The 139,498-nt window shown below is 35.4% G+C and overlaps 16 protein-coding genes and 1 non-coding gene across 36 annotated transcripts in view; 6 read left to right on the top strand and 11 right to left on the bottom strand.

Annotated features, from left to right (window-relative positions):
- Nucleotides 1-11,997, top strand: part of LOC117930284 (acyltransferase-like protein At3g26840, chloroplastic) — a 16,914-nt gene extending 4,917 nt beyond the window's left edge. For both annotated transcript variants that reach the window (XM_034850853.1, XM_034850854.1), the window contains exons 9-16: nt 3,568-3,689; nt 4,921-5,029; nt 6,418-6,548; nt 6,977-7,346; nt 7,552-7,665; nt 10,530-10,615; nt 11,257-11,366; nt 11,592-11,997. In XM_034850853.1, coding sequence (XP_034706744.1) covers nt 3,568-3,689; nt 4,921-5,029; nt 6,418-6,548; nt 6,977-7,346; nt 7,552-7,665; nt 10,530-10,615; nt 11,257-11,366; nt 11,592-11,782 — 1,233 coding nt within the window. In that variant the 3' untranslated portion in view covers nt 11,783-11,997. The remainder of the gene's footprint in view (nt 1-3,567; nt 3,690-4,920; nt 5,030-6,417; nt 6,549-6,976; nt 7,347-7,551; nt 7,666-10,529; nt 10,616-11,256; nt 11,367-11,591) is intronic.
- Nucleotides 11,998-18,953: 6,956 nt separating this feature from the next.
- On the top strand, nt 18,954-44,191 carry LOC117930302 (acyltransferase-like protein At3g26840, chloroplastic). The gene is made up of 15 exons (XM_034850887.1): nt 18,954-19,041; nt 19,118-19,531; nt 20,630-20,681; nt 20,846-20,901; nt 21,468-21,626; nt 22,063-22,167; nt 22,538-22,644; nt 23,127-23,248; nt 30,103-30,211; nt 31,631-31,761; nt 32,800-33,169; nt 33,368-33,481; nt 42,387-42,472; nt 43,123-43,232; nt 43,456-44,191. Exons 2-15 carry the CDS (start codon nt 19,174-19,176, stop codon nt 43,644-43,646), a joined length of 2,070 nt encoding a protein of 689 aa, XP_034706778.1. The 5' UTR covers nt 18,954-19,041; nt 19,118-19,173; the 3' UTR covers nt 43,647-44,191.
- Nucleotides 23,258-25,917, top strand: LOC117930303. Its single transcript, XM_034850888.1, has 2 exons — nt 23,258-25,352; nt 25,683-25,917. Exons 1-2 carry the CDS (start codon nt 25,020-25,022, stop codon nt 25,686-25,688), a joined length of 339 nt encoding a protein of 112 aa, XP_034706779.1. The 5' UTR covers nt 23,258-25,019; the 3' UTR covers nt 25,689-25,917.
- Nucleotides 44,192-45,685: 1,494 nt separating the features above from the next.
- On the bottom strand, nt 45,686-46,081 carry LOC117930051 (zinc finger protein 2). The gene has a single exon (XM_034850498.1). The coding sequence runs from the start codon at nt 46,079-46,081 to the stop codon at nt 45,686-45,688; it is 396 nt and encodes a 131-aa protein (XP_034706389.1).
- A 2,039-nt stretch (nt 46,082-48,120) lies between these two features.
- Nucleotides 48,121-53,759, bottom strand: LOC117930326. Of its 4 annotated transcripts, none has more exons than XM_034850924.1 (6): nt 53,099-53,759; nt 51,091-52,794; nt 50,708-50,959; nt 49,890-49,970; nt 48,960-49,583; nt 48,121-48,329 (listed from the first exon to the last, which is right to left on the bottom strand). In XM_034850924.1, the coding sequence occupies exons 2-6, from the start codon at nt 52,354-52,356 to the stop codon at nt 48,273-48,275; spliced, it is 2,280 nt and encodes a 759-aa protein (XP_034706815.1). In that variant the 5' UTR covers nt 52,357-52,794; nt 53,099-53,759; the 3' UTR covers nt 48,121-48,272. The 4 variants fall into 4 exon arrangements, with proteins under 4 accessions (XP_034706815.1, XP_034706817.1, XP_034706816.1 ...); XM_034850926.1 differs by having other exon boundaries at nt 53,231-53,759; XM_034850925.1 differs by having other exon boundaries at nt 53,424-53,759.
- A 1,003-nt stretch (nt 53,760-54,762) lies between these two features.
- Nucleotides 54,763-57,737, bottom strand: LOC117930327 (probable inactive shikimate kinase like 1, chloroplastic). 7 transcript variants are annotated; one of them, XM_034850928.1, is made up of 10 exons: nt 57,494-57,737; nt 56,938-56,984; nt 56,442-56,492; nt 56,273-56,361; nt 56,093-56,180; nt 55,740-55,822; nt 55,505-55,631; nt 55,297-55,390; nt 55,151-55,215; nt 54,763-55,058 (listed from the first exon to the last, which is right to left on the bottom strand). In XM_034850928.1, the coding sequence occupies exons 1-10, from the start codon at nt 57,708-57,710 to the stop codon at nt 54,990-54,992; spliced, it is 930 nt and encodes a 309-aa protein (XP_034706819.1). In that variant the 5' UTR covers nt 57,711-57,737; the 3' UTR covers nt 54,763-54,989. The 7 variants fall into 7 exon arrangements, with proteins under 7 accessions (XP_034706819.1, XP_034706821.1, XP_034706823.1 ...); XM_034850930.1 differs by having other exon boundaries at nt 55,297-55,375; XM_034850932.1 differs by having other exon boundaries at nt 56,938-56,942.
- Nucleotides 57,738-58,590: 853 nt separating this feature from the next.
- Nucleotides 58,591-69,116, bottom strand: LOC117930192 (uncharacterized protein At2g33490-like). 4 transcript variants are annotated; one of them, XM_034850698.1, is made up of 12 exons: nt 68,761-69,116; nt 66,595-66,667; nt 66,337-66,411; nt 65,665-65,726; nt 65,499-65,567; nt 64,521-64,549; nt 64,242-64,443; nt 63,892-64,131; nt 63,687-63,740; nt 60,820-61,846; nt 59,415-59,508; nt 58,591-59,249 (listed from the first exon to the last, which is right to left on the bottom strand). In XM_034850698.1, exons 1-11 carry the CDS (start codon nt 68,872-68,874, stop codon nt 59,450-59,452), a joined length of 2,004 nt encoding a protein of 667 aa, XP_034706589.1. In that variant the 5' UTR covers nt 68,875-69,116; the 3' UTR covers nt 58,591-59,249; nt 59,415-59,449. The 4 variants fall into 4 exon arrangements, with proteins under 4 accessions (XP_034706589.1, XP_034706591.1, XP_034706590.1 ...); XM_034850700.1 differs by having other exon boundaries at nt 66,337-66,454; nt 68,761-68,848; XM_034850699.1 differs by lacking the exon at nt 59,415-59,508.
- Nucleotides 69,117-73,678: 4,562 nt separating this feature from the next.
- On the bottom strand, nt 73,679-75,478 carry LOC117931437. 2 transcript variants are annotated; one of them, XM_034852434.1, is made up of 3 exons: nt 74,704-75,478; nt 74,189-74,265; nt 73,679-74,002 (listed from the first exon to the last, which is right to left on the bottom strand). In XM_034852434.1, exons 1-3 carry the CDS (start codon nt 75,209-75,211, stop codon nt 73,835-73,837), a joined length of 753 nt encoding a protein of 250 aa, XP_034708325.1. In that variant the 5' UTR covers nt 75,212-75,478; the 3' UTR covers nt 73,679-73,834. The 2 variants fall into 2 exon arrangements, with proteins under 2 accessions (XP_034708325.1, XP_034708327.1); XM_034852436.1 differs by having other exon boundaries at nt 74,725-75,476.
- Nucleotides 75,479-78,051: 2,573 nt separating this feature from the next.
- LOC117931439 (NAC domain-containing protein 83-like) lies at nt 78,052-79,390 on the bottom strand. The gene is made up of 3 exons (XM_034852437.1): nt 78,986-79,390; nt 78,605-78,861; nt 78,052-78,511 (listed from the first exon to the last, which is right to left on the bottom strand). The coding sequence occupies exons 1-3, from the start codon at nt 79,167-79,169 to the stop codon at nt 78,221-78,223; spliced, it is 732 nt and encodes a 243-aa protein (XP_034708328.1). The 5' UTR covers nt 79,170-79,390; the 3' UTR covers nt 78,052-78,220.
- A 4,975-nt stretch (nt 79,391-84,365) lies between these two features.
- LOC117931102 (glycerophosphodiester phosphodiesterase GDPD1, chloroplastic-like) lies at nt 84,366-86,948 on the bottom strand. The gene is made up of 8 exons (XM_034851975.1): nt 86,734-86,948; nt 86,448-86,629; nt 85,861-85,920; nt 85,689-85,769; nt 85,403-85,603; nt 85,201-85,296; nt 84,908-85,104; nt 84,366-84,810 (listed from the first exon to the last, which is right to left on the bottom strand). Exons 1-8 carry the CDS (start codon nt 86,828-86,830, stop codon nt 84,576-84,578), a joined length of 1,149 nt encoding a protein of 382 aa, XP_034707866.1. The 5' UTR covers nt 86,831-86,948; the 3' UTR covers nt 84,366-84,575.
- A 7,720-nt stretch (nt 86,949-94,668) lies between these two features.
- LOC117929814 (mitochondrial import inner membrane translocase subunit TIM8-like) lies at nt 94,669-96,645 on the top strand. Its single transcript, XM_034850235.1, has 2 exons — nt 94,669-94,775; nt 96,193-96,645. Exons 1-2 carry the CDS (start codon nt 94,728-94,730, stop codon nt 96,379-96,381), a joined length of 237 nt encoding a protein of 78 aa, XP_034706126.1. The 5' UTR covers nt 94,669-94,727; the 3' UTR covers nt 96,382-96,645.
- A 2,163-nt stretch (nt 96,646-98,808) lies between these two features.
- LOC117929586 (double-stranded RNA-binding protein 3-like) lies at nt 98,809-101,251 on the bottom strand. 2 transcript variants are annotated; one of them, XM_034849912.1, is made up of 4 exons: nt 100,981-101,251; nt 100,495-100,742; nt 100,155-100,374; nt 98,809-100,063 (listed from the first exon to the last, which is right to left on the bottom strand). In XM_034849912.1, exons 2-4 carry the CDS (start codon nt 100,738-100,740, stop codon nt 99,069-99,071), a joined length of 1,461 nt encoding a protein of 486 aa, XP_034705803.1. In that variant the 5' UTR covers nt 100,741-100,742; nt 100,981-101,251; the 3' UTR covers nt 98,809-99,068. The 2 variants fall into 2 exon arrangements, with proteins under 2 accessions (XP_034705803.1, XP_034705802.1); XM_034849911.1 differs by lacking the exon at nt 100,981-101,251 and having other exon boundaries at nt 100,495-100,749.
- A 2,716-nt stretch (nt 101,252-103,967) lies between these two features.
- Nucleotides 103,968-109,823, bottom strand: LOC117930739 (probable protein S-acyltransferase 7). Of its 2 annotated transcripts, XM_034851412.1 has the most exons (5): nt 109,395-109,823; nt 107,814-107,996; nt 105,817-106,113; nt 104,907-105,140; nt 103,968-104,801 (listed from the first exon to the last, which is right to left on the bottom strand). In XM_034851412.1, the coding sequence occupies exons 1-5, from the start codon at nt 109,491-109,493 to the stop codon at nt 104,256-104,258; spliced, it is 1,359 nt and encodes a 452-aa protein (XP_034707303.1). In that variant the 5' UTR covers nt 109,494-109,823; the 3' UTR covers nt 103,968-104,255. The 2 variants fall into 2 exon arrangements, with proteins under 2 accessions (XP_034707303.1, XP_034707304.1); XM_034851413.1 differs by lacking the exons at nt 107,814-107,996; nt 109,395-109,823 and adding an exon at nt 106,236-106,409.
- A 1,473-nt stretch (nt 109,824-111,296) lies between these two features.
- TRNAQ-UUG lies at nt 111,297-111,368 on the top strand. Its single transcript has one exon. It is a non-coding gene; the product is annotated as a tRNA-Gln (tRNA).
- A 477-nt stretch (nt 111,369-111,845) lies between these two features.
- On the bottom strand, nt 111,846-116,956 carry LOC117929839 (probable serine/threonine-protein kinase PBL7). The gene is made up of 5 exons (XM_034850263.1): nt 116,685-116,956; nt 114,500-114,669; nt 114,180-114,369; nt 112,590-112,981; nt 111,846-112,341 (listed from the first exon to the last, which is right to left on the bottom strand). Exons 1-5 carry the CDS (start codon nt 116,812-116,814, stop codon nt 111,937-111,939), a joined length of 1,287 nt encoding a protein of 428 aa, XP_034706154.1. The 5' UTR covers nt 116,815-116,956; the 3' UTR covers nt 111,846-111,936.
- Nucleotides 116,957-117,806: 850 nt separating this feature from the next.
- LOC117931460 lies at nt 117,807-123,835 on the bottom strand. 2 transcript variants are annotated; one of them, XM_034852475.1, is made up of 7 exons: nt 123,429-123,835; nt 121,151-121,313; nt 120,500-120,700; nt 120,178-120,423; nt 119,253-119,400; nt 118,683-118,923; nt 117,807-118,609 (listed from the first exon to the last, which is right to left on the bottom strand). In XM_034852475.1, the coding sequence occupies exons 1-7, from the start codon at nt 123,715-123,717 to the stop codon at nt 118,266-118,268; spliced, it is 1,632 nt and encodes a 543-aa protein (XP_034708366.1). In that variant the 5' UTR covers nt 123,718-123,835; the 3' UTR covers nt 117,807-118,265. The 2 variants fall into 2 exon arrangements, with proteins under 2 accessions (XP_034708366.1, XP_034708367.1); XM_034852476.1 differs by having other exon boundaries at nt 118,683-118,914.
- Nucleotides 123,836-129,013: 5,178 nt separating this feature from the next.
- LOC117930942 (regulation of nuclear pre-mRNA domain-containing protein 2) lies at nt 129,014-139,012 on the top strand. 3 transcript variants are annotated; one of them, XM_034851756.1, is made up of 9 exons: nt 129,014-129,315; nt 130,482-130,585; nt 131,635-131,769; nt 132,490-132,737; nt 133,907-134,026; nt 134,134-134,290; nt 136,569-136,708; nt 136,805-136,840; nt 137,745-139,012. In XM_034851756.1, the coding sequence occupies exons 3-9, from the start codon at nt 131,694-131,696 to the stop codon at nt 138,540-138,542; spliced, it is 1,575 nt and encodes a 524-aa protein (XP_034707647.1). In that variant the 5' UTR covers nt 129,014-129,315; nt 130,482-130,585; nt 131,635-131,693; the 3' UTR covers nt 138,543-139,012. The 3 variants fall into 3 exon arrangements, with proteins under 3 accessions (XP_034707647.1, XP_034707648.1, XP_034707649.1); XM_034851757.1 differs by lacking the exon at nt 130,482-130,585; XM_034851758.1 differs by lacking the exons at nt 129,014-129,315; nt 130,482-130,585 and adding an exon at nt 130,649-130,897.
- The last annotated feature ends 486 nt before the right edge of the window (nt 139,013-139,498 follow it).

Raw genomic sequence — 139,498 nt, 5'->3', positions numbered from 1 at the left:
GAAGTCATGTCCCCTGAAAGTTTTTGACAAGCCAAGGACAAAATCCATGCTTGGGTCTTGCCATGGCTTATGTGGCACTAAGAGTGGCATGTACAGTCTTGTATTTTTCTTCATTTCCTTTGATTGGCATGTGCAACATTTAAAAACGAATTATTTGCTTCTTTTTTGAAAACTCAGCCAATAAAAACAATCTTCTATCATTGCAATCATTTTATACCTTCCAAAATGACCGGTTGGCCCTCCAGAATGTAGTTCCCATATCACTTTCTCTCAAAATGATGTGTTAAGTAAGCAAAGGCCTGTCCCTTTGAGGAGGTATCCATCATGTAGTGAAAATTTAGGATATGCTTCTAAGTTCCCTACTACTAGGGCTTGCAAAAATGATAATTTTGCTCCAAAAAATCAATCCTACAACTTGTATAGCCATAGAAGAAAAAATATACACCACTCGAAAGAGAATCAGTTGTCTTGTTCTCAATACTTGATTTATGCTTAATAAAGAAGGTGTATTCTTGTAAGAAGGAAACCTATTTCCCATGTTAATGGTTAAGCTTCTTTTGAGAATTGACATACTTGAGAGCTTCATGATCAGAATATTTCGTGTTTCGACATTGCTTAGCTGAATGTGGAGGCTATCAAGCTAATCCACCATCTGAATTAATATCTCATCACATTGGCTATCAATTAATTTTCCTAAAACTCCTTCTAGACCGTGTAGTCATGATCTCAACCTCAGTCTTATACCAAAATTGATGTAGGATAGGAAAGTTAAATGCAATGAGAGTAGTGGTGTAATTGAAAGAGCTCCAAGAATTGTTCTTAGAAACCTTTAGGCTTCACACCCTAGTGTTCTTTGTATCATACAAAGAAAATAGTGGCCACTAGAAATTTATCATTCATTCATTGATTTTTTTTTTTCAAAAGACATCAATTACTATATAGAACTTCTCTAGGGACTTATAATTCCTTGGAACTAGTCTCATAGTAGTAATGTAACTTGAAGATAACAAAAACTTGAACTGACTGATAGATCACATTAAACATTCTTCGAAAATTGCAATATTAATTACTGAAAATAGTAATTATGGCCATTGACTAGGCCCATAATTCAATTTCTGGAAAGTGCTCATAGGCTGAAACCATATAGAATTATATAAAATCTTAGATAAGCCCATTATCATCCAAAGAATGTCAAATTAAAGCTTGAGTCTTGGTGTTCATTCCTTTGCGCCTTTGGTAAACTTTTAAAGGTGGCTGCCACTTGTCTCCATCATTTCTCCATTAAAGTTTTTCTCAATTTGCAAGTGATCGTTATTCTCTATTGTCCAAAATACTAAGCCTTGTATGTAGCGACTCTGACCAAGAAAAATCAGAGAAAGAGTCACTACGGATTTTGTAATACTCCAAGCATCATCCTCAAAGACTGGCCTACGGAATTTGTCAAAATAGGCCTAAATGATTACATTAATCAAATTCTTTAAATTGAAAATATTTGAAAATCTATTTGAATACAAATGGGTTTGCTAAATAAATCTAAATTAAAAATGCAAGATTATATTGATTTTTGATTGAAATGTTCAAGAATGAGGTTTCCACAATCCAACTGCAGGCTTAGGACTTTAGGCGAAATAAGAGTATTTATTTGTATAAATCTAGTAATATTCAAAAAGTGGGCTAAATGAGATCAACTTAAATAACTTAGTGTTGCATCTGTCTCCTTAATGTAACATTTTATTTTACTTTAAATTACCTATTAGATGAATGGAATTGAAATCTTGGTTTGGGTATAGGATTTGTAGGCCTTTACCACTACGTGATAACAATGGTTAAACCTTAGATAACTAGAGATCAAGAATTACCAAGAATCCCTAGTATCAAAGAATGGACAATTGTACCACCCCCTAATTCAAACCAATCTTGAGAGTATCTCGATTATCATTAATTATGTTTTTAACCAATCATTCATTATGATATTGAGTTCAATTTCTCATTGTTTCCTTACAAGCCTTAACCATAGGTTTTTATGCTTTACACCCTAAGAAAACTCTTTAACCTCTCATGGGTGTGTTTTCACAAGCACAATCCATTAAAGAAAGATAAAGAACCATTCTTGAAACTTAAAAAAAATAAAAAAACAATATATTAATTAATAATAATGGAAAAAATAACAAACTGAGATTTTGACTTAGTCTTCCTTTTTCCAATCTAAAAATAATCTCGAACTCCCTTGAAAACCTAAAAATTGAGTTTATATAGTTTCCACCAAAAAACCCAAAAAACCTGACACGTTCTTATTGGCCACTTCTTTTAAAATAATTACCTAAAAATGATTAAAAATAAATAAAATTATGATTTCTAATCATGTGGTGCGCACTTAGGGCAGTGGAGTGCCCAAGATGCAATTCCGAAGTAGAAGAGGCAAAACATCAATGTGGCAGTGTGCGATTTCAAAATTGGGGTCATTTTGAAATGAATTTTGAATTCATAAGTTGAATTTCAAAATAATTTCGAAATGGTTCTTCAGCTCTGCGCAATTGTCTTCAAATGATCATAACTTCTTCGTTTTAGCTTCAATTTGCACACTGCTTGAAGCATTGGACTTTTGACTTCCCGAGCTTCGAGACAATATATAACATGCCCAAAAAATGATATCAGGAATTGCTCGAAATTTCACCTCAAAGTCAGGGTACATATTGTGGCCTGATTTTAAGTTCTAAATTTCCATGTGAACATGATTGTATTTGCTTCAAACCTCCTTCATTATGGTTGTATGCCCTCTATCTCACTTCATTACATTCTTTACTAGTATTTCGTGCCCAAGACTCACTCATTTCAACCTTTCTTGGACTCTTAATGGTTCACAAGTCCTGAGTCTTTTAGTTATGGATGCTATTTCCTTGGTTGATAATAACTTTTGCACTTAGTATTTTTTTTCATCCCTTAAATCTAGAATTAAGCTCAAAATAGAAATTAGATCCATAACTAGGGTCTTAACATCAATTTGAGTTAAGTTGGGTGATTTGAGCTTTTTATATTGCATAAATCATATCACATATGTGCTATTGATATTTTGGCTCAAATCAGCAAGCCTTTATCATTATAGAAATAATATATTATTAATATGTTTCTACAACATTCAAACTATATTAGCCACGTATTTAGAGGAGTTTTTGTTCTATGTAACCATAAAAAGGAAAAAAAAAATTACCTATAAAAAAAACTCTATATGTAATTATAGTGTAGAAGCAAATTCCTGAAATCAAGCTGCATCAACTCAATCAGAGACCACCTAATGGTTGAATTCATGTATTGTATAATGGTTAATTATATTGGTCAACTATAATTAATCCCCTATAGTTTAGGCTATCATTTTGTAAAGTTTTGTAAGTAATTTTGTACATCCTATATTTATATGGACATTCATTGTAAATGAATATAGAAGAATTCTCATCAATTCAGCTCTCTAACATGCATGACTTTTGTAGTGGTTACCTATTATTTTCATGTTCATTTTTCTTATATTGTGTTGTCAATTTTGTGAAAAAGAATTGATGGTTAAATTCACAGGTTTTGTTTGATATTTTACCTAGAGAAACCCTTCTTTGGAAGCTAAAGATGCTTCGCTCAGCTTCTGCATTTGCCAATTCACGTCTCCATGCTGTTAAAGCTGAAATATTGATACTTTCCAGGTCCCTACTCTTTGTCTCAATTGCATTTGAATGATTACTTATATTGGAAAATTTGATATCGGGAAACCTCTAGGTTTATTGAACTGACTCAATTGCTTAGTTTAAAAAATAAAATTGAAATGGAATTTGCAGGAGTCTGTTTTGTGTTTTTCACATTGGTTTCATAGATATGTTTTAAAGCAAGAGTCAAATGCTTATATCTAACAGTCTTCTAAAGGTTTTTCCTAACTTGAACCTCTTGACACCTTTGTTCTCGAGTTGAAGTGGATGATTCCATTGAACAATGAATACTAAGTAATTCTAGTTCGATTCAACTATATAGTAATAATAACAATAACAACAACAATAATAATAATAAATGTCATCTCTGGTACTCTTGGGTTTAACTCAACAGATAAAAAGAATTGAATGAAAAGGTCTACAGGCTTTATCATGTAAACTAGAGAAACTCCAAATCAAAACAAAAGGAAAAAAAATGGGATAAGAGAGACAAAATCTATGTAGTGAATAAACAATCTTTATTATTGAACATCTTATAAATAAGACTTCTTCAACTCCCCCTTATTGCAATGGTATCTTTTTGGTATGGATTAGGGGGGAGTACTCCAATTCCAATAAGGGAAATCACCTATAATTAGATGTTTTAGTTCTTGTTTCTATTAAGCTTATAGATAGAGACCGAATAAGTTACCAACCTAGTCTAATTTAAATAGTATTATATAATTAGAAAACTAAACCTAAACTATTTGGTGACTTTTCTACTAGGAAGAACATTGACAGTTCACAAAAAGACTTAACTCCCATAACAATTAAGCTTATTGATGAGGGATACACATCCCAACACTCAAAAATCTTACCTTGAAGAGTTTGCAAAAAGATACTTTATCAGCTCTCTTTTATTGTAACTTTGTGTGTGATTGTGTGTCTATTTAGAGGAGTGAGGAAGGAAAATTTTGACCCATTCCTATCAAGATAAGGATCAATAGGAAGAAGCTTTAAAATGTTAGATGTGTGAATTAAATTAAAAGACGTCATCTTGTCTTGAATTCAAAGTTTGAACTACCTTAATTGATAATTCAATTTATAAACATTATTTAGAGTTCAATTTATTATGCTTTAACCTTTATACTTTAATATATTGTTTGTCATGGATATACTTATACCACTTTTCATGATTAAGTTTCTGGTTTCTTTCTAGTATGATGAAGTTGATTAGTGTTTATCTTTTTAGTGGAAAGGATAAGTTATTATCGAGTCAAGAAGAATGTGAGAGGCTTTGTCATACACTACCCAATTGTGAGATTCGCAAGTTTACCGATAGTGGTCATTTTCTCTTCCTGGTATAATGATCTCTCCTTTCCCCCTTCTCTCTCTCTCTCACTTACACACAGACACACACATATATGATTAAAGAAGCTCTAATAGATATATTTTCTTGCAGTATTTTCTAAATTCCAAATAGGGATTGCAAAAGAGAACATAACCATTGTATATTAATTAAAAAGGCTACCCCAATTAACATTGAAGAAAAAACATTTTTGGTTGTTTTAGCACAAATTTTACAATGTTATCTTGTTAATATGAGACAAACTAGGCAAGTCCTATAGAGCATATTCTAGAAACAAAAATAAAAAATAAATAGAACTTCATTTAAAAAGGAAATGACTAAAAAGTAATCATTAAGTCCTAGAAATAGACAAAAAATTTACCATACATTTTGAATATTCATCCAATTGAGGTGGTTTTTGAAACAACATTTTGTCCTACTCCACATTCAATTGATTCATGAATTCATAACATAGCTTTTATTGATGCTCATTGGCACAAAACCAATGGCAGTGTGCAATTGGTAGCAATAACCTAGCATAACCATCACTTCAGAGTTGTTGGCTCCAAGGTTGAGCACTTTTTCTCCAACTACTAGATGTTATTGTCATGATACCCTGTCCATTTACTGCATTTGTTCCCTTGATGTTTGGTCATGGTAAGAATTGGGTGAGATTTCTATCATAGTTTGTGTCAAATTGACTATTCTGCATATATTTAATGTGAAAGGAAAGAGAACCTTGTGAAACTCCATTAGTAGTATGGAGGAAGTTGTTTTTGTGATCTCATCCTTGCATTCAATATTTTAGTATTCTACTTAGAGATGTATTAGTTAAACGCACTTGGTTTCCACGAATTGGATGATGATCTTTGACTCTAATAATACAATAACTGAAGGAAATATCTGACAATTTGAATATCTTTTTTGACTCTTGAGATTTTTCAAAAAAAATATCCTTTTATGTTCTTCATTAGCAAATCTAAAATCTCTTACTCTAAGGTACTAGATAGAGAATTTTCTTAAGACAATGTTCCTTTCCTAAGATGTAAATAAATAGAATTAAAACACTCCAAATTTGACCTAAATACATTTATGTAAATAGTATTTGTTGGTTTTATAAGGTTCTAGAAAATTAATTGTATCTTAAAATTTTATGGCTTATGCTAATCTTCTCTATTCCTTTTGAGTCCAAGTATTTGGATATATTTGGACTTAGTTCGACGATGCATTATGAAATAGTAGGTATAGATTTGTTATTATGTGATCTTAATATTGTTTACATCAATAAAAATGGTTTTTCGTAGGCCCTAAACTATATGGTTTTGAAGTTTGAAGGTGTGAATTGTTACCTTACAAGTTATATTGATATAAATAAATAGTAGCTTTGGTAATATGTTACAGGAAGATGGTGTTGATTTGGTAACTATCATCAAAGGTGTTAGTTTTTATCGCCGTGCAAAATACCTTGACTATATTTTGGATTACATACCACCAACTCCATCAGAATTTAAAAATGTAGCCGAACCAATTAGGTAAGTGGCATTTTGTTACTTTTGAAAAACTCAAGCACATGTAATAAAATAATAATAACAATGTTGAATTCATAATACCCAACTAATGACACATTGTGTTATATGTAATGGGTATTGAGCATTCTACTTGATTATTAGATATTGGGAGACGACAAAAAATGTAGACTTCAGAGAAGAAGATAATGAATTTCACTTTCCATAGAGTTTTCTTCTCATACATTCAAAGAGAGAGATAGTGCATGAGTAAATGTGCATTCTCATAGAACACAAAACACTATTAAATCAAGAAATTATATTATACCAGAGTGGAAAAAAAAAAGTCAAAGATGGTTTTGCAAACCATTCTCATTAGAGTTTTTGTATTTAATTACATTATACTGGAATTATACCAATTTAATCTCTTTGTCTTGAAATTATGACAATCCTAGATGGTTTAATAGCATAACTTGCCCCGTTATGCTCTCAACTTTGGAGGATGGGAAGATTGTGAAAGGACTAGCAGGAATTCCTTCTGAAGGGCCAACTTTGTTTGTTGGCTATCATATGTTGCTTGGAATTGAAACGATTCCCCTAGTGTTACAATTTATGGATGAAAGAAATATTCTTTTAAGAGGGATAGCACATCCAATGTTGTTTAAGAGGTCAAGTGGTGGAAGTTTACCTGACTTATCAAGGTTTGACACAATTAGACTTGTGGGTGCAGTTCCGGTCTCAGGCACTAACTTTTATAAACTCATGTCTTCCAAGTCTCATGCCCTATTGTATCCGGGAGGTGTGCGAGAGGCTGTACATCGAAAGGTAATGTTTTATTGGTTACATTTAACATTGATCTCATAGACTACTATCCATAAAACACGATTTCTTCTTTTGGTTCCTACAACTGAGATTCATGTAAACACTTGCAAAATATGTGTGCATGTATATTTCATAGCCATGAAGTAGACATGTCAGGTTCACAATTTTAAAATACCTTTTGCAATACTCAATTGTTCATATTGTTTAGGGTGAGGAATACAAGTTGTTTTGGCCAGAACAATCTGAGTTTGTCCGAATTGCGGCTAGGTTTGGAGCCAAAATTATACCCTTTGGAGTTGTTGGAGAAGATGATTTTGGTCAGGTAAACCTGATTACTATAATGTCCTTCAATCATAGCTTCTTTATTGATTATTAGTTCCCTTACCAGTTGCCATGCAAGTAAGTTCGCATGCATGCTAACACATACAGACACTCGTATATAAGCACATGTATCCTCATGAAGAATTTTCATTTATGTTGTTTATTGAATTTAGTTTAAATATTTCTTAATTTGAACACTCTTTTGTTCCAAATTTTAGAAAAAAAATTTCCCTAAAAATGAATTTGTCTCATGTCCCGATAAACATGGTGTATTATAATCTAGTTTTGTTAGGATATATAACAAAACAGGACCTGTATGCATGTATGGGAATATTTTACAACATTCATCATATAAAAGAACATTTTTACCATGGTCAAAGTGACATAAATGTTTGGTTAACACTCATCATATGAAAGCGTATATCTAATTGGTTAACACTTAACACTCCCACTTCACTTCTACTTGCAACCTCATCTTCCTTGCATATGAGATCAATAAACTTTAATACGCAAGCATAAAAAAAAGATCATTCAACCTATATAAAGCTCCACAATTGCAAATGACATTTCTCACCATAAAGATTGCTAACTCCTTTTTTTCCATAAATAACGAGGATGACAAAGAGAAATCTTTCTAAAAGATATTCTCCTTTACAAGCCTTTAACCATAGTAACAAACCAAAGGTCAATATCTAGTTCATCCTAAGTTTAGATGAACAACAGAGCTACCATAAGTAGGTTAAGATATATTTTGAGTCTTAACTTTCTAAGTTTTGTGAGCCCCCCTATGCAACCCTAATTTTAATGTCCATTAACATGATCTGGTGTTTCCCAAGTTTAGATGAACAATAAGTTTGCTACAAGCATGTAATGACTAAAAAATAAATTCCACATGGCAATAAATGCCGCATAGGAAAGAAAGATACTCCAAAAACCATCCAAAGATATACACTAGCATGACTAGACTCCATAGTGGATGCTCACATGAAAACCTCAACACCCATCTTTAGCATTCTCCCCATTGTACCCAAGCTTTAGATCTCTATTCGCCACCTTGATGTCTAAGTTTCCAAGGGGTCTCTACCCACCATATATGGATCATCATCATTGATCATATGGGTATATTGGAGTCAAAGTCCATCTCATACAATACAATTACATGACAAAAACACAAAAAGTTAAAGCATTCAAAAAGGACAAAGAAACATTACATCTCTTTGCTCCTAAGGCCTCCTAGCCAACTTTTATATATCCATAGTAGAAGAACCATCATTACCACTCATAAAACATATAGTGTTTCACTCATCCTTAAGCAATGTGAATCAAAGCCAAAGACTACAACTTCCCATAAAAGGGTCCTATTATATCGGTACATACTAAATATGACCAATCAAATTATGTCACATGTTCATATGGTACCTTAATCCAATGTCTTAGATATCACCATGTACTTTCAATGGCCTAAAAAATTGCATGTTTGGTAGGTGTAGGTTTGGCATCATGGAATTTTCCCTAACAAAATAACAAAAATAAAATGACATCCCTAAATTGATTGTATTAAGTATAGCATCCCCCAATGTCATGGTTGACCTAACTATACTATCAACCTAAGAGACAAGTGTAATGGTCGACAAGCTAACAAAGATTATTAATGTGAAATCACATTCTTTGTTCCATTCCATTGCATCCACTTCTTTCCGTTCTAGGCCTTGGGTTGCAATATCCATAATCTGCCATTTGCTTTTATTACCTCAATCAAAATAGCTCCACAATCCCTTTTAATTTCCCATCTTTTCAATTCGCTTCCCTCTCCAATCAACCTCAACCTGTATCTTCCACCTCAGCTGCCTTCTTGACATGTCATTGGCCTTTTTTCCACATCAACAATAATCTTGCCATATTCCTAATTGTTAAAATGAGTTGAAATAAAACACATAATTATTTCCCATCCCCTAACATTAAAATGAAAAGCAAACCAAATGGAATGTTGAACGATAATTGAAAAACCTTATTAAAGGAAATGTTTACATAATTGTGAAAGATTTCAATTCTTTTTTCTCTTTCAGTTGGTATTAAAAAATTAGGAAACAAGAGAAACAAATATGTGAAACAAATATGTGAAGACACTTGAGATAATTTTGGAGGTAAGTTGTATATTATTAAACGAGAATACATTACAAATGTACATAGTAAATTGAAAGTAGTGGCAAAGCCATATGCTGGCAAGGGAGACATGTGCCGCCTTTATTAGAATACTTATGTTGAGGTTGACAGTTGTTGGTTTAGGAAGCACAAAATAGACAAAAGCAATCACAGATGGAAGTGAACTGGATGTGTACATTGAATATTAGTGTTATATTATTGAGAATCAGTGAACATGAGTTGAAAACTATGAGGGGTAGAGACAAAAGCCAAAATGACATGGAAGACCTCATGCTTTCATCAAAGATGTATCTCTGTTCAATTTGGATAAAAAAATTGGGTTTGGGTTGATGACAGAGGTGGTTAGTAGGGTGCAGTTTTTATCCTTGTTTTTTCCCTTACAGACCAGGGGCTTGCTAAGAATTTTTTGTCAATTATTACAAATCATAGCTGGTTTTAAATTTAGTGTTTGGTATGTTTGTACAAATCTGGCTCTTTAGTTTTTTCCATGTCTACTGATTATGAATTTTTTAATTCCCAAAGTATTTGTGTAGGAATTTTGTGTCTTAGTTCCATTCTTATGGTATTCCCTGAAAAGATTCTAGTTTATAGAGATTTCTTGCTTACCTATACCCCTTTTGCACAAAATGCCATGTATATTCATCACTGGATTTGGATTCATTTCTGATCATCAATAATTGGTTGCATCTTCATTATTTACAGGTAGTCATTGATTACAATGATTTAATGATGATTCCCTATTTTAGGGATCAGATAGAGGAGAACACGAAGAAAGCTGTGAAATTAAGGTATTATAAGTTTCTCTTGATGGTTTTTTTAACCTATGGAGAATTTTCTCATCTTCTTTTGGCATTAAGTTCTAGAATCTGAGTTTTCAATTGGCAGTGTTTTCACATAATTAGTACTCTTCTTACATACACTTGAAAGATTATCTAGAACTTGCTAATTGTCTCTTGAGTAAAGAAGATTATCTAGTACTTACTAATTGTCTTTTGAATAAATCATGTCTCTCCACTATCCTCAAAGTCATTTAAAGGGAGTATTTATTATATGGCTGGAATTTGTCCACACCCAGACAAAAGTTCCAAACAGAAAGAAGCAATGGTTTTTGGAACCCAAAAAAAGGAGGGAGGGGTGGTGGGGAGCGTGGAGGTATACATCAAATACAATAATGGTGAAAATTCTTTTCTACAAAACAATGAAAAATAAGAATATTGAAATTGAAAATAAATGAGAAGTAGATATTCTTGCAACCTTACTTGTTAAATATAAAAAGATTTATATTGAATGCTTTAGTCAAAATTATCAAGAATGAAAAATATTCAAATTGATGGGGCATAGATATATTTCTTTACATCTTTGTAATTTGTCTTTCTCATTTCTTTCCTGGTATCTTTGTTTGAATTCCATCATAATCTTGTGATGATAGGACTGGTATTAGTGGTGAGGTTGCAAACCAGGATTTGCACACGCCAGGAATTCTACCAAAATTGCCAGGTCGTTTTTATTACTTGTTCGGGAAGCCAATTGAGACAGAAGGTATGTTTATCCAATGAATATCTATCGAGTTGCTTGAAATGCTTCCGATCTCCCTTAAAACATGCATACAAATAAAAGGATTTAAGTTGCAAGGAACCTAAACATTGGGCTAAGGTTTGCCTCTGCTTGAATAACACTTCCTAGGGGATTTCTGTCTTTAATTTTTTTTTTTTTTCCAATTCTTAGTGTACCCTGAATGACAAGAATCTCCATTTTGTGGTGAAGGGAGGAAGCAGGAACTAAGAGAAAAGGAAAAGGCTCATGAACTGTATTTACATGTCAAATCTGAGGTTGAGAGTTGCCTTGCTTATTTAAAGGAGAAAAGGGAGAGTGATCCATATAGGAACATACTGCCCCGGTTATTTTACCAGGCTACACATGGATTTACATCTGATGTTCCTACATTTGAGCTTTGATTATTGCTTGTGCTGTAAGTGAGACAAATCTGTTTAAATCAAGGTATGTGTTGCCCCCAAGGTGGAGTTAGCCTCATTGCAGGCTGTACACTGAAGGCTTGTTGTTAGGTGTTAGCCCACTGTATGCCCCTAAACCTTCCAAAAGAATGAATAGAAGTATACATTTATACCAGACAATGGATTACTAAAATAATATGATGTGTTGAGGGATAAAACCGAGCATAGTAATGATCTCAAGTTCTTTCAGTTCCTGATCATTGAAGGAGAAAAGACATCTTCTCAATAATTGCTCTACTTCCTCCCTTCTATTCAGGCCATGAATGGGTTTATCTGTTATTAAATCTAGCCTATAAAATTAAGAAATGAAGTGTTGGTCTGTCTTCAAGGTGCTCAAGCTCACTGCACTGTAAGTGTTTCTTTGGTATAATTTCACATAAATAATATTCTTCTTCTTTCCTTTTCTTTCCGGGCATGGGCCTTATTGTACACACTAGGCCGGTGGTACTGCAATAGTCTTTGCTCAATGTGGGTTGCTTCGGCTTGACCAAGAAAGGATATAGAAAATTTTATAGTAAAACAAAATTCTGCTATATTTTTTTCCTTTAAACATCCCCCCAAAAAAGAGAAAATTTGTTGGTTGTTAAATATTAACTAATTTAATATTTTTCCTCTCTCCCTATATTGGGATGTGGGTATATTGCATAACACATCATAGAAGTACCAATTCTTATTTGAATACAAATATTATTATCTTCAAAAAAATATTAAAAGAAAGTTTTTGTTAAAAGGAAAAAAAAAATGAGAATTTTGAAGTAAAGGATTATTTAAAATAAAAAAAATGTATTAATTATGTGAACTAAAATGTAAGAAACCTGAAAATTTAAGTAAAGAAATCTTGAAAAAAAATGAGAAATTTAAATTTTTATAAGTTTTAGTTTTTATTACTTGCAAATGTTAGTTATTATAATGATACTTATTCTTCATGGGATATATGTAAATCTCTAATATCAATTCTATGTGTTTATTTAATTTTTTATGATTAAACATTATATGATATAACCGTAAACATATATTTGGCAAAATGTATTTATAAAAAAAAATATTTTTTTGTGGCAAAATATATATGCATTTTTATAAATTTGTGTGATATAATCATTTATGATGTAAAATATTTTTTAAAAATATTTAATAATAAATAATTCTATGACATTAACATATATGTTCTCATCAAATAAATAAATATTTGATGACAAAGTACATTGTCACCAAAGAGTAAATACTTTTATAATTTAAAATTCATTTATTTGTGATACCACATTATTATCAAAATAATAATTATTACATATATTTCTTAAAAAATGGTTGAGGAGTTGGTAACAAAATTATTCATCATCGAAAATAAACAATTAAAGACAAATAATTCCACGCATATTTCATCATAAAAAAATCTCTCTCCATATGTTGAGTGGTAATTTTTGGCATCAACTCTCTAGTGACAAATTTTCGTGATAGTGAAATATTTTATGACAGAATCTCTCTTTACAATTTAAAATGCATAATTAGTGATGGAATTTTAGTTATAGACAAAAACAAAAAATCACTAAATCTCATATTTATTGTAGTGATGCAATGAAAAAAAAAACCCCTACAATGGATAACCAAACAAATACGATGATTAAGTTCATTTCTATAAGCAAGTTTAAACATTCTTACACATAATTGGTGTTGGTAGTAGCTAAGAACCTTTAGGACATGCAAGACTTTCAAGTTTGTTTATTTGGATTTTGAGAATTTGAGCTATAGTGGATATTATTGAAAAGTTTCTCATCCTTTTGAGTAAATTTGTAACTCTTTTGATATTGTCTGCGTTAGAAAAATAGGTTAATTCAACATAAGATAATCACCTTAAAGGAGTAAGAGGATGGGTGAATAGGGTGATGGTTTATTTTTGCAAGTTTAAACTATGTGAATGCAAGAGACAAGTATATGCAAATTATATAATAAAAACAATATAAAGACAACTGCCTATAAAATAAAAGAGTAGAAAAGAGAGAATACAAATACAAGATTTTTATAATGGTTCAGCGTAACCTGACTTACATCCACTCTTCTCTAACTTTAATCCCAAGTTTGAGGTTTTACTAATTCAGGACTTCTAATGTGATGTCCCACATCGGATATGGAAGAAAGATCCTGACATTATATATGTAAAAGCTTCTCTTAACCAAGTAGACACGTTTTAAAGCCGTGGGAGCCCCTTTAGGTCAAAAGCGAACACTATTTACACGATTGGGAGCGGGTTGTTACAAATGGTATCAGAGCCGATCCCCGACCCCTGTGTGGGGGTTTGTTTGGTTTCGTAAGGGGTGTTTATCTGTTTGGTCCCGCAATCCCATAAGACACAACGAGGACGTTGTGTTTGCATGGGGGGGGGGGGGGGGTGTTTGTGATGTCCCACATCGGATAGGGGAGAATGTTCCTGGTGCGATATATATAGAAGCTCCTCTTAACCAAGAAGACGCGTTTTAAAGCTGTGAGAGCTCCTCCTCTTAACCAAGAAGATGCGTTTTAAAGCTGTGAGAGCTCCTTTGGGTCCAAAGCAGATAATATCTACATGGTTGGGTGTGAATCGTTACATCTAAATCAAGTCTTCAAGTAAATACAATTGGATTATGGTCTAGCAAACCATTTTGGACTTTTGGCTCCAAACACCCTTTACAATCCTCAAGAGATACCTCACTCTTGAACAATCCCTCAATCCCTTAAGTGATATCCCACACTTGAGAATCTCTAAGTGATACCTTACACTTAGATTTTTTATCTCAAAGATTTACAAATAAAGATAAGAGATACACTCACAAAATTCTAGTAAAAAATTTAGGTTCAAATGATACAAAATAAATTAGGATTGAATGGTGCACTAATAATATGCATATTTTAGAATAAGGTGCACTAAAACACACTTTCCCAATGCTCAAGTATATTCAAGAAAGGTTTAGGAAGATTAAGTTCTTAAAAACAATGATGGTTGAAGCCTTTAAATAGGGAAGAGAAACTTAAACTAGTTGTTAGGTACATTTGGGGGTCAACCTGTAGAGCATCGATTTGATTGATTCAATTGTTGTTAGCATTTAATGCTCTTGCAAATGATCGATGAGGTTTGTCCAGACTTTGATCGGGAAAGGTCTAGCCTTGATTGGGAAAGGGGTATCCTCGACCGAGAGAACAACCCTTTTGAAAAAGAGAAGATCTCTTCATCCCTTGATTGATCCTCAATCAAGAAAGGGTAACCAATTGACTCTTATAAAAAAAAACTAAAAAATATAAATTTTGAAGTATGTATGTTATTTTAAAATTTTCATTTTATCTATTAATTAAAGAAATATAATGAATTAGATAAAATAAGATACAAACAATTTTTTTTGCTTTAATTTTTTTTTTCTAATTTACATAACTAGTACATTTTTTTTTTAAGATTCCTTTACGGAGAATTTTGGCTTTTCTTATATATTTCAATTTAAATAATTGCATATTTTTTCTAAAATTTTTATTTTTTATTTTTTTAAACCTCATTTTTCTTTGAATTTTTTTCTTAAAATTTCTATCTTTGAATTTTTTTAAAAGAATAATTACACAAATAAATGTTGATAATTTTCTAAAGAATATTTCAAATTTTAATTTTTTTTTAAAGTTTTTATTCACTCATTGATAAGAGAATGAAAAATAATCATATATTAGACATAAGTATAAAGATAGAAATAATGTTGAACTCAATTTTAAGTTTGTTATACCTCTTTGAACATAAATTAAATTTATAAAAGATACTAAGAAAAACTCATCAAAAAATGCTGATAAATTAAAGGGTCATAATTATAATTTAATATAATAATTATTAAGAGGCCAAAATGTCCTCTCGATAGGTGTGGGGGTGTCATCATGGTTCTAAAATTTAAACCAATGTTCAAAACCCCTACAAGAAAATGAAAAATAAATCATGATTAGAAATTTTTTTGCCACAAACTTACATTAATTGAAAAAGATTATTACAACAAAATATCATTCATCGTAAAAAGAGATTTTTTGTCACCAAACTTATCTCAAGATAAATGTCTTTTTTGCCATGAATAGTTCTTTTTTTTTCCCCACAAATATTATTCATTGTTATAAGTAACTTTTAGTGAATTTTTTTTACTCATTGATAAAATTAATTAGTGACGAATTTGTTGCAATAATTTCATGACAATTTTTTCGTGGCAAAAACATATTTTTCACAAAACCCAATTTTTAACCACAAAAACATTTGTCACAAAACTTCATATTTGTTGCAGCAAACCTCAATTTTAGGATCGTTACTCATAAAACTACGTAAGAGGTTTTCTCAACTATAAGTTATGTCACACCAGTCTAGTAGACCGTCACCATGGTAATATCTAATGCATACATCAATCATATGGTGAGTTGAACAAATATTTTGTACATTCTCTACTCATATGGATCAAAGACCTAGTGTCTAGTTTCAAAGATTGTTGGGAAACTTCACAATGGGAAGATTACACTCAAGATGCTATGAGAGCGGTATCCAACACATACATTCATGACTAATAAATCATGTCATTGACTTTAGTACGTATTGCAACTTATCTAAATCCGGACAAGTCCTTGATGATGGAAAAATATCAACTTTATCTATTTTACCCAATCTCTTCTATTGGACCAATCAAAATATTATACATCTCACAAGTGATGTCTTGTCGTCCACCAAAACTATCGATTAAAGATGAAGTCAGGGTTGTCAAAGTCGAAGCAACATTGGAGTAGAGAGATCAGCTAGAGAAGAAGAGTGAGGACGTGAAAAATTGGGGGAACAATGGGTTTATACATGTCGCATCAACACCATGGTACGTAGTTGTTGTTAAGATTCAATTTGGAACATGGGGAAGTTAGTGTGTTTAAGCAAATAATGGTTTGTTGTATTCTTCATTGAAGTATTTTTTGAAAGTTTTTTTTTTTTTTTTTTTTTTTGTGATAGTAGAAAATCATTTTCGATAGCATATTAAAAATGACAATCAAAATTGTCGAGTGGAAAAAATAGATTACAATTATTTCTATGGTGGAGATGGCCTTATATTTTTCAATACCTAGGTGTATATTTGACCAAATATCTAAATATAATCATATATGTTGAAAATTGAGATTCAAAATTCAATATGGTATAATTAGTACAAAGAAGTTTTCTTTTTTTATGACTATTTGAATGATAATGTCCTAAAAAAATAAAAAGGAAGAAAAATAAAAACAAATCTTGCACACACTTTTTACCTAATTAAGCCAGATTTTGAACTTTGTTTTTATTTTGAAGAGAAAAATGGGTTTTAACTCATTAATATGAAAATATATGGAAAACAAAACTCCAAATTTTTTTAATCAGTATTATTTTCATTTATTTAAAATAATAATAATAATAAAAAATAATAATTAGTGATGGATGACTTCTAATATCTTAATTTTTTAATTTTTACTAACCATGAGAAAATGTCAACATAGAAAAAAAGTTTTTAAATTTTTTTAAAAAAAATTGTTTATATAAATTATTTTAAAAAAGATTTTTTCTATCATTGTAAATTCAATTTATAGAATATTATTTAAATTTAATTCAAGTCTTATTAAAAATGAAAATAGTTTTACGATTATAGATAAATTAAAAAAGTAAATAGTTTTTAGTAAAATATGAATAGTAATATTATAATAAAATCATAAATAATATTTTTTTATAAAGAAAAATATTATTTTAGTATATGTTAGAGAAATATGGATATTAACATTTTTGTGTTAAAAATGAATAATAATGATTTAAAAATAATAGTTGCTACTAATATTTCATTTAAAATGAATAATAATTTTTTTTAAAACTTTTTTAATATGTAAATGAATCAAGCTTTTTATTACATACACATATTTAGTACTAAAATACGAACACAATAATATAGAATGTTTTGATTTAATCAGTAATTAATTTTAATGATTTTTTGAATTCTAAATTATTTTTCAAAATTAAAAGATTCATTAAAGAATTTAAATTATTAATTATGTGTAATTTAGTTTATAATATTTTTTACATAGTGATAAATTAAAAAAAATATAGATGTATATATAGGAGAAATAATACAATCATAACTCATAATTTATCAATGTTGATCTTTTATTTATTTTTTTGATTAAATCTATTTTTTGAGTTTCAAATTATTTCTAAAAATTGTTAAACTCATTAATAAATTCATTTTATATATAATATTTTATTTTTAATCATTCTATATGTTTATATAATTATTTATTAAATAACATTAAAAATATAAATAAAAATAATATAAAATAATAGTAAGATGTGATCTAAAAACACTCTATTTTCTATTTTTAAAAATAAAATATAAAAAATAATTTTTCCATTCTTAGAATAAAAATTGTTTTAAACATCCTTAAATATTTTATTCAATTTTATAAAAACAAATATAAGAATTACTGTTCAAAGGCCAGACTTAGGTGGTGTTTGTTTTTTTGGCTTTTTGCTAAAAGTAATTTAGTTTTAGAATTTAGGTTGTTTGTTTTTCTTCTTTTTTATGACTTATTATAAATTTTTTACTAAATACAAAAAATCAAAATATATAGTTTTTTTTTTAAATAGAAAAAATAACATATTGATTTTTTTTTACTTTTTAATACTTAATAAAAATAAAATACTATAAAAATAAATAACATAATATTTAATATTATTAAATATTAAGATTGTATTTAGAATTAAGTAAAAAAAAAAAAACCGCAACCTTACATAATTTGACTACTTGAATTCATGGTCTCATTTCAACGGAACATGCCAAAAATGACAGCGCAGATTGAGATTGTGACATATTTATAATTCAACGTGGGAAAGGACAAGCCTTGCAATGCATCCAATCACGAATCACGGCCTGCAAAATATCGAAAGATCCCCAATGACCAATGAGGCCGCATCTCGCAACCTTGATGATTGGCGGACGGACTTGAAAGTTGCAACTTTATTTGGACTTTTTCTAAAGGTGGACGGACTTTTTCTCGACCCATCCATCTCAACCTTTTCGCCAAATGATATTCCCAAAAGTCATATCAATTACAAAATCACAACGTTTATATTATTACCCTTCACAACCCAATTTGCCAAATACAGACTTCTCACCCACTTCCGTGTATATAATTTTGTAGGTGCTAAAGCAGTCAAAGTGAGGCAGGTGTGCGGCGTGCCTACTGAATTCTTATCTTAATTAAATGATTTCCAGTTCTGCTGATTATATTTATTATAAGCAGCCGGCCCCGCACGCGAAGAGCGTCAGCGTTCAGGTAGTGGTGGTGGAGATTGTGCCATGGCGGCCACTGGAGCGTGTTTTGTCACCGGCGGCTGCTGGTCGGTGTTCCGGCGGGACATGAAGTCGGCGACAGGAGGATTGAGAACGAATCCGATTTCGGTTTCGACTCGGCCGTCGACAATGTCTAGTGAACAAGCACTGGCGCCGCGAGCGGAGGAGAAAGAAGGGATCGAGAAGACAATTTCGAAGCGCTTCGAGGACATGGAGGTGTCGGAAGTAGAACGGCGGAGTTTGCAGGATTACTTCCAGCAGTCGAAGGATTTGAGCAGATCGGACGGTGGACCGCCCCGCTGGTTTTCGCCCTTGGAGTGCGGGACTCGGTTGGAAAACTCTCCTCTGCTTCTCTTTTTACCAGGTCTTTGCCCCGCCACTCTTTCCTTGATTCATCTTTTCTTCTGGTGAATTTTTTTTTGCTGGAAACTTCTAACAATAAAACAATCAGAGCCTTGACTGGATTATACTTTTAGATTCATCTTAGCTTCTTGATTTATATTAATTGGAAAAGTTAATAACAAGGCGTATGGATGTTCGTTTGCTGCAGTCTAATTCAGCAAACAAGCTTGTGGTTTTCCTCATTCAAACAATTTGATTTGGTTCTGCCTCTCTCCGCTCCATTTCATTTTTATTAATGCATAACTCCAACAGCACTTTCATCTTGCCTCTAATTTTCGAACTAAAGTTGGCTGTCTTCAGGAGAAATTTCCATGATGAACAATGCTGTTTGGAGTTATGCATTAAATTCGTTATTTTGCGAATTATTACATGAATTCAGCTTTATATTGACATACGTAATTTGTTTGACAATTAAAGATCTAGGTATCCCTTCGGAACATATATATTTTTTTTCACAAATTTATAGACTAGTTCTTAACTCGTGAATGTTAAATACTTGTCCTTCAATATCAAATGATTATATAGGAGATCATCTCTCTTTCTTAAAAATGAGAAGATTATTTAGGAGCAGAAGGAATATGCCATTCCAAATAAGAATAAATAAGATAGATATAAGGAACTTTTGTAATGCTGGAATGAATGAATGGAGAAACTAGCAAAGCGGTCATTATCATTGCCAATATCAATATTTGTCAGCACTAAAAAATTTATTATTGTTATTATTATTATAATCTGCAAATTATTGAGAATTTGCTATTATATATTTTGAATTTTGAAGGGATTGATGGTGTTGGACTTGGACCTATTAGAACATCTCTCTTTCTTAGAAATGAGAAGATTATTTTGGAGCAGAAGGAATATGTCATTCCAAATGGGAATAAATAAGATAGATATAAGAAACTTTTGTAATGCTGGAATAAATGGATGGGGAAACTGGCAAAGAGGTCATTATCATTGTCAATATCAATATTTGTCAGCACTAAAAAATTTGTTATTGTTTGTTATTATTGTAATCGGCAAATTATTGAGAATTTGCTGTTATATATTTTGAATTTTGCAGGGATTGATGGTGTTGGACTTGGACTTAGTATGCATCATCATAGACTTGGACAGTAAGCATTCAATCAAACTAAAGTTACAAATGGAGAATATGCTTCTGTCTTTGTGTCTCCTAAGAAATTTGATGATGATAGAATTACGATCTGATGCCATGCCAATTACCTTTGTCCATATAATCATTAAGTTGCCCAGCTCACTATTGTTTTCTTGAATGAAGGATTTTCGACATATGGTGCTTGCATATCCCTGTTATGGATCGAACACCATTTACAGGTTTAGTTCTTTTTTATTTTATTTTATTTTTTACACTCACTTTCTCATGTGTTTCTTACTACCCATGTAAACTTGAGATAGTGTGTACAGAGTCAGTGATGGGCAGTGTTATTTTGTACATTAGCTGCTGCATCATTCTGTTTCTTTGGCTTTAGTTTAAAGTAAAGAATGATAGTGGTTCCTTGCACTGTCATTACAGAATTGAACAAAAGAGGTACTGGATGCAGAACAACGATAACTTCTTTTTAGTATGTCCTAGAATATAAATCCTTTTTGAAATTTAATATAGATTAATAGAGGAATAAGTATACTGAAGAAAGCACAGCATGCCTGACTATTGAAACATGCCCAAAAGGCAGAAAGACCCTAGAAATCTAAGCCAGAGGGGAAAGAAACCTCAAATTGCTACAAGTACACACCAGAACTGATCATGAGGAAGTAAAGTAACCAACTTTTTGAAAACAAAGATCATGCTTACTGTGTTTATCCTCCTAAATGGGGACACCATAGGACAAGTATGTTGAATTTCGTTTTAATATAGTCTTTTCCAAATTTTCATCGTTAAGAATTGGTGAAGCTGGTTGAAAGAACGGTACGGTCAGAGAATTTCCATTCACCAAATAAGCCCATATACCTTGTTGGAGAATCTCTTGGAGGATGCCTTGCTCTAGCTGTTGCAGCCCGTAACCCTGATATTGATCTTGCACTAATTTTGGCTAACCCAGGTGAGAACTTCCTTTTTGTAAATTATGTTGATGAGAGCTTAGACTTTCACCTGATTTATTCACTGCTATCAATGGTCCTTTTCAATTCCAGCAAAAATTCAACTATATATGGGTGTGTTTATTGATCAGTTAGACTGATCATATTAAGAAACAAGACATGCTATATTTTACTGAAATTGGATAACCGATTTTTCACTGTTTTAACTGATTGATTGAATTTGACTTGATCAAATCTCAAATGCCTTTAAGAAAGGTGGTTAAGACTTAAAATTGGAAGCTACCACATATGCATAATGTACTTTTGGTTCCAGGGATACCCTCCATGATATGTGCAGCACTCTTAGTAAGAAAAAGCAAAAAACTAAAGTTCATTGCATGCAATTGATCAAAATCTTTGCATGCTATTCATAGTTACTAATTTTTGTTCATTTGGCAGCTACATCTTTTGGCAAGTCACCACTGCAACCTCTAATACCTTTATTCGATGTCATGCCTGACCAACTCAATTTAGGCGTTCCCTATGTGCTTAGCTTGATGACAGGTTTTTGCTTTTCTTTTTCCTTTTATTTTCATCCACTAGTTTCAATAGTTGCTTGACACATATATTTGTTCTTACTTTGAGCTTGGAATATATCGAGTTTGCTCCAGTCCAGAATTACCCAAGTGGCAATCCTTATTGATGAAGCTATTATAATATCAATCTGCATCTAAACTATTAATGCCGCAAATGGAAGACCATGAATTTGGAAAATTTGCTTCTGGTGGAATTTGCTATTAGGAACTGATTCTAGTAGTTATCTATTCTTTATTCCCAAAATTATTAGTGTCATAAGAACTGATCTTCTTGCAACTTAAATACCATATTGTATCTTCCCAATTGATGCAAGCAGCTGTACCATTTTTAAATTTAGGTGATCCTTTGAGGATGGTGATGACAACTGCAGAAAAAGGACTTTCTCTGCAACAAACAGTTGGAGAGATATCAGAGGGTCTTGGTGCACTGTCAGCTTATCTTTCTGTAAGATTTGACCCTAGAACATAAGTAGACTATGGTATATGTTTTGCCTTCTTTTAGTGGACAAAAAATTCTCTAATTGAGAAATCCTACTGTATGTTAGTCAATATGTCAAGGGCTTTGTTATTGGCATCATTTTTTTTTATTTTTTTTTAAATCCTTTTTGTCAAAATTCTCTATACATGCCAGGGAGGTTTCCTCATTATAGTTTTTCACAATTTGCAGTGCCTTCTTGTCAGTAGACGTGACACATAATTGTATATTGTTCTTGAAATGTCCCAGATGCAGGATTTCTCTAGGAGTTCATGTCATGATGATTGTCTCAGATTTATTTTTTGTTGATGAGTCTCGTCTTTTTTTTTTATTTATTTTATTTTATTTATTTTTTATCATATTTCATTTTCTTCTGACTTGATACTCTCATTTTAATTTTTCTTATCTTGTGTTGTTGCTTTTGGACGAAGAATTGATGGTTAAAGTCACAGGTTCTGTCAGATATTTTGCCTCAAGAAACCTTTCTCTGGAGGCTGAAGATGCTTTCCTCAGCTTCTGCATATGCGAATTCACGTCTCCATGCTGTGAAAGCAGAAATACTGATACTTTCCAGGTCCTGACTCTTTGTCTTCTCTGCATTTTTCCTTTTTATTGAATTGTATGATTGCTTATTGTAGAAAAGTTGACACTCAGCAACTTCTAGGTTAATTAAACTTGATCTAATTGCTTAGAAGAAAAGTAAAAGTAAAACAGAAAATGAATTATTGAATGGCAAGCTTAGCAAATCTAGTCTTGCTCAACTATTGTATTTCTTTATTTTTAAATTTTTTTATAGTTGACCTTCTTGTAGCCATTTCTTAACTTGAAGCCAATCTAACTCATGAGTTTGGCCAGCTGCTCATTTGAATGGACAACAAGGTATGTGCACCTTACTGTGTAAGTCTTAGAACACTCAAGATCAAAGAAGATGAAATATAGAAGAGAGACAAGATTTGATCTTGTGTACACACATCCCACTGCTAGGAAAACGTCTCACCATGAAGAGCTTATATTAGACCTTGACGAGCTTATATAAATAATAACTTCATCACCATACTGTTAATGTTACCATATACAATTTAGGAATCAAATTGACTGTACATATACTTTGTACATATACGAAAAGATTGACGGATTGGCTTACCATGTATATGTTAATGTTACCAAATACAATTTAGGAATCGGTTAGATTCCATGTATAGGATATACGTCTGTATATAGATGGATGCGGAGGATAATAAAAAGGAGAAGAGTTCTCGGTTTCTGCGGGGTTTTTCTGAGTATTTTGACATGGTATCTGAGCAAGGTTTCGGCACCTTCTGAGTGGAGTTCGTGCTTCTTGGAGGTTTTGGCATTTCCTGTTGGTGCATTTGTGGTTTTATTTTTTTGGTGATTGCTATGGGTGTTTTTCTTGGTTTCGATCCCTTCAATAGCTGCGTTTGAGGGGTGTATCTCGGCAGCTGTTGGCTCATTGATGATACGCATCATGTTGAGGCCGGCAATAACTCCCACATCCTTGGTGGCTTGATTCTCAGCAGCTGTTGGCTTATTGATGATACACATCACTTGAGGTAGGCATTATAACAACAACGTTCTTCACAGTTGAACCGATCTTCTACCAATCAAATGCTTGGCATCGAAAATAGTGTTGATCGGGTTCATTGCGACCTAGTTCTTGGGCACTTTTATTCCAATTTTCTGGTGGGTTATTTCCTTTGTCTCTCGGTTGCATCATGTCATCAGATAAGTTGGAATCGTTTCCTATTAGATTTATTGGCAAAAATTATTGTGCTTAGGAGTTTCAATTTAAATTATTTGTCAAAGGAAAAGAATTATGGGGTCATATTGATGGGGGTAATCCTGCACCTCGTGATGCCGAGGCTTTGTCTAAGTGGGAAATTAAGGATGCTCGGGTTATGACTTGGATCCTTAGCTCGGTTGACCCTCACCTTGTTCTCAATCTGAGGCCTTATAAAACTGCTGCTACCATGTGGAATTATCTCCACACGGTTTACAATTAAGACAACTCTACTAGGCATTTTCAATTGGAGTATGAGATGACTAATTTCACACAAGGAAGTCTCTCAATTGAGGAATATTTTTCTGGTTTTTAAACTCTTTGGACTGATTATTTCGACATTGTTTATGCTAATGTTCCCGCTGCAACTCTCTCTGCTGTCTAAGCAGTGAATGCAACCAGCAAGCGGGATCAATTCTTGATGAAGCTACGACCCGACTTTGAAATTGCACGGTCTAATATGATGAATCGTCATCTTGTACCATCTTTGGATGCCTGTTAGAGTGAACTTCTGCGTGAGGAGCAGTGTATCGTAACTCAAGCTACCATGGACCATCGGGCTAATGTTAGTGCACCTGTTTCTATGGCTTATGCAGCACAGGGGCGGAATAAGGGTCGAGACATGCATGTTGTCCAGTGCTTTAGTTGTAAAGATTTTGGTCACATTGCTCGGGATTATCCCAAGAAGTTTAGTAACTACTGCAAGAAACAAGCTCATATCATCTTTGCTTGTCCCATTCGGCCTGAAATGAAGCAGGGTAATGCTTATCATGCTTCCACTGGTGCCTCTAGTTCTGTTGCATTGCCTGCTGCCTCGTCGATTGTTCCAATTTCTGCTCCTACAGCCTTAGCAAACCTGAACACACTCACTCCTAAAATGGTACAACAAATTATCATTTCTGCTTTTTCTGCTTTTGGGCTCTTAGGTAATCATACGGGTTCTTCTAAGCCATGGTATTTTGACTCTAGAGCCTCTAACCATATGACGAATACTGTTCTTTCTCTTTCCAATGTCAGAAATTATGATGGAAATTTGAAAATTAACACTGCCGATGGCAGTTCTCTGTCTACCAGTGCTGTTGGAGATCTTTCTTCTTCCTTAACTGATGTTTTTGTGTCTCTTGACCTCTCCACAAATCTTATTTCTGTTGGTCAATTGGTTGATAATAATTGTAATGTCAATTTCTCCCATTCTGGTTGTGTTGTGTAGGATTAAGTGTCCGGGAAGATGATCGCGAAGGGGCTTAAAGTGGGACGACTCTTTCCTCTTCATGTTTCTCCTTCCACTATTATTCCTAGTTTTCCTTTACTTTCATTTGCATGTAATGTTGTTGGTTCTGGACATAAGATGTGGCATAGACGTCTTGGTCACCCAAACTCTGATGTACTTCGTACTTTGTTTCATTCTGGATTATTGGGAAATAAAACATGTTCTTCTCTTGATCTTTCTTTCGATTCTATGTCATGCAAACTTGGCAAAAGTAAAGTTCTACTTTTTCCTCATCCCACATCTCGTGCCTCATAATGTTTTGATATCATACATAGTGATGTTTGGGGGATTGCACCTGTTGTTTCTCATGCACATTACAAGTACTTTGTTACTTTCATTGATAACTTTAGTCATTTTACTTGGGTTTACTTCCTCTGAGCTAAGGCTGAAGTTTTTTCAGTCTTTAAGCGCTTTCTTGCACTTATTGAGACTCAATTCTCTGCTAGCATCAAGGTCTTGCGCTCTGATTCTGGCAGAGAATGCATGTCTAATGAGTTTTAGGACTTTCTTCAAAGCAAATGGATCATCTCTCAACGTTCTTGTCCTTCGACACCACAACAAAACGGTGTTGCCGAGAGAAAAAATCGCCACCTTCTTGATGTGGTAAGACCTCTTTTACTTGACTCATCGATTTCGCCTCGTTTTTGGTGTGAAGCACTTTCTACTGCAGTTCATTTGATCGATCACTTACCCTCTCCTATGTTAAATCATGTTTCTCCTTTCTCTAAGTTGTTTGGTCATTCTCCTTTATATTCTGATCTTCGTACATTTGGTTGTGTTTGTTTTATGCATCTACCTACTCATGAACGACATAAACTTACTGCTCAGTTTGTTAAGTGTGCTTTTCTTGGTTATGCTATCCCTCACAAGGGTTATGTTTGTTATGATCCCCATGCTCGTCGTATACGAGTTTCCCGGAATGTGATTTTCTTTGAAAATCAATATTTCTTTCCATCTCATGTTGACCTGCTATCCGCATCTGTATCTCTTTTGCCTAGTTTTTCTGAATCCCTAACAATTGTGGAAAGGTTCAAACCTGGTTTTGTGTATGAAAGACGTAGTCGACATGAGTCCGGTTCCACTTCATCTGTGCCTCCTTCCGATCTTGACCCGGCGCCTGATCCTACTCCTGCTTCCACCACTTTTCGTTGGTCTACTCGTCTTTCTCGACCCCCTGATTGGTATGGATTCTTCTCTCCTGTCTCTCTTGTTGCTACTTTATCCACTATTTCTATTCCCTCTTGCTACAAACAGGCCATGGAACATGAGTGTTGGAAAAATGCAATGCAAGCAGAACTTCAAGCACTTGAGGAGAATCATACTTGGGATATTGTTCTTTGTCCTCCTACAGTCAAACCTATTGGGAGTAAATGAGTTTTCTCTGTAAAACTTCGTTTTGATGGCTCTTTGAACCGATACAAAGCTCGCCTCGTAGCTCCTGGTAACAAGCAGGAATATGGGGTTGATTATGAGGAGACATTTGCTCCTGTTGCCAAAATGACCATGGTTCGAACCATCTTAGCTATTGCCGCTTCACAGTCATGGCAACTGCATTAGATGGATGTGAAGAATGCTTTTCTTCATGGTGATCTCCAGGAAGAGATTTACATGAAGCTTCTCTCTGGTATGACTAATTTTTCTCCTTATGATGTTTGTAAGTTAAAACGTTCTTTGTATGGGCTCAAGCAGGTGCTTGGGCTTGGTTTGAGAAGTTTCGCAGTACAATTCTTTCCTTCAGTTTTACCCAAAGTCAGTATGATTCTTCCCTCTTCTTCCACACGTCTGCGTCAGGTATAATCCTTTTCTTGATTTATGTGGATGATATTATCATTACTGGCACTAACTGTGGTTTGATTACTAAGCTTCGGAGGCTGTTACATATAACTTTCCATATGAAAGATCTTGGACAACTCGTATACTTCTTAGGATTGGAAGTTCATCATCGGGCCAGTGGTATTTTTGTGAACCAGCACAAGTATATTCAAGATCTTATCACTTTGGCTGGTTTGGAGGACACTTCTTTTGTTGATACTCCTATGGAGGTAAATGTCAAATACAGGAAAGATGAAGGGGACCTTCTGGATGATCCTACTCTCTATCGGCGCCTGGTTGGGAGTCTTATCTACTTGACCACTACTCGACCTGATATCTCCTATGTTGTTCATCAGGTTAGTCAGTTTATGACTTCTCCTCGACATCTCCATCTTGCTGCAGTTCGACGAATCATCCGCTATCTTCGAGGTTCACCTACTCATGGGTTATTCTTTCCTGCTGGCTCCTCTCTTCAACTTGTTGCCTATAGTGATGTTGATTGGGTTGGGTGTCCAGATACATGTCGATCTACTATGGGTTGGTGTATGTTTTTAGGTGATGCCTTGATTTCTTAGAGATGTAAGAAAAAAGATCATGTTTCTAAATCCTCTACTGAGGTCGAGTATCGTGCCATGTCTACTGCTTGTTCTGAAATTGTATGGCTACGCCATCTTCTTGAGGAGCTTGGGTTTCCTCAAACTACTTCTACACCTCTTCATGCTGATAACACTAGTGCTATTCAGATTGCCACCAATCCCGTTTTTCATGAACGTACCAAGCACATTAAGGTTGATTGTCATTCTATTCAAGACACCTTGGAAAGTCGGGTGATATCTCTTCCTCACATCTCTTCTGATCTCCAAGTGGCTGATATCTTCACCAAAGCTTTGACTCGACAGCGACATCAATTTCTTGTTAGCAAATTGTTGCTGGTTAACTTTCCAACATCAATTTGAGGGAGGATGTTAATGTTACCATATACAATTTAGGAATCAGATTGGTTGTACATATACTTTGTACATATACGAAAAGATTGACAAATTGGCTTACCATGTATATGTTAATGTTACCATATACAATTTAGGAATCAGTTAGACTCCATGTATAGGATATACGTCTGTATATAGATGGATGCAGAGAATAATAAAAAGGAGAAGAGTTCTCGGTTTCTGTGGGGTTTTTCTGAGTATTTTGACACATATTGCAACTGTTTCATTTTCCTCTTTCTTTTGGGAGATGTAGGAGAGGATTAACCCTTTTTAAAGACTCTTGATGTTGATTCCCATTTGAATCAGGAAAACATCAATAGCAAGATGCTTTGACTACTAGTCTTGTCAAACTCATTGACAAGGAGTCTAAATAATAATATATAACTAGAAAACTAGATCTAACATTTAGTGAATTTTCCTGTTAGGAAAAACACCCACAGTTCACTTCAATTCCTGTTCCAGTTTAGCTTATAGACAAGGACTATTCATCCTGTCATTCAAAACTCTCATCTCAAAGAGCTTGTAAATGATACTTCATCAGCTCTTCCATATGGAAAGTGTGTTTTTTATTTTTTATTTTTAGAGGGGTGTGGAAGATAGAAGCCACCTTTTTAAAGACTTTTGGTGTTGAAACTCCTATTCCAATCAGGAAAATCATTAACAAGACTGTTCTTTAGCTATTAGAGTTGTTAAGCTCATTGTCAAGGACTACATAAGAGCCAAACCTATTCTAATTCATAAGGTAAGGTCTAATAAAAAAAATAAATCTAACCCATTTAGTAACTTTCCTGTTAGGAAAAGACCAACAGTTCAAAAAGCACTCAATTTCCTTGTTCAGATATGATCATCAAGAAGAATCAAACTATAAAAAACCTCATGTAATTAAAAAAATCCAATTATGAAACCAAATCCTAAGCTGTTTGTTTCATTCAATGTTGCAGTAAAGATGTTTTCCCCATTGCTTTGTGATTTTCTGTTTTTTGGCCCTTATTTTCATTTGTTTTTTCAAAGGGTTGCACACACTAAACATGTTGTATACATCATTTCTGATTTTTCTACTTTTAAAATACAAAGCATATTATTACATCCAAATGGACCCAAAATCATCCATTACTAACTCTAAATCAACATTCATTGGAACACTCCACCTCAATACCATCTTCACAAAATTCATCCACTGTCAGGCCATTGCTCTGTTAACTCAAAACTTTTTGAAGCATCAGCCACTATTAATGCAAGTGAATCATGTAGTCATCTTCAATATTAACAACAAACAGCAAAAATGTTCCTATGCTGGTGTCATGTACTTAAGTCATTTAGAAGGCAGTAGATGTGTGAGTTCAAGTAAAAGGCCTCCTCATCTCTTCTTGAATTCAAAGTCTGAGCTGCCTAAAGTAATTTTTCATCATATAAACATATTTATTGCCATCTTTTCACTTTTCAGCCTCTATAATTTTATAGAAATTCTTTGTTTGTCATGTATATACTTGTAGCGCTTTCCAAGCCTTAGTTTGTGGTTTCTTTCCAGAATGGAATTGATTTACCATTTATTTTTTCAGTGGAAAGGATCACTTTCTATCAAGTCAAGAGGAAGCTGAGAGGCTTTGTCATGTGCTGCCAAAATGTAAGATTCGTAAGTTTGCCGACAGTGGTCATTTCCTCTTCTTGGTAGGATGATCTCTCTCTCTCTCTCTCTCTCTCTCTCTACACTGATATTTTTGCAGAGTTCACCACTCAGGCTCGGATTTGGAATCCAGCATCAGACAGCACATTGAAGCGAAAAAAGATCAAATATGGATTGAAAAAAGAACATAACCACTATATATTAGTTACAAAATTACCTTGGTTTTTAATGGTGTTCTGAATCAGCATTGAAGGAAAAGCATTTTTTGCCTTTTTGGTACTTGCTTTGCAATGCTATCTTGTCAATATGAGATAAATTAGGAAGGTCCTAAAGTTCATATAATTCAAACTAAAAGGAAATGAAATATTATTTAAACTAAAAGGAGAATGAAATAAAACCTTATCTAAAGGGCCTATAAAAAAACCTTATTAAAGAGGACATGAATAATTAGTAATTCCAAGAATTGGACCAAACATTTTCCAGACCTTTGCAAAATATTCTTTCTGCTGAACTCCCTTTTGAACAACATTTTATCCTGCTTTGATTTCAATTAACTCCCTAAATGCATAAAACAACATCCCTCAATGCTCACTGGCCCAAAACCTACACTAGCATGCAGGAGCTGGCAACAAGCATAGCATAACTATCACTTCAAATCTGTTGGCTCCGGGGTTGAGCACTTGTTCTCCTACTTCTAAATGATCACATTGTCATGGTAACCTGTCTGTTTATTGTTGTCTGCTTTCCTGATCTGCTTAATGGTAATATTTGGATGAGATTTCTATCATAGTTTGTGCCTGCTTGCTTATTCTGAGATACATTAAATGTGAAAGAAAAGAGAACCATGTGAAACTCTTTTGGCATTATGAAAAGATTGTTTTTATTATGCCCAACCTTCTATTGTCCTTGTTAAAATTCTACTCAGTGATGTATTAGTTAAGTTTTGGCTGTTAGTTTCCAAGAGCAGGGTTATGATCTCTGACTTCAATATCATATAAACAGAAGGAAACACCTGACAATTTGAATGAGTATCTTCTCTCATACCCTGAGCTTTCTAATAGAAAATCCTGCAACCCACAGATTTAAATCTCTTACTAGAAGTTGCTAGATAGAGAATTTTCTGAAAGCAATGTTCTTTTCCTGAGATAGCGGATAATATAATTGAAACACTCAGTTTAACCTAAAACTGTGTATTTTAATTAGCATATTTGTTGTTTTTCTAAGGTTTTAAGGAAACCATCTAATTCACAAAAATTATGGTTTATATTGAACTCTATTTTTTTCTATTCCATGAATTTGGATTTAAATTTAACCAGATAGCAAACTCTATGTTATGAAATAATAGTTTCAGATTTGTTATTATGTGATCTTAATACAATATGAGAGTATAAAATTTTACTTCAATTGTGATCTTTCCAGTTTTGTTGTTGGTATAAATGGGTACTTCTGTCAATATGTAACAGGAAGATGGTATTGATTTGGTAACTATCATCAAAGGAGTCAATTTCTATCGTCGTGCAAAATATCATGACTATGTTTCAGATTACATACCTCTGGTCCCGTCTGAATTCAGACAGGCAACCGAAGAATATAGGTAAGTGATATGCTATTATTTTTTAAAGTACATGCATGTTATAAAATAATAATAACCAACAGGAATCCATAAAAACTAACTAGTCTACAGTGGCACATTATTTCATTTTCATATGCATGGTTATTCAGCATGCTACAGTTATCACAAGGATCACCTGATTAAGTAATGCTATCTATTACATATATGAATATATCTCCATTATGGAGAGGAAACTGTGCCACCTATGCTTGTTAATCTGTGTTGAACTACCAATCTTACTAAAAACTTGTTTGGGTCCATAACATATTTCATGCTTTAACACCTTCTTTCATGTGTGGCCCCATACCCACATGTGCATGTGATAGAACATAAACAACAATAGCTGCAGGCGAATCACAAATTCGTGACCACACATGCATGTGGGAGACACATACAACAATAATTGCAGGCAAATCACAAATTTGTGATAACATACAATTAGATAGATAAATAGATAGAGAGGTTTCAAACTGGGGACCTCTAGTTTATTGAAGCTCTGGTACCATGTTGAGTTATCAATTTTCCTAGAAGCTTAAGCTATTAGGATTTGAGCTCACAATGTGTATAATGCTCTTAACAATGTGGACAATGAACTTTTGACCCCTGTTTTCCAGAAAAAGTATTGATATCATTATTATCATAAGCCAAAAAATAGGGATAATAGGAATAAAAAACTAAGACTTGGAGAAAGAGAGGGAGATGACTCACATTTGCTGTGGAACTCTCTTATTTGTACATGGAGAGGGAAAGAGACTGCATGATTGGTGGTGCATGCTTGCAGTACACACAAGGACCCCTAGTCTCATAGACTCCATGACCTATATTATACCAGAGGAAAGAAACAGATAGAAAGTATGCCCTAGCTCAATTTAAATGGTTATTTTCTCATTGGAAACCAGGCTCTGTACCTTGTGTGTACCACATTTCTGATTGTGCCATTTTTTTATAATGCTCACGAACAGGATTATTTCACCAACTATCCTCATAACAGTGATATTAATTTAATTTCGATGATCCTAGGTGGCTTACTATGGCTACTAGCCCTGTGATGCTTTCGACTATGGAGGATGGGAAGATTGTGAGGGGACTTGCAGGAATTCCTTCTGAGGGGCCAGTCTTGTTCGTTGGCTATCACATGTTGCTTGGACTTGAATTGGCTCCCATGGTACTACAATTTTTGGCTGAAAGAAATATCCTTTTGCGAGGAATAGCGCATCCAATGATGTTTAAGAGATTGAGAAGTGGAATTTTACCTGAGCTGTCAACATTTGACACATTCAGAGTCTTTGGTGCAGTTCCTGTCTCAGGGTCTTACTTTTATAAACTTATGTCTTCCAAGTCTCATATTCTACTATATCCAGGAGGCATGCGTGAGGCTCTGCATCGGAAGGTAACATTTTAGTAATTACATTCTACATTGAAGTACATTGCTCTGGATAAAAGTGTTTTTTTTTTTCCTTTAGGTTCCTACAACAAAAATTCATATAAACATGTGCATTATTTGTGTGCATGGCTGTGAAAGAGATACGCCTTAGGATTTGAAGTATTAAACTCTTTTTTGCAACACCCAACTGTTTACATTGTCCAGGGTGAGGAATACAAGTTGTTTTGGCCAGAATCATCTGAGTTTATCCGAATGGCGGCTAGATTTGGAGCCAAAATTGTACCCTTTGGGGTGGTTGGCGAAGATGATATTGGTCAGGTATGGGCTTGACTACTACAATATCCTTTATGACTGTCTTCTTTATAAATTATTGGTTTCCAGTACCATACAGATCAGCTCATGTATCCATCCACCCACACTCTTAATACATCCTTACAAAGGAGCAGTTTTTGAGGCTGCTGATTAATTTAGTTTGAATGTATTCACTTTTCATTTGAATGCTCTATCATTTCGAATGATGGTTTAATGCTTTCCCCAGAGTTGGATTTATTTCATGTTTAAGTGGCATGTAGGATATATATCATGTGGAAATCCGGAAGGTGCAGCTGTGCATACAGCTGTACCGTATACCTGTACCTCTAGCTGTATCGCCAGCTGTACCACATATAGTCGTTTCCTATTCTAATTTTATTTCCTGATTTTATGGAAGACTTTCTCCTAAAATCAAGGATTAGATTTCTTTTTTAAGGCAAGGTGACCTCAGTCATTTATGTATAAATATTGATGCAATAATTAGTTTAAATAGAGTGAGAAAAATAAAAAGAAGTGTTTTTTCTTTCTCAAAAATTTTCATGGTATCAGAGCTAATTCTGAACCATTCAATCCATTCATGACCAAATATGGAATGACCACCAAGAAGGACTCCTCAACCTCATAAGTCACCTCCACTCAAGAAGCTCCTATTCTAAGCAACAATGGAGGATTAGATGGTGCTGCTCTTCTCATTACTGGACACAAACTGAATGGGAAAAACTATCTTCAATGGTCTCATGCAGCCATGATGTTCATATGTGGTAAAGGGAAGGATGACTACCTTACCAGTGCAGTGCCTCGACCTACGAAAGAAGATTTGAAATTCAAATGATAGAAGGCTGAGAATAATATGGTTATGTCTTGGTTAATTAACTCAATGAACAATGACATAGGGGAGAATTTCATACTCTATGAAACGACGCAAGAAATCAATCTGGGAAGCAACAAGGGAGACTTATTCCGATACAGAAGACACAACAGAGTCATTTGAGATAGAAAGGATCCTCCATGATTTACGCCAAGGTGAGTTGTCTGTCATTGAATATTTTAGTCTTTTAACTCGCTATTGGCAACAATTGGACATGTTTGAAACCACCAAATAGGACTGCCCAATGGATGCAATCAAATACAAAAAGATTATTGAGAAGAAATGAATCTACAAGTCTTTATTAGGATTGAAGAGAAATCTGGATGAAGTTTGAGGCATAATATTGGGAACTAAACCTTTACCCAACATCCGAGAAGTTGACTTAGAAGTGTGCCAAGAAGAAACTAGAAAGAAATTGATGTTGCGGTCACAAACTGATCAACCTGTCACCGAGGGTTCAGCCTTTGTGGCTTGGGATCGCCCTAATCCTTTTAACAACAATTGACCAAGAAAAGGGAGACCTTGGTGTGATCACCGCCAAAAACCAGGTCATACCAAGGACACATGCTGGAAAATCCATGGGAAACCAACGGATTGGAAGCCGTCACATCCTCAAAATGATAGAGAAAGCTGAGGACACCATGTCACTGTTGAGGACAACCCAACACTACCTAATTCTAGTCCGTTCAGCAAAGAGCAATTGGAATTGTTGTAAAAAATGTTCAGCTAGTCCCAACAGGTGGCAAATTCCTCTAATTCTATCACCGGGTTTGGATCCTTATCTTAAAAAGGTAATTTTCTTGTTGCCTTAAAAGGAAAAAAGGAAAATTTGAGTCCTTGGATTATTGACTCAGGGGCTTCTGATTATATGATTGGAGATGCCACAATTTTTCAAAAGTATACACCTTGTTTTGAGGATTATACGGTTTGTATAGCCGATGGTTCTTTCTCAAAGGTGGTTGGTACAAATTTTGTTGTCATCTCTAAGGACCTAATTCTTGACTCTGTTCTTTTGGTTCCAAACTTGGATTGCAATTTGTTGTCCATTAGGAAACTCACTCAAGAAAACATTGTGTTACTAAATTTTTTCCAAACCATTGTGTTTTTCAGGATTTGAATTCGAGGAACACAATTGGCAATATTAAGATGTGTTTGAGACTATATCTTCAAAGTGACTAATTATATTGAAAGACAACCTTATCCGATAGTTGGTGAAAAACGGTCTCTTTCTGTCTTTAATTCTAATACAAATAGTGATGTTATGTTATGGCACTATCGTCTAAGACATCCTAATTTCATGATCTCAAAAAACTCTTTCCATTATTATTCACTAAAAATTCAGATAATTTTCAGTGTGAAATTTGTTAATTATCCAAGCATATTCGCAAACCCTATCCAATTCAATCATACAAACCATCTCATCCTTTTTCCATGATACATAGTGATATTTGGGGGCCATCTAAGATAAAGAACATAACAAGGACTAGATGCTTTGTGTCCTTTGAAAAAGAAATCCTTTGGAAGAAGGTGATCGGGGTGAAGTATGGCTATGAGGGCTTTGGTTGGAGAACTAATGAGGCTCGCGGAACGTTTGGAGTGGGGGTTTGGAAGGAGATCTTGAAGGAGATGAATTGGTGTTGGGATAACATAGAATTCAAGGTGGGAGAGGGGACCAAGGTTAATTTATGGACTGATCAGTGGTGCGGTAATGAGGCGCTGTCCCAAACTTTTCCCCAATTTTTTGCCTTGGCGGCCCAAAGGAATGCCTCGGTCAATGAGATGTGGGATTCTAGCCTTGGTCAAGGAGGTTGAAATATAAGATTCTCTAGAAACTCTAACGATTGGGAGCTGGACGCTTTAGGAGAGTTGTTTCATATGCTGAGGGACTTGAGGATTTCTTCTAAAGAGGACTCAGTGATATGGAAAGGAGGAGGTCACAGTTATTTTTGGATTAGGGATGCTTACAAGCTGCTAACAGTCCCTAGTGCTATCACCTTCCCGAAAAAGAGTATTTGGGTGGACAAGGTCCCAACCAAAGTTGCTTTTTTTGCTTGGGAGGCCACTTGGGAGAAGGTCCTAACTTTGGATAGGCTTCAAAGACGAGGCTGGCATTTTCCAAATCGTTGTTTTTTGTGTGGTTGTGAAGAGGAAAATGTAAATCATATTCTTTTACACTATATAGTAGTCAGGGTTCTCTGGGAGATTGTCCTTGCCTTGTTTGGGGCTAATTGGGTGTTCCCAGAGACAGTCAAAGAGATGTTACTTAGTTAAAGGGGCCCTTTTGTGGGGAAAAAGAGGAAAAAATTTGGAATTCCATTCCGTTGTGTATTTTTTGGACGGTTTGGAAGGAAAGAAATAGATTAGCCTTTAGGGGGGGCTCCCTAGCTATACAGAAGTTGAAAAATTCTTTTGTTTGTAATTTGTGGAGTTGGGCTAGGGTGTATATGAGAGAGGAGTCCTCTTCGCTTTTAGGAATTTTGGAATGGCTTGCCATTCCTTAAGGGGTGGTGAATGTTTTGTTCATGTGTTTTTGCTTCTAGGCTGCTGTGTATACTTCCTGTATGCTTTGTGGCTTTCCGCCCTTTAATATATTTGCGCTTATTTATAAATAAATAAAAAAAAATTTCTTGGATATTCCTAATGAAATAAAAATCAGAAATAGGTTAAATTTTATAACATGATCCAGACCCAGTTCCATGCCAAAATACAAGTATTGAAAACTGACAATGCAAGAGATTATTTCAATTCTATTATAGGGGAATTCTTATTAAAAGAAAGTATATTTCATCAAAGTTCTTGCATTGATACTCAGCAAAATGGCATAGCCGAGAAAAAAAATAGACACTTGTTAGAAGTTGCAAGAGCCCTTATGCTCTCCTTTCATGTCCCAAAAAATTTTTGGGGAGAAGTTGTACTTATTGCGACCTATCTCATCAATAGAATGCCTTCTTGTGTCTTGAGTTTCCAAACACTATGCAAAGTCTTTCTCAAATCATACCTTAGGACTCAACTCATTTCCTCCATTCCACCGAAGGTATTTGATTGCTCAGCCTTTGTTCACATTCCTTAACAACATTGAAGTAAGCTTGATTCCAAGGGCACTAAGTGTATTTTCCTAGGATACTCTCCAAACCATAAGGGCTATAAATGTTACTTTCCCATCACAAAAAGGTTCTACACCTCCATAGATGTGACATTCTTTGAAAATCAATCCTATTACTCCAAAATTGATATTCAAGGGGAGAATAGAATTCAAGAATACCAGTTTTGAGAAACAGAAACCATGATCAAACCTCAAACACTTGAGTCTATTCTTGTTTACAACTATAACCCTATCTCGCCTGCTCCAAGTCTCTCACTCCAAATGATTGAATCTGTGGACACTGAACCAAGTACTCCTCTTGGCCCAAACCAATCTCAGACTGTTGAGTTCATTGTTTACTCAAGGAAAAAGAAGAAGTCTCAAGAAGATATAGAGCAACAAACACATCCGAGACTCGTATATGAAATTGAACCAAATTCAGTCCCAAAAGAGACACACTCAGGTTACATTGATTCTAATCCTAATGAGTCAGAAGATGATGAGCTCAATTTGCCAATTGCTAAAAGGAAATAAGTAAAATCTTGCACAAATCATCCGATTTATAACTTTATCTCCTATAAGAGTTTGTCACAGGGTTATCAGGCTTTTGTTACCAGTCTTACGGATATTTGGATTCCTAACAATATCCAAGAGGCCCTACAAATACTTGAATGGAAGGCAACGATCGAGGAAGAGATCCGAGCTCTTGAAAAGAATGACACATGGGAGCTTGGTGAACTTCCAAAAGGAAAGAATCCAATCAAGAGTAAATGGATCTTCACATTCAAGTACAAAGCAGATGGGAGTGTTTACAGGTACAAAACTCAGCTAGTTGCTAAGGGATTTATATAGTCTTACGAAATTGACTACCAAGAAACCTTTCCTCCAGTTGCCAAATTAAACACAATTCGTGTTCTATTGTTGTTAGCTGTTAACCGAGATTGGCCTCTTCATCAACTGGACATCAAGAATGCTTTCCTCAATGGTGACTTAGAAGAAGAAGCGTATATGGAAATTCCTTCAGGTGTTGAGACTGAAACAAAAATTAGCAAAGTTTGCAGACTAAAAAAATCTCTATATGGTCTCAAGCAATTTCCTCGAGCTTGGTTTGATTGTTTCACTAAGATCGTAAAGAGGTTTGGTTACTCCCAATGTCAGTCCGACCACACTCTATTTGTAAAACACACTACTGAAGGAAGAATTGTCATTATCCTTGTTTACGTGGATGACATAATCTTGATTGGAGATCATGTAGAAGAAATAGGCAAGCTCAAGAGTTTTCTTACCCATGAGTTCGAAATCAAAGACTTGGGGAATCTTAAATATTTTCTTGGGATGGAAATTGCTAGATCAAAAATAGGTATTGTAGTCTTCCAACGTAAATATGTCCTAGACTTGCTAAGGGAGACTGGGATGCTTGGTTGTAAACCTGCAGACATACCTATGGACTACACTACTAAAATAGGAACAGTCAAAGGAAGTGCTCCAGTGGATAAAAGGAGATATCAAAGATTTGTGGAGAAACTCATCTATCTCTCTCGCACAAGACCAAGCATTGCCTTTTCAGTCAGCGTAGTTAGTCAATTCATGAACAATCCAATTGAGGAACATATGATAGTTGTGTTTCATATTTTAAGATATCTCAAAATGGCTCCATGAAAGGGACTCTATTTCAAAAGAACACAAAAGAGAAACATTGAAATTTTTTTCAGATGCAGACTGGGCCGACTCCATAATTGACCGAAGATCAACCTTAGGATATTGCACCTATGTATGGGGGAATCTGGTTACCTGGCAAAGCAAGAAACAATTTGTTGTAGCTCGGAGCAATGCAAAAGCAAAATTTAGAGTTATGCACATAGAATTTGTGAAGGAATGTGGTTAAAGAGACTCTTAAACAAAGTGAAAGTTCCAGTGGAAGATTCTATGAAGATGTTTTGTGACAATCATGTTGCCATAAGTATCGCTAAGAACCCGGTTCATCATGATCGGACAAAGAATGTTGAAATAGATCGTTATTTTATTAAGGAGAAGATCAAAGAAGAGATGGTTTCATTGGTTTACACTCCAACAATTCTCCAAACAGAAAACATTCTTACCAAGGCGCTTTCTAGAATCAACTTTGAGGACTTGAGATCCAAGCTGGAAATGATCAACATTTACAAACCCAGCTTGAGGGGGAGTGTAAAAATCCGGAAGGTACAGCTGTGCATACAGCTGTACCATATATCTGTACCGCCAACTGTACCACATATACCTGTTTCCTATTCCAATTTTATTTTCTGATTTTATTGAAGACTTTCTCCTAAAATCAAGGATTTTTTTTTTTTTAAGGCAAGATTACCTCAGCCATTCATGTATAAATATTGATGCAATAATCAGTTTGAATAGAGTGAGAAAAATAAAAAGAAGTTTTTTTTCTTTCTCAAATTTCTTCATATATGTACAGGAACATATAGGAAAATAGAAAGTGTAAGTGTGGAAATTGTTGAGGACTTTTATTTTTAAGTAGAAAATTTATTTTACTACTGCCAGAACTACATCAGAAATTTACCTGAACATTCTTGATGCAAAGTAGTGATGCGCGGAAATGCACAACGATGAAACACTCTTGTTAATGACACTGAATGTTAGAACTGGGTGGTGATGTGCCAATCTAGCTTCTTGTGGTCTGGTAAAATTGACTCATCAACACATCCACTCAAATTATATCTTGGCCAGGCTTTTTGGTGCTGGCAACATAGACCTATTAACCCATTCTGACAGGGCAACACATGGTTCATGGTTAAACATGTTCAAAAGATGAAGAGAAAGCCAAACCAGATGAAATATTGGTAATAGAAAAAACTTTAAAGGAAATTTCTACATATTGTGTGAAAGTTTTCAATTCATTTCTTATTTGATTTGATGTTGAGAAATTAAAAAGGAGAAAAATAAATTTGTGAAGATAATCTTATACAAGGAGGTTTATCATAGATTTGCAAACAAGAATACATAACCAGTGTACACATTTAGGATTCTCAAACGCACTATACATAAACTAGAAGGAAAGAACAAAATCTGTAAGTGTAAGAAGTCAAGGAAAGTTTGAGACTGAAATTTCAAATTTTACTGTAGTCTTTGATACATGATCCCCAAAAGGGGATTAGTGAAACTATATGTATCTCCAGAATTTGCAAAGGGAATTTCTCACCATTAAAATTTTGGTAATCTTCTCTTTCCATAAAAGTTGTAAGAAGAAAACGGGAAACTTTCCGAAGGATCCTTACCCCCCTCCCCCCTTCTCTTCCCTAGCCCTTAACCACCAATAACACAGTAAGCAGGTTGAGATCCCTTTTGAGTCTCAACTCCCTGAGGTTTTTTGAGGCTTCCATGTGACCTGAGTTTTGTAATTGTGGTTATCAGTCAATTCTACTGGTTTTATCTCCATCCTTAGCCTTTCTTCTTGTGCATAATCTGATTTATACATCCCTATGCCTTAAATTTATGTGCACATCTGCTGTCGTTAATTCTTGTCATATATATGCATACCTATTGACTAACTTGCACTGATTGATTTTAAAATGTTGGGAAGCCTTTATGTTTTGAGTTCATTGAGTCTGAAGATCAGAGGTAATTTTTATCTTTTGGCCATGAACCGTTTGGAAGTCAGTAGTAACCACAGAACATTTAAAACCAAAGTTGATTGCCGCCTATTGGTATAGCTATAAAATGACATAGACCATGGCTCCATATTGTCACCATTTCTATAAATGAGATATATACTGATGTGGTTATCTATTATAGGAGATTTGTTATTTATGTTCTTTTATGATTCTCTTGTGTAGAGTATGATGGAGAACATGAAAAGCTCGATTTTAAAGTAGATAATATGTGCATGTGTGTGTTATTAGGATCAATACTGATGTTAGAAAAGGCAAATGATATAGAAGAGGCAGGAACAGACACAAAATAAAAGGATTTTTTACATGGACGTTGCCAGATTTTGGTGATGTTTTTGGGTGACGATTATGAAAGTGAACTTCCATTAGGAGGATAAAGCTGTTCGAAAGATCACACCAGAGCAAGACATATTTGGAATATTATACTACCAGTAGTTCTTGTCCAAATGCCTGCAATACAGTAGGTTATGTCAGTTATGATAAATAACCAATCCACTAGCAAAAACAAATCCTGAAAGTTAAGATAAGACATGAAATCACTTTGGTTTGATGTCAAACATGTTTACTATTGAGTTATATATTCTTATGGAGATAATTGCTGGAGAAGTTAAGGAAAAAAAGATCTTTCCATGGTTTCTGTGGATTCAAACAAAGCAAATAAGTATTCCTAGGGAATCAATTTGGCGTGGGGTTAGTGAAGAATGAGCTGCAAGCAGCTATTTTGTGATCATGCCTTTAAAATCTATGAAGTTGCACACTCAAAACAAGATTTTGTTAAGATGACAATGTTGAGGTGGATAGTTGGAAGTCTAGGAAGTGTGAGATTAGACATGCAAAATCACAAGTGGAGATAAAGTGGGTACCTTGAATTGAAGTTCCATCATTGGGACTAGCTGAGTGAGTGTGAATTGAAAGTAGTAAGTCGAAGACAGCAAAGCAAAAAAGGACCAGGAAGACCCCATACTCTGGCCAAAGATAGACTTCTGTTCAATTTAGATGGCAAATGCGGATTTTGTTCCTGACAAAGTAGTCAGGTTGATGTATTACTTACTTTCTATCAATTATTACAATCATAGGTTCTGGTTTGAAATTAATCTTTTGGACTATGGGTCTAATCCATGTCTTTAATGTTTTTCTAGGGGTTAGTAATCATGAATTTCTATTTAACTCTTGGATAGTTTCATTCTTTCCTCAATGTATTTTTAAGAATTTTGATTTCTAGACCACAAAGTAACATGTATGGCTTACTTCACAACAGGATTTGGGTTCATCTCTAATCTCCATATTCCTTGTATACAGGTTGTAATTGACTATGATGACCTAATGAAGATACCCTATTTTAGGGCTCAAATAAAGGATTTGACGAATCAGTCTGCTATATTGAGGTATTCCAAGTTATTGAAAGCTATGGAATCTTTTCTCATTTCTCATGATTTTTTTTCAGTTTTGGTGTCTTGAGTGCGTTCTCTGCTAGAAGCTGTGCTTTCTTTTGGTACATATTTAATTCATATTTCTACCTATACGCAATAAGATCATCTAGAGCTGACTGATAATTTCTGAGGAAGTTTTTCTTTTAGTCATTCTCATAGAGTCATTCTAAGAGAGTATATATTACATGACTGGGATATGTTCTACATCCAAACACACACACACACATACACACGCGCGCGAAGTAATACCTTATTGGCTCCTGATGCCCCCCGAAAAAAAAAATGAAAAAAAAAAAAGGAACACATTGCACCAAGTAATGGTAAAATATTTGTTTTGACACAAGAATGAGAAATAAGAATATTTAAAATAAATGGAAGACATATTCTTGCAAGTTTTAAGCCTATAAAAAAAAGGGTTCCTGCAAGTTTAAATTCATTTAAGCATTAACAAGCTTAGTACTAAATGCATTCATAAACATTACCAAAATGCTAAGTATACAAATTGATGCATACTTAGTATGGCTATATTTCTTTACATCTTTATAATTTTATTTCTCATTTGCTTACTGGTTTCTTTGAATTTCATCCTAATCATGTGATACTAGGACTGAGAGTAGTGGTGACGTTGCAAACCAAGATGTACACTTACCAGGAGTTCTACCAAAAATTCCTGGCCGTTTCTATTACTTTTTCGGGAAGCCGATTGAGACAGAAGGTATGTTTGGTGGAACACTGCTATAATTGGATTATTCATCTATTTGCTTGAAGTGCTTCTCCCCTTCAAATATCTAAGTTCAGGGATTTAGTTGTGAAGAACCTTGGGGACCTACAACTTTTGGCTATGGTTTTTGCCCATGCTTGAATGACATTCGATGGGATTTTTATCCTTGGTTTTTAAGTTCTTAGTAAATGACCTGAATTTCTATTTTATGATGAAGGGAGGAAGCATGAACTAAGAGACAAGGAAAAGGCTCATGAGCTGTATTTACATGCTAAGTCTGAAGTTGAGAGTTGCATCGCTTATTTGAAGGAGAAAAGAAAAGGCGATCCATATAGGAATTTATTGCCCCGGTTGTTTTATCAGGCTACGCATGGCTTTACAACAGAAGTTCCTACATTTGACCTTTGATTATTCCTTGCATTGAAGGAGAGAATCTTATGTTAACAGTAGCTGAGAGAGGGAAGTTTGCTCCAGCGTGGAGGTGACCTTATTGTAGGCTGTACAAAGTAGGCATGCTGTTAGCCCAGCCGCTGGCAATTCAGTTCCGAAAGGAATGAACAGTCAAAGACTCTGGTTCTCAATCAGACACTGTGGTATTCAAATCATATGATTCTTTGGGGGAATATAACCAAGCAAAGAAGTGATGTCACATTATCTCCATTTCCGATAGTGGATATGTAGGCCACGGAGAGAGAGGCCATGTTCAGTGTAATTGCTCAATTTCGAGGCATGTATAATAATGTGGTTATGATGTGAATTCCATTGTGAAGGTGCCCAAATTGTATTCCATGACAATGGCTCTACTGTCTACTCATGGATTTTTTTTTTCCTCTTTCCCAGGCATTGGAGCTTCTTGTTGCCTAGCATCACCCACTATAGAATATTAGGGATTAAGCATTGCAATTATTATCATCCAATAAGCAGGTGACAGTGACACTATCAGTAGTTGTTCAGTGTGGTTGTTCTTCGTGAAGTGAATGTGGAAGAATGCCAAAGAAAAGACTGCAGATAGATGTTAGGAAGGAAGTTCACTACCTCATGGTAATGTTGATGGCCATTCCTTTTCTTTCCCCTGATGGTTCCTTTGCTAATGAATTTTGCTAGAATGGTATAACGCCAGCATTTTCCTTCTTTTTTTCCCCCCCTTTTTCTTTGTTTTTTTGGCTACAAGCTCAATGGGACATGGCTCCGATCGTTTCCGGGGATGGGGCCAGATAGATTGATTCAAAAGTTGTTTAAGTTAAGGGTCAAGGCAGCCTGTCGGAAGAGCAGTGACTATAGTTTTTTTCTCATCAACAAATAGGCCGAAGCTGGAGTAGTACGAACATTTGAAAACTTTTTCGAATTACTCGAGAGTCCAAATCATGGTTTTCGGTGGGAAAATGAAATTGCCGGACTAGTTTTTCTTTTGGGCCAATCCCAAAAATTCTTTTCCAAAAAAGTATCCGTTTTGCCTTTGTTCGCCTAGATCATTTTACATAAACCAATTGCAGTTGGGTCGTAATGGTGTTACAGCAAAGGCCGTAAAGTCCAACCTCTAGTCAATCCCACTAAGTCGCTTCATGAACCAGTTAGGCGTAGCCGCGTAGCAGGTGGTTCATGGTTGACACTTAAAGTAGCGATCAAATGGGCCACAAGGCCGGCCCAAAATATGGCCCACTGATTGGGAGGCCTCAACCCTTTTCAAAAATCATCTTTAACGTCAGTTCTTCGAATTGAACTGACCGTAGCTGATATCCCAAATCATTTGTTTCCTTTTCTCTTCAGTAGGGGAACAAAAACTAAAAACGAAAAAAATCAAAGAAAGAAGTTAAAAAGCAGCTGTAAAACAGGTGACCCATCTCAGCCGTTCCCATCAAAACACAAGGTAAAATCGAATGGTTGCAATCGTATCAGGCTATTGGTCTTCGCAGAGGCTCCAGTTAAAAGTGAGTGATGACCCCACCAAATATTGCTCCGCCTCTGAAGCTCAGACCGTTAAAATCTGGTTTAGGGTTCACAGAAGGGTGGGGTCCTGACTCCTGACCCACCTTTTGCCGCCATAGCTTAGCTCAGAAGCCAAGGGGTATTTCCAGAAATAATGTAAATAATCCATGAACATGAAAACATGCACTCACAGTAGTGTATATATATCGAAAGAGAATAAAAAGAAGAAGAGGAAGAAGAAGAAGAAGTTGAAGCCCATAAGTTATCATCTACTCATTAGTGTTAAACAGGAGTTCGAAACATAAGAAGATGATAGACATGTGAAGCAGTAAGGTTGAAGTTCAACAGCTCCTAACTCAAGGAATATGGAATGGATTATACCAGCGAACCTTCAACTTGCTATGTATGTATTCTCACCTTCTTTCAGGCTCAGTTTGGTGTTCCAAGGGGAAACAAAAAGACAAAAACGAAGAACATGAACAGAAAATGAAAATAAATAGAAAAAGAAAAAGAGAAGAAGATTATAAACGGAGGGTGAGGTCAAGGTTTACGTGGTCAGCAGGCTCAGTGGAAGGGGAGAGAGGTTCGGGAGTGGAACCACCATGAACGGCATGAGAGATTGAGCTTGAGGGGTGGTACTGGTGGGCTCGGAGAGGTTCGAACCAATGTTCGAGAAAAGGTGCACCAGGGCCCGGAGAGGACTCAGCATTAAGACGAGCCAATCGTTCTACTGCGAAGCTTCTCCGAGCGGCGGCGCGCTCTCTCTTGTGTGCATTTTGGTGACCTCCGAGAGCTTGAGAGGTGTAGAACTTGCGAGGGCAGTAGAGACAAGGGAAAAGCCGAGAAGCTGAAGCTGGCTTTCCGGTGGCTGATTCCGACGGTTGTTTCAGGAAATCGTACATACCGGAGTCCGCCATTGCAGAGCAGAGCAAATACGAAAGAGAGATGGGGTTGAGGTGAGGTTTATATGGGGTTTTAGTTTTTGTTTTTAGCTCACAGAAAGCTTACACGAACTCGTATATGATTGGTTAGAGAATAAAAAGACCAAATTACCCCCTATGGGATGAAAATGGCCATAATATTTTACACATACCCTCCTTTTTTTTTTTTCTTTTTTCTTTTTTGAAATAAAAACCCATCTCAGAAAATCGATCGTCAAGCCCTTACCATAAGAAAAAGGAAAAAAAAAGAAAAAAAAAAGGAAAGAGCCCATTCCCCTCCCACCCACCTCAAAAACAAAAATAAAATAAGTAAATAAATATAATATGAAGCGTGAAACTTTGGATTTTATGATTGGGACGATATATTTTATTGCAGTATTATTCAGTCATTTTGTGATTGGTGGTTGGAAAGCTGGTGGTGCCCTTTAATTGGTTGTAGAGTGCCCCGCTTTAATTGATTGAAAAGTGTCACTTTGAATGTAGTCCATCAAATTACAATATTCTTATAAATGTGGACATTAACACTATAGTTTTTGGTTTCTAAGGATGTGAGCTAAATGACAAACCTCTATTTTTTGTACAAATAAACCCAAAAGGAGAAAGGTTTAAAAAGTGGGGTTTGAACTTTTAAGTAGGGTGGTGAGGAACAAGAGTCATTAGTTGGGTTAGTTGGTGGGAGTGTAGGGTTTGGAGGATATTGTGGGGGAGGGTCGTGACGAAGGACAATGAGCTAATACTGATGAGGGTGATGATGAGGATGTGACACGTGTACGGCCTAGAATTTGATACACATAGGAAAAGCCTCATTGTCTAATCCCACAACACTAGCTGTGGACAGTGGTATGGTACTTGTAAAAATTCAAAAAAAAAAAAAAAAAAAGAAGGTTGGAGGGGAAGAATGGGGAAAAAAGAAAAAAGGGGAGGGTGATGGGAGGGAATGGGAAAGGAAAAGGGAAGGGGGAAAGGACAGGAAGTGGGAAGAGATAGGGCATGAGGTGAGTGGAGTAGGTGTTATGTCGGACAGCCCCAAACGGGTAACTAATTCCCTCCCTTCTTGTAATCGACAGCACAGCGCTGGCAAATGGGGCACTGCCATTGCAGATGGGGGAGAATGCAGTGAGACTCAGACACGTATCTCAACTCTGGTTGGTTCAAACTGGAGGGTCCAATCATATACGCCTTTTACCATAACAAGTGTGTTTTGAGAGAGGCACAAACATAGGTGTTTATCGCGGATTTGGAATATCATGGAGGCCCACCTCCACTGCACCTGCGAGTGAGTGATGAGATGAAGATCCAAGATACAGAATTATATATATATATATACATGTGATTTTTGAACAACGGGCTCCACCCCCAAAAAAGCGGGGGCGAAGAACCTCTGACCCACTTGCCCTCTCTTTTGAAGCTACAAAGACCTTTCAGTCTCCAGGGTTTACTATGTCCAGTACACACTCTCTTCTATTCCACCACTTTCATGAGTCATGACTCGCAAGCCCCCTCTCATGATTTGTCCTTTCACTCATTTCCAATTTACTCCCAGCCCCAGATCATGGGTCAGGCCACTTCAATATCATCACATCACATGCCAAACAAGGGGTTACTGTTCATTATCCAGGTTCACTTGGGCTTCCCTTACTAGGCCAAGCCCAAATGAAAACAAGGGTTGTTGCGTATCATCCAGGTTGATTTGGGCTTGCTTGACTGGGCCAAACCCAATTAAATTATGGAAATTTTGAAATTGGGTTTTTTGTAGCAGAGGTGAGAGGAGACGGGGTTTTGGATTGGGATCTTGAATTTAATTCACCATATGACTTTAATTGCAACCCAGGCAGTGAAGGGAAAATGGGAAATGCAATCCATGAAATCAGCTGAATAGGTGGCACAGAAAGATGAGTCTTCATTTGGGAGATGGATGGGTGTGGGCCCAGTTGTACTCCCAATATACTGGAAATGGAGTCCAGAGCCCCACCCACCTTTCGCTTTCACTTGTGCTTATGACGGTTATATCGGCATTGGAGAGAGGACAATAACATCTAGTCTATCAAATTATTGAGAATCATAAAGTCTTTACAGGTAGAATGGGGTTAGTGTCATTTGAAGTAAGATGACTAAGAACATGTACAAAGCCCGTAAGGGAACAGCTGAGGAGATGAATTCAAAGATTTCAGTTGCCGATGTCAAAGTATTTGGGATCTTCTGGGTAATGGTATTCCACGTTCAACTGCCATCAGCCAGCAACAATTCTCATTAGACAAACATTCAGTGCTGATATATTAAACAAACAGAGAGAGAGAGAGTTCAATAAATTTTTTCCTTTTTGTTTGGCAATAGGCTTCAAGATACACAAATTCTGTATAGAAAATGCAAAAATGAATCCCCAATCCAGCCTTTTGTGGGCAAGGCACCCTTTCACTGTTTTGAAACATTTTGACAGGTTCTGAGCAGGTTACTTCCATTGCATTTCTAAGGCTTCAGGACCATGGCCATCAGTAATAGCATCATTTGGCCATTCAGCTAATTGAGATAGCTGAGAGACCAAGTGGGTAATATCTAATTGCTACCAAAGCTGGTGCCATTAAAATTGTTTCAGAACTAAGCACTATTTAACCTAATATTAACCTACTTAAAATATGGTTCAGTTTGCAGAACCATCAACAGCTCTTATTAAAGCAATTATGTGAAAAAGAAAGCCTGAAAGCCCATCAAGATGTGTAACAAAAATATATTTAAATTTACAGCATTTGACATTTCCTGTCTGAGGCAGTAACATCACAAATATCAGATGCAGATTTTGGAACCATGTAAAAAAGCAACACAAAACCATGTTATATGTGAAGCTAGAACCACATACCTTGCCCTCATCAGCATCCGAATGTCGTTGAGGGAATACAACCCTCAAATCATTGTATAAATAGAATCTCCTCTCTCCTTCAATGTCTAAGCAAGTTCTTTGTGGTATTGATAGAGGATCAGATTTGCATCTCTGAATGGATCTAGAACATTTCTTCGAAGGGCATAGAAAGCGGAGATGAAGAGCGTACCGCAGAGCACCAGCACTGGTAGAATTCTCATTGGCTTTTGAACAACCATGGGCAGATTTTCTGTCATTTTCATTGCATGCATCCCCCCAGCTCTCACTTTCAAGAGTTCTTGAGGATTCAGCACTGTTGCATCCCTCCTCGAGCAAAAGGGAAGGTACATCAATCCTCCCTGCATCCCGTGTATCTATTGAGTGAACTAAATCTGAACCATCCCTTCCTTCAAAACTAGTACTTGGTTCTATAGATCTCATAGCATTAAGCATGTCAAATTCATATGAAGTAGTGAGTTCCCTGCTCTTCTCTACTTGATGGCTTTTATCTGAGGATGAAATCAACTTGTCTTTGACTTTCATGTCATGATCTCTCTGTTCACCATTCACCCGTGGAGAAGTTGGGCAAGAAGATCCTATAGTAACCTTTTGGCGCAAGAATGTCTAATTTAATTTGAACAGAAAAATGACATCATAATCATCATTAGAATATTGCTAGAAAAAAAAAATGAATACTTGAAAACAGAAATAGTCCATTTAGTAATGAGCAGGTTGAAAATAAAGAAATCTCTTCATTTCTTTTCCCAAAGTAGTAATGCATCTGCATTGATAATCTATTAGTGATATCTCCCTATACCAATTTTTATGTAAAAGCTAAATGAAGATAATTCCAACATCTTAAGAAAAAGGTCAGGACACCAATCTAACAAATAAAGCATAGAAAACAATCCAGTTATCATTCCAACTTACTTTGGTACCACTTGGCATGTCACTCAAATCATAGTTGCAAAAGAACGAGTGTAGGGGTGTCTTCTCTGGATTGCTGAGAACCTGGGAAAAGATGATAATAAAAAATGAAAACAGAATAGGAGGAGAGATCCATGAGCCCAAAAATGTTACACCTGGATTGACTGGAGTGTTAAAACTCAAATGGGTATTTAAACCATGGAAAGAGAAATCATGCAATTTGTTCTACAATGCATCACATGGTACCGGGAATATTGTCTACAGACTCCTTTGATGAATTTTCTGGACTCATTTTTAGCTAGTAGTTAGAGAAGTTCAGGGGTTAGTGTATTTTTCTGTTTCTTGCTGCCTTGCATGTGTCCAGAGTCCTTGAACACACTATGTTCTTACCTTTAAATAAATTTGTTCACTCATGATTCTCCACAAATTCAAATAACAAAGAAAAGCAACTCCAAAAACAACTAAAAAGATTCTTCTCATTGGCTGAAATGGTCTTTTTGCCATGTTATTAGTAGTCATAGTAGTGATAATATTAATCAAATTGATTGGCCATTTGAATGGCCAAAACTCAAGAGGGATGCAATGGACAAAAAAGGGTCTTTTTTTCGTTTTTTGATAAGTAGACAAAAAAACTGGTTTTCTTATTCACCTAAGCTCCTATCCAGGTTCACTCACTTGAAGCATGATTAAACTAAAATGAAACAGAGTTCCACAACTCGAACTGTCAAAATCGAAGGTTAAAGAAACATGAAAGAAAGCTTAAAGCTAGAGTGTATTTAAAATAGTAACTAATCGGTTGTGAGAGAGAAGAAACAAAATACCAGTTGTATGCGCCCTTTCATAGGTATCCGCAGGTGACTCTTAGCAGTTTGTGAATCATCATTGCTAAGGCCTCTGTTCAGTTTTTGGGCCCTGAACCTTTTTGATAACAAATTTCCTGCAAGATCTATGGATGCATAATACAATAAGTAGCTATCTCCATCAACACTGGATACTGAAAATGGGAGTTTCCGTGATTTTGGTGAGAAGTCCCCTCCAGTAACACTTAGAACAGCTAAAAATCCATCAATTCTCTACAAAAATAAGGCACCAACAATAGGCAGTTGAGAGAAAAATCAGATATCTTTGGAGAGAGATTCTCAAAGATTAAATAAGGAACTATCTACAGAAAAGGCTATCTATATTACACAACACAAACACTAACCTGATTGAATTTTCCATATGAGAACCGACCAGACAATAGGGACTCCTCAAATGAACCAACTAAGGACCTCCTAACAGGAAGTCTGCTCAAATTTCTAACTAACTTCATATATTGAGGTGTGGGTGCTGAATTTTGTGACAGAGGCCAACTTATGCCAGTACTTTCCAAGGAAGATGAGTAAAACTCTTTGTGCAAAAGCTCAACACCATCAAATGATTTTCTTGTCATCCTAAACACCTCTTCTTCCTGGGTGAAGAAAATGTCTGATACAGCTCCATTGAGCGACTTTTCCATATTCTTTAAAGTTAAATAATCACTGTGCATTTCTTCTGTGATATTCCTGCACCCTCCTGCAGTTTTCATTCTTTCAGAAAATTTTGGACCAAGAGGAGACAATGATAGAGGAGGCGAGACCACCTTTTTTGGGGATATCATTATTGACCCAGTTTTGGATCTTACCTTACTTGATTCTCTAAAGTGATTAAGTTCAGGTGAAGATACACAAGTATTGTGATCCTGGTTCAGGCCATCAGTTTGAAAAATGGAAGTTGCTCTACTATTATCATATAAAATGTTATTGTGTTCTGAGCAATTAGATATAGGCCAGATTGGTGAGGTGAAATTCTTCTTGCATCCAACATTTGCCTTCTTATGATCTTGCGCCATCACACCCCCAAAGCCACCATTAAAAGCAGGGGTATTCATCGAAAAATTGCTGCAACCAATGTCGAGAGGATCACCATTAAACTGTTCTGGAAAAAGCATACCATTCAAAGGTGACAGCATCCGCTTCCTGGCTAATGACCCACTGGACTTGCTTTCATTAACTGTGCTACCAACCGGAGCAGTGGAATGGCCATGGTCAACTGAATCTCCCTCCAATCCAGTACTCATAGAATTCATTCCACCCGATTCAAACCCCACAATCCTAGAAACAGGAGTCTGAATATCCCGTCTGTGTTTAGGAGGGAACCAAGCTACTTCATCCATAGAACCTATCTTCAGAACAGTGGATGTAACATCCACAGTCCCTTTCTGTTCAAACAAATCATCTGAAATCTTTGGGGGCTCCAAGGAGCTTTTCCTCTGGAAATCTCCTGAAGGAGAGCATATGGAATCCCCACCCATTCTGCTTGGACTTCCTCGAGACATTCCATCCAAATCACATGTACTCAAACCAGCAAATTGTGGACTTTGCAAAAATGTACTAATCGATTCTGCAACTTCCTCAGCAGTTTTAATTGATGATACTTGTGGCAAGCCCATAGTTTACAAACTAATGGGCATCTTATTTCCTAGAAGACCTAAATGGGTCCTTTACTCTGTTCATCTTCCCAACTGCTGTATATTCAAATATATAGTTACTCAGTTTTGCCAATCCAAAAGGAATCCTCTTGCATCCATGTAATTAACCAACACAAGAAAAGCTGCCTTCTCCTTAAAATACCCTTCCAAAGAAGAGCACAGAATGCAGCACTCTGCAATATCAACTAAATCTAAAGAAAATGTCCAAATCTACAGAGATGCTAATGCTATATCCACCAACAGCATCGGCATTTCAACTAGTGGCCCCTTACAAGGTTGTGGACATGGACCCAAGCACATACTAAATATCCAAAAATAATCAGTGATATCTATCTTCAGTTCTTCACACCAGCAAGCAATGACGAACACAGAATTCACAGCCGCTAGCAATGCAAACGCCTGACAAAAAAGTTCCAAACCAAAATTAGTTTTCCAAGTGACTTGAAAGAATATATGAAAACACTAAAAACAAGTAAAATTAAATAAATACGTTGTTGCTTTCCAAATTTTCTCTTGATTGATGAAACCCACAACTATAAACCCTTTGAACTCAATCACTGTCCATCAAGGAACATTTACAGGACCAGTTGACTGGTACAAACAATTACAAGATAAAACAAGTTTTACTCTATGAAGAAGGCTAGAAGCCCATAGCCATGAGTTCTTTGATAATAAACGCTAAGCAAACTGCGATAAACACTACCTCAGAATCAAAACACACTCTAACAAATCATCGATCTGCATAATCTAATGGTTTTGACAGCAATCCAACAAAAGAAGAAGGCAAATTTATGATCAAAGAAACAGAAATGAAGACTCAAGGAGATGGGGTTACTTGTACGGCACACATTCACTACAGACCCCTAACTTTCCGTCATCATCTACTCCAAGCAACTTCATATTTTCCACCCAAAAGAAGAAACAATCAACCAAAAGCATTTGCAACCCACAAAATCCCCCCAAAAGCAACGAAATCAAAACCCACCCAGATCATCAAAATGTGAAATGATACACAATTGTTAACGCACCAATCAATGAATCTGACCTTGACTCTAATGTAATCCTTTTCTTTTTCATTTTAAAATGTTGAGATCACACAATCAAATTTTAAGGAGAACCGGAAGGAGAGAAAATGTGAGGAGAGAGATGGAATTTTTCCAGTTGGGTCTCTTAAGGAGGTGGTTGTAGGATTGGGTTAGAAGTTCTTGGCAGCCCCATTTGTTTCTTGTGTCTCCCCTCTTTTATCTCTGTGTTGATAATCCCAAAACGCAGCACCCTCATCACCACCCTCACCCCCCACTTGCTCCCTCTATTTTCTGCCTGTAGTTTTCTTTTTTCTTTTTTTTCTTTTTTTCCCTTCTTTTTGGAAATTCCAAACTAAACCTCATGACCTTTCCACCTTAATTCAATTTCTGTCACCTCTAATCCCTCTTCCCAAAAATTCACCTTGGATCCATGTTTTTTTTTTTCCCTTTTCTTTTCCAATAAAATGATCATTAAATTGGTTTGAAAACAAAAATCAATAATTAAAATTATTGTTATTTAAGAGGGTTATTATCAATACTCATAGATTGAGCTCCTTTACATGTCATCAATTTATTCAAACAAAGAACAGAGAATTCTTCAATGGAAAAACAAAATATACTTTTTTGGGTAATAAAAAGCTTTTCTTTTAGAAAAGGGGCATGGGTATAACCGTAATACGCAAGCCTTAATCATTCCACGTGGACTGTCGCTGCACAGATCCAACACGTGGCAGCAAAGTATTGTTCGTAGTGGCACATATCGCCAGCCTATTGGTTAAGAATTCAATTAATTCGTAGGGCGAAGCAGCAGAAAGGGAAGGTAGCTGAATTGAATTATTCTGTTTCGTTCCCCCACAGTCCACTGTCCACCCAACAAGAAAAGCTGCTGCCTGTTGCCGGTGCTGTGCTGCTCTTATTAAAGTGGGCCTATTGGGCCTATTGGGCCTCTACACTCTGCTCAATGTTACGCTAATAATAAATTAACTTTAAGAAAATACCAATCTATCAAAATCCCTACCTACCAAAGTCCGCCCATCGGGAATGAGTTATAAAATCTAAAACCCTTCAATAATAATACAAATGAATGGAATCACGATACAAAGATATTTACGAAAGTGATTTGAGTATAAAGCCATGGACCGAAGGTATACACGTGACACCATGAGTAATGATACATTTTCAGTATTATAACCGTCTTTCTTGTAGAAATCAAGGAACCAATCAATGCAAAATTGAGGGAAAAGGATTCCTTGGAAACTAGGTTTAGCAAGAGAGAAACATAGCACTACTCTGGTGTCACTGTAGCAACTAGGTCTGCATCGCGTGTGTGTGTGTTTTTTTTCCGGGAAAATTTTCCATTGCAACAACCACCTGTGGAAAAGGTTTATATACATATCAGGGCAACACTTGATTCCATATTTCTGGTCCAAACAATACTGGATGTAAAAAGTGAACTCAAAAAGAAAAAGAGGAAAAAAAAAAGGAGGGGGGTGCCGGGGGCGGGCTAACCCATAGGGCCACAGGGACAAAAGGAACTGCTGCAGAAGTAATGAAACATCGGCTTGTCAACTAAAATGGCCTTGCAGCCTCTTCCATCATCTTCTTTAGTCTGGTCAGTCTTTGTATCTCTTTGAGAACCTGAAGTCATTACAAAAGCAAGGAGAAAGTGTATTTAGTTAGTTTAGTTTGATAATTAATTAATGATCACTTTGTAGATGATGTCATTTTACCTCCATAGCCATGTCTTCAGTGGTTACTGCATCCAAGTCATCGTAACCTAATTGGGAAGCTACTTCTGCTAAGAACTAGAAGTTGTTAACACCAACAGCAACAATGGTTCAGGACAGGGTTCCCTAGAAGAACGATGGGGACTTACTTTGGAGTGAAACTGATGCATCTGCTGTTGCATATCCACCTTTCATTTCTTCATACACCACAGCTAGCTGAGCAAACACCTGGTTATCACCAGTCTGGAGCAGTGATTAAATAATCAGGCAGGTTCAAGATTGCTAGAAACAAGGATGCTTATTGGCTAAAAGGTCGATCAGGCAGACTAACTCAATATTTGCAAGGGAACCTCTGACCTCAGAATAAGATTCTGCAGTAGATAATTCTGTTACAGGAATTTGAACCCCTTCTTCTATCATGTTCTTGGCAACCATTTCTATCGGTACATCAATCCATATTGAAATTCCATGTCTCAGAAGTGCCCTATCATTGTTAAGAGAGGATGGTTGAGGATAAGAAAACTGATTTTGACCATAACAAATGACTTGACAAAGCATTAGAAACAGAAAAACCAGAAACCGGTTTCCATACAGATTAGTTGAGCTCTGAACTGAACCATCTCCAGCACAAACCACCAGCCGACCCATGGATGATAACTGTTTCAATACTTCAGTCTGAAAGAAAATGTCAGTTTAAAGTGAGCTGCTGGACTAGCTAGCACATCAATGAAGCAGTTTGTATAACAGATAGCCTTAATTTCTAGGGTTGAGTGTGTAGCATTGGCATCATGCCGCCTCTAAGGCAGATTGGGGTTTGCTCTTTTGGTTCAGTTGCTTCTCAAATTGATTAGCCCCAATAAGAACTGGTTTGACAATCTCAGTCCCTAGCCCTGTACATAAGTAAGCAGACACACAAGCAACAGGATAAAAGTCCAAAAGAATCACCTCAGAGTCACGAAATCCCTTCTCATCTTGCTCTTTTAAAGACTTGGCAGCAGATTCACCACCGCAAGCTTCCTCAACCAAACTATCACTGCAAGCAGAGAGTAAAAGTACAAATTTTTTGCTATCATATCCATAGCTACAAGATCTTCTTCCAAGCTTTCAACAATAAGGCGAACAAACCTGTCAAAGTGATAATATCGTAGTGCATCTGCTAGAAGTTTCCCCACATTGGTTTTAATGGTGCTGTTCATCCCTTTACATTGAAAAATCTTTGTATCATACATATAAGCATTCATACCCAAAACCCAAGTAGAAACACATCAATTAGGATGCAGCAACGCCTACCCACAAGAAATATGGATGTCCCTTTCAGTACAGGGGATATCTCCATTGCCTTCTTCTGAATTAAAACTGAACAGTTAAAACGAGCACTTCAAAATATAGAAGCTCATCAAGCTCAAGTTATTTCTCAATCCATGGGCATTGTCTAAAACATAAGCAAAATCTTAAAACACAAATGTGCACTTAGGTTATGTTTGTTCCCGGAAAGTGGAAAGAAAAAAAAATATGAAAGAAAATTATTTTCTCATATTTGATTGTCCTGCGGAAATATCAAAGAATTAAAAGAGTTAGAAATTTATACATTTCAAATTATTTAATCTTTATATCAATGAGTTAAAATAAGTGAAATGGGTTTGAAATAACAAATAAAAACAATTAAGACTTTATAAATCTATTTTCTTCTGCTTTTCCTCTCTATTTTCTTTCCCTTACATTTTCCCTCAAATATTCTTCTAAGAACCAAACGTAACCTTAATTTGAGTAGAGATGGAATGGGATCTCACCTTGACTGCAAGAGAGAGATCAACGTCAACAACTTTTGTCGCTGAAACTGAACACATTCAAGCAAGAAATCATTGAAACCACCCAAAATTGTAGCAGATATCAAGTTGTTTAACAACACTAACTAGAAGAGAATCGAGATAGATAACTAACACAGAAAAAATAAATGGGGAAACAAACAAACAGATACCAAAACTTCTGGTACCATGTTAAGATATTGGCACCCCAACGGCATAAACTCTAGGGAAGGGGCATACAATGGATGTCAAACTAACAGTACCATGGGCAAATAGTGGATAACATCAGGGAAGGTTCGAAAAATATGTGTCCTTGGATTATTCTACTCTCATGCTCATATTTCAAAGGAGCAGCCATGGTAGGTTGGCTACTTGCATAATTGAATTGTAATCGCAAACCAAGAAATTTCACCAAACATTTGGCATGAAACCCAGAAATGCTTCCAGTAAAGAAAAGCTTAGGGGATCAGTGTCTTGTTCCATGAATAAGACAATAGTTATCATAATAAACTGAATCAAGAAGGAAGATGGATGAACTCACTGGAAGAAGCGCCATCAGGAAGAGAGAAAGTGATGGAGAGGGATTTGGGGGAGGAGGTAAGAGGAGGAACACAGGGACAGAGAGAGGGCAGAGGTTGATGAAGAGGATGCCGCTTGGGTTTAGGAGCCTCGAGCAAGGACCGTGGGAATCTCGGCGTCACCACCTGAAAATGACGATGAAAGACATGAAACGCTCTGGTTGAGGCTAGTGTCGCCATATCTCTCCCCTCCTTTCTTTGCTTCTCGACTGATTTTATTTATCTGTTTCCCGTCCCACCCTTGGCTTAGGGGTATTTTGGAAAAAAAACCACCGCAATTTTAAAAATTAAATTTTGGAATATGATAATGTAAAAATTATTTAAATTATTTTTAAATTTATTACCGTAAGACAATTTTGATGTCTTAAAAAAATATTTATATATATATATAAAGAATAAAGAAATTACAGCGTACCCTAGATTTGGATCGAAATGCATTTTTTTTTATTCAACATTATATTGAAAAAAAAAATTCATATACACTGTCTCACTTGAGGAACAGTGTGCTTTATATGGAATATGTTACCAGTATAAAAGCAAATGATAAAATAAAATAAGATATATTTGAGAATTATTTTTAAAAACAGTTTTTCTGTTTATGAAAAAGAAAATAAATACATATTTAATCGATAATCATTTTCAAAACAAATTTTTAAAATTTAATTAAATATGAAGAATAATCGAAAATAAACACTATATATAAATATTATTTTAACAAATAGTTACAAACACAAACAAGATTCTAAAATCCCAAATAAGTTTTGTTCCCAAAAATGTCACAAAATGGTTTTTGGAAACCATTTTTAAAAATTGCTTTTGGAAAACTATTTTATGAAAACTGTATTCAAAAACATTCTCAAACCATTAAAACCAGATGATAGCTACGAACCATACAGCGCCACTGCGGAGTAGAGAAATAAAGTGGGGCTTATAACCAGAAAGAGGTCTCTGAGCCAGGGCCTCTACTTCCAGTTGGAGTAGTAGAGGCTCAGCCTCCGCAATTAGCCCTGCAACCCAATATCCGAAAACATAGCTCATAAGGGTTACAATCTCTATTTTCTGTGGACACCGATCATTTTATTTCGTGAACTCTGGCCAAGGTCTCAATGCAACCACACGACCTAGAGTATATACTTTGTGAAATAAGCTTTGATTACATCCCTCCAGAGGAAATGACAATTTCTCAGGGAATCAAGATCCCAGTATTGCATACATTTACAAGCTATGAGAATGGCAGTACAGGATGTTCTAGAAGTATGCCCGCATTGAACCATTATCAACTTCCACAAGCAAAGCCCTAACCACTCCAGGACAGAAACCTCAGCTGGAAATTGCATCAAAAGAAATACTTAGGCCTGCCTTCAAGTACCAAACTCTAGGGCAGGGATATACATGTATATTGAGAAACCTCAAAATCAATGACTCTTGCCTTTTTCTGAAAAAATGAAACATCCTTGCTTGACTGGTAATTCCTTGACCAATAAAAACAAAATTCCTCATTTGATGATATACAAGAAACGGTGACCTCTCTGCTGGGGTGAGTTCTCAACTAATCAACAACAAACGGTGAACCAATATTGTGATGAGAAGCTAAACAATTCGTGAAACGTCATTATATTTACAGACCTCACCCAACGCTAGATGATGAAATGCAGATCCTGTCCCACAGGCCCAAAAGAATCAAAGCTTCACCAAACAAAACATGAAATCAACTCTCACCTGCATCCAGTGAAGATGTTCGAGAATCAGAAGAGAAATATAAGACTATAAGCAGCACATAAATTGACAATTATTTTGTTTGATTCAATATAGAATGCTAGGATTCTTTCATTGAGCCCCAAAAATAGAGCGTGGCAATTTGTCTGCAATATAACAGAAACTGACCTGCTCTTCAATTTTGGAGCCTAGAAGTTTATTTCCTATTGTTGAGCAAGTGTTTTAGGGTGAGAGAAAGGGAGGAAAATGCCCAAAATAATTCCTGTAATTAATTATAAAGCATATTTCATAACAAAATAAATAAGGAATATTTACCAAAACAAACATGCAATTAGTAAATATCATAATATAACATTTATCAAAAAATAATTATAAAATAACATTGTCGATCTAATCAATCAAATACATTACTAGAAAGAGTATAAAGACCAGCCAGTCGAACACTCATCAGAATGAATTCAGGGTTCTGAAGATTAAAAGGTGATGTAGTGGAGGCCTAGAGATATCCAGAGATCTGACCACCTAATGTAGCATTTAACAAGTGGAACATGTACACCAATGGCAAGTGCATGGTCTGCCTACAAAAGCTTATAACTGTTAACCTCCATGTACAATCCATAGCTATATATATATATATATATATATCAAGACAAGTTAGAACAATATTATCAAGGTTTGGTTCTCCATTGCATCAATATAGTGCTTCAATCCACAAACCATAGTGTACTACTTGGAAACAGCAGGGCTCCGTTATGGAATGTTCCAAGACTTGTCAAATGAGACTCGGGTGATTATCACCAAAAAGCTTCAAGCATCTATAGCTTGACATTGACATTACTGCCCCATTTCAAGATGAGAATTAAAAGACTGATGGGAACCGACTTAAATGCCACATTCAAAAGCAGTATGCAATTGGAATTTTGACTGCATTTGATAATGCACAAATATACAAAAGAATTGTTCCATAATTTCTCCACCAATCTTATGGTTTGAAGCAGAAGATTATTAATACACTGATTTAAACAAGTTCCAACCCCCACATCCCTCTCTCTTTATGCCTGAGACACAATAACAACTCTACCCTTCACCAAATCACCAAACCCCTTCCCCACCCCCACCACCACCATTGAGAATTGAAGAAAGAGAAAAAAAATCTAATAATATGCATTTATTTTCAACAGTAAGAGGACCTCAGATTTCAGAGCAATGAGAGTTCTTGGGAATCATTTATTTTTTTCCCCCTTTTCAAAGGCCCAAATGCTACTGTAAGGCATTATAAATGACTATATGAAAGTAAACAAGGCAATGTTTCTGATATCACAACTACATAAAATAGATACAAGAAATACTGCAGACAGGGCCTAAACACACACACACACACACCAAGCAATGTAATACTGCAATCATGGCCTAAATGTCACACTAATTGGGAGAGGTAATGAATGTGGTCACCAAGTTACCCTGATTTGACAGACTAAAGAGACCATACACAGACAAAAGCAATGTTATACTGCATGCATGACCTAAATGCCATACTAGTAGGAGGAGATAATGAATGTCATCTCCTCATTACCTCTGATTTGACCAGACTGAGAGGCCACTTCAGAGATCGTTGATGTTGGCTTACTATTTGAGAGAGAAATAGGTGTCAATGGTGGAGAGCCAACTTCTTCAGCCTTGTCTGGAATTTGAGAAGATTCCAGAACCTTGGTCACATGTAATGCCGTAGCTCTCTGACTGCTTGATGGTATGGAGAAACTCCTCGGGACAGGAGGAGTTGGCAGTGGAGAGGCTGCATTTGATGCCATTGAAGAGGTTTTACTTGTTGCAGAAAGCTCATTTCTGGATATCAAAGGAGCAGAATGACCAACCAAACCGGGAAATCTAGCTGGCTTGGTTGCCAAGCTGACAGGAGGCCTAGGGAGCTCATGGAGCTCATTTATTCTGGGAGAAGATACAAGAGGAGGAGAAGCACTTGGAGATATTTTTGGGGACGAAGAAGGCTGAGGAATTGGAACACGAGAAAGCAATCCAGAAACTAGTTGGGGAAGTTCGGCAGGGGCAATGGGACCACTGGAAGATAGAACAGGCTTTGTTGACCGTGGCTTACCTGTCAATGGACCTGAAAAAGCTAGTCTTTTGACCTTTTTAGTATCAGATGTGTTCAGTGTATCAAGCTGTGGAAGTGAAAGTCCCTCAGCCAGAGGAGGGGGCAGTCGGATGGCAGCATTATTACTGTTGCTCTCTTTGAGAACTGATTGTGCTTCTGATATGGTTGGACCTGACAAGTGATCATCTCCAGAATCTTTCTCATGCTTCTTTGGCTCTAAGGGGGAAGAATGCCACAAATTGCGGGTGCCTCCATGGAGGCTTGTTGGCCTTGTTCGGGGAACCGAACTGCTTGTTCTTGAAGGAGTTGAACTCTTTGCACCAACTGGAATGGGTAGCACATACGTGTGCAACTTCCGTGTGGATGATTGTGTTTGTCTTATCCTTTCAGATGGATCACTCTTCTCTGCAATTATTGGAGCAGAATAACTGCCTGCTCTAGGTTCCCTACTGAAACCCTGGAGATCCCCATGGTTTTTTTCTGGATTTAACTGCAGATGGAGAGACTGGGTTAAGAAGCTGAAGAATAGTTCACATTTGTGAATTTAAAGAACAGATCCTTGAAGGTTTGCAACTGAGAGGCTATGAAACTAAACATGATAATACAAAATGGTCATGGCTCATTTCTATTCAGAACATTGAAAATAATTAGTGAATTTGAGATGCAGTTTCTGCTTGTCATAGCATGAAGTTGGGTAATGGATAAGCAAATGAGTGAAAAATAAAACTGGGCTATAAGCACTGAAAAACTTAATCTTGAATTATAAGTGTTAAACAAGAAGCAAGAAACTTGTTGCTATCATCTGAAATTTTAAGTGTTGCACTTAGTAAAAAATTAGTGTTTCTTTTATATATATATATATAAGTAAAGGGAAGTATATATATTAAAAAGAGGCACCAAAATGGCGACTCAAGGTATACATGATAGATACACCCCCACCCCCACACAGCTGAAACAAAAAAGGCTGCCAAAATGGAGGGTACGAAAACATCCCCACCCTCAATGAGAGTCCAAGCAATCAATCAAACTAATTAGCATCGAAGGACCATCCTTTATGAACAACTTAGTCTTTGACCAAAGAAAACAAACAAAAGAACTCTTTAGTCTTTGGATGGAAAGCACGTCATTTTCAAAAGCAATTCTATACCTTGCCTTTCCAACTGTCCAGAAGATGCACAAGGGGCCTACTCTCCAAACTTCCCTTCTCTTCTTACCCACAAAGGACCCATCCCAACCCAAAAGTGTTGCCCTAACTGAAGATGGCAGCACCTAAGGCACCCCAAAAATAGTGAAGAACATCACCCATAAAACCCTTGTGTGGACCCGCATTTTTCACATGTGTCCCCCCACTTAACAGCGAGACTCACTTTTTCTTAACACAATGGAGGAGGATGTGATCTATAGATTCTTCATGCATTTGGCAAAAATAACATCTATTCTTCGTGCATTTGGTAAAAAATTAGCATTATAATAGTTTATTATTCAAATTTGTTGCCACACCCTTAATATGACATTCTTTAATATTTTTTAGTAATATTATATTAATAAATACCTGATTACACAAAATGTTAAACAGACAGTATCCTTAAAATAGTTTAAAATGTATCAATTTGATACAAAACTTATTCTTATATTCACATGTGAGATTCTAAAATCAAAAGTTATGTCACATGTGTACTTGAAAATGAGAAATTTCTCAATTTGAAATTATAATTCGAATTAAAGACCCAAACTTCTTCATTGTAAAGATCCCTAACTAAATAAAAGTCAAAAGACTCAAAATCAAAACCAAGTAAGATTCTCAAAGACACCACCAAGACATTAAGTTTTATTCCTAGATTCTTTAATGGAGAAGGCCAAAAAATTATAATACAAATTATTTATCCTATGTAAATATACCCTGAAGTATTCAATCAAATAAAATTTTTTTTCCTTGCATGACACCAAGTATTATTACTGGCGCTGTTCAAACTTAACGATCCATTGATAAAAAGCTTTTAGCTTCTTTGTTAACAAAATTTATTGCAAGAAAAAAAAATTTATTAACAAAATTTATTGCAAGAGTGAGTGAATATTAAAAAGAATTTAATTTTCACGGGGAAAATAGAATTTACAAGTGATATAACTTTAGAAATCACTTACAGTGTTTCGCATAAGTGCTTAGTCAGGTCTCTACTACTTAATGCATTAAGTGGTTTTGAAGTTGGATCTAGTCATAAGTGACAATTGATTCAAATTAGCAGGATCCACTGATCTTTTACATTTCAGCACTTGATATTGTTATCAAAGAACATCTAAATCTATTATCCAAGGGTTGTACACGATTTTACCTCCACCGTTTCCACCGTTGAAGCTTGGGGAAAAGAAAGGTCTGCTTGATCCAACTGCAGAGCAAGCCACCATGTTATAGACACAAATATAAGGAATGGCAGAAGTACAAATACAGCATAAGAAATTAGTCAATGTCTAAAAGCTCAGCAAAATGATGACCACTGTTTATCAAAAAACAAATTTCCAATAGCATTAGTTCCTTACCTCCATAGAATTTGTTGTTGCAGACACAACTTCAATCCCCCTCTTATTTTGTCTATAGTCAAAACTCAATTCCCCACCCTCACTTGCATCATAGCCATTCTCGCCATCATCTTCTCCATCTTCCACATCATCATCTTCAAGTCCACTGAATTGGTAATCAATGTGTTGTCGTTCTGCAACCACTCGTAAGTGTCGCTCAACTGCCTCAAGAGATTTAAGTCCCTTTCGAAAGAAATTCAACTGTTCAAATAGCAGGACAAAATTGAGAAGGGAAAGAATATGAACATCCACCCCATTGAGAAAAATAAGATGTTTGACATTTGAAATTTGTGTTAAGGTAGAAACAAAACCTGAGCCGCATGATGACGAGCTGCCTGTGTTAGAAGACTTCGGGACTGCCCTTGTTTCAGAGATTTCAACCGAAAAACGCATAGGGTTGCCTCATCATTAAATTCATCATGAGCTGCTGTCAATTGCTGCAAACTTTCTCCTTTCCCACTTTTTGACCTTCCTTTTTCTCTCTGTTGCGCCTTCATGTATTCATACACGTTTCTGAAGATCATATACCCAATTAAGAAGAAATTTACTTCAACCAAAGGCAAAATATCTTAAAATAGAAAGGTTCAGACCTCTTTTCATCACACTGCCGCTTCATTTCCTACACAAGCAAACAAAAGAAAGCCCAATCAGAATAATTGGCACCAATAATTGTATAAATGCCTATGTATTTCACCCCAAAAAAAAAAAAAAGAGGAAAAACTTAAAAATGAACTCCCTGCTTTGATGACATGAGGAAAAGGAAAAACAAAGGAGGTGGGAAGACACTGTTTGAATCCATGGGTCCTATCCATTTCACATTTATATTAAAAATAATAATAATTCTAATACAGCACAAATTTCAAAGATTCCATTGCTGTCTAGTAAGGAAAATAAGAACTTTTTTATTTTCAGAAACACAAACACTGAAAAAGACACAAAAACATGTCCATAAACACAAGCACATTTAAAAAATATGTCCAAAACATGGGCGCTTTTTAAAAAACATCAAATGCTGTTTTTTCATTTTTGGGGGGAAAAAAAAAATGAAAGCACTTCATAAATTATTATTTGGCATGCTCATCATTTTCATTTCTGCAAATAGGAAAATTTTCTAAGATGTCATTTCCACACCTGCTACCAAATGGGCCCTACATTTTCAAATATTTTTTTTGTTGTTGACACAAGAAAAAATTTATTATCTTTTCAAATCAAAACATGTCATGGTAATTTTCTAATTAAGGCAACTACATAAATTACCATTAGGAGACATTTTTCACTTTCTAAAAATTCAGGAAAAATTATGCTCGTACAGTTTCTCGGCTCAATTAGTATTATATGTGCAAGTAAAACCACCACAAATTAGAAACCATGACAAAGATGATACATAGGACAACAGCATGCACATTAGAATAGAAGATCAAAAGCTCTAGGGATACAATAAGACCAAATATAAACCAGTTTGAATAACAGAATATGGGTCATGATTATTATGGCATCCAATTGGGACTTATGAGAAAATATATGATTATGATATGCTAAAAAAAAATAAAGGAACCATATAGACAAACCTCTACTGTCCGAAGTTCATTGAGAAGAGACTCCGATGGGTTTGTAATTGTCTGGATAATATGAGACCGCTGAAGGACAAAAAACATGTAATTACTAGGTTAAAGTAAAAGGCAATATTCTAAAATGACTGTGTTTAAAGTTGACTGCATAACAATCCACACCCACATAGCTATCAACAAGTTTCTGAAGATCAAACTGCACTTTTCCCATCATTAACAAAACTTTGCCTGCAAATAAATACAAAGCGTTATAGTACCAGTTGAACATCCCAAATTTTATATGATGATTAAAATTTGAATAAGATGCTTGGTCCTAAATAGAGGCAGAATTAATGAAAACCTCCCGCACACTCCAAAACGACCCCCACCCTCAACAAACACACACACACACACACACACGAGAAAAAAAAATGAAAACCAACCAAACACACAAAAGAAAAATAATGAAGCCAAAGCAAATTTTTTGCTTTTCTCAACAAATATCAAGTAATGATCTCTTTAATTTAGTAATTTACAGCACATGAAACTGAACAATCTCAAATGCATTTATGGCTAAGAAGTAGGCAGCCTCGTATTCTTAACAGGAGATCACCTTCATCAGTGTAGTTATGGCATGTTTAATGGCACATACACCCAAACAACCTGCCAGGGGCCACACATGAGGGCTTTGTGCTTTGGCTAAAAGATGCATGCCAAATCTTAATTAGGTAATTTTACCCAGGTGTTTTAAGAAATTAAACATCAAGTGAGATACATATGGAAACCATCATAAGTTTGTAAGGTTTGTTAATCAAGAGCTAGGTCATGCATGCATTAAATAAGGTATATCAATCCTTACCACTTTCTTCATCATCATTAATTGAGGTTTTTTCCACTAGACAAGAGCCCATTTCCCCCAATGACACTGAAAATTCTGCAAGCATAGCTGGAGTTAAATGGCAAACTTCTTCCATATCCTAATGAAAGAGGAAGCAAGGGGGAGAAGACATGTGCATGCACATGCGCATGAGCGAGAAAGATCCATGCCCTAAGAACCTATCTACTAACTTGATAATCAATATAAATTCCTGCAGATGAACTTAAATTGAATTTGTACCATATGCACTGTTTGTTGTAGCAGCAGCAGCAGAAAGTAAGCTATCATAGCAATTTCTCATTTCTTGCATATCCTGTGAAAGCAGGGAACAGAAAGAAAATAAATAGTAATACTTTTAAGGGCCTAGGTCAATAGCATAAAAACCAATATTTACCAAGTTTTCAAAAGTCATTAACTAAATGAAAGAAAATGATAGCCCATAAGAACACAAAAGATCAATTAATTTCCATTTCACAGAACTCAATGGAGTCAGTTATAGTGATCATACTACTGGAAAACTATGCTAAACTTCCTCAATTAGGTGAAAGTTCTGAATTAGATTGTGCTGCTTTGAAATCTGATGGAGTTTTCTTTACCTGTTCAAGGGGTTAGTTTACTTCTGCACATGCTTCATTTGCTCTACTCCGTTTCTTTGGACACATTTGGCATGGTGCTTTAACCTTGTTCAGAGACACTTATACTGGTATTGACCCCAGATTTGAATAATCAAGTGGAATTTATATCATTCCAAAACCTTGAGAATCCAACTACAAGAAGCCAAGTTGTCTGAAACAAAATTTCTTTAATATCTTTCATGTTTATTTTCTTTTTGTAAGTTAATTTAGGGTACCAAATAAAAATTTTGACTTGTATCTTTTCCTTTTTCTGACTCTGTTATCTAATTTGGTGAATTCCTTTGAACCTCAATTACCTATTTCAATCTTTTTCCTTTTTGAAATGATTATGGGGATGAAAGGCTCTCAACTCCAAAATTCAAATAGTGAACAGCATTCCGAAACTATTAATGAAAACCTTGCTAAATTCGATGGTTAATATCCTAGTGGTGCTCTTTTCCTACTCTCCCTTCCACAAGTATTTGAATTTACATAATCTGTATAATCAAAGGACGTAACAGTGAAATTTAGTCTATACAACACTGTTCTTCCACACACATAACACACAAAGGAATAATATTAAGAAGAAAACCAGTGCATGAAAAAGTTTCCTAACAGTGATTTAGGCAATGACGTGCAGGCCATTGCCCAGTATTAATATTTGCTCTTTCTTGGCCAATTGCCAAATTTAGCATATTTTCTACTTCTCATCTTACAGATATATGTGCTACAAAATTGAAATAATTGAAGACAACAATGACACTCTAGTGAACATTTATTTTGATCTGCTTAATCAAAACACTGTCAGATTTTCTCTTTTTCTTTTCTGTTTCTTTTTTTTTTTTTTTTTTTTTTTTTAGATTTTTGATAAGCTAGAGACTTTCTCTTTCGTCATTCATTATACCTAGCAAGCTTCAGGAAAGTATAGAAATACTCAACCTCTAGAACAAGATGCTGTAAAATTCATTTTAAGTCATTGAATAAAAATGAATTTATGCTGGAACTAGAATGAAACACTGCCCACGTTACCAAATGACCCTAATGCTCTAACTCTTCTTTTCCTGAAAGTTTAATCCCAATCAAATAACAATAAAAAATTCTTACACTCTATTTGGAAGGCAAACACTGTAAGGTAAAGGAAAGAAAAACTGAGCTTAATAAATTCTTTTAATTCTTTGTCCAACTCAATTAAGGGTTTGAAAATAAATGAAGTTTCAAATGATCTTTTTACATTTTATTTTCCTTTGTATCGTCCACTGCAACCGAAAAAAAAAAAAAAAGATTCCTTCTGATTTTTTTCCTTTCCCTGATGGTGTTGGGATCCAGATTAGCGTAACTGAATTCACATGTTGGCTTGACAAACTGATTCTACTCCAACTTTAAATGTTTGATTTAAGAAAATTTTCAGCAAGTAATTATAATTAACTTTGACGGTTTTTTTTTTTAGAATGAATTCCTAGAAATGGATACCCAAAAAGGTTATGCTTCTGTTGTATTGAGTACAGAGTCCCCAATAAATGAGAGATCAATCTTTGAAGAGGAAATCAGATGGAGATAACTACTCATACATGAAAATAAGTTCACTTCATTGAAACTCAGACTAGGATAGTGCACCCAAACTTGTTTCCCAATTTTACGAATCAGAGAAGCTTCAAGCCTTCAACCATCGTCACCACGAATTTACAGAAATAACACTAAACGCAAGCTCAAAATATTAATACATCAACATCGAGCTCTGTTTCAGACGCAAAAATTGAGAATACCGAGAGCAGACACAGTAAGGTTGGAGTACCTGCGAGGCCTGGGCTAGCTCATCCACGTGCGCCGAAAGTTGAGCATCTCTTTTCTCCTTGGAAGCATCGTTCTTTGGCAGCGCAAATTTCCGAAGCTTTCCCAGAGACTTCATTCTCCAGAAACCCTAGGAAAATGAGAGAGCAAATCGAAGACTCTCTGTTCCCCAATCTGCGAAATAGAGATGCGAACAGCCAAATTTATGAGCAAACACTGAAATTGAATCGATTTTTCGAACTTCAATGTCCAGGTCAAAACACTCGTAACAGATCAAAGCCGAAAAGAGAGAAGAGGCGAAGCGAAATAAGGAGACGGAGAGGAGTGAGGAATGAGAAAATAAGCGAAAATGGAAAGGCAAGAAAAAATAAAAATTAAAGTGACAGAAAGAGAGAGAAAATTCTAACGTTATTCGCCGAAGTGAGCAAGCATCTCCTGATGCGGTGACGCGTGGCAGTAAAGGTCAATTTGGTAATTAAACCGGGAAGGATGGTCTTTCGTACGTACAACCTCGATCTGAAGGACAGCTGGGCTTCCAAAGGAGCGAGTATGAGGTGACGAGTAGGCTGGGAAGTGGGTTACTCATGACTGGGAGCCGGTGTCTAGAAGGAAGTCAGAGTCGGAGATCCTACGCTGTATGCTTTGAAAAACAGAACCCTACTCGCGCGGGCAAGAACAAAAGGGAACTCGCTGTGGTAAATGGACTTTTGTAGCCAATATTCACCGAAGGTGACATGAACTGCTGACTGTGATGGCTCGGACCGTCAAAGCGGTCTCTCGTGGCAGATAGTGATTGGTTGTACAAAATAACACGTAGACATCGGATGCTGTCAGTAAGGAAACAGAAAAGTCAGATTTTGCTGACACAGAAAGAGGCATTTCCAGAACGCGCACTGTCTCCGCTTTGACCACCGCCCGACGGTGGTATCACGACCGATCTTTTCTACAATTACCATTTCACCCTCTACCCATTCAAAAAAATACAAGAAAAAATACAACACAAACTAACATAAAATATTAAAATCATCGCATATTCCCTTTATAAAAAAAATCTTTTATCCCATCGTGTCAATGGACCCCTAAATTAAAAATCAACATCATTCCACCGTGGTTCATTGGGTCATCACGTAAACAAAAGAGGAAAATTGCACAACACGAATGGTAGTCCATCATTCTAGTCAAAGGTAATTATATCATTTTTTATTTTTTATTTTTTATTTTTCTCCAATAGCATAATAAGTACGTTCTCCATGCTACATGAGGCATGCTTCAGCTACCAACGCCCTATTAATTTTGATTTATTTTCATAATAATAATTATAAAAAAAATTATGTTGAAACTTCAGTGAGCTAAGACTGGACTGTTGGGAATCGAAGGGCATTCAACACTTGTTTACTTTTTTTTTGTTGAATTATGAGTTTGGATTTTGAGATTTTTAAAGTGAAAAAGTCCAACAAAAGGCCAGGAGAATTATTATGGAGCGATGGCGACAGGGAAGAAACCAGAGGTTTTGTCGTTTGAATCCAGATTTTCTCTTGGTCAAAGAGGCGTGTTGCTCCAAGCTCAAGCGTGGAAGCGTGACGAAATTGAGAGCAAATACTAGTAGGTGTCACGTGACACAATTTGGGTTCGCAAAAGTCTCCATGGCTACTGTGACGTATTCAATGGTAGCAGTAAACTATACATTTGAAAATCTTTCCCACCTTCCATTTCACTGAATAAAGTCTAAGTTTTGAAGCTTGAAATTAAAGATTTTTCATATGCTGAGTGGGTCCATTGATGAGAAAATATTTGTGTTGTCTTTGGTAGCATAGCAGATGGATTGGTACATGGCATGAAGATGGGTCTCACGTAAAGACTGAATTGTCTTTGATAAAAATGTAATTGTTAGAATAAGTTAGAAAAATGATAAATTTGACTATTGAAAAAGTATTTATTGAATTTTTGTGAGTATGTTGACAAAGGATTAAAGACTACCAAATGTAATCTTTCAAATACAATTTTTTATAAAAAAAAAAAAATTATTTCAAAATATCAAGATTATTTAATGTAGTCATTTGAATCTTCCTAAATCTTAAATTTAATTATGAAATAATATTTTTTTTAAATAAAAAAAAAAAAATTATCCATGTGCTACAAATAGGATCAATTTTAAAACTTTTAAAATATGAGTACAAAAGTTTAGGAGAAATTATAAGGCAATTCAAAGATTTTTCAAATTAATTTTCAAGATCTTTGAATTCTCAATTTTAAAATTTTAAAATTGAGATTTATAAACAAATGATCTGACATCAAACTACGTAAGCCTTCTATCAAGTCAAAACTCAAATTTAAGCTTAAAACAAAAATTTAAATTACCTTAGAGGCCTGCATCACACCAAGACCCAAGTTTTTTTAGAGTCTAAGTCACATTAAGATCCAAATTACACCTAAGTATAGGTTAAGCTAAGGTTCAAATCACACACTCAAGTCTTAGTTAAGATAAGACTTAAATTACACCAAATCCCAAATCAAAACTTAAAGTCAAGTTAAAACTTAAAATAAAAACTCGTTTAAGATTGTTTACTCAAAATGTTTTCAAGGGAAGTGTCTCAAAGAGTGTTTTTAGAAAAATAATTTATTAAGTGTTTCTTCAAGAAACACAAGTAATTTTTTTACATTATAAGTGATTTTTTAAAATTTTAAAAATATTTCCTAAATTTTACCAAACACCTTTTCTCTCTCTCTCTCTTTTTTTTTTTTTTTTTTCCATAAACACTTTTTAAGGTAAAAGTGCTTTTCAAAATCACTATCAAATGGACTTTAAATCAAACTAAGACTCCTATTAAAATGAATCTTTTTCCAACCCTTTATTAATAACTAGAAAATGAAGAATTAGATGATAAAATAAAGATTATATTATACCTACATCATTCTTCAAATCAATAAAAATTAATTTGACTATAATATATATATATTGAGAAATTTATGTGTACAAAGACTTCCAGTCAAGTTACATCCTTGAAATCCATATTTATAAAATTACAAAAAGAGTTCTTCCAACCATTGAGATTTTTTTTTTTGCCATTTAGAGTTTAAAGGTTACATTGCTTGGAACATATATTTGCAAATATGAGACATAGTTTGAACAATTCAAGTGAGGCTTGATGTGCTCCTAACATAAATGAAATTTATTTGAAAGTCGAGATGATATCTCAATAATCCTTATTTACAAGTTGTCTTCCTTTTCCTAAACCAAAATAATCAATGAATCAAGATGATCTTCGTTTCACCTTCTTTCACCTATGTATCTCAACTGTTTTTAGATAATTGTTAAGTGGACTGAAAGTTGATTTTTATTAACTTGTTCATAAATTTTTGTATAAAGCGACCATGTAGGGTGGAAACTACCATCGATGTTCAACTACCAATGATTACCTCTTATTTGTATATAGTATCTTTTTCTTATGACCATTAATCATTTATATTAAGTGGATTTTAGCTCATTTTAAACTGTCTTACCTTCCTTTTAAGGATAAAGGTTACCGATAAAAAACTATATTGGGGAGAACCTTAAATGTGGCAACTTGAGTGTTTGTGCTATAAAGGTTATCAGTTAAATCTATCTAAAAAACTTAAAGCTAGAAAGGCATAGTTAAACAATATAGAGACATGATCAATTCAAATCCAAATTCAATGTTAATAGAATTTGTATATTCTTCAAATAGAAAAGGAAAAGGGTAGGGCATTTTTTGTAATAATAGGGAGCGGGTTTCATTAGATCTATGTTGATCATCAAAATCAAATGCAGGTTGAAGGATCGTTTGATTCATTAAGGGGCATAGATCTAGGCCTATCTATTCTGTCAATCATCAAAGGTTGGGTGAACCACCATGGACAAGACCTCCCAAACTTTAGTCTTTTCCATAGTCCAAGGGTGAACTATAATAGAGTAGTGGGGCATGGTGGTGGCCTATTGATGCCATTCTAGACCCAAGAACAAATAGGCGAACCAAAGTCTTAATTCATACCAATCACACCCTTCTTTGTTTGAGTTGTCCTCACACACATACGTGGATCGAAAGATCTCAATCCTCTTGAAAGGGACAAATACATAGAGATCTTCATAAGCCTAGGGAACCTATAATATCTAGAAGTGATTTATTTTTCTTAATTTCTTAATGTGGATATTAGTCAAATTAGGTAGTTTATTTTAATTAAATTATCGATGTCAATATTTAATAGAATCAATAAAAATAGGACTTAAGTGAAACAAATTAATTTACCTACTAGCTAGAATGATAGGGAATTAATGTCTTCTAAAACCTATAAGTATTAAGATTTGTAATCCGGATAAGGGAGTTTCCTCTATCAATCAATGGATATATTCAAATCCAATATGCCAAAGATTATTCCATTTATTAAAGGCCTATCCAATTCATACAATTTTTTTAAACGCTAACAAGTAGTTTACAAGATAATATCATATTTGACTAACAAGTAGTTTATAAGATAATATCATATTTGACCAAGTGACAATATCAATTCTTACCCATCATGACATCATATTAGGTAACGTGACAATGTCACTCTTTGCCACTCATAATATTATATTAAGCTATACGTCACAAATTAGAGGTAATTTGATTGTCAGAATACTAACAAAATTGACTAAGTTAATTGAAGTAGTGGAAAAAATATAAAGTCTTCGATTCACATGTATAAAATAATTAAGAATACTTTGACATGCCTCAAACATATCTATTTTTTTTCTTCAGACATTTTCTCTTAAATTTTTTCGGGAAAACAAACCTAGCCTCGATGATCTTGAATGGATTTGTGGTAATGCAAAAACAATGGAACTACATGCTAGAATTTCTTACACTAATTGTCCAACTAATCATATACTATATATTACACAACAAAATTATGTGTAAGAGAAATTGCACCAGAGACCAAGCATATATACCTTGCACTGTTTCTCTTACCAATAGGCTACAAGATCATCTCATCCAATACAGGCAATTGACAGAGAATTTGCAAGAGATTAAGAAAATGAGTGAGAGAAAACTTAATGAAGGGAAGAATGTCTTCAGTCATTAGGAGGCTTTTGCACCCTCTTTCTGGGGCCCGTCTTGAGAAGATGAAAAACTGGGGTTATACCATGCGCTGACGTTCCAGAGATTTTTTATGGACCCATCCTTTTTTAACACCTTCCTGAAACTCCTTCGTTTTAATCCTTTCTTGGGTGATTTTGGTCTTGATCCCTGAAAAGAAGAGGAGGAAGATATGGTGAACTGGCAGAGGATAAACAGGACAATAAATTGGTCTTGTTTGTTTTCTAAATGCTAACTTCATATCCTTTTGATATTATAATAGCTTATGTATTGTGAGATTAGCAGGGAGACCAGTGCTTGCTAGTTGTGAATGGATCATCATTTATATACATATACCTCATTCGGAATTGGAGATGCAGTCCCCTCCTTCCTTTGTGACTTCTTCTTCTCCCTCTTCGCTCCTTTAACATGACCTGCCAATAAGTAAACCAAAAGGTATTTATTTTTGGATTAAAATTCTTTCGTTCTCCCCTTTTCATTTATAGTTTTTATAATAAAGCAATAAAGATCAAAAGTGTAACAACCCAACTGGGTAGACAGCATCTATCCCACTCTCATCGTTGACACAACCTTGGGATCAAACAGGAAGACATCGACACCAAGGATAATGATCGGTTTTGATACCATTTGAACTATACAATATCAGGATAAATCATTTCTGATTTCATTTATAATGGTCAAACAAACAGGCATGTGTCAAGGATGATTTAGGATCGTTCTGATATTATTTATAATGGTTCACTTTTAATAGTGTAGATATTGTCCGAATCCAAAATACCCGCAAGAAGTTTTTACATATAAAAATATTTAAGCACGGGTCAAAATGGCATTGTCCCTTAACATTCTCTTACTTTTGAGGCCAAAGATCTCACCATCATCCTTGTCTAGTTCCCTCGAGTAGCAGTTGATACAGTACTCCCTAAAACTTGGTGACCGAGGATAAAAGAGGTGATCTTCCCTGTCCGAAAGCCATCCTTCATCGTCTTGGTCACCTCTGTCATCCCAATCGTCCACCCTCCCCTTATCCCTTTCCTCCTCTTTCTCCTCTTTCTTGTATCTGGACTCTACTATCTTCACGTTCACTTCATCTAAGGAAGGTGCCTCCACAAGCCCAATACTCACAACTGGGATATGAGAAACATCTTTATCACTATGTTTGGGTGCAGAACCTTCTTCATCCTCACCACCCTGTTCCTCAATCAGCTGCTTTGTGGAGAGGGTGCCCTTCCCAATGCTCTCGCTTCTGCGCAGCCACGTAATGTCCTCGAATCGACGCAACAGGCCGGGTCTGGCTGGCTGACCTTCCTCATCTTGCTCCAACCTGGAAGCTTGGCAGCCCATTTGATAGAAAAACAGCATATGATTGGAAAAACATTGAGGAGGGAGGAAGGGTTGGCTTAGTGGTTACACGTCTGAACGAATTCAGGATGCAACGTTTGTTTCGGAGTGACCACAAAAGGGAAAATGGAGGTGGATTTCTGTCCCAAATTTCTTACAGTTAAAACGGTTATGCTTGTGTTGGCCCCAAGGCCTCTGCTCCCCTCTGGTTCAAGTGAAGCCTCTCCTTTACAAATATAGCTTATTTTTAGAACAAAACAAAGACTTTTTCAGTTTACATGGCATAAAGCTAAGCCCACACACATCAACCTGCTTCCTTCCAACTTTGTGCCAAATTTGAATCAAAATTAATATAAACTTTTAAATTCTCCCTTTTGGCCAATAGACACTCACGGCTTTCTAGGAAGTCAAGAGGAGTTTATTTATATATAGATTCATGAATTTTTTCTAAGCCTAAAATAAACATCCTTTACACTAGACAAACTCCCATATTAGGTTAAGACCACAGGAAAAACAAACTCTTAAATCGAGTCAAAGCTCTAGGAACTTTCTCTCCTGGGTGTAAGCCAAACACTCATTGTAGGACTAAACAAACTCCTAAATCGGATCAAGATCGGCTTTAATACCATTTATAATGATTCACTTTCAATCATGTAGATATTATTGCTTTTAGCCTAATGAGTTCTCAAGACTTTGAAAAACATCTATAAATCCAGCTTGAGATATCGATGTCAATGTGATATGTCCAAACCCACCACTGCCCGGCCAAGTAGATCACCTAGTCATCGGGCACTTTGCTAGTTTTTCTATTATTAGAATTTCTATTATTAGAGAAGAATCTGTTTCATCCTTACATCATGGCGGCAGCTCCTCAATCAAATTCGGTTGCAAAAATTTGTGATTCGTTTCGCATAATCTTCAGCACTGTATGGGATTGCATCACCTGGCATTTTGTTTTGGATCGGTCCTTAATTTTCTACAACTGTGGACCATACATTATATTCCATTCCATCACTCACCACTCAAAACAGCATCTGAGGCACTATATAGGGTGATTCTCGTCGAGGAGTAGGATTTTATAGGCGGATGTGCCAGAATTAAAGGTTCCTTTGAAGGAGATAATGATCTGTATTAATTACGTTACATTGAAGTTATCAACTGTCATGATACTTGCTTCATTCGGATAATGGATATGATCAATAGGTGTCTTAGTAGATGGAAGAGTAACCATGATTTCCCAACCTATCATGAAATGGTTGGACACTGCTCAAGGGAATATCATAATAGCGTCATAATCCCCATCTTTACTTATGATTGTAAGTTAAAAAAATTTCCCCCACAATTATGATTTTGGAGTTCTTTCAAGTATTGATGTTGCTGAACATGGCAGTTCAAATGTCTCATTGTGTAATCATTAGGACACGTTAGCAGATTATTTTTCTCTTGAATGCAGATAACATGCAGCCATGACTGTAAGCAATTAAGCATGTCTCTGATTATTTCCGTGAATGGGGATGCTTTTTGTTGGTGGGTCTTGGAGCAGTAGTTGGAAATTGGATTTGAACTCCATGAATGGAACAGCTCAGTTCCTTACCACATGGGCATTGCATTCTCCTTGACTGGAAGGTAAAGTTTTGCATGACAATTACTCAATACCCCCAACCACATCAACCATGTTCCATGGCAGGATCAATGATACTCTGGAAGATGTATTTGTAGCCTATACTGCCCCCAAGCTGTCCATTTCATTGACCAAAATGGAGCCAATAAGTCAGCATTCTACGCCAGAGTCCTACTCGTCCCCTTCCGTCTCAGAAAGATGATGTGGGAAATACTGACAGCCTTGGATGAATACCAAACCACCGCCTCAAGAAACTGTGGTCTGCAGTTCTCCCCCTTTTCTTTCTCTTCCCATTTTGTTTGTTTCTTCATTCCTGCTCTGCTAGGGCAATTGACAACAACTTAATTGGTAAGAATCAATTACTGAATTCTGGGGTTCCTTGTATTTGTGCATTACATGTGGTTGCACATGTGAGGTGTCTGTGCCCCAAATTAGAATGGGTCCTGCCAAAATACAATCATACATTTCCCAGATATTGAGCTAATACAATGGTCTGGCATTTTCCCCTCGTGTATTTACCAACTGATTAAAGAAATAGAAACAATAAAAGAATGGGTGTTGGGCTAAGTGTACATTAGGTGGGTAGATCCATAACACTAGGCTATATCAGCTGACACAACGAATCTTATTCTCATTTCCATGAGGGGTTTGCCTAATCCAAGTAATGGAAGTAATTTACAAGACCTTTTGTGCCTTGTTCCCTCCACCAACATAACCAACACCATTCTTTAGGAGAGAACAGATTGTTTATTGGAATCATTTATTGATCAAGCAGTTTAAAACAATGTCTATGCAAAATCGGAGAACAGCGAATCTTTCTGCTATTATATTCGACCCAAACCAATAATTCAAACCCAAAAAAACAAAAACAAAAAATGCAGAAAAGTAGTGGAGATTCGATGTAGGGAAGCCTTTTTTTCCTAGAGAAGAGGTATTAAGTTCCCACATATTGAAAGAAAGATGCCAAGTAGCCCCATGTGCAGATGCTCTATCCCACCATCATCTTTGTGGGCATGTTTGTATGCTTACCCATTTGGTATTTTTTCACAAAAGCCATGATTAGATAACATAGACCCTCTCTTTCTTCTTTCTTTGGATGCCTATCTTTGTTTATTTGCTTTGGATCATCTTTTCTCTCTCAAAAATCATTTGCCTTTTGTTAATAAAAGCTCAGATACTTAAGCAGTAATCAGTGCCACTGCTTTCTCACTCACTATGATTGTCTTGAATGTGATGGAACTGTTAAAAGCACATAAGAAAGGAATAATAATATTGATTGGAAATCTTGGGTTTGCTTGCAAACCACAATACCTCTAGAACAGTTAAAATGTCTTTTCATTTTGTGGTCATTTCATTGGTGGCACAATAGCTGAACATCAACTGATACAAGCAGCCTATCAAAGTGGTGTTCAGTGCTCTCTCATATATGAAGATGAAGAAAAACATGAGTAAGCACTGCTCCCTTCCTGTTCCTGATCTAAACCCACACCAGAGAGCTCACTGATTTCACTTGAAGATGATGGTGAATAAGGCTGAGGGGGACCTGGATCAGAGCTGTTTTCCACCACCAAATCAATGATGCTCTGAGCTTTGTTGTTGTTGTTGGTAGAGGGCTGGGAACTGACCCCATGTCTCTTTGGTCTTCTCCTCTTCTGAAACACCCTGTATACAACCCAATCTTCCATTTCCTCCACACATTTCTGCAGATGGAATTCAGAAACAAAACAAGAGCATTCAAAAAGGAGTAAAATAAATCACCAGAGTTCCAAATTCAATACTATTCCACTCTGTACCTGGGTTGAACTTGGAGCTGTTCCAAGACCCACAAGGCGATATTCATGCATCACCCATTGGGTTCTCGTCCCCACCCCAAGCTTTCCTTCATAGAAAACCAGAGTTCTCTTCATCCCCACTGCTCTGCTGCTCCCGGAAGCTACAATTTGTATGTCTTTGCCAATAGCCTTCCAGTAACCACAGCCGGTTACTCTTCTGCATTTGTTCCCAAACCCCTTCCCACTGCTGAAAAAATATCTCCTCTCCTTCACATCACCTAAACCGCACAAGAAATTGAAACAATAAAACAAGAGGAAAACGTTCAAAATACTTCATACATAATGCGGGCAAGTGCAATTTTTATGAACAAAAAGAACTCAAAATTTGTAGCCCAAACTAACCAGGCAAATCCCAAGGATTGGTTAGGAAAACGTCAAACTCAGGAATGACTGAAGCAGGCAACGGAAAAGAGAGGGCCTTTCGTTTCAAATAGTGCACCACCAGCTCTTCATCAGTGGGGTGGAACCTGAACCCAATAGGCAATTTCACCATCCCTCCACTCCTGACAAAGCTTGGCTTCTCCATCTCCAAAAAGGATGAAAAATAACTAAATAAACCCAAAGATAACAGCTCTGAGTTTTTGTTCAGCTGAGTAGAAGAAGCAAGCAACCCATGTTGGAATATTTATAGTGCATCAAATAGAGGAGAACAACCAAAGCAAAAGCAAAATGCTTTGCAAAGGAGGGATAAGGGGTTGTGGGCTTGTGGGGGAAAGTAGAAGAAAGGACAGGGTATATATATAGAGAGAGAGAGGGGGAGGGGAGGAGGAGAAGGGAGTAAAGAAATGTGAAATTCCTCAACTCCAAACACCACTTGGCTCTTACTAGGAACTCGGAACTCCCCTTTCTTGACTTGGGCTGCTTTCTTTTGACACTCGTTTCCCAAAACGTGTAAGACACATCCATGGGCCACGGCCTGTGCTCGGTCAATAAGCATGCGCTCATTGACCATCCCTGACTCCCTCATTCTCCATCTTCCTTCAAATTTTCATGATTTTGGTGATTACCATTTGGAAAATTAGTGTCGTCTTTTGACCTTTCATTTATAAAACCATGTGTTTAATAAACCAGTTAGTTACCAATTGGAAATGGTATATCAAAATTCTTATAATTTCGATATAAAATCCATGTTCTTGAACTATCTTTTTGTCTTCCTGTACAATATTATGAGATAATTCAAACAAACAGAGTCTCAAATGTTGTGTGAGATCGATTCCCAAATTTTTTGTAAAATCTACTCCTTTTATATAAACATTTTTCTTTCTGAATCTAATATTCCTTTACGATTTTCAAACGTTCTTACATGATAAAGAAAGAGTATATATATATAAAATGTCAGTAGCGTCTTCCTTCATCCTTGGTTGAAATGTGATATAAGACATTTGTTCAAACAATATATAGAGGAAACTTTTATGCATCTTTGAAGAATAAGTCAGGCGTTTGATAGCCTGAAGTAAAAGGCTCAGCCATTGACAAGCTTGTGGGAACAGAAGAAAGACTTGAAGAAGAAACCCAAATAATATAAAGAAGAAGAAAGTCAACTTCAAACCCATTTAAACCATTTTTTTTTTCTCTTCACAATTGATATTATAAGACAGACCCATCTGCTCTTTCAAATAAACGCGTCACATGAATGGAACAGCGTCTGGGAACGTTGAACCAAACCAAAAAAAAAATGGGTAGGGGAGGGGAAGGGAGAAAGGGTTATTTAAAAACAAAGTTTGGTTTGGTGTGAAGGGGATGTAGCAGCAAAGGACAAGAGAAGAAAGGCGAGAATGAAAAGGAAAAGAAAAAGGAAGAATAATAGGGTAGAGAAGGGAGGCAAAGCAAAGTACCAAATCCGTAGGCGAGCATACGAGTCAAACACGACAATGATGATGATCAAAATTTGCGCACACGCACCCCATCTCACGTTTCCTCTTTTGAAATTTCAAGCTTTCCTCTTACAGTCTGGAGATGCGTGTTTGAACACATGGATTTTGATTTCTCAGGAACAAAAAGTAAGCCTTATAACAAGAAAATGGGCGATGTAGCTGGTGTTTCTGTCATTGAAATTGACACTGCACTGCCACAAATTCACCTTAATGGGGGTGGGCAGGCAGTGGGGGTGTCATCATTTCCTTCATTTATTTTTCTATCATCTTCTTGTTCTTCTGGGTAAGAGCATCAGAGTATGACCATTTCTTTGGGGAAAATGATTGGGTATTCAACCCATTTCCCCAATTGATTCTCTGGTACACCCACCATAAATACAAACACAGAATATTAACCAGGTTTTGTGTTCTGATTAAGGCACAATTCCAAGGGGCTTTTTGAACTTTTCCGGTAATTTTAAAAAATAATTCTTAAAAAATGGTACTTTCAACAAAAATTCTTAAAATATGATAATTATAAAAATATTTTCAAATCTATGCCACTTTTGAGACCATTCATATTTTTTATATCAATCATACGTGTTAAAAGAAAATTTGAATTTACACTAAAAGGTATGTTTTGAAGAGACACATTTTATAATTTTATAAAATTAAATTTATATTAAAAGTATCTTCTCCAAATACATTTTTTTATAATTTTTTTATTAGTCATATACGTTAAAAAAAAATTGAATTTATACCAAAGAAATATCATTTTCACAATACCATAAAATCAAATTTATACTAAAGGTGTATCTTGAAAAAACATCCTCAATAATTTTCATATTACTCATATAGTGAAAAAAAAAATTAAATTTACATTGAAGGTGTCTCAACAATTTCACAAAATTAAATTTATACTAAATGTGTTTTTTGAGTAAATACTTTCCATAATTTTTATATTAGTCACCTATTAAAGAAATTAAATTTATACTAAAAGTGTCTTTTATTGAAATCTTTCAATATAAATTTAATTTTATGAAATTATGTAGGTGTCTTTTGAAAATACACATTTAGTATAAATTCAATTATTTCAATGGATGACTGATACAAGAATTACACATTTAATATAAATTTAATTTTTGTAAAATTGTAAAAAACATTTCTTAAGGAAACATCTTTAGTATAAATTCAATTTTTTTTATATGCAACTGATATGAAAATTGTGAAAAGTGTTTCTTTAAAAGACACTTTTAATACATATTCGATTTTATAGAATTATAAAAGGTGTCTCTTAAAAAAACACTTTTAATGTAAATTCAAAATTTTTTAATGTATGTTTTGATATAAAAATTATAAAAGGTGTCTAGTGTAAATTTAATTTTTTTGAATTGTGTATCATTAATATAAAATGATGAAAGGTGTCTTTTTCATATACACATTTCAAAATGATAAAAAGTATAGTAGAGTTAGAGATATTTTTCCATGTACTGTATTTTTAAAAATTAATTTTAAATTCACCGTACAAATATCAAAATTCCCCGTTCCAAGAACTGGTTATAAAACTATAAAATTTTGAATTTTGGTTTTTGAGTCTTTACTCTCTAGATTCCAATCTCTTTGTCCACTTGCTATTTTCTTGGTTCTTTGATAAGGTGTATGAAGGTAGGATGAATCAAATTTTCTAAACATTTGTGAATCTAATAAAAGTATATTGTACAATTATTTATGGAGGAAAATGTTTTAAACATTTAATTAAAATGATTAGTTTTAAAATTTTACAATATTAATGAGTATTTTTGTCACGCATTGTGTCATTAATAGAATTGATAAAAGGATAAAAATAAGGGTTATTTGAATAAAATTATTATAAATTAATTAATTTTAATTACTGTTTAAAGACCAGATAAGCGTAAATTTTTTATTTATTAATATTAATCATGTCATTGAATGCATCTAAATTAGATAAATTTATATAAATATACTTTTAAATTCTAAATATTATCATTGAATGTCACAATATATCATGTATTAATTTCTTTAACAAAACAATCTCAAAATGTCTATTTATTACTTTTTATATCACTTTTTAGAATTTTTTTTTTATATTTTCATGAATTTTGTTTCATTTTCGTTATACTAATATTTTATATCAAAATATTCATTAATATATTTGTAAAATCTAAATATTAATAATTTAATATATTGATAAAACCGATATTTTATCATCGGTCCTAATGTTATAATAATCCAAAATGGAACTAATTGAATATGCAGCCCCGCTAAGAATATCTGAAAAACAAAACATAAATTTGTACCAAATAATGCATTTATGACAATACAAAAATCTTGCAAAAATTATAGTAGGTACAAGACGGATCCAATTTATTTTTTTTCCATATTTTACCTGATTTAATTTATTTCTTTGATTCATGGATTTTGAAGACAATATCTATTGCTTTAGTAAGTTCAATTTCCTTACCACCTTTAATAAAAGTATCATCAAGTGACACCTAAATATAAATATTAAATATAAATTTATTGGATTAAAGCTCAGTCACACCCAGCTTGAAGTGGTGGTACCACCAAATTATTGGGCCCCAACACAGAAAGGGTTTTGGACTCGTGCTATTTTGAAGGATTTGCTCATGGACCCAACCAGAAACTTTGGGGATGACCTAGACACTTCCAGCGGAGGTTGTGTGGAGAAAGGATAAAAGTATCGGTGGTGGGTTGGATTTTACATGTATCGGTAATATTTTAATATAAAATATTGATAAATCTAAAATTAATCAAAATTTATTAAAATATTAAAAAAATTCTAAAAATGAGATAATAAATAATAATAAATATTTTAAAATTATATATATATATATATATATATATATATATATATATATGCATATGATATAATTAATTATATTTAATAATAATATGACATGCGTTGATAAAAAATTATGAATTTTATAAGTTTATATTTATTATTAAATTACATCTTTGAAAGATTTGCTCATGGGACCCAACCAGAAACTTTGGGGATGACCTAGACGCTTCCAGCGGAGGTTGTGTGGAGAAAGGATAAAAGTATCGGTGATTGGATTTTACATGTATCGATAATATTTTAATATAAAATATCGATAAGTCTAAAATTAATCAAAATTTATTGAAATATTAAAAAAAATTAAAAAATGATGTAATAAATAATAATAAATATTTTAAAGTTATTTTATAAAAAAAATAATATATACATATGATATAATTAATTATATTTAATAATAATATGACATACGTTGATTAAAAAAAATGAATTTTATAAGTTTATATTTATTATTAAATTACATCAAATATTATTTGATAATAATATTATGATATTTGATGATGATATATTTAATATTAAAATTATGATTTATTTTAATTTAATTGTATTAAATGATATAAAATAAATAATGATACATGAATAAATTTTTTAATTTTTTATATTTAATTAATATATAAATTATATAAAAAATTATCACAATATTTTTTTTATATTTTTAGTGATCAATTAAATAAAATTTCAAAAATAAAAGAATTAGAATTAATTTGTTTATTATTATTATTTTTTAATATTTCGTTTTTATGAAGGTTTTAGTATACGTTTATTCTATAATATAATGAGTAAGTATTGTACCCAGTGTTGAATCCAAGCTGAGTGTGCTTGTTTTCACCGGGTTTGAGTCGCAGCGCCTGCAACAAGCCAAAATTGTATAAAATCGCCGGATAAATCGGCCGGGTTCGAGTCGCAGCACCTACAACAAGCCAAAATTGCATAAAATCGGAAAAAACCCAATTAATATTCCGAAATTTTCATCGGTGTGGACAGTGCAAAAGATTGAAACATAAATTGAAGATTTTACTGCAAATTACTAATACAGGAACAGAGTACAGATTAAGATACCCTCACTGCAAAAAAAGACCAATTTATGTACATTATGGATTCGGGGCATGACCCAGACTGATACACAAAAGTTTTTTTGTTATAAAATTGCAACTTAAATCATCCGGTAAATTGGTAGTGTACAGTAAGCTCGTTTCGGAGTTCAGGAATGTATCAACTCTGGTATGAGCTTAAGAAGAAATGAGAGCTCCCGCTGTGAGAACTGAGGCTTTGATTTCACCTGCATCTGTCCTACCCCCTCCGGCAAGCTCTCCTCATCACCCTCCTTGGATGGCTTCATCAAATCTGAAACTGCCTCCGTTATCTCTTTAACCAAATCAACTATCACTCCCTCCACACCCATCAAATGTTGCATGTAAACCGCCTCTGCTACATTACTGAAACACCAAATAATTCAACCAGGCATAAGTCAATTGTGCGATACCCTACATGGGGAAATGAATAAGCAACTGATAGAAAAAATCAGCAACTTACTTCAATTGACCGTATGTCAGGAGAGAAAGTTTGGACTCTTTGATCTTAGTTACAGCCGCTGGATTTCTAAAGACTGCTTTAACTTGTGAGACAATCCCTTGCAACCCACCCTCCAAACATAGCTTTACAGCCTCCTCTAAGGAATTTCTTCTAACATCGTAGTAAGCCTCGGTTCCTCCATTAGTCAGGAAGAAAACCTGGTTTCAGTCAATGGTGGCCATCACCCATCAGTATTAACAATCCAACTTTTTTCAACAAGGACAATGAAGAGGGGATTTGTATAAAGTCCTTACAGGGTAGGAGCTCTGCAACTTTCTGACAAGCTGAGCTGCATCCGGCTGGAAAGTGGAGAAGATTATTGGCCTGTCTTTGGCGTACTGAAACACAACCTGGACCACAGAATTTAAGAGAAATTAATGAGCATGGATACAAAATCCCATGAGCCCACTTGACTACACAAATGCATGCTGGGGTTGTTTGAGTAATTGTCTTCACCTCCACGATGGCTTGAAGAACATGGGTGAGATACTCTTGCTCATAGACAATGTTGTCATCGAACTTCAACTCTATATTGAAGCCCAGAGAAGGCTCCACCTTCTCAAAGGCTTCTTTCAATGTACACAAACAGTCATCTGCTTCAACATTCCAGTTCACAATTCTCCCATCTTTGGTCTTTCTCAACATTGACTTTCCCACCTGCATGTTTTCCCATGATCAGTCCAAACATTCCACAGAACAGAAAGAGAGCGATTGAGAGGGAAAGAGAGAGAAAGTACACCACCTTTCCAGGCTCTCTTTGGGGTCCATAGCGAAGAAAATCAGAAAGGAGCAACTCTGTTACTCGCTTCTCGTACACAACACCCTGAAAATACAATTCCCAACAACATTAATCAAATTCCCCAACATAAAAACAAAATTAAAAGAAAAGAAAAAGATGGGATGGAGATTCTTACATTATCTTCGGAGAAGATGAAGTTGTCGTGAAAAATAACAGGGATGTCATCTTTCGTCACCTACAAAATTCACATTCATTTTTTTACTTTCCCGTTTAAGGGTCTTGCCTCACCACCTTACTTCTATCGTTTGAAACGCAAGAACTAAAATAACAAAGACAAACCCCCAAGGAAGAAAAAAAGAGCCCCAGGCAAAATAAGAACATCAGTACCTTGGAATGCAAGAAAATTCTACAAATTATGAAACAAAAAGAAATCAAGAAACAAAAGATCGACTGATCAGATCATTGGAGGTGCCCTTGATTTTAGGGCAAAGAATCCAAGATTTACCCTCCCTAAAAAAGGTGCCCAGGTCTAGAGCGAGCTAAAGATATATGAAATTACTAAAAATACCCTGGGAGACAGGTGTCCAGAGATTTAATCTTAACCATGAATACAGACAAAATAAAGATTACGCGGCGAGCGTACGACGCACCGACAGCACGACGTGTTTCCTAGTCGATGGATACACAGATCTTTCCGGTGGCCGGGAAATCCTCGGAGGTGAAAAAGAGGACCGAATAAGACGGAATGGCCGGGAACCTCACCTGAACGTCAAACTCGACGAAATCGACGGAGAATTCGGCGGCAGTGTTGAAGGAAAGGATGGAGTTCTCTTTAATGGCCTTCATTCTCCTATCTGAAGATTGCAACATGTTCATGCCGCTCCCTCTGTGCCCAATCACCAGAAACTTTGGAATTCTGAACGATGACCGACCTACGTCAACGCCTGAAACCGAAAACCAGATCAGCAACAACAACCAAGAAAGAAAAAAAGAAAGGATAATCTGACGGAGACAAAAAAGGAAATTATAAAGAAAAACAAGAAATCACCAGCTGAAAAGCGCGTGGAGTAGAGGCCAAGAGAGGCGTTCTCCGGCACCTGATCGAGACAGGGGACGTCGGAGACGTGAACGGCCTTGAGAGCCATTGTAGGAGAATGCTTGGTTTTCCACGGAGGGGAAGGACACAACGCTTGTTTCCGATATTTGTCGACGATATGGAGCCCGGCTGAGGGGTATTTATGGGGCACCACCCCACGGAACGGGATCTTCGCCCCGAATATTCCTCCTCCTCCACCCCTCTCCAGTCATATGCCTTCGGATATTCTCAATTTCTCACCCTCCCCACCACCCGTGACATATTCCGTCATTTTTAACGCCCGTTTCCCTCCGCGGTTTCAGGGCCATTGTCGATTACTGTTAATTTTGGAGGGCACTGCAAGTTATTTTCTCCACGTGTCAAGATCTGAGCAGCTGATGGAGAGGGCGTTGGGTGGGTGTCCTGTGTCCGTTTGTCGTGTGTCGTGCGTCGTGTCTCAGTCAAAATCGCTTCTAGAGAAATTCTACCTGCATGGGCTTCACAAATAGAAATCGAATCCGAGAAAAATACGTTTCAAAATCAAGAGGAATATCCCGCAAATATGCCTTTTACAAACAGCCCATGGCAGGCGAATGGTTTGTGTTTTACTTTTTTGGCAAGCATTGAAAATTACAAACAATAGGAGCAGATAGATAAAATAAAATAAAAAAAAAGGAAGTGCGAAGAAAAAGGAAAAAAAAATGGAATCATTAAGGTTAGAATTGTAATGCAGACACCAAACACGTAGAGCCAGCAGGGCAAAAGCAGGATAGGGGGATAAGGCAAAATTAATGGGAAGATGATGCGCAGCCACGATGGAGTTGGGTGTGCTGGAACGTAGCTTCCTTATGCCTTCCCCTAAACGCCAAGTTGGACCCTCTCTCTTCATTTTTATTTGTCAACCCAATGAGTGGATTATTGAATAGGACCATGACCCAACCCCGAAGTGAAAGAAACGAAATAAAAAAACATGGGAAGACGTGGATCCACGTCATTCTCCATGTGCATCTGGCCTGGCTCTGTTACCCTCACCCAGACACCGATTTCCACCCTTTTATTTTAATCCTTACACTCCCGATTCAATAAAATATGGTATCCACGAGTAGTACTTACTACGTGTATTTCGCAAGTCACATTTATTAAAAATTAGGTCACATAGAACCGTCGTAACCAATCTTTATTGATCATATCATTTATATAGACTGAAATCTCTTAATTCGTCATATCGTGACTATAGCCCTTATTCTAGTAAGGTAGATGGCACCGACCCAATGACATAATCTTGTAGCACAAGGTACCCCAAATTGACAAAATTTTAAAAATTACAAACTTTACCATTATAAATAAAATCAAATTTTCTTTTATTGTCAAAAGAGAATTATAAATAAATAAATATTTTCTTATTAATATTTGAAAAAAAACAAATATTCTCAAAATCAAAAGAAAATAAATAAATAAATATTCTTTTATTTACGAATTTTCTTAATGAAAAAGATAAGTTGTTAAAATTAAGAAACTAAATTTTTTGAATTAAACAATTAAATTCGAGGAATTCTAAAATTTAATTTTCTAATTTCACCTATAAATAAAGGTAACTTTCTTCGATAACGAGGGACTTCTTCGAAACGACTCCACATAAAAAATAGATTTTACAAAGAAAAAAAAATATCATAATTACTTACAAGTCCAAGAAATGACAAAAGTGTTATATATAGGTGATCTTCGTTTTTCAATAAATTCATTTAAGAAAAAGTCATTTATGATCCTCGATTAATTTCTAAAATTAAGGAAACATTTTCATCATCATCACTCCAACTGTGACACAAGAATTGAAATGATATATTATTTTGTAAAAGAATATTAGCCAAAAATTAATCCCATTATTTAATAATGTTTATAAAATTTTTATTTCATATATTTTTAAATTATTTTGTTTATTTTCAGGAAATTTAGGCGTATACATCAAAATTTGGTCATATCGTAATGGCATGCACCCACAAGGCAGCTAATTTTTTTGGCTGAATTAAATTAAACATAAATTTTCCCTTTACTTTGAGGAGTCCTGTCATCTTATTTTTGACGTGGAAATGACGACGAGAGTGGCATATTTGTCACGCTCCAACTTGATGGACCATAGTACAGACACCTATTAAAGTAAAATAAAAAATTGTGAAAAATAAGGTTCGGCGTCATTTGTATTTTTTTGATTTGCCAACGTGAACAGTAAAATAAACTAGATACATGCGACCGTAAAGAACAGAACAAGGAATCTCAAATTTTCTTTGGGAGGTGCCACGGCGCCTAGGGGTTGTAAGAAAAAGAGACTAAGAACAACCAAAATGAAAGGACCATTCAAGATGGGGATGGGACCATTTGATGCGGGTGCAGGTGGGAGCAGAGCAAGCTCCATGTAATGAAGGGAGGCATTGCCGTTCGCAGACGCCCAAAAGCAAACAGCACCCAATTCCACTCATCAACAGTGGAGTACACAGCATCCATCCATGAAGTTTGGGTTGTCTCATTGAGTCATTTCAAACTCCACATTCCTTTCAACATCACTAAGGAATTCCGTTCTTGTTACAAAATACATTTTTCTTTCTTCCGATCGAATCCTTACCACAAAATGAGATCGATTAGAGGGTGTTTTAGGTATGTTTATCTTATTTGTTTATACTATGATTTTATTTAATTTAAATTTTATCATACATTTTTAATGTCTAAGATTGAAAGTTTGGTAAGTACCAAATCGAACTTTAATTTAACATTTTAGAAAGTTAAAAACGCTTTCTAAAATCATTGTCAAATCGACTTTTATAAAAGTCCATTTTATAATAATTTTAAGCAGCACTTTTAAATTTTTTAACAATCTATTTGATAATAATTTTTAAAAGCGCTTCCAATCTTTTTACTATTTAAAACTTTTTTATTTTTCAAGCGTTAGAAGAAATATTAAAAACGCTTTCAGGAATTACTATCCAATATGCTTTAACACTTAAAATTTTTTATATTTAAGTGATAAGAAGGAGTATAAACATTTTCTAAAATCACCATCAAACAGGGTCTAACCTACCTAATGAATAAACTCATGGTAGATATGTTTATTAGTGGCATTAGTTAGAAGTAATGTATAAATAATCGAGGTTATAAGCTAATATATTAAATACATAAGAAAAAAGAGACCAAAAAATATAAGCACACCAAGATTTAGATGAAAAAACCATCAAAGAAAGAAGTGATAAAGATCAATAATCTTATTCTCTACTTTGACCTTTAAAAGAAAGGTAATCTTATCGTTTGTGTTTAATTTCAATACATGCAAAGAAATAAGGAGGTGAGCATATACAACGTGGTTCTCACATGTATCATCAACTGCAAAAGCTTCACTTGTTTAGAAATTGCCAAGAATTAAGAATTTATTCTGTACTCTAGATGCATGGATGTTATTCCTTCGAAAGCATCTGATTTTGATTGACAATAAATCAACACTTTATTTTTTAAAAAAGTATAATAATTTTTATACAAAAATATATAAACTTTCCTTTTGTTTTAAGGTTTTTTTTTTTAAAAAAAAATTTAAATATGTGGACGTGAAAATCCTTTACTTCTTCCATGCATGTTTGATATTTATTTATTTATTTGTTTGTTTTTAAAGATATAAAATCTAATATAAAATATAATAATTAATTATTCTAAAAAATAGAGAAATATAAACACTTTTTAAAATTTTTAGAACTTAAGACTTTCTCAAATTTTTAAAATTTTGAAAGAGTACAAGACAAATTTTTGTTTTTTTAGAAGAGTTGTTATATTTTGTATAAAAGTTTTTATTTTTTTAAAATAAAAAATAAAATAATATTATTGTTTTAAGAACCTTAAAGCTTAAATGAGGTTGAGGCCTACATTAGTGGTGCCTAAAGAGATACTTGATAAGTGATTCTTTTTTAAAAAATCTTTAGACACTTCAAATATAAATACTCTTAACCGTACTCTCAATGTTTAAAAAATTATTTAAAATCACTTTTGGAAAGAATTTCAATTATAAAAACAAATAGAAACATTCTCAAATGCATTATAAGTGTTTGACAAATTATTTGAAATCACTTCAAAAATTTTAAAGTTACACCCAATGATTTTTGAACAATCACTCATAGATGATTCTTCAAAGAAATTTCTTTTTGGTTATATAATAGTTGTTGGTTCATGATTCGTGAGAGGTTCAGGGCAAACCTTTCATTACTAGACAAAGATCACTATGAATATCCTAGTGTCCCTCGATCGAGAGGCAAATATATTAAGAGTTGAAGGAAGGCCTCTTCATTTTTTTTCTTACTTTCTTTCTCTTAATTTCTAGGCTTGTTCTCATAGTTTGTATCTATCAAGACAAGACTGGTGGCGGGGTGAGTAAACTTTCTTCTTAGGAATTGGTGAGTTAATGGTTCAAACCTTGAGACCCTCACTAAGCTCATCATTAGTTGCCTTGACTTATGTTAGGCGACGTGCTAAGTTTAGAGAAGTGCCTCCCATTTGACAAGACAAATCCTGTCTTAGGGTCCACTCCTCATACACACGTTCACGAGTTTCCCTTGATCTGCATGTTTCATAGGGTCTTATGGGTATCTAAATGATTAGCATATGCCTTCTTAGTCTTTTTAAGAACTTTGAAGTTGGGCACTTCTAAAGCCTATTGTCACAAACTGTTTATTTGGTGTTTGAGCCTATAGCGAGGTACTAATCAAGATTAGTATGTTGACTGGTTTGAGCTGAATGTAATGGGAATTGCTTTAGGGAAAGAGTGTGTATGCTATATTGGAATGCTTCTTCAGAGTTCAGGTAGGGCGACCCGGTTAAGTTTGGGAAACTTGTCGCTAGTTAAGGACTTGACAATGAAGAGGAACTTGACCATTTCCTACACAAACTGGTCAGGAACTGAAGTTGTTCTCCTAATGAGTCCATGGCAGGACAAAACTAGTCGGTATAGTAGCATTGAAATGCATGACGTGCAGGCTGAGCCCCTTTTGATTCTTGCCCATGGGGTCGTTGCATGGGTCATACCGTTGCGTTGGAACTCTAGGCCCAGGATAGGTGGTATTAGAGCAAGACAAGAGGTCGAGCATGGTGGTGTTCCCTTCTAATGATCTATGGCTGATGAATTATCTCTCTTGATGGCAATACAAGTAGCCTATAAAGCTTAACGTTGTGACGGTGCGAGGGTGGACACTGTGGCGTGAATCAAAGCTGCACTTCTGAGGACCTGTGAGGGAGTTTAGGTGTCTCTGGATCATGAGGTTTCTCTGACTATCTAATAGTGCACACGGGTGTCACCTACTAGGGGTGGAAGTTGGTGTTTGAGTACATACTTCTAAGGTGTTATCAAGTTAACACAATGAGTGATATTGTGTCTGAGGTATGGACGTTCCCTTTAGCCCATTGGGTTTTAGCAATGGACCTTTGGTGATTAATGGCTCGCAAGGAGTAACAACATTCGAAGGCATCATTTGGTGAAAACATGAAGCCTTGCATGAGGGCGTGCAAGAGTTTGGGTGGGGGAGAGTGTCATGGACTATTTGTTTGGTGTCTGTGATCGTAATGAGGTGTTGATCAAGATTAGTATGTTAACTGGTTTAAGCTGACTGCAATGAGAATTGCTTTAGGGAAATTGTGTGTATGTAATGTTGGAATGCTTCTTCAGAGTTTAGGCAGGCTGACCCAGTTAAGTTTAGGAAACTTGTCACTAGTCAAAGACTTAATAATGAAAAGGAGTTTGGTCATCTCCTACACAAATTGGTTGGGAGATGAAGTTGTTCCCCTAATGAGTCTATGACAAGACAAAACTAGTCAGCATAGTGGCATTGAAATGCATGGCATGTAGGCTGAGCCCTTTTGATTCTTGCCTATGGGGTCGCTGCATGGATTGTACCGTTGCGTTGGAACTTTAGGCCCAGGACAAGTGGTATCAGAGCAAGACAGGAAGTCGAGCATGGTGGTGTTCCCTTCTAAGGATCTATTGTTGATGAGTTATCTCTCCTGATGATTATACAAGTAGTCTCTGAAGCTTAACGTTGCAACAGTGCGAGGGTGGGCACTATGGTGTGGATCAAAGCTGCACTTATGAGGACTTGTGAGGTAGTATGGGTGCTTCCAAATCATGAAGTGTCACTAGTTGTCTAGTAGTGTGTGCGGGTGTCACCTACTAGGGGTGGAAGTTAGTGTTTGGGTGCACACTTCTGGGGTGTTACTAGGTTAACACAATGAGTGATATCGCGTCCGAGGTGTGGACGTCCCCTTTAGCTTAGTGGGTTTCAACAGCGGACCTTTGGTGATTAATGGCTCGTGGGGAGCAGCATCATTCAAAGGCATCATTTGGTGAAAACATGAAGCCTTGCATGAGGACGTGCAAGAGTTTGGGTGGGGGAGAGTGTCATAGACTGTTTGTTTGGTGCTCATGACCGTAGTGAGGTGATGATCAAGATTAGTATGTTGATTGGTTTAAGCTGAATGTAATAAGAATTGCTCCAGGGAAAGGGCGTGTATGTGATGTTGGAATATTTCTTCAGAGTTCAGGTAGGCAGACCCCCTATTTCCTTGGGGCCGAGAGGATTTGAACCCCAAACCAAAAGGTTTGGGGTTCACCCGTTTACCGCTTGGGCTAACTTGCCCTTTGATACGTAATATGCAACAAATATATATATACTTAAACTCATTATATAAAGAAAATATAATAATATTTTAAAGAGCAAATTAATTATAATTATTTTATAATTAAATGCAAAGTCTTTTAATTAATTACCAAAAATATAAAAATTATATAATTTTCTTCATAATGTTTTTAATATCATTAATAATTAATTAAATATTAAAAATTTATATATATATATATATATATATCATTATTTATTTTATATTGTTTAATACAATTGAATTAAATGGATCATATTTTAATACTAATATATATTTTAAAATTAGACATATTATAATCAAATATCATAATATTAGGTGTAATTTAATAATAAATGTATACTTATAAAATTCATATTTTTATCGATGCATACGATATTATTATCAAATATGATAAATCATGTTATACATATATCAAAATTTTCAATAAAATAACTTTAAAATGTCTATTATACTTCTAATTATATTATTAAGAGGTTTTTCTTACATTTTCATGAGTTTTTAACAATTTTAAGCTTACCAATATTTTTTTCCAAAATATTCACCGATATATCCGATATATCCGTAAAATCGAAATACCGATATATCCGTGATTACCGATATTTTCATCCTTGGTTGTAGTTGACATTTAGTACCTTCAATGGTTGATCCAACACCTTGATTCAACCAGTACCCTATACCTTTGTTGGTAGATCTCGCACCTTGGTTCATTTAGTACTCATACCTTTAATAGTATTACCAAAGACACTATTAAATCAACTTTTTTGTATTTTTTTGTATTTTTTATGTTGTTTCCAAGTATTGGATGATTTTCTTTCAAAATATTTTTAATAAAAGTGTTATGCACTAAAAGCGCTTTATCCAAAATCACTTAAGTCGAGTTATAAATTGAGTTACGGTTTGATAAAGGCTCAACTTAATATAAGGTTGAGTTAAGGTGAGGTTACCTTGTTTCCAAATATTAAGTGATTTTCTTTCAAAATATTTTTAATAAAATTGTTATTAACAAAAGTGTTATACACTAAAAGTGCTTTATCAAGAGTCACTCAAATTGAATTATCGATTGAGTTTGGGTTTGATAAAGGCTCGACCGAATCCAAGGGTTCAGTTGAGGTGAGGTTGAGCGCAGCCCACCCAAGTATGACTCGGGTCCACACCTCTAAGGGATGGGTTTTGTTTTGGGCCCGAGAAAGCGGGTTTAGGGGACCCGGGCACGTTGGCGTGTGGGTTTAAACGTTAGGGTTTTGGGAGACATCATCAAAAGGAAACCTCACCACGCATCAGCCACTACCATGGATTCTTCGCATCTTAACTCCGCCGAGTTGCAGCAATTTCTCAGTGTAAGATTGTTGTTTATCCCTGCTCAAACTATCTCTAGATAATTTATATATTTTCAATGTCATTTCATGGATGAATCCTTGCCCTACTTCCACGAGCTTTAAAGCTTTGATAGGAGCACAAGATTGGATTCTGTAGGAGTAATTTTTCTGTGATTATGAATTTGGGATTCAATTAATACGAGTCTATATCATGTTCCCAATCTGTTAACACCAATTTGAATTGGGGATGCTGTTTGAATTCTGGTATCCAATGACTACAACCGATCGGCGATCAGAAGCAGCAGAAACAGTAGTTGTGATTAGTTTTCATTGGGAGCTTCGATTTTTGGTCCATGAAAAGCTTCTTGGAGCTTAAGAATCGCTGATTTGGGTGCCCAGGGTTTCAACAGATCATAAGATTACGATTGCTTGAAAGTTAACCCTTCTGATTAGGATTAAGATCATAGTTGTAAAAGGCACAAAAGTCTCCCAAGGCTTAGGCGCACATCAATCCGATAAAATATGATCCAAAATACAATCCAAGCAACAAAAAAATTTTGAGATTTCAAATGTTCAAAAGAAGCATTCAACGAAAAAATGTAACAAAATGAAATTTTCAAAAAATAAATAAATAAATTAGATGGATCGTAGTGCGCATTATAACTGGGGAGTGGTTGAGCCTTGGGCCTAGCACACTTTAAGATTATTGATAAGAAAATAAATACTGTGCATTTATTCTTTGAGTGGAAAATAAGTTTCAGAGTAAAGCTTCCTATGGTAAATGTTTATGAAGGTTTTTATTTGAGTGGTTGGGATAGCCTTGGAGAGACCCCACTGAAGGGGGATTAATTCACACCTTAACTTACAAACAAAGCCTTGCAAGGTAAATGGTTATAGAGGTTTCCCTGGGACTAAGATCCATTGTGGACTCTGTGATCAAATATAAATATGGTTTTCAGGTACTGTGGCTGGAGAGATTGACTCATTGATGATGTTCTTGAAAGCTATGCTTTTAAGTTTCCAACAGTTCTTGGTCATTTTGGATTTATTGTTGGAGTTGAGTATAGAACTTTACTCTAGGAATTGTGCTCTCTAAGTTGCTTTCGCATGTCATTTTAGAAATTCCTGCAAAAAATAATCTGTGTTGTTGACAATATTTTACCCATCCTAGCTGTTCATTATCTTGGAATTTTGCTTTCTTCAGAATTGAATGAACACAATTTTGATGAATTTGTGTCTCTTCATTTGTTGGGACAAATGCACTTCTCTATGCCTGTCCCAAATTAATGATATTGGTCCTTGGCCAACAATGGCTCCTTTTTCCTCTAAATCATTTTTTTCCAATTACTTTTGTAGAAGCAATAAATCCTCTATCCTCTCTCGTTTTAATATTATGTGAAGTCTATATATTTTCTTTTAATTGGCAACATTTGTGCAGCAAGAGAAGAAAAAAGCCATGCTTAATGAGATGGTTGCAAAGATTACAAATGTATGCTGGGACAAGTGCATTACTGGTACCCCTGGTAGCAAATTCAGCTCTAGCGAATCAGCTTGCCTTTCAAAATGTGCTCAGCGCTATATGGACTTGAGCATCACCATCATGACTCGCTTTCAATCCATGCAATAATTTTTGAGTATTTCCCTGGTACCCAAATGAGTAGATTGGTCATTCCCCCAGTACTTTAGCATTTAGGCCCCCCAATCCACTCCCACCCCTTTTTTTCCTTTTGTTGGGTAATTTGATTTGGTTACAAAGTGTTGCCTGTAATGAGCAAATTGCTCGACACTTCTTCTGAAACTTAAAAGAGATGAAATATCAGTGCTCCTGATTTTTATTGATTTTAATGTATGTGTCATGGTGGAATGAAAGATGCATTCTTGTTTGTTCCTCCCCCTTGGTTCTTTTAGTTTCTTTCTTTGTTGTTTGCATCATTCAACTGCACTTCAGCCTGGACATGGAAGATATTGACCCAAGACTTCTGCCGGTCAATCCTATCAGTTGATGCATGATGGTCTTAATTAAAGAATGCAGCTGGATTAAGGAAGTTCTTCAATTCCAAAAATCAAATTTTGCATATGAAAAAATTGTTGAAGATCGCAAGTTAAAGTACTGATTTCACTGGATGTATGTTCATACTGTGGACAGATTCTGGAAGAGGTATGTCTTCCTGCTTTGGCATCTACATTTCTCTGGGCTCATTTTTATCCAGCTGATTAATCAGGTTGTGAAATTTTATGTTCTGAGTAGCTGAAGTCCATGTTCTGGCTGGCATATTTGCACGAGGGATCATACCCAGATGTCTTAAACTTTTGCATTAAGAGTACACCTCCTGATTTTACTGAACGGATCTCCTTTGTACCATGTAGCTTCACAGAATCTAACTGTTAGAAGGCAAAGCCACACACTTAACTATCCCATCAGCAAACAACTTCATCACAATTTGACTAGTTGATTATGGGATTGTTTTAATTCTTTTTCCTACACCTCCAAAGAGACAAACAGTGGATTCAAGATCTCTCAGGTGTACTTGTAAGAGAGTATCGTAGAGTCTGCTAAACAGTTCATTACTTGACTACAAATGCTTGAGAAAAGAAACTAAAAGTGGTCTTGCTATAGGTTGGGGTTGGATTGGTTGCCTTAGGATTGAATTCCAAGCAGTCTGTTTCAGGCTTCTGGACCACGTCCCCTACCAAAATTTTGATGTAGGGTTGCTGCAAGTCTGCTCCTGATAAGATATTCTCTTAAATTAAGATATTCATGATATTAAAATCTGAAAATTTGATGTTGTAGGCTTGTAGCTTCTGTATATATAAGAAACAACAGAGTCAAAGGTAAAAAAGAAAAGAAATAATAACAACAATAATGATAACAATAGAAATGAGTGAATTTTCTGCATTCCAGATTTTCCATAGTTTCAACTTTCAAGTGATGAAAAACCCAGCTGCCTGTTAAGTGTTAAGTGTTAACCACCTACCCCATGACATGATTCAAACCCTCAAAAGATATATTTTGTATATAAATAATTTAAGAGTTGTCTAGTTTCATAATTTCAAATGGGGAAAACAATAAATGGTAATGGGCACATTGGGCAGAGTGGAGGGACAGCATTTTGCCCAAGTATTAATTCCGCAAGATTAAAGGTGACCCCCCTTATTTACCCACTGGAGAATGAAGATACACTCTCATACTAAAACACACCACCACCTCTTCTCATAGAGCCAAGTGGGTTTGGTTTTTGGTTTTTGGGATTCTATTCAAATCTGGGTCAATTGCATGTGCTCCATGCCTCCATCTACATCAATATCAAATCTACTAAAGAGCCATGGAAATCAGAGAGCTGTCCAACTCTCCCATACCCAGAACACCTACAGACCTACCCTATCTTATCTCTCTCTACCTCTCTCTCTCTCTCTGCTTATTCCTCACCTTTTAGCTCCTATAGTTAATAGGGACAACCAAGTCTTTTTCTATATCTGATGATTCACTAGAAGTCAACCCTGTTCCGAATGGCCATAGCTCTTACACACGTTGACACATGGACGACAGAATCTCATTTTGACCTTATTACCCTCATTTCTGGGCATGGAATACCCAATATGCCCCTGTCGTAACGGCTACTTCTACCTTCATAGTATTTGAAAATTTCCAGCTTTAACATATTTCTGACTCTCTCCCCTGACCAGTCATTATAATCTTCTTCGCATTTCACAGACACCATTGAATGACAAAATAAATAAATAAACAAAGAGATGATAAAGAAGAAAAAAGGAGAGGAAGAAAAACAAAGGAACATGGACTCTCTTTTCTTCTGTGTGGGAGAGAGGGAGGCATTAATGGTGAAGACAAGACCCATTAATTTGTCTGACGATAACTTAATGGCATGCGTTTATCGCTGCATTTGTCTGTTCGCCCTCCAGACCACCTTCATTGCTACCCCATCTGCCCAACCCTCCTTTTTCTCTTCCTCACTTATCTCTGCAACCCACTACCCCAGATTTCAATTAATGCTCTTCTCTCTCTCTCTCTCTCTCTTGCAGTCAGTAATCACATGTGAAAGGTGAACAAATATTCTAAAAATTTATCATCTTTAACAAAATTTCACCGTAGAAAGCAGAACCCACTTTTCCAAGACCCATGAGACAAAATCATGGTTTTCTAAGGCCAAAAGGCACTAGTTTTAGGGAACAACCATGAGGTAAACTAGCATAAAATGCTAATTATAGATGGAAATTAGATTTTTATGATATATATTGGATACTTCTTTTCTTTTTTTTTTCCTTTTTTCCTTTTTTTTTTTTTGCCCCTTTTTTACTTCACAACTGTAGCTTGTTGAACTCAGAACTGAGTTGAGTGGAGTATAGCTCTGGCTTGTTGAACTTTAAGCCGGCTGCTGATGAGGCCTCTGCTCCTGTATGTGCGGGGATTGAAGAAGCACTCAAGGCTGATGGAGAAGCTTCATTCCTTGTTGGATGGTTTGATGGTGGGAGTCTCATTGGAGGAGGTGGTGCTGCACAGACTGGGATCACTGACCTGATTTGAACTGCTGGGGCAATCCTGTGTGGTTGGAACCCTCCGGTGCCCATGGTCCTGGGAATGTGAATACCTGCGGAACCCTTCATTGCTGATGGTGTTGGATTCCCAAAAGGATTATTCTTGATATGGGTTTGCTCATGTGGTTGATGAGGGCTATCAGGCAGTGAAGTGTTGAGCTTCCCAGCATTCGGAAAGGGAAATGGCCGGTAGATGGAGTTTGCCCCATAGACACTGCTCGCATTTGCATTGCTGGGACACTCTTTTTCGGTGGGCTTTCTGATGAGATTTGATTTCCCATCAAGCCATTCTTCCTCATCCCTTTGATGCTCTTCCAACAGAGTTGGTACCTCTGGCATTTTAACTTGTGACCTGCCGATGGCTTGTACTGGGATAGGCCTGGTTGATGGGTAGAGAGATAGAGTGTCTCTGGGTGAAATTGGTGGTAAGATCTTTGAAGCTGTTCTAGGTGGAGGTGGAGGAAGAAGAGCTACAAAGCAGTTTTGATTTTGTGCAGTACCACCTTCTGGGACAGAATCCATTAATAGATCCATAGGCCTCCACTTTTGAAACTGTTGGGAGTTATTAGAAGTGGATGAAGAACCAGAACCACCATGACCCCTCACCATTCTTCTTCTTGCTTGATTCTGATCCCACCTCCTGATTGGTCTGCTTTCATCTTTGGACCTGAAATTTGAGAGAACCCTTGCCACCACGACCTGTTCTTCACGAGACTCTGCTTCCTTACTTAAATGGGATAATGAACCCAAGTTTGGCACTGCAGCGACATACACATTGATTGGTGATGCGGAAATACAAACATAGCAGCATTCGAGGAAAAATCCAAAGAAGGGAAAATCAGAATTTACCTCCTTTCAAGGCAGACCAAGCTGCTATTGCAGCATTCTTTTCAGCTTGCTTCTTTGTCTTGGCTGACTCACCTGTAAAATTCATACCAGCTAGCTCTACTGTACAAGTGAAAACAGGGACATGGCCTGGACCTGATCTCACCGTGGTGTAAACTGGAAGGTTCAAGCCAGCTCTATGAGCAGTTTCTTGGAGGAGGTTTTTGTAGACTCCAGTCTCATCCTTTCAGTTCACAAGCAAAGAACAGAGAAAAAAACAAACAGAAGGTAAATGGGTGTTCTTTAAGCTCTTTAACCAATCGAGATAGACATTTGCTGGAAGTAATCGAGTGTTAAAACTTACAAGAACTCTGGCAGTTAAAGACCTTGAAGGACCCCTTGTGGAGAGGACATTGAGTGCCACTTCAGCAGCTGCATGCTCTGCCTGCCTCAAGGTGGTGCAGTAACTGGGGCTCTCAAAGATCTCGCCATTGAAGTTAACAGAAGCTTTGAATCTCGGTGCATGATCAGGTCCTTCTCTGATGCAGGCATAAGAAGGGAGGTTGAAACAGCTTCTCTGGGCAAGTTCTTGCAGCTGATTCTTAAACATGTCTGCCATGAACAAAATCCATCCAAAACAAAAACCACAAAAAAGGAAAAAAAAAAAAAAACACACACAAAACCCATTTGAATCCCATCAATTGGAACCAAAAAGAAAAACACCCAAAATATATAAAGACGAGAAACAGAAAACCCATCGCCTGGAAACCCCAAAAAAGGCTTGGCAACTGCAATACTAGCCTGGAGACATGAACCTAAAGCAACAGTGAAGAAAATGAACTCCACTCACCTACTTCACCGGTTTTCTCTCTCACTCCTACATTGGCATGGGTGCCTTGTCTCTCAGGACAAAAGCAATCTGAATCTGATAGTATATTGTCTTCTGCCAAGAAGCAAAAAGGGGAGAAGAAAGCAAATGGAAGGTGTGTGACCAAGTGAAAAATGTCAATGTGTAGCTTTAAGCTAAAAGCCCTTTTGGGTTCTGGCGTTTATTCACCTTTTGGTTTTTCCTCTTTTCCCACCTCTCTCGGTCTCTCCCTCTCTATTTGTTGTTTGTTTTTTACCCACCAGGAAAAGGAGACGGGAATTTGGATTCCATCTCTGTTTTAACTCACGCTTTCCGATTACTGCACACTTTTCCAGGAAAATGGCCTCTCTCTTTCATCCATAGGGGTATTTTCGTCTTTTCATTATGCTGTTCTATTTTCTTCCAACTGCAGAAACAGCCCAGTGGGTTTTTCGACATCTTTGACTCGACAGTTACATCTCTCTCCTCTGACTCTTCTGATCCACCCAATTGGATTCTGACGTGTGTCCAGGCATGCCCGTTATGCCCTTGGTAAAAGTTAGTTAGGAACTTATATGATGACAGTTTTACCCCTGTTGTCTCAAATACCTAAATGGACGGGGTTGATGTGGACACATCTTGGTGCAGTGGCCCACTTGGCGGGACGGTAGGTTTGCTGCATTCCTTGGGCCTCCTCATCAATTACTGGACTTCTTCTTGGGCCCATTTCCGTTTCTGCAAATATTGGAAAATCTTTTTTGAATTGTGTGGTTCTGTACAAGTGTCACTCAGTGGACCCTTCGATCCAAACAATTCAAGTGTCAAAAAAATTCAGTCTTTCGTAAGCATAGGTGGAGGATTCTTATTTAAATACTTATGTTAATATTTAAATGATTTTCAAAATAGTAAAATACTACAATAAAAAAATTTATGAAATTCTCAAATTCTCAAATTTAGTCATTAAAATGAAAACCTCATTCCCATTTATATTTTAGAAATTTATTTCCAAAAAACATTGTGTTTGCAAATTATTTTGAAAACAATTTTTTTATTATTTAATTTTTTTTTTAAAAAAAGTCAGGTAAGTATTCAAAAACAATTCTTAAAATTAATTATGAATTATTTTCAAAAACAAAAATTAGATAAACAAATCTGATGGTGGGTGGCAAGGAAAAGTGAGTTGGGCACTGAGATTTTGGAAATTCAAAAGAGGAGAGGTAAGTTGGGCATTGATGATCGAACAAGTACATCATGGGGGTTGAGTAGAATAATAGGCCCCACTGCAAATTGCTGGATGAATAAAGAAAATAAATCACATGTATTCTAATATATTTTCATTTCATATTCTGTATCTAAATAGAAACGCATGGGATTCCAAATTCCACTCCCCATTTTCATTCTCTCCTTTATACTAAAGTTTCTCTTCAAAAGAGAATTAAATATTTTCAAAATATATTTTTTTTAAAAAATTACTGAATTTTTTCCAAATCCCTCCACCATGTGGCTAGAACCAATGTTTTAAAAACCCGACCGTCGACCGGTCACCATTCCGGTCCGATCCAGCCATTTGGCCCGTAAAGAGGTTGAGCCGAAATCGAACCGGCTGAACCGGCGATCGGACCGCCGAACCGGACGAACCGGCCGGTTCCCTCCGAACCGTCCGAATCAATCTTTTTTTTTCTTTTTCTTTTTTTTCCTCCCAGCATCCGCGCGGCTGTTCCCATGTTCGCCGGTCACTGGAGCGTCGTCCCTCTGGCAGCAGCCCCCGCGCGTTGGAAAGCCCTTCCCCAAAACGCTGCAAAGCCCCGTCGCCGGCCACTCAACCCCCCTTCCTCGCGGCTGCTCCCATTGTCGCCGGCAGTGTTTGAAATATCGAAAAATTTTGGCGATATTTCTCAAAAATCATGGAGTTAGGGTTTGTGAAATTTAAATCCATTAGCATAAAAGCAAAGAGACCCCTAGAACAGATCCGGAAAACACAAGGAGCAAAAAAAATAGCAATTTTGTTGGTTTTCCTTGGGGGTTTTGAACGGATTTTCTCGGAAATCAAACGAGGATGAATTTTCCCGGAAATCAAATGGGGGATGGATTTTCTTGGGAATCAAACAGGGGTTGCAAAGAAAAAAAAATCAAAAACATGATTAGATTAGTAATTGCGAGGATTGAGAGTGGCAGAGGAAAGTAGGGCTTTTTACCTTTTACTTTTAGGGATTGTGTCGTCTGGAGGGCACCTTCAGAGAAAACTGAAAAGGGCTTCTTTGCCTCCGGTGAGAGAATTCCTCCGTATAAATAATTATTAATTATTAATAATTCATCTTAATTTTTATTAAATCAAAACTGTGCCTTGAGTTCAATGCATGCTACATTTGGACTATGATAGTATTTGATAATATATATTTAATTTAAATTGTTAAGGTTCATTATTAAAAAAAAATCTAATTTTAATTATTTTATTTTAAATTATATTTAATCTATTAATAAAAATATAAAAAAAATAATATTATAAATTATATTTTTAAAAAATTTTAATAATATATAAAAATATATATTTATGACGTCACCGGTTCGACCACCGGTCCGACCAGTGAACCGTGAACCGGTAACTTTTCCGGTTCAATGACCGGTCCGGTTCTGAAAACATTGGCTAGAACAGAGGGGCTTCGTATGATTGTTTTGTCCAACTTGTTTTCAATTAGGAGTGGTAACGAGTAGGTCCCCAGCGACGGCAGAAAGTCTTAACTACATTCTGCCTCTTTTAAAAACTACTCAATCCTAACCCAATCATAAACAGCCACCTGTCATATATATTTTTTTTTTTTTAAGTTCCAACCGGAAATGGCAGGTTATGGTTTGGGCAGGATTAGACCCAACCCCAAAGGTTGCCTGGTCCAGTCAGTAATTGTACCAGGAGTCCAGGGTCTCCCTAACTCACTCGACAGCTGGTAAAACACCATGGCCCCATGAGTAGCCTAACCAGGAAGATCTAGACAGAGAGACAGAGCAATCAGACACTAACTAATTCCACAAAGTACAGATACAAAATCAGGATTTTGACAATAGAAAACTCTCATAACACCAACATACCACTCCTTTCTAAAAACACGAAGCCCAAACCACACTCTAGGACACCCCACCAAGCAAGGATCAAACTCCCCCCACATCCACCCCAAAAGTTAAAAAGCATAATGCACAGAACATAGCGTGGAAGTTGAATGACCAGGATATACCTCAGTTAACCCATTCATTCCCTAACAATTCTTCATATTTCTGGTTATCTGTCACAGCTTTGGGTCTGCATTCCGGTTACCAGACATCAAGCTGCCACTGCTACTCCCACCCACCCGGTTGGGTTCTCCCACTCTAGCTGCCAAAGCCAGAACTTCAGGTGACATTTCCCAGCTTCCACTTTTCCTTCCCCAACTGGAACGCCTGGGATGTACTCCACCACCTAGCTCCCCCATGTCCTCTATTGTAGTCCTTACATCCGGGGATATTTCACCTAAACCACCATTATCCTTAACGTTCAGGCTGTCGTTGTTGTAAATTTGCCCTTCACAATGATCTGGCCCAGCACCCACATCTCCCCATGCTGCTGCTTTTCTGCCCATTTCAATGTCTTCCACAGCTTTCCCCATGTTTGGGCTGATAAAACCCCCACCCACTGATCTACCTGGTAATCCAGGTTCCTTTGGTACCTTTGCCCTGAAATTGTTTTTAGATGGGGAAATGCTGGTGCAAAATATCTCCTTGAAGTTCTGCACCACTCCTTTGTTGTAGGGGTTGGCTCGTCGATCATATCGGTATCTGAAATTCTCATAGGTAGTCTGCAAAAGAATGGAATAGAGAAGGAAAATTCTGCTGTTAGGCACAATATTTTGACCTAAAATTTTGGCTACAGGATCATAGCATTAGGAAGATGAGCCCGTTACCTGATTTGTACTGATCAGATATAAATGGAATGCAGTTAGGCCACCGACAAACCACACTGATATGAAGGTGTAAACTATTAGCACAATGGAGGCGGGGGTCTTGATCATTGCTTTCCAAATCGTTGTCTCCTCTGAATCCATGATCCTCTTAATATAGACCCAGCAGAACCCAAACACATATATACAAAGAAGAGTCGTCGAGAAGACAAACATGAAGAAAAATCGATAATTACGCTGCACCCAGAATTGTGAAAGTGTTCAGATTCATGCATTGCCCACAAATTCAAGCACATGCATCATTCCTATCATGTTGGTGAAGATGACAACTGGAAAATTCGTCAAATCAACAGTAATAAATCTTCCACACTAAGTATTTTAGGTAATGTCAACTATAAGAAACTTAATAGCCAGAAATTCTGCATCTGTTAGTGACACTTGGATTTTTCATCAAGTCAAAACATGCTTCTTTTCAGTACAGACTAGCAACCATGTCCAGATGGGTTCAAGCACATAGGAGCTAGAGGTAATTCAAGAATTAGACTAACTTGAAATAAAGCATTTCTTTTTTTTTTTTTTCCTGCTCCAAAGTCTCCTTGATACAATTTAGAGCACTCTATTTTATGCATACCATCAAGCACAGCAGCTTGAGCCCATTTCATCAACTTTCTCCTTTTTGATGGGGTCAATTATCACTCTTCAGTTAATTATCATCCTCAGTATGAAGAGGAATTTCTTAATGCACACCATCATGAAAACAATAAATGCACAGATATAACCATCATATCCCCATCCATGGTATAATGAGTCACTACCCACCCCATGAATGGTGTTGAGTTTTGTAAATGTTACTTCTTTGGATATAGGCTATACATCCAATATGTCATAAGGTCTAAAATAATGTATCTCTTACCAGTCCAATACACTGCCCAACCCAAGGGCAGTGGTGATCAAATCGTTCGACGCAGTTATTACATATGGAACAGTGTGAGCAGCGAGGAGGTCTATAAAGCATGCAGGTATCACAATACTTGATCTTGACAGTGACCCCATTGACCTCTACTTCTTTAATGCGAGGCAGACGTAACTGTGGTGTTTGGCCACCAACACCTTCTGCACTTCCATCATAACCTTCAGGCTCTGGAGGGTGGGCATTGCGAGGAATTATACCAGGATCTCTTCCAGAGGTTAGCAGGAGAAGAACTAAAACCTGAGAAATTGAACATCTCTATCAGCTGAGACTCGATATCATATTATATTTTATTAATATTTCTCTAAGAGGTCCACATACAAAATTCATAAACATGGATGGGGAAGGTTATTCATGCTCAACTTAGAGACAAATTTGCCTGTGCTACTGTTGAGGGATAATGGCAACTGGGAAGTATTTTGGCACACTACTCTTTTATAGTAAGCAGCCCTCTCCCTTGGCAATCTACCATCCAAAGAAACGGGCAAATCACAATGCATCCTAGTTGTTAATCTGGGCATTTCATGTCCATATTGCTATGCCAGATATACAGTTGACAATTTTTTAAGTATTTGATAATTGTATAAAATGACCAAATCAACATCACAGATGCATGGATTGACTATAATTTTGACATCGGGATCAATGTATATGAGGACTGCCATGCTCCAAAAAGGTGGGCAAACAAATGCATCCCAGTTGTCCTCCAACATTATCATACGGAGTAATTTGCGGTTTCTGTCTCCATCAAGTAAATGTCAGCTTCTTCCATATACTGGATATCAGAAAGCAATTGCTGGTCATGTCAATTGCCTTCTCAATTAGTTATCAACCAAATGTGCACCTATACAGACACGATTTGTCACACCCCAAATCGAGTAAAAACACTTGGACAAATAAAAATGGAGAATGAACATTTTGAAGAAGAAAGGTCATTGACATTGCTTAAAAGTATAAAAATAAAAAAGGGCACCAGGTGAGTATATCCAACTTCCTGGAGTCCAGGTTGTCCATGATCATTGTTAGAATCTTCCTTAGAGCAGCTCACTTTCCTGGATGGGATTCACCAGGAAAAAAAAAATCACCAACTCAAACCCCCATCAAGCACACATGCACAAGCTAACTAATATTATATACAACAAACTACACGATCATGATCTCCAATCAATGTCAACCAAATGAAACCCATGTTTGTAAAGCGATGTCAATATGCTCTCAAGAGAGTGGACAACCCCGTCCTACAGTTAAAGGAACTAAGGTTTAGAATTCCTAAAATAAAAAAAGGGGTAAATTGAACAAACCACACCAAAATTGAATGCACTTAGGTAGTGAACCCACAAGAACTAAATGTTGCCAATTTTTATAAAGTGAATAAATAATAACGTTTCAAATTCATTCCACGACCACCACTACAATATCTCTCTTCCCCTCCAAGCAATCTAGTCACTACAGAAATTCTCTTAAATGGCTCACACCCATGAGTGCAGCCATTGATTTTCCTTGAATATGCCCACCTTATCAGTTGAATTCCTCTCATCTTGGCACAAGGATATCCAACACCTTGGCCTCTGAAATTCTAATAACATCCATATGTACTTTTGTAATAGACTTAGTTACTTCACAAAAGAACTTTACAGCATTAATAACTGATAGTACTTAATGTTTCCCCACCAGAGATCTTACATCAGGTCCAGATATAGCACATTTGAAGTGGAGCTGCAGTGTCCTTTTACATGGGTTAAAACACTTTTGACAACTTCTAGTCTCAGTTAGTTGTTCATACCCAATAAGAAAGCCATGCACAAGATATGTTTTCATTAGTAAAACTAAATAATAAGCCATTGTGGAAGCTACCTTCACCAGTCAAAATTGGAACAAAAAAATGTAAGAGAAAAACATAAAATCTCTAACAGCTAAAGATAGGAAAGGAGAACTCAAACATAAAAAGTGAATACAACAGCAACAACCATTATTGATATTCCCAAGTGGTGAGGATAATCATCCATCAGTTTTCTGGCAACAAAGACACAGAAAACCGTGACAGGGGCGACAATAAGGAATATGGTCAGCCCCAGAGATCTAACATCGGGTCCAAATATAAGCCTCCCCTGAAGAAAAAATATCTGCAGACAAGTAATGAAACAGACGGTGACGTCCCAAGCATGGAAATAAAAACACTCATTATCATTTCCACATAATGAATTCAAACCTTAAATGTCTAAGATACTTTAATGCCAGACAAAAGTAAACTAAAAGTGACTCCCCACATACCTTTTCACTCGAAAAGCATGCTGAGTATTCAAAATCCGTGCTTTCAAGTCTTACGCTATTTATTTGTTTTAATTGAAACAGAGTTGTTCATAATTAACAAAAATAATTATGCTCTCTTTGGTCATTAAGACTACAAATGCAGCTACATTCTAGAAACCGTAATGTGGGAAAACTTAGAAAATAGAATTAGCAAAATATTTTTGTAGTTGAGGTTGATGGGCAAAGCTAGTAAGATCACAAGATGAAATTAATAAATTCAATAAAATTATGGGTCTAGCAGCTCCATATGAAATGAAGGAAGGAAATAATTGAGATGTTTTGACGTTTTGCCCATGTGTAACATCCCCACCACCCTCCAAACAGGTAAAAAACAAACCCCAAAAACACATGCACAAAGAAAAGGACGCCAAATAAAAGGGGCAGCTATGAGGAGAAGATTTAGTGTACTAGAAGACCCTAACAAGGATGAGATGGTCAACTGCGACACAAGTATACCTCACAGAGAAAATACTAAATCACAAACACTTGTTCCGGAAGAATATTTCAAAAAACCCAACAAGGCACATGTTGCCAGTCCACCAAACCCAAACAACCATAATGTGGCATTAAGATTGTGAACATCAGAACACTACATGAGTATTTACAAAATGCTACCCATCTGGCTCAAGTGGTAAAGGGTTGGTTGAGAGCTTGTGAGAGGTTCCAGGTTCAAGTCCTAAATGCACCCCTAGCTTTAATATAGCATATTTCCAAGCAAATCAACCGATACACTCTTGTTGCATTTACAAATTCAGGATTTTTCCTCATTGCCCAAACACTCAGGATTCCATGCTGATTGCAAACTTACTTTCATAAATGATAGAAAAAGTTTGATTTGCTAACTAAAAATGTTAAACATATTGTTCGGAAAATAAAATAGAAATCATTTTAAACCATTTACACTGACATGCCGGAGTTTGACCTGAACGAATTATATATTCCTAATACTAAAATTAATAAACCCAGAAAGTTTGAAGCTACTTACATTAATAAACAACATTATACTATGAACCTATTAGACGACTCTAATATAAAAATTAACAAAACACCATGCATAATTTGAGCACAAATTTTAAAAAAGAAAAAAAAAAGAAAAAGAAAAAAGCAATAAATGCACAAGAATATAAGAAAAAATATCAAGGACCAAAATTCTCCTTCTGGACATAAAAAATGGAGAAAACTTGAAAAGAAAGCAAAGGAGCTGGGCTTACATTGCTGCCTTTCCAGGTCTGGTAAGTTCGTAAAGAATCCGAACCACTTGTGGATCCAGAACCCGGATCCGTCCCCTGTGGAGGAGGAACCACATACATCTTTCTCTCACTCTCACTCCTACTCCCACCCTTGATTCTCGCAGCCAGCTTGAGATCGCGAGTATGAAATTCCAACTATGAAACAAGAAAAACAACTGCGGAATAGCTGTTCTAGGGCTTAGGCTTCACTGGCACGGACCTAAATTAGAAACGTGAGATGCCGGCGACCTACGACGATCACAGGGCGTCGCCGGCGGGGTGGAGCGATTGGCGAGTTTTCTTGCGCCGACATGCCATGAGGAGGTAGTGGAGGGGAAAGGGTTTTGGTTTGTCCACGCTTTCCTTTTCACGAAACAGAGATTTGAGATTCTCACTGGGGTTGTCTGGGTGCGATGAGGAGGTGCACCTTTACAGGTGGTCTTGGCGACGTGGCGGATTGTTATTGGTATGTTTTCTGAGCAGACCAATTTTAGTGGGGTGACCGCTTTGCCTTCCCCCCCCCCCAACTTGGATCGCCCACCGGCTCGCCGCTCCACCTTTTTCAATCCCCCTTCTTCATCCAACTATTTACCGTTATGCCACTCTCATTTATTTACTAATACTATCAAAGCCTTGCCATGCTTAAAAAAATAATAAACATAAAATTAATCTATTGAAATGAAGAAATAATCCAAATAGTAAAAATAACCCGTAACCGATTTTTAACATAAATACCCTTAAATCAACGGATATTTAATATAAATGTCCTTAAATTAACCGATCTTTAACATAAATTATTTTTGGGAGAATTATGTTTTGGGGTAGATGGACTCTCAAATTAACAAAAGGTCCACGTAACTCTTGAAATTGAGCCCAAGACCCAATGAAAGTATGGAAATTGAGTTGAAGGATATCATCCTTCAGTATTTCCAAAAATGCCCTTTGTTGATTTTGAGAAAAAAATTAATATTTTTAAAAAATACTTTTATTTAATTTAATATTTTTTAAAAATACTTTTATGTAATTTAATATTTTTAAAATACTTTTATTTAATTTAATATTTTTTAAAAATTTTAAAATAATTTAATATATTTGAAAAAAAAATTAATTTAATATTTTTGAAAAAAAATATTTAATTTAATATTTTTGAAAACTACTTTTATTTAATTTAGTATTTTTGAAAAAAAAAATTATTTAACTTAATTTTATAAAATATTTTATATGTGTTCTTAAAGGGTATATTTGTCTATTACTATTTCATATCATTTTTTGTTAATTTGGGGCCATCTACCCCCAAAAGATAATTCTCCTATTATTTTTTAGATTAAAATATGAGGAGGATTAGATTTATGAATGTGAGGTTATTTTATTAATTTTACATGCCCTTTTTTCCTCTTGGTCGGTAATGGAATGGAGGTGACAAGCCATGATTAAGAGTGGAAGAAAAAGAGGGAGAGTTTTTCAATTTTTAATGGCCATATTGCATTCAAAGTTAGATATATTAGTGGAGATGAGTGGTATGAAATATGAATATAGTAGTAAGCTTTGAATAAAGTTGAATGGGGTAATAATTGGTATTGTTGTTTTGAGGGTTGACTCGTGAGACATGTAGGGTGGAGGGTGGCCAAATGGAATCAAAGGATGAAGATGGGAGGTGACAAAAGGTGAATAACGAATATATTAATTTTGAATTTGCAATTCTCAAGCATCCAACAAACGCTCAAAGCTCTTTCTCTTACAAGTTGTACAGATCTATTCAATGCTCTTCTTCCTTTGGAAAATATCAAATATGATGTGCCGGCACCAGCTAACCGACATTGAATTGGTCGTTTGTAGGTGGGTCTACTAGGTTAAATTTGTTACTTCTGGCACAACTTCGCAAACGGTTCTATGGTGTAGTGGTTAGCACTCTGGACTTTGAATCCAGCGACCTGGGTTCGACTCCCGGTAGGACCTTGCATTTTTTTTATGTGTGGATTATGATTTTGTTCGGTGAAAAATGAGCCCTTTTAAGCGACCACATTTTGTGTTTGAGAGAAATACAAAACTTGAGAAAATATAGGGAATGTGATGATCATGAACCCAGTTGGAACCATAAATCCTCCTCCTCTGGAGGATGAGCCCTAGTCCTTCAACATTTCTGCAGAGGAGAAGTAATTTGTGTAACAAAAATAATGGCCGATGGGGGGACTTAAATTTGAGAAGATGTAGTTCCATGGACCTCAATGGTTCTCCAGCCCAACCACATCTGCCCCATCTTGAATGTTAATGTTCAGTGCATTGGACAAATGTCACCTCATTTTAAAATAGCAGAGCAAAATTTTGTGTACAAAGTCGATATATTTAGGCTTACCAGATCCATTTTTACAGTCATTTATTCCGCTCCCAAGTTCTCTTCTTCCTTCACAATTTTTAAGCTTTTGGATTCTTCTGTCATGGACAAATTTGCGTTTTTACCCTTTTTCTGTCCAAGAATTCGAAAAGTGACAGATGAGAATGGAAAGGTGGGAACTGTGAAACTCTATTAGCTATTACAACTACTACTCTGCCCTTTTTCTTTCATGTCTCTCCAACTCTCCCCCCACTTCTTGGCCTCTGCAACTGCTTGCTCCCGATCTATGGTGCTGTTCAACTTCTTCCCCACTTCTATTGTATCCTTCTCAGGGCCTTTCAAATCTGCCCCATTCTCAGATGTCCTTACTCCTCTCTTCCTCGAATCCTTGTCTGCGTTGGGATCATAGGGATGGGCCACCAAGTAATCCAAAGCAAGCACCACTTCTTTCATTAGGGGACGGGCATTAGCATTTTCCCGGACACACATGGATGCCAGCTCTATAGCGTGGTGTAGAGCAGACTCTGGGAACTGGCCCTTCAGCCGTGGATCTGCCAACCGGGGATAGTTCTTGGGGTCTTTTAATATGGGGAGTACCTGCAAACAGAAAAGGAAACAAGAAAAATTAACAACACCCATTAGCTACAAATACAAAATTTAAGTCATTTAATTATGATTACACACAAGTAAAATAAATTCTTGTGAATTAAACTATCCAGGAATGGAATGGGTTGTGTTGCATACTTGCAACTGTCGCTGCTACTCAGCTTCACCATGTAGCCACTTTAGAGATGTTATTCACTTAAGATTTGGTCTAATTGAGAAGACATATAAGGGGGATTTACCCTATCAACAAGCATCTTTTTTCCATGGCCACGGGTGGGATCTATTGCAAATTGTCCAGTGATCAGCTCCAATAAAACTACCCCAAAACTATATGTGTCAGACTTCACTGTTAGTTTCCCGGTTGTGGCATACTCAGGAGCACAGTAACCATGGGTGCCCATCACCCTGGTCGAGACATGGGACTTATCTTCAACTGGACCGAACTTAGCGAACCCAAAATCAGACAGTTTTGGATAGAAACCCTCATCCAACAAAATGTTAGATGATTTTAGGTCTCTGTATATGACAGGAGGCTGCGCTTCATGGTGAAGGTAGCTCAATCCTTTGGCTGCACCACATGCTATCTTCATCCTTGTGTTCCAATCCAATGGCTCCTTATCCGGGGGAAGATCTGCACAAGCACCTCAAGATCATTGATAACACAATTATGTGTATGGTTTGAGCAATTGAAAATTAAAAGCTAGAATGAAGCCTTGACAATCTCCTTCCAACAGTAAGGATTCCCAGAGTGACAGAAATATAAGCATATGAAGACACAAAATTTGAGAGCGCTTTCACTATTCAGCATGTCGACAAGAACTTAAATATTAGATCTATAGATTACCCCGTGAAGACGGCATCTTGTCAATATCACTATCATCACTGAATGGGGAACCCCCACAAGGATCACTTGCACCAAAATTTAATACTGCCTTTCTTTAGAACATTGGTTGCAGTAACAGAGGGCAGCATTTGAGATGGAATAGTGCATTTCCATTTTTCTCATTCATTATTTATACTGGAATTTCTGTTTTCAGAAATCCCAACATAAAATTATTAATCAAGCATACTGGGGAATCATATTTTACTAGGAAGAATCATTTGCAAACTGGGGTCTACTTCAAGTATTGTTTTTCCACCATAGTTCCCACTCTTCTAACTATAAAAAGGTCCAGAGAGGTGGTTACTTAGTGTAAATTAGACCTGGAAAGAAGTCAAAAATATTGTTCAACATGTTGCCACGCTAAACTATCGATGAAGATACAAATGATTAACCGAGATAAAGTGAAAATGTTTCCACAAATTATGTATCAAAGAAACACAAGTTTTCAACTGAAACTAACTTCAATCAGGTCAAATTTTTATCACACAGCATACCCTTTATTCCCATGCTTAACTAGAGGCCCGAAAAAAGGCTTCAAATAACAGAGAATGATGCATACAAGAAATGGAGATGATTTCATTTGTTGGTCAGTTCCGTTTATGATTGGCACCAAGGAGCTTGAGTCACCCCACCTCCACCACAAAATAAAGAAGGGAGTACAGACCAAAATTAATCTTAGTTTTGTAATATTGTTAAGAACTTGTTTCAGGTGTGGAAATCATGGAAATCTAGTGTCTTTAACTAAAAAATTGAAATCTATACTGAACTTCAAAAATGATAGTATTCATTGACTACCCTTTTTAGATTGCTTTCCTTCATGAAACCTGGACTGACATAAATGATTTATTATCCTTTCTAGAGTTTTTTTTTTCTTCTTCTTCATGAAACAAGAGAGAAACCAAAGTATATTTAGTAAATTCAGGAATAATGAAACGGAAAATACTACCATGGAGGTGACGTTCCAAGGATCCTAAAGGCAAGAATTCATAGACGAGAAGGCGCTGGTCCCCTTCAGCACAGTAACCTATCATATTGACAAGGTTTGGGTGGCACAGGAGAGAAAGCATCAGAACTTCTACCAAAAATTCCTTATTCCCTTGGAGCCCACTCTTATTTAGCATTTTAACAGCTACAACCTGATAAAAGGAATGAAAAGAATCTAGTAAATCCCTTATGATTATTATTATAGGACACAAAAGAATGTGCGGTCCCTACAACAAAAGTTTAAAGTGCAACCAAAAGATTAGTGATGAAAGAAAATTTTACCTGATCCAGTCCTTCGATTTTCCCTTTATAAACAGTCCCAAATCCACCTTCCCCTATAAGGGACTCTTGCCTAAAATTGTTTGTTGCAGTTGCAAGTTCTCGGAATGTGAATGTACGAGTCTTGTTACCCGCAACCCCATCTGTTGCAACTGATGCTTCTGGTTTTGATCCTGCACTGATTCCAACCCATTAAACACCAAACGTAGTTTCATAATTAAAGAAATGAACTACTTTATGCTGGTACATATCTGCATTTAAAGTTCAAAATTCAAAATTTTAAATAAGGCGAAGCGGTATGCTAGTCAGCCTAAGTAGGTGACTATTATGATGATATATTGCTTTCAGTCAGTTTCCTAAATGTTTCAGTTCACCAAGTCTGAAAGTTCAAAGATCACAGACTAGCCATTGGACTAGTTTATGGGGGCATAAAACATTTTTCATAGTAAGTAAGAACAGGCTCTTGAATTTTTTATTTTCCCTATCAGTGAATTGTTATCTTAAAATTGCTGTTATCTTTGCTAGAGTTTCCAATTCCTTTATGGCGTCATATATCTCATATTTGTGTCCTATGGATTGTGTGATCTCTCAACTTGTATCAAAATGTTCGATAAGCTGACATAGAAGCACAATTAGGCATCAACGAACTGAAACTCAACATCACCAAGGCAACAAGCCCAAGCAAGTGATGACTGCTGAAAAGGGAAGGGACAAAAACACTCTGTCACCTCTTTATAGGCAAAGTAACTTCACAGACAGCAGAAATTTCTCTGGGTCCTTTCTATCCAATGTAAAAGAGGGAGAAACAGTTTTTCAATGTTTGCCACACAACCTGGAGAAATTTTTAGTCAGTCCAGGCATGAACAGGCAAAAGAAGTAGGAATATGGTTGGAACACAAGTTTACTTTTTTTGCAACAATTTATCAGTGGAATTGAGAGGGACTATGTAGCAAAAGATCCTGGCTCATTTCACCGTTTCTTCACAACTGAAGTTGTTTAACAACTTTCATATTGCTCTTTGCTCAAGAATGTCCCAGGGAGATTGACTCAATCATGGATGACATGATTCAATGAAATATCTTGGATCTATGTCGAATTAGTAGGTACATGTATCAATCAAGTTAATTTTGTTCTGATGGGGATCAATTCAAAAAGCAATTGGGGTTGGTCTTGAAACAGTTCATTGCATTGATATTTATCAAATCCAATATCAATAAATCATTTTACCCGATACTTGCTAGGTAAATAAAATTTCTCGTTCCTGAATATGTAAAGCTAACTCAATTATCATGACAACTCTAATGAGTTCTGTTCTCTCCACTCTTTCCAAAAGTCCAAAATGCTCAATCATTAATCTGCAAGTGAATATCCACATGCAACTACAAAGCATTTTCTTAATTATGTCCAATTATTTCTCGGAAACTGGACTTAACTGCTCCACATCCATGTGCTATGCAGTTTTGGGCTGACCACCCAATTGCCAGAAGATTATACTCTTGGACCCCAATCTTGTTTTCTTGAATGCTGATGAACTACCATAGAAAAGAGGCTAAACGTCAATCCATGACAATTACAGACACAAATTTTATTTGTATTTGTTTATTCCAAGTGAAAATGGGGCATCCCAGTTCTAATAATGTTAGTGCAGTAAGTTCACAATCAATGTGGTCTTCCATGCCTGGTCAATTGCAGTACTTAAGTTTCACCAACTGAATCCAAATCCAAGTTAAGAATACTGTCCTTCCCTCAACTTTAGATGAAGTACTAAGATGAGGGTCAGTTTTAAGCGACTTCTTTCACATTGCTAATTCTATCTTCTACTTCATATCTAGTTCAAAGGAGAAGTAGCTGCGATTGAAAAATCCAACATCCCAATATCCTAAACATTTCAATCCCAATAATTACTGTAATGACAATTGGGAAAAGAAAAACCAAAACAACAAAATAAAGATGGCCATTAAATACCTAACAACCCAATTGAGGTATGGTTGCCAGATTGTGATTATGTATGTGGAATCATCCTAATCCTGATTTTTCACCATCCTCCAATTTCCAGTGAATAAGATTATTGGTATCATACAAAACAAGAATTAGCGAAGAACCCAATTTCAAAATTCATAGAAAGGGAAAACCCAAGAACCACATCAGATGAATCAAACAAAGAAAGAAGAAATAAAAGAACAAAGACCTGAAGGCAGTTCAGGGTCGGTGGAGGTCCTGGATGGCTGTAATTTTTGCATACTGTCGCTGCCTCGGTATTTCCTCCCCTTCCTAAAACCAAAGCAGCGACAATACTCCATTGGTTCCACGATTGGCATTACCAGAAACCATACGATGAAATTGAAAAAATGAGTCGGGTTTGTTTCTTGGGTTGCTCGGAAATGCGCGTGAGAGGAGGAATATATAGCACGCTTCCCAAGAACAATAAGAAGCTGCGAACACACGCTTTCATACAGAATCTTCAACTTTGTCTGATCCTGATCTGATGTCACACGTAATCATTTATTTGCAGCAAAATAATCATATTGTTACTATTATTATTATTATCATTTATTTTCATATTTGGCATTGTTTCAAAAGTTGAAAGCGTGTGTGGTGCGCACTCTGTTGCATTAACCAACCTCCCTCCAGTTTCGGTGATATGGCATAACTGACCACTTACCCTTTTGCTCAGGCAACCCCAGATGGACCAAGTTTATCAATATCACAACCATATAGTTTCATTTCAAGTTTAAAGTTGTTCGATATTGATAAGACTAGGGTCTTATGTTTAAGATTTGTTCAATTGGATTATGGGCGGGGGTCTCTTCTGTGTTTTTTTTTTTTTTTTTTTTTGGTGTGATTGAGGAGCTAATTTATATCTGTTAATTGAAGCAACAGCATCATAATTGTAGGTCATGGGCCCAGGCTCATCATTGGAAGATCAGAGTTGAATAGGTTGAGGAGGGGCATTGGGTGCTGAGTTTGCCAGTCCCGCAGCCCCACCCATACCCCACTTCAGAAGCCCCCACTACAGCATTTGGCTTGCCATTTTACTAGGCGTGGGGAAAATTGTGGATCCTTTCATAGAAGATTCTTTCATAGTGTTGCAGGGTCTTCTCTTGGTTTGATGAGTCATCTCATGAGATTACCATTTCAAAAGAACACAAAATTTTAGAAATTTTAATCTCTTTCCTAAACAACTCTTGTGGAATGGTTTGAAAGTTTGCTTACTTTCTGTTAATATTTACATAATTTTTTCCCCTAAAAAATATCAAACACTAGAATGAAAATAAAAATCAACAAGAATCCCAAATCCCAATTCTTGACATTGACTAAATACTGAAAAGGAAAATTTTCATACAAATACAACATCCATTACAAGGAAATATGGTCCCTTTAAGGCAGCTAAAGGATAAGAGAGCATCCTACCTAATATAGAACCATCCTTTATCCAAAGAAATTTAAATTTCCAACATTATGTATTCCATATATCATCTTCCATATCCTGGTAAAAGTAACCAATTTTGTGAGGTATTCCTGCAAGCTTCCAAACTTCAGTCATCTCCATGGTCTTGACTCCATCTAAGAAATGGGGAAAATCTGCTACATTCTGTGACCTTAAAAATTGGAAATTTCTCATATAGAGAAGAAAACAAGAGAGCGATTGCATACAAAAAGACAGAGGTATGTATCCACTTTGCACATGCCATTATCAGAAGAATGAAGCAATTCAATTCGGATACCATGAGAAATGGAGGCAATGCGGAGAGAAGTGCAGCTTAAACTACTACATTTGTGAAATTGGAAGAGTCAGTACAATATTTTTCCTTGAATTACAGAAAGTTAGAAGCTGATTTTCATCAAATGTACCCAAACCAGATAAATTGATTCCAAAGGCTTCCAACCTGCGGATATCCCGTGGAATGGGAGATTGCAAAAGTCCATCCCACCAAGCAGGAGGAAGAAGTGGTGTGTGAGCACATTGATTGGACTGGCTATGACAACTCAATGGGCCAGCAAATCTGTTCCAAACATGTCCCCAGCCCACTTGAGTCACCAAACCTTCCACCAACAAATTACTCTGGAAGCTGCTGAAGAAGGAAAAGTTCCAGGAACTAGAAGTATTCTCCTCTGAAAAAAGAAATAGGAAAATTAAAAAACTTCATCACAAAAAGGGATCTAGAAGCAGAAACTAGAGAAGTACCGAGTTTGTTTGCTGCAGCTAATGCAGCAACTAACTGAGCATAGGTAGTTCCCACGCGCCTGTGAGCCCCAGAAACAACAGCATGCTTTGCACGTGATGCAAGAAAGAAGTCCACAAATGCAACCCATCTAGGAGCTGGCCCCCAATCCTTCACTCTGAAGTCCAAGTTATGCACCCCATTTACCTCAGCAGATATGTTTCCCTTGTAAAGTTGATAATCAAAATGAATAACCTGGGAAAACTACAACTAAATTAGGAGGAAATGGGCAAGGAAATCTTTCATATGCCATGAACACAATCAGAAAGCATGACTTGAGATCTTGTGTCATAAAGGATCAACTCAACTAATAATAATAAAGGAAATTAAAGTGCACAACAGTTTTCTGACTTCAAATTTCTGTAATGCTTCTTGATCAGGCAATTAAGAGTATATAGATATAAGTGCCTAACAAAATCAAAATTTTATAATATTGACGCTATTAAGATTGCAACATTTAACCATTCGTATTAAAACTAAAAGACAGACATGTTTTGAAATCATACATGGCAATATGAGTTACTACAAATTACCTCTGCAAACTCATCTACGATTGGTGTGATCTCTTTTACAAGAGATGGGGTATCTGAAATCAATACCACCCTGGGTCTAGACACCTCATGCAGATTGTGCATTGCTTTTCTGATGCAATTCAATGCTGCCTGCACTGCTCTCACAGACCTGATATAAAGGGCATAAGAACCTGCATCATTAGTCAGTTGAAGTCACACCCTTCCAGCAGCCACATCCAGACATTCCATGGGAATTTAACTATTCCACTATGTTTTACACAGCCTTTGGTGTATACCCAGTACATCTGCACATGTCTCTGTTTCATAGTATTTAGGTTCATCAAAATATATGGACGGTCCTTTATGCTTTCATGAAATGGTGTAGTTTCTAATATTTGTTATTATTTTTGTTATTATCCATCATCCTTGTTGGCTCCCACCAAGGATGCATTTGTCACTTTAGATTCTACATAAAATACAATTAAACAAATTCCACTTCTGTGCAACTTCTATGTGCACCCTTGGGAATTTTAATTTATAGGTTGGCTAGAAATTTTTTCATATGTAAAAGAAAAAACTAATTTTAAAAAGATAAATTATTTACATTTTATGTTTGGGTGTCACAATAAAGATTCTGCATGCTCTAAGTGTGCTCATCAAATATTTTCAGTCTTTTCTTTTTCTTCCTTTTTTTTTTTTTTTTTTTGCCTCTTTTTCTCTACGTTTCTGATAGGAACTCATCAAGCAATATTAGTCATCTGTAGTAAATATTTTGATTCTTCCAACAAATTATGTTTGTTCCAGGTTGATACTGAATCATTGATCATTTAGAAAGAGGAGGCAAATTTTTGGAAGAAATAAAATCATTACTATAAATAGTTTCTATCAACCTCAATGAGTCACCCAAGAAAGGAACCCACTACTTTCATCTGTTTAGCAGGAATACCTATTCATGAGCATTCTCATGTGCAATGAGATATCAGGATCCCCTCCACCACCAAGGACCCAATTCACTGCTGCTTTAACATCATCTGAAGGAGATATTAGAACTCTCATCAGCTCTCCATATATGTTAGCCCTAGACAGAAGAAATTCTGGAGATCCAAATAAATCAGAAGCAGCTTTCCTCATTTCAGGGTGTACATTCTTCAGAAAAAATTGAGCTGCCACAGCATCTGTTGTACCTTGGAACCTGCTTAAGGTCAATTATCATTCATGATACTTGTAAATCATAAAAGAGTTGGTCATAAAAAGTTCTCTCACTTTACCATATGATAGATTGCTCCCATTCCCTCCAATTGCTACAAAGGACATTGGTTTGTGCTGGCTTCTCAAAATTATCAATTCTCACAACCAGAGGTCTTCCATACTTCTCTTCACAACCATTCTGTCTCCACAGATGCTTGACTTCTCTCAGGGTAAAGGCAAGATCAGTGTAGGATATGTAATCCCCAAAAGGAAATTTGCCCCTGAATAGAAAGAATTAAAGCAATGATTAGTGGAAATAAAGCTCTACTTTACCTTTAATTTCAAATTATGTCTCTCAGTCTGCACCCGATTCTATTATGTTGTTTTATTACAGTAAAATTTGAATATGATCAGGGAAAGACATTTTTCATGGTCGATTTGGTAAAAACATATCCAAGATATAGTGTTTTTTTCAACCTTTTTCTTGGATACACAATCCAAGCCGTGAACTAACATTTATTTCTGGTGCATCCCCATTCCCCCCCACCAACAAAAAAAAAAAAATTTGAGGTTTTGTCATTCCATTTCTTCTATGTGAAAGTACAGCACTATAAAAAAGATTGGATCTAAAAAGGCTACACAAAATTAGCATTTGTTTATAACTAAATTCATTATAGAGAAAAGCCAATTTTGAATATAAAACAGAAAGGCTGGAGAAAGAACCAATATGCCTGGTTTGCCCGATGATCAGGGACCGGTTCAACATGATACTCAATGCTGCAGCAGTCAAGATCTTGTACATTTCATTGCCAAATCCTGCTTCTGATGCCTTCCCCAGCACAAAACCATGACTACAGAAATGCACTGGAGGAAGGTCGCGGACTCTAGAAGCACCTGAAACAGAAATCAAACATGTGAGCATGTGACTCTCACAAGTATTTTTTGATACAGCACAGGTTTCCCTCTCAAAAGTAATATGTCAAAATCCCTTAGACAGGCACATACTAATGATGATGTTCATAACAGGGGATAATAAAAATTAAAAAGACAAGAAAATAACAAAAGAGAAAACTGTCTATGTAGACTCTTCAAATCAAGAAGATAAAACTCAATCAAGTTTACATGCACTTAGGAAATTTGAATAGAATGAGAGGAACTGGTCACAGCATGCAATAGTGTAAACAATTTCCTGGCAGGAGATATTCCAAATTTTCAAGGACATGCAAATAAAATTTAATTAAATTGAAAAAGGAAACCAGTGGTCCAGCATCAAGTCGTCCTATGATTTATTTCAAAAACCTCTGCCACATGCTTCAAAGGAGATCCTGCTGCCTAAACATTTTGTCATTCTAAAGCTGAGCCTAAAATTTAAATTTCAAAAAGGAAGACAGTAGAAAGTGGCAGGAACATCAATATCTTCTTCCTGATCAGGATAGTCTAGTATTTAAAAGAAAAAAACTACCCTTCTCCAAAATTTTGGAATTTAGAGGCATACGTATTTCAACCTGTATATGAACTGAATATCACATGCATGAATGTTATTTGATAAGACAATATCAAATGTTCATCATAACCTTCAGTTGCATATTAAATCCTCTTAAAATGACACATGAACACCGGATCTTTCCAAGTTTTGGCTATTAACAATTATACGTTACAAACAGAATGAAGGAGCAGTATGGAAGAAAAAAAAAAAAAAAAAAAAAGAGGAGAAAAGGGACAAAATACCAGTGGTGGAAAAGAAATTTGGATTAAGCCCAGTCAAACCAAGGAAAGAAAGTCTATCAGATCTATCCTTCTTTTCCTCTTTAACACATTTACATGCTTTGAATTTCCAAAAACACATTTGATGTTATCCACATATTCCTATTGCTTATTAAACATAAAACTCAGAAGCTCGATTATTTTGAATGCCATCAAACTGGTATTACTTATTAGATAAATTTTCACTTCAAAATTGCTTATCCCAGAGCAGTGCCAGATCATTGGTGTAATGGAGTCATAGAGTGATCATTGGAGGTATGCACTTTCACTCAAATAATGAAGGATAACAGAGTTTAAGTGAGCCACTTGCATAGTTATAACATAATTTCAAGATAAATCTTCTTGTTAAACTGAAATTCTTAAATAAGTTATTATCTTCTATAAAGCTGGTTTTTGAGTTATCCAGTTTATTGCAAACACAGTAGGCAGTAGGCAATAGGCAATGCATGTGAATTTGAAGAACAAAAGAACAAATATGCATTGAAATAGTAAAGATTCCAAAACAAAATATGTGATGACCTGCTCCCTCCATGGTAGAAATTGTCCACTCTGGGTACAATGATCCTTATGACTTTAAAATGAGTCTATACAATTAGGAGAAGCTTATCACATATATAGTATCAAAAACTTCTTCTCCCATCTAATGTGGGATATAATATTTACCCCTCGATGTGGGACTCTATCATCCCATCCTACAAAGGATGTCTATTTGTCTAGCCCCACAATCCCATGGGACACAATGACAATGTTGTGTCTACATGGGGGGGTCATATATCCACATCGAATAAGGGAAGAAATTTCTAGCACTATGCAGTGATCTTCTCTTAAACGTGCATACACGTTATAAAGATGTGAGGGTCTATTAGACTCAAAGCGAAAAATATCTACATGAGAGGGAGAGGAGCATTACAAATAAATGTGATAAGTCATGAGGGTTTATTAGGTCCAAAACGAACAATATCTATATGAGAGGGAGGGCTTGTGGGCCTGGGATAATATAGAAGGGAACATGTTGGTATAAAACACGCCATCAAAATTACCACATTCAAGTACATAGTGCAGTATCTCAAGCTATACGATCAATGCAAAACCATTTCTCCTTCAATTAAGTGTTTTATAACCCACATAGCAGCATTAGTCTTAACTGAGCAGAGCGGTTGGTTTTCTCAGCTACCAAACAAATACCAAAAGCAAGCAAGCTAAAACTAAAAAAATAAATTTCATCAAAATTGAGCACACATATACCATGCAAAGCAAAGTGATCTTGAATCATCCTTCTGACTCTGAGGTTCTCCTCCCGAAACCCTCCAACAAAAATTTCCCCCATTTCTTCGACCGTGGCGCACCCCTTTATATCGCTTCCAAAACTCACATTTCCCTCAAGGGATTTGATGGGAAACGGGTTTCCGATAGAAGGGTCGACGGATCTCATAGTGAGAAGAAAGAGGCCAAAGAAAGTAAAGATCGAGCATACCCAGAGAAATACGTGGAAGGACAGTAGCCTCCGTCTGGATCGGATGCAAATGCACCCCATCTGTCTGTTTGTGTTCCAGTCCTGGAATTAAACCAGGGTCTTGTGCATCTAGAGATGAGGTTTCCCAGCTCCCCGATTCCCTAGTTTGAGCTCGTCAGGCTTCGCTTCAGCTCTTGGTTTTCTTTCTACTTGGCCAAAATAATAATTTTTATTTTATTTTGTAACCTATTATATTAAATCCAGTGAAAAACATGTTTTCTCAGGGTCAAGGGTTCAAAACACGGGTTTTTTTTTTTTAGTTAAAAGATATGATTTTTCTCATAATACCAAAAATAGGAAAAAAAACATGGAAATCGTATAAAATGAATTTAAATTACATCACCTTACTTTTTTTTTAATGATAAAAATAAATAAATTAAATTCTCGTGTAAAAGTAAAATCTTGATTTGAAAAATTGAATTTTAATTTAATTATTTTCAAAATATAATTTAAAATGAAAATATTAAAATTATTTTTTAAATGATTTCAACATGATTTTTATTATGAAAATGCTAAATATATGCAAAAAAAAAAAATCTATAAAAAATAAACATTGCTTTTTTTCAAATATATGGAAATTACACTTTAAAAATTATATTCTTAATATTAAATTTTAATGAAAGTTTTATTGATTACTTTTTTAACAATGTTACTAAAATGTTATATTATTAATAATAAAATAAAATAAGAAAATAAAAATAAGACTAAAAATAAATTTAAATTATAGAAAATATTTATTTTTACTTAAAATTTAACTTATATAATTATAAACTATAAAATTAAATTGAATTAGAAAAATAAAAATTTAAAAGATATAAGTAAAAGCCTATTAATATGTCAGTGCTTTTCTTTTCAATTTTTTTAATAAAAATAGAAATGGAAAATATTAAAATATTTAAAAAAATAAAAAGGTAAAATAAATGTGGGCATTTGGAGATCAAAATGAAAGAGTAAAAAAGTGAGAATAAAATAAAAATGAAGAATATATAAAAGTCAAAGTACAGAAGAATAGGACTCCCGGACATATTCACTTTTTTTTTTTTTTTCTTCAAGAATATTTTTGTCTTTCATATTTTATGTCCATAACATCAATTATACAAAATACGTGGAACCTAAATCCATTATCTGCTTTAACTAGCCCTAAATCATAATTGTTAATTTCTTTTATCATCTTTTATCTTATTTTTTGAGAACAAATAAATATAGGGAATGGAGGAAAACAGAGAAGTGGTGGTGGTGGATAGGAGAGAAGGGGATAAGAAAGAAATAAGAAGAGTGGCAATGGAAGTGGGTCTCTAAGGGGTTTTAGTGTTTTTCTAAGAATACATGAAATAAACGGTGACAATTATGTCATGTAAACTTATTAGACAGGTGTAAGATTAAATCTCTTAAATAGGTATGTGAACGTGTTAAACAAGTATATAAATTTTATAGGAAAAAATAAAACCTAACCAACCAAAATTAGATAATAAATATTTTTATTTATCTATATTTAATTTCAAGATAATAAATATAAACAAACAATTGATAATTTTTAAGATAAGAGAATTACAAATATTAATAGATTAGTAAATTTTATTATTGTCATGATTTTATCTATTAATATAAAAGAGAAGATGAATAAATATATTAAAATTTTTAATTATTTATATATTTTAAAATTTATAATTATTTGTTTTTAATAAAATTTTAATTATATATTTATGATGTCACATATTCAATCGCGGTTCAACAACCAGTTGAACCAATGAACCATAAACCAGTAACTTTGCTAGTTCAATTATAAAAACATTAAAAAAATTTTGCATATCCTGAAAAATGGTATGAGCTTTAATTAAATAGCTATTTTGAACAATAAAAGAGAAAACAAAACAAAAACAAACATAACTCATTCCAATTTAACTTATAAATGTTTCACGTTGCTTCTCTCCCCGACTTAGCCTTGGTTCTAGACTTCCATTGATTTTTGAGATTTGACTTATATAAGTTTGAAGTTTTAAACTTATATAGAATATGCTACAAGAATGTCTTTCCATAACTACTGTTAAATAGTACCAACCCAATACCAACAATCTTCTTACCGTAAACCACAAAACATGACCTTAGTTGGTCAAAACCTAGAAATTCAAATCAATGTAAATAGGTACCCAAAATGACCCCCATAAAATCATAGAAAATAAGATTTCTCAAAATAAATGAAAAAAAAAAAACATTTGACAAATGATGAGAAAGACGAGGTCGAAAATGACACACAACGATAACAACGAAGACACCTCAACTATGATGAGAAAAAAAAGGTTTAGGCAAAGACGATACCAAAATAATAGCAAAATGGAAGTGCAAAATATGGCTTTTATGACTATGAAAACACTTCAATGATAAAGAGAAAATGAAGGCTTGGGCGAAAAGGGCACCGCAACAATGAAAGTCAAATGATTTTTTCCCCCTTCTTACTTTTCTAAAATAATTGTATTTTAAAATTATAATCGAAATGGCAAATTGATATGGTAAAAAAATTAGGACTTCAAAAAATTATCAAATTGGATGACCCCTCCGAGTCATTTTCACCCCAGCCCACCCTATTTAGTAATTTTCCTAATCATTTTTAGATTTACTTAAGATATTAAAAAAGTTTTACAATCTTATATTTAATTTTTTTTATGAATATAAGGTAAATCTATATATTTATGTGTTTTAAAATTCTCAAACTATATATATATATATATATATATACCTTTCAAGATTATGAACTCAACATAAGATAAATACTTAGGTGCACTTAAGATTTTTATTTAAACATGCATCTTTCTTTATCCTCATTTTAAGCCTTAAAAGTTCATTTCTTTCATAAACTCGAGTATAGATGCAGAACTTTAGTCAAATTTACTAAAAATTGATTTATAAAAAGTACTCAAGGATGTTGCCTAATTGTTAAAAAGACTTAAAATTGAAAAAAAAAAAAAATTGATTTTGGAGCTAAAAAAGTCCAATCGGTCAAGAGTAGGATTGAATGGGCTTAACCTATTAGGGAATTGATCAACCAATTGCCCTTTCCCAATCAAGGCCAGTTAAGGGGTGTAAAAACTTTCTTTATCTTCCAAAATAATTGTTTTCCTGGTAAAGGGAAACCCTTTATTGGTCAAAGATATCCCTTTCTTGGTTAAAGTTTGATTGAATTCTTAATAGTCACCTATCATGCATTAAATGTTCAATAATTAGTCAATCGATTGACTAGAATTCCATTAAGAAAGGCCTATTGATGCACTTTTTAGTGTTGGAGGTTAGAAACCTATAAACATGTGAGAGATCTAACACTTGTATTTAACTCTCTATTCTTTTGTCTTTTTGGTGCATTAAATTCATCACTTGCAAATCATTATAGTACACCTTATATTTATCATAGTTTATCTTATATTAAAAGTCTTTATTGTGTTAGGTTGAGTATTTTAAAATCCATATATTATTAAGGTTTGAGTGTTGAAACTTCATGTTGAGGATGAACTTAAAGAAAGACACCCTCGTTTAGAAGGAGTTCGAAAAGAGTGAACCTAGGTAGTAATTGTTGAACCACTATAAATATCGTGTTTGCAATTTCTCTAATTCTTATTTTTTTACATTCATTGTTCTATTACTTGTTTATTTAAGAACTTTTTTTTTTTTAAGAGCTTTAAATACAAAATTCACCTTCCCCTCTTAGGTGTTTTTCTTAGTTAAATTAACCTTGTTTTGTTATATATATATATATATATATATATATAAGAATTCTTAAATAAAAAAAGTATAAACTCATCTACTATATGATAAAATTGAAAATTAAATACCGCAAACCTTAGTGTTAAATTATAAATGTTGAATTAATATAAATGAAAAAATGTATAATTTAAGTTTTAGCGCTGAATTTAATTTGATCATTTAATAATGAAAATAACTCCTGAAATAGATTATTTTTTGTAAATTTAAGCTTATACTTATCAGATAATATCATATTGCTTAAGTTATACTTAAGCATGGTACATAATACCTCATTAACATAACAATTATTTATAGCTTTTACTAAGGAAAAAAAAGAAAAATTGGTATCAAACCTTCATCTAATATTCCCATCTTAAAAAATGTCTATTTAATTAAAATTTGGTTTTTATTAATTAGTTTATATTGAATTCTAATTTTATTTTATTAAATAATTAAAGATAAGAATTTTATTCTAAAAAAAATCAATTAAAAATATATTTTGATTTAATATATTTCTATAAATCAATTAAAATAGGTTTTGTATTTATAATTTTAATTTTATTACATGAATCGATGATAAAAACTTTGATTTAAGAAAAAGATAAATTATATAACAAAATTATTTAATAACAAAAATCTTTATTTTATAAAAATGATAAATATAAAATAAAAATGTTATAAATTTTTTGAAAGAAATTCATTAAAAATGAATCTCATAATTCAATTAAAATACATTTTTTTATAATTTTAAATTTATTAAATCAAGAAATTAATAATAAAAGATTTAATTTAATAGAAGTTATATTTTGTCATAAAAAAAATTCAACAATAAAAATCTTTATTTTATAAAAAGGATAAAAATAAAATAAAAAAGTTATAAAAATTTGTAAGTGAGACTTGTCATAAGTGGTTACTCAATCCCTATTGTGAAATAGATTTTTAGTAATTTTTAAATAAATTAAAAATAGGCTTTTAAAATTTATGACATTTTATATAAGAATTATTATTATTTTTTATTTTCAAAACTAAAAACAAAAAAATGCATACAAACAAATCATTCAAATGAAAGTAATTAGGAATGTTAATGCTAAGTAGGTGTTTGGGAAACAACTTAATAATTTAATTTAAGTAATTAAGTATGTTTAGTAAAACAACTTAATGGTATGACTTAAAATCAAAAACAAATTTAAGTAATAAATAAAAATAATTAACTTATTTTTAAATTCATGTCTTTATTTTACTTTTTTATCATCATTTGCTTTAACTAGCTCTGTGATCTTTTTTGTTATTTTACGATTTTCATAGTTACTTTGACTTTCTTTACCCTATTTATAATTTATGAAGATAAAAAATGTTAATTTAATAATTGAAAATAAATTTTAAATTAATTTTATCAAATAATTCTAATACTTAAATTAAAACAAGAATTAAAAAAATAAGTTTTAAGTTACAACTTAACCAACAATTAAACCAAAAGCTTGTAATGTCCTGTAGGGAAAATTTATTTTCTCGTACACCAAATATGACCTTGGATACGACGCCGTCCTCCATACCTTGCTTTGAAACGACGTCGTCTGAAGCAATGGCATTGCTTTCCCGGATTCTGCTCCCTAACTCGGAATGATGACAAAATCCCTAAGCTAAGGACTTTTCTGGAATTCAAAACCCCACGTTCAACTCTTAACTGGAGCCGAAACCTCAGCCCCCATTCACTGCTCTTTCTCTCTCGACTTTGAGAATTTCATTACCAAGGACCAAGAATTTGAATTCTTCGAACCCCGATAGGTCCACAATTCCGCCCACAAACCTCCATGAATGACGAAACCTACCAGAGTATCGTTACCCGCCGTTGATTCTCTCATACCTCAACCGCATTTTCCTTAACCGGTTCGTTTCCTCTCTTTTCCTTTTAATCAGTAGTTTTGATTATTGCTGTTGCCTCATGTTACTGTCGGAAGCAGCCTAGGGTTTTACTTCATCTAATTTGCTACTAAGTTTTGTTTTTTCTTTTGTTCGATAATGTTTTCTTTGCCCTATGTAGCATTTGATATAACTGTAATGGTGGAACAAAAACGATAAAGAATGGGCGGAATAGTAGTGTTCTTGATAATGGAAATGTTAGGATTTATGTTGCTAATTGAGGCGGGTTTATGGTAGTGTTGATAGTTGGAAATTTTTGTCGTGGGTACTAATTTGAATAGGGTTTATGGCAGTGGTTGATCATTGGGAAGGTTCTTTTACTCCCGTGCTATTTGAAGAGGGTTTTGCTGTAATTAAGATTCTGTTATTGTAATGCTAAGTTGTAGAGTTGAGCAAGAACGTGGGTTGAAAACGTTGAGGTTTGAGAAAGAACTCATTTTGCTGTTGGTACTGTGTTCTTGCATCACTGAAATGAAGTGAGATGGTTTGGGGTTTGATGTACAGCATTCAAGATTAAGCTAGCATTTACTACAGAAAAATGGTTAGATAAGGATCATATGCTCAAGAAAAATGATTAGCCGTTTTTCAATTTTATTTAAAAAAGATCATTTAGTTTACCCAATTTTAGCAATTAAATGCAGTATTTATAGCGATTCTAGCATAACTCTACATCTTTAAAAGATTTTTTCTTTGCCTTTTTTTTTGGAAAATGTTTTAATTAGTTTATTTATTTATGAAAAAAAAAAAATCCATGAGAACACCTTATATGGGAAAACAGGATCATTTCCCTTGATCTAATGTACTGGAGATATCCATTTTTTTAGTCCAAACAAAACCTTCGATCGCGTAGCTTACTTAGATTGTGCCCGCCTTGGCAAGGATGTCAAAATCCCTAAACTAGGAATTTTTTGGAATTCAAATCTCTACATTCTACTCTTCACTTGGCCTGGAACATCAGTCATATCATTAACTCTCTTTCTCTCTTCTAATTCACTTTGGAGTTTTATTTCTTTAATTGCTTATTTATTTTTTGTTCTATGATTTTTTTTTTTGGCCTAAATAGCATTCTTAGTAATTGTTCTAATTGAAGAAAAAACAAGACTAACAAATAAAATTCTTGAGATTTGATATAGGTCATTGGAGGTTTATCACATAAAATTCATGAATGACGAAACCTACCAGAGTATCGTTACCCGCCGTTGATTCTCTCATACCTCAACCGCATTTTCCTTAACCGGTTTGTTTCCTCTCTTTTCCTTTTAATCAGTAGTTTTGATTATTGCTGTTGCCTCATGTTACTGTCGGAAGCAGCCTAGGGTTTTACTTCATCTAATTTGCTACTAAGTTTTGTTTTTTCTTTTGTTCGATTATGTTTTCTTTGCCCTATGTAGCATTTAATATAACTGTAATGGTGGAACAATACAGCAATTCTGTGTCATTAAACGGATATGTAATCTTCACTTTTTTTTAAAGGTATTTTTTATGTCTAGATTGGATTGAAGTGAAAGGAACTCATGTTAGAATCTAGCTATTGAAGCGTTATTCCAAGGTAAAGATTGTATAGCTACTCTTGGATGGCTTCATTAATCAATGGCAGCCTATTATATCCTGCTTCATTTTGATGCTTAATAATTGTAATTTCTGGTCATTAAATTTTAATTAAATCAGAGCACCGCGACATAAAATTCTTTGAATTGGCTTGCCAAATATGATGATTGCGGTTCTCATTTGTTTACAAAGACAATTCTGTCTTTGAATAACAGTGATTTGCTAATGTATTGGAGATAGTTTTATGATTATTGCATTTTGATGGTTCAAAGTAGTATCCAAGTGGGCTGGTTAAAACTTCTGTTGCTATATATCAAATGCTTTCATGACATGTAGATGATAATGACACATCCATCTGTTCAACCTCTTAAAAGCAGTTTTTTGGAACATTACTCTTTGTAAATGTACATCCACATACACTTACAGTTCCTGAGGCTTTCTTTTTCAATCTAGTCTCTGTATCTCCAGTTGTTCAACTAATTTTCTCTTGCTTTCATACGTTTTTCTTAGTTTCCTAAGTAGGATAAGATAGAACTGCCTTTATGACATTGATTTTCTGTGCAGCAGCTAAGTTTTGTTTTCATGTGTAAAAGTCCATCATGTTGTGTTGCAGCCACAAACTTGTCGGTTTTTGTTTTTTTGGCTGATATTGTACTTCTGTCTTTGATATATTCTGTTATATGCCATCTTGAATCTTCTGTTAACTTTTGTTCTTTATCCTTTTCCCCCCGTTTTAAGGTCTTTCTTCAAAGGTTGTGCTAGTCTTTCATTAGTTGGGCTGACATTTAACTGAAGCAATGGGAAGTACATTCAATCCACTGATTTTGATCGAAAAGCTGTCCAAGCTCAACAGTTCACAACAGAGCATAGAGAGTATCCTCTTAACTACATTATATGGATTGGAAATTTTATATCTTCTTTCTTTCTTCTTGTTCATATTTTGTTCAATATAAATTTATTGACTGTTTTTACTTCTATAAAGGGGTCAGCCTTCTTTCTTAGAGTTAGATTGACAATGACAATTAAACACCCACTTGTTGGTTCCTTCTCTTACAAGTCACATCATTCATTGTTGTTAAACTAAAGTGTAGTTGCATTGGTAAATTATCTTTATAAGGTACCACTTTGGACCAAAATTGTTTTTAAGTGGATTACAATTGTAGAACATTCTATTTTTTTAAAGTGTAGTTTTTCGTTCGAAGAATATTTTCATTGTGTTTCATTAGTGTTTATTGATAAACATTCTCCTTAACACTACATGGTGTATTTGGTTTTGTCTTTTCTTTTAGTGCATGTTTTCTCTTTTCTGGGCATGGATACATTTAAGTCTTTATCAATATATATCTGTTCTGCCTCTGGGGATATGTATGAAATTTTCATTTGATTTTAAAGAAGTTGGGCCAATATAGTTGGTTTATGAGAATTTGTTGTGTTGTTTCTTGTCCTATATCTTGCCTTGGTTAGTCATTATCATAATTACTATTAATGACTGACCATCTTTGAAATACAACTTGACCTCTCTTCATATTCTTTTATTACTTCTTTTCCATTCATTCCACTTGTACCAAAGGTGCTATCCTTAACACGGTTAAGCTTTATCACATTGGTGTATTTTCCATATGAATAAAGCAAAACAAGTTGTTGAAACATGGGATAGACAATTTCATTGTTCCCCATCTGAGCAGCGACTCGCCTTCCTATATCTTGCAAATGACATCTTGCAGAATAGTAGGCGAAAGGGTTCAGAGTTTGTTGGTGAATTTTGGAAGGTTCTTCCTGATGCTCTCCGTGACGTAATGGAGAATGGGGATGAGTTTGGAAGAACTGCTGTACTGCGTCTGGTATGATTGTCTTTACTTTGTGTTCTTGTTAGGTGCATTTGCCTATACTGTGGATGTATAGTCAGAGATGTAGGTTCTATTTTGAGTATAGGGGGTCTTGACAATTGTGATCCATTTCTTTCTTTCTACCCTGATTTTTCTGTTTTCTAATAGTACCATGATTAATGACTCATTTCTCTTTATATCATAATATTCGGCAAGAGTCTGGATTTTTGCTTCTTATTACTCTAGACAGAAAAATTAGATATCTTTGCTTGGTTTCTACCATGCTGTAGAAAAGAGTTTGGAATGCCATGATGTTATTAGTAACATGAATTTTAATTCCTTGGGAACATCAAGTGTGGAAGAGATGTGCTTATTTTTATTTGCATTCTATATAACACTAAATTTTAATCATAATAATGTTGATTCTTAGAACAAAATGTTGGAAGCAATTGGTGTAGATAGCTTATTAGTGCTTTATCTCTAACTCTTTACTAAGAATAGAGAAAGGGCAATAAGTCGTTCAGACATTAGTGGACCCCAAGTGCTCCTCACGTGTTGTGTACTTGCTACCTTCTTGGATGCTGACTTTTGTAGTGAGTACCCAATAGAAAATAACCAAATAAATTATAATCGATAATTGCCTTTTCCATCTCCAGTTCTTTTTGACAGTGCAGATATATATGTTACCAATTATTTTTGACCAAAATGTTCCTCTGTGAAGCATTATTCACAAATTCGCTGGTTGCATCTTGAATTTTATTATTCCCATTTTAGTATCCTTCTCCTTAGCTAATTATCAATGATCTTGATTGAAAGCCAAGTTTGTGAATTTTGGTTTGTCTGACCTTCATGTCAAGAATTGATTGAGTGTTTCATTGTATGTGGCTTGGAATTATTTATCAAAAAATAAAATAAAATTGTATGTGGCTTGGAATTGGGCCCAACCATGGGTTCTTTAGTTCTAATATTTGGATCTTGGGATTTTTTTTCTTCTTGTGAATCCATTATGGTTTTCCATGTTTGATTTAAATTCGTAATATTTAGCAAAAATTTTCCAGTTTGGCATTTTGTTTTGCAATTTTTCCCAAGTCTGAGTGTGACATCAAAGTTGAAATCATAAGTGGTTGTTGTGAAAATAAGCATGAATTATTGCTTACTATTGCATTTTTACTGTTTCTTGCCAGATTGGTATATGGGAAGAAAGAAAAGTCTTTGGTTCTCGTGGCCAAATTCTTAAGGAAGAGTTTGGGGGAAGGCAACTGGAAAACAGTAATAGAAATGGGAAGCATTTAGGCTTTAAACTGGTGAGTAACTCCTATTTTCTGTGCCGGCTACATGTTTCCTTAGAGATTGTATCTTTTGATATGATTTAAGGATTAATACTGTCCCTTATTTCTTTTCCATCAAGCAGAAGCAGTCTGCTGGAAATACATTGGAAAAAATAGTTTCGGGCTATCAAGTTATTTATGGTGGCCAACTTGATGAAGATGTCATATTGAGAAAATGCACTAATGCTATTAGCTATGTTGAGAAAGCAGATAAGGGAATTGATGGTGGTATTAATTCAGGTATTTCCTGCATGGGGTTTCTTTTTTGAAACCAAAGAATAGCTTCCTATAGTAGGTTTTTTTTATTATTTTTTATCATAAAAACAATATTTAAATTTCCAATCTATACAGTTAATGCATACACTATATTCTCTACTCCTATATGATAGTCTTTGTTAATTTAACTTAATACTGTTTCCTGTTGCTTAAAGATTCGGCGGTGGATATATGATGCATACACTGTATATATATAAGTTTTTGTAGTCAAGTTCATGCTTATCAGATTTACATGCATTCTGTTATATTTGAATTTTTGACTAGCAGATTAGTGTATTGAAAGCACAATAATGCTTGCAACTTGAGTATACTTGAAAGCATAGAAGAGAACCCAAGAGGAAGGGAAAAAAAAAAGAAAAAGAAAAGGAACAGAAAAAAAATAAAAAAAAGCATTGCTCCATGCTCAGTAATACATCTCAGCCTCCTATAAAGTCCAAAAAGGTTCTATTAAGATTCACCCTAGAGGCCAACGACCAACGGAGTATGCAGGATCAATTTCTTGAATTTCCTTTGTGAAATCTTTAATTTCCTTGAATGTTATATAATACTCTTCTTTCTATGAATCCCATATGAGCTGCCAACTAAACATCTCTTCTCCCCTAAATCCCCTCTGCAAACTTTCCAACTTGCCCATAACTGCCTCGAAAGTTTTTTATAACACCAAATGAATCCCAAAAAGGTATAAAAATAAAGACCATATCTCCCAAGCCAAAAGCACTGAATTAAAAGATGGCCTAGGCTCTCCCCCCTCTTACTCATACAACCCGGATTGGGCATGGTTAAAATTTTTGCCCAAGCTGTTGTTCATATGAAGAAAAGCCACCTTCAATGGAAACTTAGGGCTCCGCATTTATTTCGTCCAGAGACCTGTGACGCATCCTCTCACCAGTTTCTTGTAATGAAACTTGCCAAGGAATAATTAATCTGAAGACAGCTTCCCAAAGATAGCATTCCTCTGCTCAATCAGACCTTCACTATCTGAATATGAGCAAAAGCTCAATCTTGTTGAAACACACTAGTAAATCTCATATTCCAACATCTTACTGCCACCTTATATATCCAATAATACTCTTCCAAAGCATCCTAATTGATTGCTAGCTCAAATTCAGAACTCTCCTTATAGACATCTCTCCATGCCAAAGGCTCATGCCAAAGCGTCTTCTCTGACCTCCTTGAAACCCACCCTCAATCCCTTGTTTTAAGGGAACCATCAGCTATCCTTGGGACTAGGTAAGTTATGACAACAATTTTGCCTAGAAAAATGCTTTTTTCATTATTACCAGATCCCTTTTACACAGATGGCATCCATCTTTAGGACTACAAAGGACCTTTGAATCGATCAAATGAGTGTTCTTCATCTCCACAAACCCATCCCATACAAAATCCCACTGCAATTTCTGAAGGCTCTTCCTCACTGACCCAGTGAGTATGGAGTTGGACATCAAATATGTAGGCATGCCTGCTAAGGTGCTCTGAACTAATAACTCTTCCCATTATATGAATATAGCCTCTTCCAATTGGCCATTCACTCTTCCAATCTCTCAACAACCAGATCCCATATTGTCACCATACTCCACAACTGGATCTCATACTGTTATGTTGTTGAACCAACGTCATTGCCTTGTCAAATGTATGAACTGGAACTGTTGGAATAAAGTATTGATGTTACTTGGAGTCACATTAGAACTTTCTCAAGACTACCGTTTTATGATCTCACCTTTTAGAATATGGAAACTGTTTTGAGTTTGATAAGATGAGAACTGGCATATCCTACTGCTGTTGAATTTTAATTCTTTAAAGAAATCACAAAGTGGATCATATTGATTTGAAGTGTGATGAAGCAAAATTTTAAAATGCACTTTCTGCCTTAATTCAAATTAGTAAGTAATTTAGAGTTAATTGATCTGAAGATTCAGCAAGTTAGAGCAGAAGTTAAATTAAGGATCAATCTCAGATGAATATGTTATAATCAGTTCATCTGTCAGGCCTTTACACATATTAGTATGAACATAGTTTCAAATACTTGATTAAATTCCTGAATTTTATATTATTGTTAATATTGATTCTTTTTGAAAACATTTTCAGCTATATTGGCCACTTCATAAATATTGTTCACAATTTTGTTCTCCTCTGAGCAGCTATTCTCCATTTTTTTTTCGTCTTCCATGATTTCCAACCAACTGAATATATATTTGCTTAAATATTATTGGATTTTCATTAGAAAATTTTCTTTCTTGAACAGCACAACAGAATGGGTCTGGATTTGTAGAGGAGCTGCAGGGGCAACACACTATTCTGAGAGACTGTATCGAACAGCTTACATTAGTTGAATCATCCAGAGCAAGTCTCGTGTCTAATTTGAGAGAGGCTCTCCAGGAGCAGGTTGGTTGGCCAACATATCTTTTTGTACTAAAATTTGTCATTTTGAAATCTTGCTTATTTTTTGCTTCTGGAGAGCTGATGTGGTTTTCTTATTAGGAATTCAAACTGGATCAAGTTCGTAATCAACTCCAGGTAATTATTTTGGCTCTTTATCAACCTCACTTGGTGGAAATGTGATTTGGCTTTCTTGGTATTCCTTCAAATTAAGCAGATTAGACATGTCAAGCTTTAGTTGGAGACTGCAATTTTCAGTCACTAAGAGGATAAAATTTAATTCTGTTTGTGTGTGCGTGACTCCTCTTTCTCCATGGTCCATGCAGATGAGATTTTTCATATGTAAGTCAAAATTGAATTCTATTATTCTTTGCTTAAGGTCTCGGTGCTATAAGTGGTTAGGATGGGTTATGGGAGGCTCCAAGTTCGAGTCCCAATGGGAACCAAAAAAAAGTTTTATCTAATAAAAAAAGGTCTTAGTGCTATGTTTGACATTCAAACACTGTCTATTGTAGCTTCTGCCATGTACTTCTAGTTGACATTTAAAACACACTATGGTTAATAGAAGATCTAAGTATGATACTGTATCAAAACATGGAAAAAAAGTAAAATCTCTGGCTAAATCAAATTATGGATCAAGCCATGAACAAATAAATTTCATTTAAAACCTTCATTTATTGGAATCTAATGCAGTTGTGTTTCATTGAAGTTTTTAATATTTTTTCTTCTATTGATTTCCCTCAAATAGTACTGTGTTTAGATCAAAACAAGATTATGGTATTTATGCCTCACCATTTTAAGGCTTACACCTTGCTTTATGGGAAGGCATACAACTTTGCCTCCTTATCTGGTCCTTTAGAAGCTATGAGCTACCTGACCCTAATATTTCTACAACTTTTGCTTGTGTCACCGACTATAAGATTTACCTGCAAAATTCTGCTTAAAATATTTCGTTGTAAGAATCTGTTCAACTTTATTGGTTATGCCACTTGTATTCATACTCGTTCTTAGGATGTGCTCTGTTTTTTTACATGATTTTCAGGCTGCTCAGTTCCAAGCAGAACAGGCAGGTAACATGTGTCGACGGTTACTAAAATGTAATAACAACACACAATTGCTTGCTGAGCAGAGTTTGAAGGAAACTCGCACCACCGAAGCACTTCTGAGTTTTGTACCAGGAACAGTGGAACAATCTGCTCCAGTAATGTTCACAAGGCAGGTGTCTTTTCCCGAAAAACCTGGTCACATTGAAGAAGATCCCAGAAAATCTGCAGCAGCTGCAGTGGCAGCAAAGCTCACCGCATCAACATCCTCAGCCCAGATGCTCACTTTTGTTCTCTCCTCCTTGGCATCAGAGGGTGTGATTGGCAATCCAACAAAAGAATCATCTGGTGATTATCCTGCTGAAAAGAGAACTAAGCTTGAGAATGACCAATCTGCTTACACACCTCAGAATCCTCAACCATCAGTTTCTGCTTTTCCAAATCTAGACCAGCTCCAGCATAATGTGTCAACCACCACCCAACAATCAACTCCGAGTGAGCAACCACCTCCCCCTTCATCTCCTCCTCCATTGCCACCAATGCCACCTATGCCCCCCTATCAGGTGCCCCAGTACATGCAGGCTGCTGGATCAATGACTAACATACCATACAGCTATGGCATGACCCAACAAGGGCCACCTTCAGCTGCTAACTACCCAACAGTTGGGCCCCCAGTCTCCAGCATTTCTTCCTTTACAACACCTCCAGCAAATTCTTACCAAAGTTTTCAGGGTTCAGAAGGTGGTTTCTACGGCCAGCCATCATCTTTGCCAATGGCACCGATTTCTAGGCGGTAGAGTTCCAAATCTTCTATGGTACTTGGAAGAAAACAGAAGGTTCCAAATCTTCTATGGTGCTTGGAAGAAAACAGAAGGGTTCATGGGGCAAGACAAGCATTTAAAAAAACTGATTGAAGCTTCATCATCTCCCTCCACAAGAATCTTTCTTGCATTGTGACTGTTATTATACATATTATTAAAATTTTCACATAGCAACTAAATGTTTGTAAGTTATATTTTCAACTGCTTTTAGATTTATGGAGTTTAAAATAATTCTATTGCAGTGCTGAATGTAAGAAAAAAGAGGAACTCAACCACGGGTGCAGGATAAGGGAGATTGGCATGATGAGCCCAAACCCATTGCCCTGAAATGACCCCCATGTATCCAGAATGATCTTTCAGCTTTTGTCAATTGTCCTATATCCAAGGCTTGAATCTAACTTGAATTGACTTTCGAATTTATAATTATTATTATCCACTCTTGGGAATCATTTTTTTTTCAATTCGAATTCAGGGTCATGTGTTACTTACTGGAATCATATTTTCCCGTGTTTGTCTTAATCAATTGGGTTACTCATGATAATCCTCTCTTGAGAACTTTATTATCAGTATTATTTCATAAAATGGCAAACATCGTACACTTTCAAAAGTGAGTCGGTTGACGATGTGGCCAGCATATTAATTAGCCTTTCCTATTTTGCAGAAAAGTGATGGGTTGATAATTAGAGCTTACTTGCATTGCATGGTTAGATCATGAAAATTGAAAAACAAAAAATGATGGGGGAATGCTTTGATAGGAAGAAATGAGAAATGTTCTATAAAAATAATTTATATAATCACTTTCTAAACATGGGTGTTTGGGGTCTTTATCTTATAAAGTTGGCAAAGGTCCCGGAGAACAATGATGTTCATTTCTCCCATCTTTAAGAAATACTTTCCATTGTAGAGTGATGAGATGGTAAGCAGTGTCTGAA

The sequence above is a fragment of the Vitis riparia genome, chromosome 14 (genome assembly GCF_004353265.1).
Source record: "Vitis riparia cultivar Riparia Gloire de Montpellier isolate 1030 chromosome 14, EGFV_Vit.rip_1.0, whole genome shotgun sequence".
NCBI classification, from domain to species: domain Eukaryota; kingdom Viridiplantae; phylum Streptophyta; class Magnoliopsida; order Vitales; family Vitaceae; genus Vitis; species Vitis riparia.
The sequence above is the reverse complement of the archived record's forward strand: the minus strand, read 5'-3'. Positions and strand labels throughout refer to the sequence as shown.

Excerpts from the sequence above, each read along its gene's own strand:
- LOC117930303 (XM_034850888.1), top strand. The coding sequence starts at position 25,020 with ATGGACCATCGGGCTAATGTTAGTGCACCTGTTTCTATGGCTTATGCA.
- LOC117930942 (XM_034851757.1), top strand. The coding sequence starts at position 131,694 with ATGGGAAGTACATTCAATCCACTGATTTTGATCGAAAAGCTGTCCAAG. Across the intron at positions 132,738-133,906 it reads GAACTGCTGTACTGCGTCTG|ATTGGTATATGGGAAGAAAG; the intron begins GTATGATTGTCT and ends GTTTCTTGCCAG. Across the intron at positions 136,841-137,744 it reads AAGTTCGTAATCAACTCCAG|GCTGCTCAGTTCCAAGCAGA; the intron begins GTAATTATTTTG and ends CATGATTTTCAG.
- LOC117929839 (XM_034850263.1), bottom strand. The coding sequence starts at position 116,814 with ATGCCAATCGTGGAACCAATGGAGTATTGTCGCTGCTTTGGTTTTAGG. Across the intron at positions 114,370-114,499 it reads AAATCGAAGGACTGGATCAG|GTTGTAGCTGTTAAAATGCT; the intron begins GTAAAATTTTCT and ends TCCTTTTATCAG. Across the intron at positions 112,982-114,179 it reads CTTGGAACGTCACCTCCATG|ATCTTCCCCCGGATAAGGAG; the intron begins GTAGTATTTTCC and ends GTGCTTGTGCAG.
- LOC117930302 (XM_034850887.1), top strand. The coding sequence starts at position 19,174 with ATGGCGGCCACTGGAGCGTGTTTTGTCACCGGCGGCTGCTGGTCGGTG. Across the intron at positions 20,902-21,467 it reads GGATCGAACACCATTTACAG|AATTGGTGAAGCTGGTTGAA; the intron begins GTTTAGTTCTTT and ends TTCATCGTTAAG. Across the intron at positions 33,170-33,367 it reads GTGAGGCTCTGCATCGGAAG|GGTGAGGAATACAAGTTGTT; the intron begins GTAACATTTTAG and ends TACATTGTCCAG.
- LOC117930326 (XM_034850924.1), bottom strand. The coding sequence starts at position 52,356 with ATGGGCTTGCCACAAGTATCATCAATTAAAACTGCTGAGGAAGTTGCA. Across the intron at positions 49,584-49,889 it reads ACATGCCAAGTGGTACCAAA|ACATTCTTGCGCCAAAAGGT; the intron begins GTAAGTTGGAAT and ends AAATTAAATTAG. Across the intron at positions 48,330-48,959 it reads CGGATGCTGATGAGGGCAAG|TTGAACGTGGAATACCATTA; the intron begins GTATGTGGTTCT and ends GGCTGATGGCAG.
- LOC117929814 (XM_034850235.1), top strand. The coding sequence starts at position 94,728 with ATGGATTCTTCGCATCTTAACTCCGCCGAGTTGCAGCAATTTCTCAGT. Across the intron at positions 94,776-96,192 it reads AGTTGCAGCAATTTCTCAGT|CAAGAGAAGAAAAAAGCCAT; the intron begins GTAAGATTGTTG and ends ACATTTGTGCAG.
- LOC117930739 (XM_034851412.1), bottom strand. The coding sequence starts at position 109,493 with ATGTATGTGGTTCCTCCTCCACAGGGGACGGATCCGGGTTCTGGATCC. Across the intron at positions 106,114-107,813 it reads CTGTTGTATTCACTTTTTAT|GTTTTAGTTCTTCTCCTGCT; the intron begins GTTTGAGTTCTC and ends TCAATTTCTCAG. Across the intron at positions 105,141-105,816 it reads TTGGGCAGTGTATTGGACTG|CGTAATTATCGATTTTTCTT; the intron begins GTAAGAGATACA and ends TTCTGGGTGCAG.
- LOC117930051 (XM_034850498.1), bottom strand. The coding sequence starts at position 46,081 with ATGGCGGACTCCGGTATGTACGATTTCCTGAAACAACCGTCGGAATCA.
- LOC117931102 (XM_034851975.1), bottom strand. The coding sequence starts at position 86,830 with ATGGCTCTCAAGGCCGTTCACGTCTCCGACGTCCCCTGTCTCGATCAG. Across the intron at positions 86,630-86,733 it reads CTCCACGCGCTTTTCAGCTG|GCGTTGACGTAGGTCGGTCA; the intron begins GTGATTTCTTGT and ends TTTCGGTTTCAG. Across the intron at positions 85,770-85,860 it reads TCATCTTCTCCGAAGATAAT|GGTGTTGTGTACGAGAAGCG; the intron begins GTAAGAATCTCC and ends TTGTATTTTCAG.
- LOC117931439 (XM_034852437.1), bottom strand. The coding sequence starts at position 79,169 with ATGGAGAAGCCAAGCTTTGTCAGGAGTGGAGGGATGGTGAAATTGCCT. Across the intron at positions 78,862-78,985 it reads CAATCCTTGGGATTTGCCTG|GTGATGTGAAGGAGAGGAGA; the intron begins GTTAGTTTGGGC and ends TGTGCGGTTTAG. Across the intron at positions 78,512-78,604 it reads CAGCTCCAAGTTCAACCCAG|AAATGTGTGGAGGAAATGGA; the intron begins GTACAGAGTGGA and ends TTCCATCTGCAG.
- LOC117930192 (XM_034850698.1), bottom strand. The coding sequence starts at position 68,874 with ATGAAGTCTCTGGGAAAGCTTCGGAAATTTGCGCTGCCAAAGAACGAT. Across the intron at positions 64,444-64,520 it reads CGGCAGTGTGATGAAAAGAG|AAACGTGTATGAATACATGA; the intron begins GTCTGAACCTTT and ends TATGATCTTCAG. Across the intron at positions 59,509-60,819 it reads TCAGTCTGGTCAAATCAGAG|GAATTATTTTGGGCATTTTC; the intron begins GTAATGAGGAGA and ends AATTAATTACAG.
- LOC117930327 (XM_034850928.1), bottom strand. The coding sequence starts at position 57,710 with ATGGCGACACTAGCCTCAACCAGAGCGTTTCATGTCTTTCATCGTCAT. Across the intron at positions 55,823-56,092 it reads AGGGATTTCGTGACTCTGAG|ACTGAAGTATTGAAACAGTT; the intron begins GTGATTCTTTTG and ends ATTTTCTTTCAG. Across the intron at positions 55,391-55,504 it reads CTGCAGAATCTTATTCTGAG|ACTGGTGATAACCAGGTGTT; the intron begins GTCAGAGGTTCC and ends TCACTGCTCCAG.
- LOC117931437 (XM_034852434.1), bottom strand. The coding sequence starts at position 75,211 with ATGCTGTTTTTCTATCAAATGGGCTGCCAAGCTTCCAGGTTGGAGCAA. Across the intron at positions 74,266-74,703 it reads TGAGATCTTTGGCCTCAAAA|GTCATGTTAAAGGAGCGAAG; the intron begins GTAAGAGAATGT and ends ACTTATTGGCAG. Across the intron at positions 74,003-74,188 it reads CATCTCCAATTCCGAATGAG|GGATCAAGACCAAAATCACC; the intron begins GTATATGTATAT and ends TCTTCTTTTCAG.
- LOC117929586 (XM_034849911.1), bottom strand. The coding sequence starts at position 100,749 with ATGGCAGACATGTTTAAGAATCAGCTGCAAGAACTTGCCCAGAGAAGC. Across the intron at positions 100,375-100,494 it reads CTTTAACTGCCAGAGTTCTT|GATGAGACTGGAGTCTACAA; the intron begins GTAAGTTTTAAC and ends GTGAACTGAAAG. Across the intron at positions 100,064-100,154 it reads TTGGTCTGCCTTGAAAGGAG|TGCCAAACTTGGGTTCATTA; the intron begins GTAAATTCTGAT and ends ATGTCGCTGCAG.
- LOC117931460 (XM_034852475.1), bottom strand. The coding sequence starts at position 123,717 with ATGGGGTGCATTTGCATCCGATCCAGACGGAGGCTACTGTCCTTCCAC. Across the intron at positions 119,401-120,177 it reads ATGAGAATGCTCATGAATAG|GTCTGTGAGAGCAGTGCAGG; the intron begins GTATTCCTGCTA and ends CCTTTATATCAG. Across the intron at positions 118,924-119,252 it reads TCGTAGATGAGTTTGCAGAG|TTTTCCCAGGTTATTCATTT; the intron begins GTAATTTGTAGT and ends ATTTAGTTGTAG.